Here is a 109,787-nt window from a genome sequence, read left to right on the forward strand (position 1 = left end):
AAAATTGAAGTGCAGGTATAGTATACTACTCTGTTCAATTTCTACTCAATATTCTCTCGTTTTACGCACGTGCTAAATAACAATCATGATGGTTTTAAGTTATCCAGTCTACAACTTGTTATACGTGGAATCAATATTTTGTGTAATCTCTATCTTTCCCTCTATAATAATTAAGGTATTAAGAAAAATAGATATTTTTTCCAACGTACCTCTAACATCACCTTTGACAACCACTAATATTGTCAATAGTCTTGTAGATAAAACCATCAAAAATGTGTGCCGTGATTGATTTGCTTCGTTCTCGCCATATCAAAATTTGTTGTGCTTCTCACATACAATCACTGATGGCCTCCATGATCATATTCTATATTTTTTATAAGGTTTATTTCACATATTTAGCTATAATGTTCGGTTGATTAGGATTATCTATTGATTCTATTTCATCCAGGGGAGGCCTTTATTTTATTTTCCATATTTCATATCTTAGCAGCATCTAAGTTTTATTATTAGATTTTCAATATCACTGGGAAACATTTGCATTGATCTTGTAGTAATATTTATGGCGGGTTTGTTGTTTATGAAGCCTTATTGCTTTCATATTTTGATAGCATGGGCATCATGGGGCACATGTTCTTTATATGCAAATTAAAATTTTCTGGGTCTATGATTAAAAAACAAAAAACTTGTGGGTCTTTACATGATACTCCATAATATTGCATTATTTAGTATTGTGGGTCTCATGGGATCCACCTCATTTTAGTTATATTAAATATTTTAATATTGTTTTATATTTGCACTATCAAAATTAAATTAATAATTAACTAATTTAACTTTTTGAAGGCTGCAAATGAAGATGAAAACTACAACCCGATTTTTAAATATGGTGTAGATAATTCTTGGAACATAATAACATTTGATGAAATTTAAAGTGCATTTTACAGGAGCACGAGGTCTGAAAATTATTAGCCGTTCGCGACTTTTTCCCACGATCAAATTAAAAAAAAAGGTGTGAAAATTAGTAATTTTATAAAATTAAATGTGTCTTATATATAATAACCCGTTCAATAAAATTCACAACAAATTAATTAGAGTTTAAACAACACCCTCACTACACCTAAGTACAACTACACAACTCTTGGCCCAATTATTGCGCCAATTCAACATCAAATGATTCAAAACAAGATAAATTAATTAATAACAAAAGAGGGCGTGAAAATTAGTAATTTTATAAAATTAAATGTGTCTTATATATAATAACCCGTTCAATAAAATTCACAACAAATTACAGTTTAAACAACACCCTCACTACACCTAAGTGTAACTACACAACTCTTGGCCTAATTACTGCCCCAATTCAACATCAAATGATTCAAAACAAGATAAATTAATTAATAACAAAAAGAGGCTTAAGTACGCGGATCAAAAAAAAAAAAAAAGAGGCTTAAGTACTGCTCCATACAATACACATCAATCATAATGTCTCACTACTTAAAGTTATTCAAGAGTCAATTTCAAATTGAATAATAGCTCAGTAGTCTAGAATGGCTTAAAATAATTGGTACCAAGTTACTATCAAAAGTCGTTAGAGTTATTATTATTAGAAGACACAGGTGGAAAGAGTTGGGGGCCATACCATATGTCAAGGTTGTTGATCGCATGGCATTCAGTTTGTATATATGCGTAAATTAATATTTTACTATTTATCTTTAACGATTTTTCAAGGGATTTCGGGAACATTAACCCTAAAATACACTGAATTTTGCAAACTATTAGGCCCTTATTTATCCTTATACAAAAATTACAATTTCAAAATAATCCAAAAATCTATGTACATTTGTTTAATAAAAGTAACTTCAGAGCGACTCTAGTTTTGACACGAATTCCAAGCAACGTTGGCCCAGACTCCGTTCCAGGGGTCCCACCTGTATCAACTGCTTCACTGTGGAATCCTGCACACTCTGGCAAATTGAACGCCGAAGCAAACGATTTGCCAGGATACAAACGTATCCTGAGTGATAATTCACTAAGTAGAAATCCTAAAACCCAATATCACAATATGCAGATCAACAATATAATAATTCATAATACACCGAAGGTACAAAATAATAACACATCGTCTTTTTCTTTACTATCCATCATCTTACATGTAATCTAAGGATTCTCTCCGCGAGATCCTTTCCTCCCACATCCACTAACTACAATCGTCTCATGGGTCCACCCTTCCTCTTGCTTGTCCTGCACCAGGGTTCTAGGTGAGCGCATCTAAGTTATGTACCGAGTATGTTATCACTTAAGACCATAACAGGAGGATCGAGTCATCCCATGACGCATCGTACATTAGGGTCGGACATCCACTACCCTACGCTAACTATAACCGTCTCATGGGACCCATTCTCTTTCTCCAAGAGAAACTTCCCATGACGTATCATACATTAACGTCTCACTAACTATAACCGTCTCATGGGACCCATTCTCTTCCATGAAGAGAAACTTCCCATGACGTATCATACGTTAGCGTCACAACACCGGGCCCCTCAGGTAACCCATTTCAACACAGGGCCCCATAGGTTACCCTTGCCATCACTATGGCTCAATTCACAATCCACACAATACTCACACTTTCAACACTTTACCATTTTCCATTTACTTATCATCGTCTACATGATTCACTACTCGTAACCACCCCGGGAACCTATTTGTCCAATCTACAGCTACAACAAAATATCACACGGTTCAACATTTCAACTAAAAGTACTAACAACACATAACCATGCGATAAAATTAGAGTAACACTGCAGGTACAGAAATTTTGGGACCGAATCCGGACCGACGGCCGCCGGCGAGCCATCTCCGGCCACCGGACGGCCGATCCGAGCCGTCCAAAAATACATATACACATACGAAAAGGGGTGCTCCGATCAAGCACCCTACACACCTCGGATGACGTTGATTCCCGCGTGGGGCCCCTCGGTTTTTTTTTTTAGAATTTTTGGACGGCTCGGATCGGCCGTCCGGTGGCCGGAGATGGCTCGCCGGCGGCCGTCGGTCCGGATTCGGTCCCAAAATTTCTGTACCTCTATCATTTTTGATAAAATTAATCTTGTCATAGAATTAATCATACGAGTAATAAAATAATATTTAGTCAAACAATTAATTACTGCACTTAAAATTAAGTCTATTTCTCTCATTAAGAAATTTTATAAAACATTTCTACTATTTAAACATTTTCTTTAACTCTCATATTATTTATAGATTTTACAAACTAATTTTTTTTATTGAAAAATGCTTATTGCTAAATTTAGTATTTACTAACTATATTAAATATTAATATGAGATTTTTATAACAACAAAATTATGAAAGACTATTCTAGTCAATATTTATTAGAGTTAAAGATTAACTAATATATAATCTAAAATATTTCTTGTTTACAATCTAAATAAATTTTTACTAATAAAATATTCTTGTTAATATTTCATAAATATTTATCTACTACAATAATTTATTAACCACGTAAACGTCCACTCAAATACAAATTAACAATGCAACATCAATAATAATTTAACAAAAAAACATTTGTTAAACGATCATAAATTTTCACATGGTATAACACTAATCATTCCAGCACAACCGGACTGAATTTTAATATAAATAGGACTAAAAATAAATTAACAATTTAACAGCAGATCATCATCTTAAATAAATTTTAAATCTAAGTAATTCAATTAAAATGCAGATAAAGTTTTGGGTTTCCGAAAAACTACCTCAAACGCGATTCTAAGTCCGAATAAGTGTTGTACAGAGTCCGTAGATCGCCATGGTGATTTTGAAATCTCGGGGTAGCGTCCGACGGCACTCTGATAGGGCCCGCAGCAGCGGTGTGCCCACGAAACTCACGGTGTGCACACACTTATGGCCACAACTCTCTCTCTCTCTCTCTCTCTCTCTCTCTCTCTCTCTCTCTCTCTCTCTCTCCTAGACTCAACAATATAAAATTGGGAGTGAAATAATATACTGGTGTTCAATTTTCGAATTTATGTGGGTATGTATAATGAGAGAGAATAAGGCAGTGAGAAGGTGAGATGATAAGTGTAGAAGTGGTAGAATGAGGAATGAGAGTGATACTGATAATGATAAAAAGATGGGGGACAAGTGTCACATTTGGGGGGTTTTCAATTCACATGTATGTGGACGCATGTATGTACATGGTGAGAATGTATCTGGACGCTTTTATGTATAGGATGAGAGATAGAGAAGTGGAGAGTTAGTTTGAATAGAGTTCTACTTAGGGTTTAGATATGAAAGATAAGAGATGAATATGAATCACTGATTTCTTGTATATCTAAAGTTTAAATACATATCTTATACAATAATGCAAATAATATCAATTGTACACATAATAATATATTTTAATTATTCAATCTAATTAATTATTGAATTAGAAATTTAACAATATAAGTTTGTATAAAAAAAATTGGGTCAAAAATCCGGGTCGTTACATTATCTCTATGCATACATGTAATAAACTAATCACGTGTAGTCTACGTAATATTTATTTTAAAGAATTGAAGAAAAAAAATCACCCTCTATGCTATTGTCTACCTATTCACTTAATTGTTAGTATTTAAACTCCAGACAAAAAAAAAAAAGCAGCAACAACTCTTATTTTCCTTTTTTTTAAATTTTATTTTGAGCATTAATAAATTATTAGAATTAGGTAAAGGGAAAAGTAAGGCTTGGGAACACGTCACATATAACATTGGAATTTCATAAGAGCATTCGGCGCCAAGTCCTTAATTAGGAAAAAAAATTACAAATACCTTTTTTCAACAAAAATAATGACCCATGTGATCATCAAATTCCGAATATCCCATGAATGCCCTTATTACCAAATTAAAAATCATGTCATTGTTTTCAAAATTAAACAATAAATACACAATTAAAAGCGTTTAACTTACCCATTAACTTTTTCAAACTCAACTCAACCATCCACCCATGGGCTGTCAACATGGTAAGAGCGAACATGCGCTTGCAACATAGCAGTGTTCGATTCCCCTTGGAGACAAACCATGATTTAAGTAGGGGGCCATGGCAGTGGGTTGGCTTGGCTGTAGCCTGTAGGGTTATTCCTTGGTTAAAAAAAAAAACCTCAACTCAACCAACAAAATATATATATATATGTATATATATATATATATATGTATGTATTAAATTTACTCACAATTTTTATAGAATTTTTTTATATTATATTTGCCTATATCTCGTGTTCGACATAAGATGACTGAAATCAACTCTTCACTTGGAAATTAACAACTGGTAAATTTATCAGTGACATAAAATTATTAACCATTTGATGAATATATCAGAGCAATATTAAACGGGAACGATAACTCGTTCACTTGAAAATATTTATCAACTGAAAAATCACCAAAATGGATGCTATATGTTCAAATTCGGTAGATTTATCACCTAGAATATATCTGAATAATGATAACTTTTGCAAATTCAAATGACAAATTTATCAATTCAAACAATGATGGTAAATTGATAAATGAGAGAGAGAGAGAGAGAGAGAGAGAGAGAGAGAGAGAGAGAGAGAGAGAGAGAGAGAGAGATATGATAAATTAATTCGTATAATTACTTTCGTTTAATGTATATGGGCGCGTTAAAATATGATCTAATTATAACATTATCTTGTTGATGGGATTTACCATAAGTCCATCCTCAAATTCATGACCCAAGTGTAAATATTCCATTTTATAAAGGTGCTATTGGTACTACGCTTTGCTTATCGCAAGGGATAGATGGCTGGATGAAGGAGAATAGATAGCTTTAAACACAAATGTGTAGGCATGGATTTAGATACAAGTGGAAATTTAGAAGCATGGTTTGGCACTCACATGTACTGACAACCTCATTGGATTGTGTGATTTTTGCTCATTTGATGAGAAAAAGATGGGTGGTTTGGATTTGGCTTTTTTTTTTTTTTTTTGTTCTTATTCAATTTTTTTTTTTTGCATTTTATTAGTTTTTTATTAATTTTTTTTTTTGTAGATTATTGCTTCAATCATACGAGAGGAATTTAAAAAGTAAAAAATTACTATCGAAATTCAATTTTTTTGAATAAAGATAAAAAAAATTGGCTTATTGACTTATTTTCGTCTTTATTCAAAAAATACATTTCGATTGTAATCTTTTACTTTTTAGATTTTTCTCCCAATGATGAAGAAATAATCCTCAAAAAAATTGACGACAAATTAACAAGTGCGATTTTTTTTTTAAATAAGAATAAAAAAGTAAACAATTTTTAACTAAATCAACAGTGAAAAAGAGAAACCAAACTTCTCAAATTGGTTATCTCATTTCTACCCCAGTAATGAACCCACTCATGTATACCTCATCAAATCTCTCAATTTAAAGAGGCCGCACATTATTCGATGAGTGTTGGATTCCTGGCATATTTTGTGAATTTTTACTCTACCTTCACGGAACGATTCTTCTACAATAAGAGAATAAATTTTACACGGACCCTCCGTGTATACGGGAGGGTCCGCCGAACCAATTACATGAAGACAGCTCAGCTTTTGCAGCTGAGTAAAAAAGACAAACGGCAAAAAAAAAAATTCATTTAGGATCCTATAGAACAGAAACTTGATTATAAGAGTCATAAAGACAAAATTTAATTATGACACTTTAGAATAATATGATCAGAATAACAAGATCTTTGCACCGGTTCAAACGGATTGAAAATTAGAACACTTAACTTTTTAACCATATTTTTAAATAAATAAATAATCTAAAAAATTATGCATTCTAATTTTTAATCCGTTTGAATAGGTGAGAAAATTTGATCATATTATTCTAAAGAAACATAATTAATTTTATCTTTATGGCTCTCATAATAAGATCTTTGAACAAATTCAAACGGAATAAAAATTAGAGTGCATAATTTTTTAGATTATTTATTTATTTAAAAATATGGTTAAAAAGTTAAGTGTTTCAATTTTCAATCCGTTTGAACCGGTGCAAAGATCTTGTTAGTCTGATCATATTATTCTAAAGTGTCATAATTAAATTTTGTCATTATGACTCTTATAATCAAGTTTCTGTTTTATAGGATCCTAAATGAAATTTTGTTTTGCCGTTTGTCTTTTTTACTCAGCTGCAAAAGCTGAGCTGTCTTCGTGTAATTAGTTCGGCGGACCCTCCGTGTACACGGAGGGTCCGTGTAAAATTTATTCTGCTATAATAAACATCTGCGCGTCAATCCGCGGCAGAAAAACAAAAGGGCCCAATCAGAAGGACAACAGAAAGAGGAAAAGAGGCAAGTGGAGAATCAAATAGAGAAGGATAGGTGAAAAACACGAAAAGCGAAGAGGACAATGCCAGGGCGCTCCTAAAAATACACCTTCCACGTTCCTCCACCGTTTATCCCGAGAGACCACATTTCACCCTTCTCGAGAGCCCGAATAAATCGCGATGAGTTCAGCCGGGGATCTCTCGGAGAACGTGAAGAACTCGAGGCTGATCGCGACATGGCTGATCGGAGGCGTGGTCGTGGGGGTCTCGGCCCTGGGCATCTACTACTCGTTCCCTTTGGGGAGCTGGAAGAAATTGCTGAAGCTGAAGAAGAACAACAAGCCGATCCGCGTTTACATGGACGGTTGCTTCGACATGATGCACTACGGCCACTGCAACGCCCTGCGCCAGGCCCGTGCCCTCGGGGATCAGCTCGTCGTCGGCGTCGTCAGCGACGCCGAAATTACCCTCAACAAAGGCCCGCCCGTCACTCCCCTCCACGAGAGGTACTCTCTCTCTCTCTCTCTCTCCGTCCCGATTTGTTCGACTTTTTTGGCAACCGTGCGACGAAAAGTAATGTATTAGCACGACTTTTTTACACCAATTTAAAGATCTCGTCGAGAAGAATATAGTGTTGTAAAAAAATTTCCAAGAAAAATCTCGTAAATACGTTAATACGTCTTCGAGCAAGGAATAAAATGAGCCATCTTTGAAAAGCAGTCCACAACCATGAATATAGAATCATGTCCTCAAATTGTTTTTGGCAATCAAGGATGAAATCCATGCTTAAATCCTGACACGGCTCATGGCAGCGCGCTTTAAATTGCGCACCTCGTGCACCAATGCACTGTATATTTGATCTTTGATGCATAAAAGGTGGGCTAAATGCACTGGATAATTTCCTTCAATGTAGAAAGGAACTAAACCTTAGCCTAGAAATTGATCGGCTCTCATTGATAGACACAGTAAATGATGATGTGGAAGAAATGATGATGAAGGAGATGAAGATGGAGTTGAAGTTATTGGTGTTGAGGATGATTAATGGGCATGCATGACTTGATATTTGATTGCCGTTATTCATTTTGTAGTCTCTAAAGCTAAACGTTGATATGTTAGCTTTGTATGGATGATATGTTTTGCTTAGTATTTGGTGGTTTAACCATTGAAATGGTTATATTTTATGACATTTGAAAGTTTTAAAAGTATTTGCTTGTGTTGAAAGTTTTGCCTTCATTAGAGTTCTATTTGTTATAATGAATTTCGCTTTGCTTTGATATGGGAGTGCTCGTGCCCAGGCTCCATGGGACCATTGTGCCTTGGTGCGCTGTGAGCCATTTAAAACACTGGCTCATGGGGCACGAGCAGTGGTGTGTATAAGCCTGTATTCTTCCTTCTTCCTTTCGAAAGTTGGCGAATCCAACATTGTGAAATAACCTTGGCTACATCTCGCTTCAGCTTTGACCAATAAAAGTGATCTTCTGCGATTGCAATTGTCTTATGTTTTCCAATATGACTTGCTGCCCCTCCAGAAGGAAATCCCCAAATCACTTGTTCACGGAGAGATGTATCGGGTAAACAAAGTTGGGTTCTTGTGAAGAGGGTCATGTAAGGAAATACTGTTGTACCCTTAATGTTGTCCAGCCAATAATTGAGCATATATAATGCTGAAATTCTTGCAAGAAGGATAGTCTCTTTTGAGCAAATCAAAAGATTTGAAACCCACCACTTGAATAGCCATAGAAGAAAGAAGTACACCACTCGGCTAAGTGCATCTGCAACCTTATTCTCAGAACCAACCGTATGTTTGATAACAAAAAGAATATTCCTGCAGAAATGAAACCCACTAGCCATTTCGATGATTCAGCTTGTTTTGGGAGTGGATGTATTTGAGTGCTTCATGATCGAAAAATGATACAAACTCCTTAAAAAGAAGATAGTGACGCCAATAGCAAAGTGCTACTGCATAAAGTTCTTTGTCATAGGTGGAATTCTTTTGCTTGGCTTCATTGAGCTTCTTATTGAAATAAGCAATCGGGTGCCCTTCTTGACTAAGCATACGCCCAATCCCAACATGTGATGCATCATACGCCACTTCAAACATTTTTGAGAAGTCATAAAGGCTTAGAACAGGAGTTTCAGTCATCATTCTCTTTATGTCTTTGGAAGCCTTTGTTGCTACCTTGGTCCAAGCGAACTGTCCCCCCTTCATATAGTTCATGATAGTCGCCATTATCGTACTGATATATACAATAAATTGACGATGAAAAGTTGCCAACCCGTGAAAACTTCGTACTTCATGCCAAGGAGCTGGGAATTGGCCACTCTAGAATAGCTTTCACTTTACTTGGGTTGACCTCCACTCCTTTAGAAGAAACAACGAAGCCCAAAACACTTCTTTAAGTTTATGTCGAGCTTCTCTTGGCAGAGAGTCCTCAAAACTTGTTGAAGATGAAAGATATGTTCTTCCGTGGTCTTGCTATATATTAGAATATCATCAAAATAAACAAACAGGAATTGACCAATGAAAGGCTGTAATACTTGCATCATAAAGCAACCAGTAACCTTCTATAAAATAGCTGACAGGCTGTGATGGTTGCATACTTGCATATATTGAATGTGTGGTAAAATCTCCCTAAATGAAAAATCACAAGGATAATGAAAAGTCTCAAGCTGTAAATGTTCCAGGCAATGTCAGTTAATATCCCAAGTAGTCCCTCTATCACCCGGGATATGCCAAATTAAGCCTTAGGGCTTAGAACCATCCAAACCATGCCTTTATAGACGTTTACTGGTTGCTGCCATTTTCCATCAGAATTGTTTTAATTCTTTCTGAACCGTGCATTTTTTTGCGCCTTGTTTGGTAAAACGGTGTTTTTCATGGACCCTTACCTTAGGAAATAAAGTTTGGCACGAAGGATATGTACAATGTTAATTATACAACAATGAAGGTTCTGCCAAATTTTTTTTTTTTTGTGCCGTAGGGGTGCTATTTAGGACAGACATTTGGCAAAGCAAACTTCATCATAACTGCACTGGCTGTCTAAGACTTTTCCAGGAACCGAATATTATTTTGTCCGGTAAGTTAAGCAATGGGTTGAAAAAGAAGTATATCTGTTGGAACAGGTCTGGGAGTATCAAGATATTTGGACTGCCTCTCCTTCAGTGTATATCTTCACTCTCCACTTCACCTTCTTCATCGTATAGGGCTGGTGTGTGTCATCATCAATTTATTCACCCTTGTCTTTATTAACAAAGGCCACACATGCTCTATTTGTCATTTGTAGCTGTCGTTGAGGCGATGCCCAACTTGCTCAGATTTGAAACAAGTAATAAGGTTGTTGGATGGAGTAGATTGATTACTAGTAAAATCTCTTGGGGCTCAATTTCCAAACATTTATATTTGCACTTCTAGGATTTGAATTAGTAGCTCCACCGTGTGATGATTTACCTTTCCAGCAGGGATAGAGGCTCCAAACTTCTTGTCATCACTATGAGTGAGTTTATCCCCTGTTTTCAAGGCTAGTTGGTAAGTGTCATTGGCTTTCCATATGCAATGGATTTCAACCTCATCACAACATGGAATTTGCAACCATCAACATACGTTGCAAGAGTTGTTGTTCACTTTCTTGAATAAGTGTCATTAGCTTGTAAACTGTTGTGTGTCCTCCCTCACATTCTTGGAATCTCAGTGGAAGTTGTTGAATTGACAAACACTAGTTTTCACTTGAATAAGTGTCATTAGCTTGTAAACTGTTGTGTGTCCTCCCTCACATTCTTGGAATCTCGGTGGAAGTTGTTGAATTGACAAACACTAGTTTTCAGCAAAACCAAATCGAAGGATTTCTCCTTGTGCTAGACTTCTTTTTTTTGCAAGAAGAAAGGCCTTTCTTGGCAAAGACTCAACTATTCTCTTGAACTTCCATGCCGAAACAAACTAATAAAGGGCTTGTGTCCATTTCTACTCATGATTCTTTGGTGGCTCCTCGTAGTCAAAGGGTTTCTTCATAGCACTAAGCCATTCAAGAAACTCATCAGGTTGATGAACTATGGGACTTGGGCGAATGCCTATGTGTGTGGTTGGACTCTAAGTAGAATTTTTCTGGCCAAACTTCCTCACGTAAGTTTATTGGGTTCTCATAAAAGTTAGAAAACTCATCACTTGAATAACCACGGTTTGAGCCACCATGCTCGTTACAAGTTTCTTGGCATTCAAGTAGCATGGTAAGTTTTCTCTTTTTGTTTTTGAAGCATTATAAGTTCATTATCTGTTTCATCTATCAAAAATGCAATTATACGGTTATCATGCCTTCCTGCACCTCTTCCGGCCACCACAGAAAGGAAGAAGAGCACTTCTCAACTTTTGGGACCTTAGCACTTGGTGAGCTAGCTAGGCTAGAAGTATCATGTTGGGGAAGATATTTCGTGATCCCGCGACATTGCCCCAAAATCCCTCAAGAACCAACCATTTATTTATGTGGGTCTTGCAACACACATGTAGGCCTTTGACGCAGCTAGATAATGGTCACTCTTAGGTATCTCATGGTTGTGAAGTTTTATTTATCTTTATACGTTTATACCTGTGTTCTGTGAACAAAGTTTGACTTCTCTTTACTTATAGTTTGTCTAAAATCACTCTGCATTTTTTCCTTTCATGCTAATTAACCTAAAATCTTTAGATTATAAATCATCTCTGAATGTTTATATCCTATTAAGTTAACGTTGTTGTCAGCAAATAGTATGGACCACAGGATATTCTTTTTCAATCAACCCATATATGATGGTTTACCTTTAAATGTTCTTAGGTGGAGAAACTTTTTATTTTTATTTTTAGATTTTGTCAGCGTGAATGCCTCTAATGGACTTATGAGATGTTGCAGAGTAGATTTCCCTCCTCTTCTTTTGCTTCTTCTATTTTTTTGGTTCCTTTTTGGTAAGTGGCTGGTTCATGTTGGACACTTGATTTAGAATTTTATTCATGACAGTGAGGAATTAATGTTGAAATTGAACCTCATTGTAAGCCAATGGTCTTTTGGAATGCTCTGGTTTTTCCCCATTTTGTTCCCTTACCTCTCTTCAGTCGTGTCTCTGTACATGTCCTTCTGCTTCCCTCTCTCTCCATTCTCTCTAGGAGCCTTATGTAAAGTTGAGTGGGAAATTGACTAGAGCTACCATATTTTCTTGATGTATGTAATCTATGGTTACTTGTACTACATTTGATTCTGGTAGGATGAAGAACGTGTCAAGATTTGGAGCATTATTTGTGGCTGCTGCATGAAGAACATGCCCTGATTTGTACTATGACGTTTTATTCGAACAACACATATGTGTTCTTAATGTATGCATCTCTTTGAATGCCTATGCTTGTGTATGCGATGGAAAATACTATAGTTCTATTAAATCTTGATCTTTTCCTGTAATGTTGTTTGTTTTTACTATGTCTAGTTGAGAAAGTATACTTTAGTCTGCTAATATTGGAGACAGCTTTTGTTTCTTTCCAAGTACCTCAGATTTTTTTAAAAACATAATGGGCCTCCTGTTGTAGGATGATTATGGTCAGGGCTCTGAAGTGGGTGGACGAGGTGATTCCTGATGCACCTTATGCTATAACTGAAGAATTCATGAAGAAGCTCTTTGATGAGTACAACATAGATTATATAATTCACGGGGACGACCCATGTCTTCTGCCTGATGGCACTGATGCTTATGCCCTTGCGAAGAAGGCTGGCCGATATAAGCAGATCAAGCGCACCGAAGGTGTTTCAAGCACTGACATCGTTGGTAAATAATTTCATGCCTGCTACTATTGCTGTCTGCTTTGTAGTGATCAGTCCGCGTGTTTCTTTCTTTTTTGCATTTTTCATTTTCTTCCCGTGTGCGTGTGATGCCACCCCCCCGGGCCTCACATTCCCGTTTTTCTGAGATACAGTTATTAGCAGCTGTTATTGCAAACTGAGAAGCTTATTTGCATTTTCGTCATCTTGTGGACGTGTTTGGTGATGTTGCTAACAGGTCGTATGCTTCTCTGTGTGAGGGAGAGGCCCTCTAGTGAAAGCCAGAATCATTCATCGCTGCAAAGACAATTCAGCCATGGCCACAGCCAAAAATCTGAAGATGGTGGGTCTGGGAGTGGAACACGTATTTCTCATTTTCTACCTACATCTCGCAGAATTGTGCAATTCTCCAATGGGAAGGTACCTATCAGCTACACATTCCTTACATTGTTTAGGCCCACTGTCTCAACTATCAAAGTTCCTTTCTCTCCCAAATTTTGTGTCCGCACTTCGCGGTTTTTAGTTCTTCAGTTTGTGAATTTGGAGTTCCCCTCGTTTCCTTTTTGGTTGACTTTCTTTCTTTTTCCTAGGATGCCTTTTTCTTATTTCTATTCTCGTTGTTCTTTTTGTTTTCCTGATGAGGTGGGGTGGGTGGGGTTTTTCGAAAGCCTTTTAAATTAGCCGCTACAGTGACTATATTTTTCCAAATTTCATGGTGTCATGGTGACCAAACGGCATAGAAAAGGGGGTAAGGACTTTCCATGGTTTAATTGCAATCAACTGTGCTACCAGTTATCCAACAAAAGTACTAGTTGGCATCATTGGATTCTAGGGATTCCTAATCTGCTGCATTGTATGTATCATAGGAAGCAATAAATACCCTGAAACCTCAGCTCCTAGAGAGGTCTTGCTGGAGGAAGAGTTTTAGTTCACCTGTCCCGCTTAAGCCTTTTCATTGAGTCTACTATGTTGCCAACGGAATCCTTACATAGAACTGATTATTGAAGTACTTGCACGTCTTTGTCCGGTTATGGAGGAGAGTCAGGCCACACATGAAGGGGTGTGCAGAGGATATAAAGATTCAAGTTACGGCTCCCTCTAATGGCTTAACGTATTTGATAATACTGGGAAAAAATTTAACCCTAATGTTTATTGTTATTATGTTTCACAAAAGGTTTGGATATATTCCTATGGACTCTTTATCTTTGCAGAAAAAGAAGGCTCTCCTGTTGTACTTCTAAATTGGCTTACGTGCACCTTTAACTTATAGGTTACCTTATTGTATTTTGTTTGCCGTCTCTTACTGGTTTAATTCTTTCATGTCCTGTTTCAAATTTCCTTCTTATCATGGTAAATCTTATCTTAAATTACTTTTTGTGCTTTGGATGTAGGGACCTGGACCGGCTGCTCGTATAGTTTATATAGACGGGGCATTTGATCTTTTTCATGCTGGCCATGTGGAGGTAGGTGGTATTAATGTTCACTTCTCGGATGAATGGCTGATCATGAAATTTTTGGTGTACAGATATGTTAAACAGTCCTTTTTGTGCAATAATCTGTAATATGTTAAGTAAATGGTTGTAGTATTAAGAGGCTACTGGCTTGTACTCATCAAACCTCGATTCTCAGCTGTCTTTTTGAACTAGATGCATTTTTTTCTCTCCCTCCTACATGAGTTTTGTGTGTGTTTTTTTTTTGTTATGTCTGTAAGTCCAAAGTCCTAGGTGGCTATGTTACATGCATTTGAGAGCAGGTGGGCAGTGCAGGTGTATATCTAGGGTCGAACATATCAAACTCCAAATTTTTAGATATTCGGACTTGGCAAAAATGGATCCCAGAACTATGGGTACGAGGTTACCTCTTCTGACTAAACAAAACTACGCAAGTGAGGTAGAATTTAGTGATGATGTCCCATCCCGTAGTACACATGCAGTGACATTACAATATTCTTGACATATTGATATCCAAACTATGGAGTATCATGTTTTGGTTCTCATCCTGAAATAAAAGCAACGGTTAGAAGGGCTTATTTTTTCAGATGATAAATGGACTTTACTGATAATACTATAGGTGCCCCAAGCAAAATAAAGGAAAATTTTCAAGTATGTGTTTTGAAACTAAAAGGACCAGATCCACATTCCGTATCTGTATCGGTAGGCGTACCTGAGTCTGTGGACGCAGGTACTTCGAAAAAAACTGTCACATGATATAATTCCAAGAGTCAATTTTCTTGCTAATTTTGGTCATCTGCAACATTAAATATTCTCTTGTCATGCTAATGCTTTGTTATTTTCTACAGATATTGAGGCTTGCTCGGGGGCTTGGAGATTTTCTACTTGTTGGGATTCATACTGACCAAACTGTCAGGTAAGAAATCCACCTGTGTGTGTGTGTGTGTGTGATCCATCTTTATACGAATATTTTGGAATTGCAATGACCACCATGCTAAGTGGCTGATGTCAGGGATCATGAATTTTACTTTCTACCGTCTACTCATATGATTTTCAATACATGGGGCTAAGATTCCCTTGAATGGCTTTTTATTTGCAGAGATTGTGTGTGGAGAATTCTGCTGAGAATGTTTAGACTTTTTGAATTGCAGTTTGCTCCATTTATTTATCTTTAAGATTCAACACAAACTAATGCCGAAAAAAAGGAGAGCTCTTGCCAGGAGTAGCATTTTTGTTTCCAAACTGTTCAAAATTGCAATTCTATGTTCTTGTTTTATGAGAACCTTAACAGAATAAGAGTGCCCTTTTGGGTTTTTCTTTGTGTTTTTTTTTCCCCCATGGCAAAGTACATATCCCCACACTTAGCTGGCGTAGTCTGTGTTTGGTTTCCTGATTTATAGAGGGAATGGAAAGGGATATGAAACTGCAGTAAAATAAGCAGGAAACATGTTGAGGAAATTGATGTTCTGAAGAGCCTCATTCCCTGTACAACTGTGAGGAAAAAAGACAGAAAACAGGAGGAAAAAGTTATTGTTTGGTTGATCAAGCTCTTGACAATTCTGTTTTGAGATATTTGCACCATATATTTCCACAGATGAAAATATAACTATGAGTATTATTTATACGATTGCATTCCATGTGTCACATGCATTCATGGACTGGAGGGTCGGAGAATCCTTTACAGTATGTTAAAAGACAGTAAATTTTTTGGTTGCTCAGATGAGATGGCGTGCAGATAATAGTTCTTTTTATTTTAATAATCTATTCTAGCAATATAAATGAGAAATAAGAGTGCATATGACTTTCTATTTTGTGATAGTTTGGATTACCGAATAGGTGGTATAAATCTTTTTTAATTCCTTACTCTATGAGAAAGATTGAGTGGAACTATCCAAAGTCATTCGTGATTGTAGATTTCAATGAATGTTCCTACACTTGAATTTAATGCAGAACAAGCAAGGAGAAGAAGAGAGCGAAACACACAGGACAAAGCCCGACAAAGCCCTAATTCTTAAAAAACTCAACTTTTACCAAACCTTGGTGACTTCATTAGATGGAAAGCTGAATAAAATTTCATGTGCGTATCCAGTGTGACTGTTTGTGTGTTTGGTTGTTGGATGCATCAAATCCTCCAGACCACTCTTGTTTCAAGGTTTTCTTTGTCTATTTTCTGGGTAGAGTGATGCTTATGTACCATGGCATTTCCATTGGGGTGCTTCGACCAATTCCTACCTAACCGTGTGACTCTATTGCTTATGGAACATGTCCCTCCAGTTCTCTTCATCAACCATTTGGACACATTTCATTGCCATGACCTACCTGTGTGTTGTGTGAAACGGACATTAAATCTTGTTTGGTATCCACTTTCAAACATAACTTTGCGGAGAACTTTCTGGAAATTATTTCTCAGGAAACGCTTTGTTGCATATTGCATTCAGTTGGTGTTCCCTCCGTAAAAGGTTTGTTTTTGGTTAGTTCTCGTGAAAACATGTTTTGAGAACTGTTCACACCACAAATTGTATGCGCCTTTCGGAATCTGGAAATAGAAAGCTGAAAAGAAAAAGTGATACCAAACAAGCCTAGTTCATGTGGAGTATTCTCTGTCCTACCTAATCCCTGGTCTTAGTGATTTACTGGAGGCACAGGCTTTTTTAGACTTTGAAATAGGAAAATTAGAGATTTCTCTGTTGTGTAAGTGTGCTCTTTTTTATGGACATATGGAGGTTTCAATAGCAGAACATCCTTGTGTAGGCTGCGGGTGCCTATGTGGAGGTTGCCCTGCACAGAATATTGCCTTGTTTGGCATTTTGTAGGATGAAAGACCAGGATGGTGTCTATATACATAAATTTCCTTCGGAGTTTTCCCTTTTCGACAGTACTTCTCTTTGTAAATTTGGACAAGTCTAGCTCTTTTTATGTTGTCCTTATGCGTTGGAATTGTTTTTCTATCGTCCTTGACTCTCTCTCTCCATATACACATGTGCTTTGCAGGTGCCTGATCCCCGTTCCTATATATTATTAGAAAGTTTTCTTCTGGATGCAAATATTGTATGTACAATTGTTAGAAAAACTTACTACTACTTTTTTTGGTTAATATTGTTAATTTCTTCAATGAGCATTGGTAGCCTTCATTCATTTTGTTGTACTTTGTTTTCTCATAAGCTAACGTGACAAATATTTTAGGTGCTTCAATTTCTTTATTACTAACGCGGGCCGCTTCTTACTTTTACATAAATATAAGAGTAGTTTATATGCACATGCTTTGACTTTTACATGGAAACTTTTCGGTTTATAATTGAACAATTTATGTTACATGCCAACAACAGTACCAGTTCAATGCAATTCCACGTGATTATGGCATATTACTATTTTTTTTAATCTCCACTGTCAGTCGTTACTATCGTTTGTCTTCATCCTCAATCGATAATTGCATTGTCACCTCCCATTAAATGTGTTTGTAAAAATTAACATGTACCCTCTTATTTTTTCAGAGATACACACTGATGCCACATATTGTTGTGGTCGTTGATATCCATCCCCTTTGATTGATTCCATTATCACCGCCATGATTTTACCGTTCCTTCTGTCATAATTTGAGTCTTTTATTTCGGAGTTTACTCTATAGTGTTGTCTATTGTTATTGTTCGCCTTCATCTCCGCTCAAGAATTTCATTGCCACAATTATGGTTTGGGAAAATGTTAAAACTCATATAGTGTGGCCATTGCCTATTCCGTGTCAATTTTTGATTATAATTGTTGTCAATGAGAGATGTAAAAGAATGCATACTTCCATTTGTCTCGGAAAACATCCAGACACATATAGGATTTAGTTGGTAATAAGAATGTTATTCCCACGTCGATTCCTCAGCAGGTTGAACTTGGATTCATTCTCAATGGAGATGCTGTTGTTGCAGGAAATAAGAGTATATATGGAAGGACCTAAGAATGTTATGTGGGTGCTGAGTCGGTTAGTGTACTGTCGGCAATCTAAGGTGGTTGGGCAGTCTAAGAATGTTATATGGAGTAGAAATTGTCTTCATCAGAATGGAGAAGGTGTTGGCCCACCTGCCGCCAAGTAAAATTAGTGTTTTTTTCCTCATCTTTTCTAAATGGCATTCAACTTTATTCTGCATTTCATTTGGGCGTTTAGATAAAACTGAATTTAAGTCAGATTCCAAATCCGCAAATGACAAAGGAAAATCACCTCGTCGCTTTTATTATAGGTATGGATACATGTGTATAATTACATGTATGTGTGTATGTATCTTTATCTACATCAATATACATCATTGCAGGTACCAAGCAGTACTTATAGATGATTGTTTGAATTTAACTATCTTGGTCTTTATTTGTGTTAGTTGTGCTTTGGAGTGACTGATGGATTCTGCAATTTTGTCACATTGACTCTTACTATGTCCATTGTACATGGGTACTGTTAACCTGTTAGGTCTATCTCCAGTCATCCCCTACCCATACCCCCATCAATTGGAGACCTTAGAATTTAGTAGCAGGATCCTTCTAAAATGGGCACCCTGCCAAGACAGGAGCTCCAATCGGCTCCCAAGATGGGAGCTTGACGGGAGCTCGCTACCAACTAAGATGAGAGCTTATTGGGTGGTTACTATTCTCTTACTTTTAAGGGAGTTATGCCATTGTGGAAATAAAAATATGAAAATCATATCACTCAAGAAGTTTTGCCAATTGAAAATATCTAACTTCCTATAAGTACCCTTTAAGATCGTGAATTTTTTTCCATAAGTAATCACTTTTCCTTCAATGGTTAAGTATTTAAAGATACTCTATATACATACTTATATGTAATCTATATATGCTCCTTAGGCACCCCAACCTTAGGAGCTTCTAGGTGCCTCCGCTCCCCCGCCCCCGCTACCGCCCCCGCTTCGTGCTACTAAGCGGCTTGGATCCTAATTTGGCCCCTTTATTTTTCGTGTTATGGTCGTGTCATTTTGCATTCGTGTTCAGTTTGTGCAGTGTTAAGGTGGCATGGGAAAATCTTTTTCCATGATAAAAACATATCAAATACATGAAAACATTAGTTTTTCTTCCCTTTTAGAAGTTCAATTTTGTCAAACTAATTCCATTTCCAATTCCAATCCTAATTTTATTTTCAAAATTCTAAATACCAAACCCTAGCTACTTTGTAAGTTCTTGTCCATTTCATAAGTTGACTCCAATATAAAGCAAATTAAAGAATATAGTCACACCAAATTGTGTTTTACATTAATCGAAAATTGAATTAATAGTTGTAGTTAAGCGAATACGGTCACAGATCATTTCAAGCTCGTAAATAATTTGTTTTTGCCAATCATAAAAAAAAATTTGTAGTCAAGTGTATTAAAGATTTAGACATGCCTATTTTGGAATTCAAGGATTTGATCCAAAATATTAGTTTGATATTTGTGTTGTCAGGCCGTATGACATAGGAGTTCATTTTAATAGTTCATCTTTGGCCGCTATCTTCATGTCGAATTGGATTAATTTTAATGGGTTGGGTCAAAAAATCTCAACCCTCGTTTCATCGATTATTAATCTCTTCATTTTCAATTTAAATGTCAATCGACACCAATAAGTTTAAATATTGAACCACTAACGCATAACTAGATGATGAATAGTGGGGATTGCATGTCTGCGAAATCAGCACCACCTTAGGCATTGCTATTGTTATTGTTATTGTATACTCTTATTATGTCCAGTGTACCATATGGTGTGTTCTTTATAAGAAATTAGCAGTTTAGCACTCTATTGTTTCCAGTTGGGAAGTTCATATATTTCCTGAGGGTTACTTTGTGATCCTTAGTTAAGGTGTTACACTTAAGATTTTCTGTTGCATGGATTTGTTTGCTTGGAAGCTTTGATTGTCGGATCATTCAACACGGTTGTTTGAACTTTTTCATGTAAGACAAGCTTATCAGCTTTGTTTGTTTTCTGATGGATCCTGCAGTGCTAAAAGAGGGGTGCACCGCCCAATTATGAATCTTCACGAAAGGAGCTTGAGTGTTTTGGCTTGTCGATATGTAGATGAGGTCATAATTGGTGCTCCATTGGAAGTATCAAGAGACATGGTTAGTTTGAATTTGAACAGTACTGTGTGAACAATATGCAAACTTTGCTATTGTCTACTTAATTGTTTTCATCCTAAACTGTATATTTTTTATCTCAATATTTCTATTGTTTGAAGAATAAAAAACCATGAAAGTTGGGAAAGATGACAGAGATTTAGGACTTTGGAGAAAGAAATAGTTTGTTAGTTTAGATGGTATGTTAAGGATGCTAACTGTTGACAAACGTAGTAATCATTAATTGACTACCATAGAGGTTAAGTGGCAGGTAAATGTTTCATGGAGAGGCTGAATTCATTGATAATCCTATGGGTTAGTGCATGCTGTTACACAATCTTGGGTAGAACTCAATCCCAAAGTTAGCTGTTGCGGTGAGGCCCTCACGCTTATATAGTACACCATACTTTCGTCCCCAGACAGATGGCACGTTACCTCACACCCTCCGTCACGTGCAACATGCTCACTTGGCAGCACGTCCTGCGTGCTGGCCAGAGCCAAGCATCCTATCCATCCCCATGTTACACGATTTTTGGTAGAGTCCAACCTTTAAAGCAGCTATGTGAACGTGTCCTTGTGCTTGTGTACTACACACTTCTTCTGTACCCAGGTGGTACAGTATTTGTTTAACACATGTAACAAAAGTCATTTTCAGAAGGGTGCATGATCAGTGGGTTCCATTTACAAGTGCTACATGCTATCCAAGTGATGTGATTTACGTATTACTATGAGTGTTATTTCCCAGTTCAAAGACCATAATGAGAAGTATAAGACTTACAAATGCTTGAATGGTGAACAAAAGAGTATATTAGAACAGGTTTGTCACAGAGTACAGACAATCAAATTTGAGGGAGAGCAGTAATAGCTAAAAAAAAATTGTGATGAAGTTTTGGCTCTAGGTTGGATGGTTAGGAAAGGCAATAATGGATTGTAGTCCTACCTTCATTGAACTTTGAGAAGGTAGACATATTTCGAACTTCATGTATCTTGGCATCTTGCTTTTGAGTTTAAACTTTCATGCAGCATTCCCATATTGTTTTCACAGGACACGTGTTTGTATTATGTGTATCTAAGAACTCCATTGTAGATCATGCTTTTCAAGAACTCCATCGTTCCTGATTGGTTTATTTTGGCTCATACTGTGATCGGTGATCTAAACACAAGAATATTGTAAGCAATAACCAAAGACAGGCTCCAAAAAAACCTTAATGAAGAGAAGAAGAGAGCTATATTACCACCACTACAGTGTTCCTTTTGATATTGGTTTTTAGTGAAGCAAAAATTGCTGCTGCCATGAATAGCGCTATTGGATCTCTAGATAACATTTTTAAATGCTCTGCACAACTCTTATATGACATTGTTGTCTTCTCCGGTCAACTGAACATACATTGATGTGTCAGTCCTGTAATGCAGCTTAAAACACAGCTTTATATTTTTCATTGAGTAGCCAATTTTTTGTAGTTGATCCCAATCTTCATAACTTCATGTCTTTTGTGACATTGGAAATACTTGTTACTGCAGATAACAACATTTGATATTTCGTTAGTTGTTCATGGAACAGTGGCAGAAGATAGTGATTTTCAGAAGGTATGTGGGAATGGTTACAAGTTATGTTACCGTACATAGTAGACCAATTGCTGAGGCCATGATTTTTAGCTCATAACTTCTTGTTTTCTTGCCAGGAAAAGGGCAACCCGTATGAAGTCCCAATTAGTATGGGCATATTCGAAGTGTTGGAAAGCCCTTTGGATATCACAACTAGCACTATAATAAGGAGAATCGTATCAAATCACGAGGCATATCAGGTTTGCCTTGCTATCTATTCTCAGTTTTCTTCTGTTGTAATGAAAGTAAAGGTTCTCATGAAATCTGGAATCCTACAAGAGTTTTATAAGATGTTCCACACAGTCCATGTCATAATGTTCATAAACTGCCTGCACATTGTTTACTGGTTAAACCAGAATGTGTAATAACCATAGATCAGTAGTAGATGCCGCGTGTTCTTTCTGTGACCTTGGCATATATCTGGATAGTGTCTAAATAAGCTGGTTTTTTCTTTAATATCCAGAAACGGAATGAGAAGAAGGCAGAAAGTGAGAGAAGGTATTACGAGCAGAAGACTCATGTCTCTGGGGATTGATTAATTTGAGAAGATTTGGTATATGTGCTTGGACAGTCTGATTGTCCATTTCACTAATTTTACTTAGACTAGAGGATCTGTTATAGTTGTATTGTCTATGATTAATTGCTCGAAATCCAGTTTTGAATGTAATGTCTAGCTGTGGATCACACCTCACGGATGGGAGTACCTCAAAATACTAGGCCGATAAGGAAATCATACTTATGAAGGCGGGATCTTTTATTATCTCTATTATAAAACAGAAGGGTGTGGAGACAAGTTGTTGAAACGGCTTAGATTCATTTGATCCAAAGGCTGTAGTGCATCCTTCCACTTCCTGGTTAAGTGCCCAGGGTTTTCACCTAAATCACACAACTGCCATCCCCTTCCAACCGGGATGCGTAGTGCCGTAGACACGGGCTAGCACTAGTCGGATAATATGATAAGACGGCCTTTTTTATGTAAGCCTTCTTGGCTCTTTGAGAGAGAACGCGTCTTTTTTGTTCTGCATGCATTAGGATGTACGGAAGTTTGCTTCTTTACATGTTACTGTTACATAAAAAATACTAGAACAAGAAATTTCTTTCTCGTAATGTTGGTTTCTTCTCTATGTTTATGCTTGCGGGAGTACATCAAAAACATGTTTTCGGTTACTCTTACCATCTCGTTTCCATTAACAAAGAAATTTCAGCATTTTACTATCTCGTTTTCACTAACAAAAAAGTTGTCAATAGATTTTTTTTTGGTAAATTCTAATGCCACGAGCCTTTACACTAATGCCACGAGCATTTATTGCTCTGGTATGTAAAATGACTCTCTTATCCCCTTGTGGTCAAAGCTGTCAATCCATAACATTAGTTACCCAAACTACCCTTCCTTGAAGGAACAACCCTAATTGAATTACCCTTGGGTTTTTGATTTCTCGTGCTTTCCGACTAACTATTTTGTTTTGATAGTAGAATCCCTATTTTGTTTGACTGTGAGCAAAGTCAATTTTTTTAATTGAAAAAACTAAAACAAAAATTGTGCTTTTCTCCATAGCACACTAAAAATTTGAGTATTTTTTCTTTCTCAAAATCATTCTCACTGGTGAGTTGGTAACCCTAACTTTAATCTATCCATTTTTCCAGCTTTCATTTTTTTTTATTTTTTATGTTTCTAATAAACAAACACATGGTTCTCCATTTTAATTTTACTTCTTCTAAAAAAAAGATACTTTAAAAAAAATACTAAGCTGTAAAAAAAAAAAAAAAAAAAAAACCTTCTCTCTTCATGTGGTTACCCAACAATAAAACCAAAAAAATTGCTCTCCAGTGCTAGTAGAAACATCATTCAAGAAATCACCATTCAAGCAAATTCCTTAATAATTGTCAATGTATAATAAAGGTATAAAAAGTAAGGCCACTTCCTCACAGGAAAATGCCCTGTTTCTTCCACTTTCATCTGAATCCAGAATGAATCTAAAGAAGCATTGTAAAGTCCAAACTGGTACTTTATAGCCAAAATTGAAATCTGTCATGTCACGTGGAGAGAAAATTGAAAACCATATTTCAAACAAAATGTGGTACATCCTTCACTTAAGCAACAGTATGTTGGCCAGAATTGAATGGGAAAGACACTTTTTATCTCCTGCGGCTGCAAAAGAAATGGTAAAAGTTGTGGCTCTAATTAGTTGAGATTATCTGTAAGACTTACCAATAATTCGTCCACTATGAAATAATAGAAAAAGAACTATCTTACCTCAAGTGGTCAATCCAACAAAAACCAGTCGAGTGAAGTAGGAATTGGGCTTGTGTCGAGCACATTCATGGTACTTTCATCATCGTCCAGATTAGCTGCATGAGTTGGATTCGATATATTCGCCTTCCATTTGCCTTTACATGTTCGACTATTATGACCAACATCTTTGCAAATGCTACACTTTCGTGTTGCATCCACAATCTCAAATTTTGATGCATTCCGCCTCGTAGAACTAGATTCCTTAACTTTCTTTGACCCCGATGGACGTCCTTTATGTGGTAGAATATTTGGCTCAATAACCAACGGTAGTGATGGACTTACAAGTTGGGAAATTCTCTCTTGAGCACGTTCTCTTTGGCTTGTAGGCCACTCTTGGTATTTATTTTCTAACTCATGAACTAACTTTTTGAATTCTTGCCCATTCGACCTAGTTTCTCCCCCAAGAAAAAGCAATCTTGTATCAATTCTCCATTGCGAGTGTATTGCATCAAGCGGTAACACCTTACCTTTCCAATCAATCATCTTATGTGCACAAGGAAGACCCATACTTGCCATGAAGTGTCCCGTACATGTTGATTTCATTGTACCATGCTTCAACATCTCATATTGATCGACTAGTTTCCGCAAAGCAAATGATGACACTTTGGTGATCAACTCCTTAAAGAAGTAATTATTGCAGTTGTGAGGTATTCGGATCCTCTCACTTGAGAGTTGAGTCGTTATCTCTTTAAATTCATTTTCAATTGCGAGGCATATCTTGTTCTTCACTTGATAGAGATCACCTGTTGAAACTTGTAAATATTTCTTCAATTTCCCATGTGCACCTTCTGCCCTCGAAGAAACATGATTTCCAAAATGAGCACAATTTTCAGTCCATGCATGCACAAATCGCTCTTTGAATGGAAGCCATGTCTTTCGAATATAACAGAGCACTTTTTCCTTATCCTTGTACAGTAGCTCAACTAATTTCCAAGCTTCATTGAATGCCTCCTCATCTTGAGAATTTATCACTTCATTCCAAGTAGACAAAAATGTGGTCCAATCATCTTGAGTGTCAAAGTAAGACTTGCAATTTGCTAAAATATTTTTCTCAATATGCCACACACACAAAAGATTTGCAGTTGAAGGGAAAACAACTTTTATGGCATTCATCAAGGCCAATTCTCTATTTGATACAATAATAGAGGGATGGCAAGTGGGACCCAAGATCTTTCTAAAATTGTGCAAAGCCCAAATATAATCTCCTTCTCCCTCTTTCTCCAAAAAGGCAAAACAAGAGTAAAATGAACTGTTAAAACTTGAAACTCCAATTATGTCAAGTAGTGGCATCTTGTACTAATTTGTCTTATAGGTGCAATCCATCACGAAGACATTTGTGTAGCTTTTGGTTAATATGCTTGAAGAAGGGTGTGCAAAAAATAGATGTGTCAAATGGCCATTTTGATCATATGCAACATCGAAAGTAAAATCACCTTGACAAAGCTCTTCAAACAATGCTTGGATCATAGTTCGTCCTACCAAGTTGTCCTTTTGAATTTCCCCCTTCGTATTATAAATTGTTTTTGACACCGCTTGAAGCTTTGGATTGGATTGTCTAAGTGAAGAAAGAATTTGGCATGGTGGTATTCCCGATCTAGTCATTTCTTCAGTGCTCGTGATCTCTTTCTTTGACAAACGACGACAAGAGGGATGTCCGGACATGTCACTTGAGGGTTCATGATTATGTGAGCTATTTTTGACTTCATTAATCACCCACAAGCCATCATCTTGTCTCTTACAACAGAATTGAAAAGGACAATTTATGAGACGAGTTGCCGTTTTCCTTTGCCGTTTCTCTAAGGGAACATGCCACTTATTTCGGTAACAGCCACCCCGATCACAACCGATGGTAAGATATCTATCTTGTCTAGAGTTTTTGATAGATATTGCATATCCTTGCATTGAGAAAAACTCTCGAAGAGTATCGAGAAGTTCTTCCCGAGATTCGAATTTCCAACCAAATTGCTGAAGCATATCCTTCTGTTTGTTTTCTTGATTTTGCATGTCAATTTCGTGTTCATCAATCTGATCACTGGAACTTCCATGGCTGCATTCAATTGGTTGTTCAATATCCATGCTTCAGTCACCAAATCTACATCATGAAAAAAATTGAGCAAAGATTGTGGCATTAAAAATTCATCAGAAAGCAGTAACAGAAGGGGAAAAAAAGGGATAACCCTAAGCATAGCCTCAATAAAAATTAGTCCCTAAACATTCAAGGTTTTTTTATAAAAAAGAAAGAACATTAATTTTTGTTTATTACCGCATACAAAGTACACTAATGAAACACTAAACATATGCTCAACAATAGTAGTTTTTATTTTTATTTTTATAACTTAGTTGTCCGAGACAGTTTTCACACATCACAACTAATCTTTGGAGACCAATATCACCGCCATTTGCGGGGGTCCCAATTAAAGGTAAAGTAAAACTCTATATGGACTGACCCCAGAATTTAATTGCATCTAATAGGCTTCGAACCAAAGATCTTAGAAGAGAATAAACCTCTTAAGTCTCAAGTCTTGATCACAAGACCAATCCGTTGAGATTGGCTCGATCTCAACAATAGTAGTTCGTGAATAACGTAACAAAACTGTAAACATTTACTTTAGAAAAGCAATCCCTATGTATACAAGTACACAATGAATAAACAATACTAACCTTGAATGTATATACTCCAATGAATTTGGTGATCAAGTACAAATGGGAAGCGGATAAAAAAGAAGAAGAAGTACAAATAGGAAGAGACAAAACCTAAAGGAAAAAAGGAGATACAGGTTGCAGTTGAAAAGCACAGGAAATCAGAAGCCGAAAAAGGGTAATCGAAGGGTTGTTCGTTTACAGAAGGATAGTTTGGGTAAAAAAATTTATGGGCCTACAGCTTTTGACCACAACAGGACAAAAGAGTCATTTTAGCTACCAGAACAATTAATGCTCGTGGCATTTGGAAAAATGCTCGTGGCATTAGAGGCAGCCTTTTTTTTTTTGCTTTAGTAATTCTATTCACAAACCCATAAACAACTTATTCAATACCGGAAACAACTTGGGCATTTCTCAACAATTTATTCACGGCTGGAAACACCTAAAAACTTTTCGACCACAAATAAAATTCTACAAATTCTTCACTATCGGAAACGCTCCCTTAATTGGACTCTCAATCTTTTCTTACCAAGCTTGTGGTGCATACTTAAGCTAGTAAAGAGCTTTTTTCAACATTTAAACAAAATTTGAAATTTTGGATGATTGGTATCCAGAAGGTTGGTTCACATAAATTTCCTAATCAATTTCTCTGTAAAAAAAATGTATTATTAACATCAAGTTGCCAATTTCTTTAGATGCTGAGACTCACCCACTAAAGTATTTTTTCCCCTTGTTGGAGAACTAAAATAATTTATCTTGTACTCCATTATCAAGAAATTAAACTATTCCCTATTGATGCATTTGGTCTTGAGTTTTTTTTTCTTTTCTTTCTCTTTCAATCTATTTTCTTTTTAGAAGAAAATAAACTAATGTTAGTGATAAAGAAATAAAGAAGAAAACAAAATGTCAGTTTATTGAATGTCATCCAATACAAGGATTAGTACTAAGGCCCAGTTCTTACTAGATTTTTTGTTTGGTATTAATTTTGTTTTTTAATTTTTATTAGGTTCACATTAAACTTTTTATAATTGGTCATTTGTCTCAAGGAGGGGAGTTTAAAATTTTAAAAATATATGACCTAAAGAAAAAAGGTTTCACTAAAGACAAAAAAAATACCAATACAAATCTCTTTTTTAGTGTCATTCGATATGATTTTTTTTCCACTCCGGTGTATGTTTTTATTATGTTATGATTCCTCTCGTTAAGAAGAATGATTGATTTAAAAAATTACGATAATAAATTAAAGAGAGAATTTTGCATAAATCCATTATAGCAGTTTCCAAACCCATCTAGTCCACTTCTAAGTTTCATAATCCACTAAGTCTACTAATAATTTTAATGACAAAAATACTCCACCTAAGAAATAAGGGCCTTGTTTGGCTAACACGAAAATGTATTTTTTCCATTTTTTTCTCAATCACGCCACATATAACGTTATATGTGTAACAAAAAATGTATTTTTTGATTTTTCTAGATTTTTTTATTGAACCTGCTATACTTAACATTTAATGTTATATATGTGACAAATTTCTCTTTTTGTTTTTCCTATTTTTCTTGTATTGATTTTTTAACGTTATATTAGTGACAAAAATTTCCTAACACACAACATTATATGTGTGGCAAAAATTTTCTAACATGCAACATTTCTTTTTGGTTTTTCTTGTTTTTAGTCTTTAACGTTATATGCTGGTCCACACAAAATATATAATATTATATGTGAGTTTTTGAATATCTAAATATCCCCAAAAAAAATAGAACATATAATATTATATTTGAGTTTCTGCAACTCTGAATCTCACAAAAAAAATAGAATAGAACATGTAACATAATATGTGAGCTTCTGTAGTTCTAAATCTCAAAAAAAACAGAATATATAACATTATGTCTGAGCTTCTGTAGCTCTAAGTCTCACAAAACATAACATAAAATTATATGTCCTCAAAACATCATCTTTCCAACAATATTATATATGTCAAAAAATAACATTATATGTTCACATATCATGTCACTATTATTCTTGTTTTCAGTCGCGCCTTGAATCCCAAGTTGAATGTTGATGAGGCTACAGGGGGTCGAGCTTCATTTTTTCATCGTTTCTTCATCAAAACCTTCATCGGATCCTTCAAAATTTTGATTTTCTGCCTCCGAATAGCATTCTCATAACCTCTATATCTACATATACACATATTCAAAACAACATAAATAACATTAATATATCTTAAAAATGAGATAAAAGCACATATCACACATGACAAAAAGTTCACATATAACGTTATATACTCCGCTGTATTAAATTGGTCCGCGCAGCAGCCTATTTGACTTGCTTCTAATAATTTATGAATATATCCATATGTGCTTTTGAGAGGCTGCTGCGAGAACCTATTCAATAAAAGAACATAAAATGTTATTAGTTCCACTTTTTTTTTTTTAGTTTTACAGGACAAAATCTCATATACAACGTTATATGTTCTCTATGCAAATTGAAATTTTATTTTGTCAATACAAGCTTATATATATATATATATATATATATATATATATATATATATATATATATATATATATAACGTTATCAAGTGCAAATTGTGTCACATATAACATATATGTCTCAGTAGAGAAGATTATCTATAACCAAACCACATCACTTACCGAGCTTCAAATCACATATTTTCACGTATAAGTCGGAGAGGCCGCTACGTGAATCAATTCAATAAGTGATCGACAACGGAGCATATACTGTTATATATGACAAAAGCTTATATATAACGTTACACGGTACAAAATGTCATATATAACGTTATATGTTCTCTTTATTAAATAACATAGAATATTTCTAATCTAGAATGTTATATATAACAATATAACGTTATATATTATTATATCTCTCTCTAACTGATAATGTTTTAAAAAAATGACATTAAATAACAACAAAAATATATATTTTTTGTGACACGAAAAACACACATATAACCTTATATATTTTTTCAAAAAACACAACTTGTTCCAACTTTATATGTCTAGCCCTAAAAAAATACACATATAACCCTATATATTTATTCAAAAAACTCTAAATATATCAGAAGCAAGTTGGAGAGGCCGCTGCATGAACCAAATCAAGAAGTGATTGATGAAAAACACAAATATAACCTTATATATTTATTCAAAAAACTTCAGATCTCTAACCCTAGGAAAAACACATATATAACCTTATGTATTTATTCGAAAACTTCCAAATCTGATGATACCGAACACGGGACAAACAAAAGACCGGATCAACCTTCTTATAATATTATATTTTTTATTTTTACTACTCCAAATTTCTCTCCAGTAAAATAAATAAAAGACTGGATCAACCTTCTTAATATGATAGACAAACAAACTTTAAAGCACGTTTATGAAAAAACAGAATAACGTTATATAATTGATTGAAACTACAAATTTCACACACATAACAAGTCAAAAATCCAAATTCGTTCAAGATTAGTATAAGAAATAGACTATAACCTTAAATATCAAAGAGATCAAGATACACAACAACAAGTACTACTATGAGGAACAGGTATTATATGTATAAGATGAGATTACCGATTCCGAGGTCTAGGTGAATGGCTCTTCTCCATGACTTTGCGTATGTTCTCCCTTCGCTGCGTGGTGAAACGATTCAAGGTGATTTACGGGCCGGTCCATCTCTGGCCATGGCGGTGGTGTCCATCGAGGGCCATGTAGACGGTGTCCATCAAGGGCGGGGGCGGCGACAACAACCGCCTGATGGTAAGCATCACCGATATGGGCAGCGCGGGCCCGATCCAGTTTGTGGTGAGTGAGGGAGAGCTCGTCGGCGTGGAGAATTTGGAGGTATCACAATGTATCATAAATAAGATGAGAAAATTCAGCCCCTCCACTCCCTCTGTTGTGTCGTTCTACAACAGGAAAATGGGACCAGGAAGACAACCCACCACTGGACTACTGATCCCCCAGCTTTGGTATCGTAGGAACATGAGCAACGAGGCCACAATACACCATTAGTCGAACCAAACTTCCAACTTCATTATCTATCCTCCGAATCAATCTCCGACTGCCTTCTTAATCGACCGGGACGGTTCACCAGGGCACCGTTCAGTTGCCAGGAATGTTGTACAAGAAAGTTATTCTCAGGAAAAGTCAAGTAAAGTGAAGTAAAGGAAAAAGAAATCTATTTTCCTGTGAGTGTTCATTTGATAAATTTTTTTTGCAGGAAAACTAAAGTTTAGTGGTTCATTTGTCGGAAAAAGACACTTATGAGAAACTTCTTTATTTTCCATGGCTAAAAGTAACTTTGAGAACTAACACATACCGGAAAATGTATTTTATCTAATGCAAAGCCTTAACATGAAGCTTAAAAAATAAGTAGATGATAACTAAATAAACAAATGTTAAATAACTATGCTTGATTAGTTGCCGATACAATAACTCATTGATAAACTGATGATTAGTAAGTACAAAACAAAACTGAAGACTAATGACAAGATAAATAAATACTTCCAAAAAAAAAATCAATTAGGAGTACTAATTTTTTCTACAACAATTATCTTAGAAAGTATCACAGTAGTCGAAATTGTTATTGCTCACGTAAATTTCAAAGTGCCTTTCTAAGAACTTAATTCGTATTTTTTTTAGTATTGGCGTCATTCGTTTTTTTTTCTTGCCTTCCAATTATTTTGGCCCCACAATGCAGAAAACTTTCCCGTAAAATCCTATGCTTTTGGCCGGATCACTTTTGCAAGAAAGTAAATCTTGCAGGAAAACTTAAGAACATTTTTCCCACTACTTTCCTGGCAACTAAACACTACAAAAGTTATGAGGAAGTTGATTTTCCCATCATTTCCTACACTTTCCTGACAACTGAACGGAGCCCAGGGGAGGGGAGGAGAGAGAAAGGGGGAGAAGGGAGGCTCAGATCTGTTTTGTGATTTAGGGTTTCTCTCTCTATATGTTATATAGGAGGGTTTTTTGGTCTTGAAAAATATCTCTTTTTAAGTAAATTGGAGTTATTAGGTTAAATAACTATATTAGTGGACTAGAGGGGTTATGAAATTTAGAAAGTGGACTTAGTGGGTTACAAACATGCTACAGTGGACTTCTCACCAATTTTTTATAAATTATATACAGAATTATTAAAAATGAAGGAAAACCCAAAAAAAATACTAAAGCAAAAGATTAAGAAGAAATCCTTTTTTTTAGTGGTTTTATACTCCGTAGCAATGAGCTTTGAACTTGAATTATGCGATCCAGTTGTGTAGAACTGTAGATACTCCATATCTGAGCCCATTCAAATGGATAAACGGCTCTTAAATATTAGCCGTTGGATCAATGGAGGGTCAACTGGTCAAGGAGCTTAGACTTTAATTAGGCGCGGGATGAATGTTGCGTGTCATCGAAGCATAGGGTTTCGGCTCTTCTTTCTCCCTCTGTTGTTTTTTCGAAAGCAGAGGGAGCGGTCGGCTCTCTCTCTCTCTCTCTGTGTTTTGATCGCCCTCTCTCTCTCTCTCTCTCTCTCTCTCTCTATCTATCTATCTCATTGTTAACAGAGGATGGGTAGTATTCAGTTCAAATTCGGGAAAGATTTCTGCGGAATCGAGAGGTTTGGTGGAGTTTTTCAATGAATCGAACTTTGGGGGCGAATTAGGGTTTTTTGTGTATCGGTTCAGTATGAAATTAGGGTTTTGATGGTTGGTTTCCGTCGGCCGATTAGATGACTTATAAGTTGGAGGACGAAATTCGGGATGCCGAACGTTTAGCGGCGCAAGAAGGCGGCGGTGAAGGGTATTGAGTGAAGATTACTCAGAAGAAGAGGAATAAGAATGATGGGTATTACAACGTACCCGTAAGGAGTTTCGATCAGACACACGGCGGCGTAGGCAACTGCAGCCTCGTGTAGGTTCTTGTCACGACCCAGTGTCGAATTTCCCCGGCGAAGAAAGCCCCGGAAAGTCCTGTTGACAAACCCATCTCTCTCTCTCTCTCTCTTACTGTTTACAGAGGATAGGTAGTTTTCGTTTCAAATTAGGGAAAGTTTTCTGCGGAATCGAGAGGTTTGGTGGAGTCTTTGTTTGAATTGAAATTTGGGGGTGAAATTAGGGTTTTATGCATTTCGGTTTGGTCTAAGAAATTAGGGTATTGATGGTTGGTTTCCGTCGCTGATTAGATTATACTCAGAGGACGAAATTCGGAATGCCGAACGTTTGCGGCACAAGGCGGCGGGGAAGGGTATTAGCTTCGATCAGATACACGACGGTGTAGGCAACTGCGGCCTCGACGGAGTGTCGTATTTCGACGTTGAAGAAAGCCCAGGAAAGTCCTGTTGACAAACCCATCTCTCTCTCTCTCTCTCTCTCTCTCTCTCTCTCTCTATATATATATATATATATATATATATATATATATGTTGGTTGAGTTAGTGGATTTGATTTCGAGGACTTTTTATATTTGATTTATGCATTATTTTTAATGTGTAGTGTTCTCTTTACAATTTTCAATGCAAGATTACTCTGTGTGTGTGTGTAAGTTTTCCTTCTGACCTCAATATTTTTTGGGCCTGTAGGTGGAGGTCATTGCTTTATCTAGCTACGAAGAGAAGGAAGAGCAGTTTCCATTATTATAACTTATGATTTTCACTTATCCAGCAGCACTATTGAGCATGTTTCTCTAAGTTGTTGATAAATCATCGCTAGATTTGCACTCGATGCATATATTCTTCAATCAATGCCCCCATCTTGTTCAGCTCTGTGGTGTGAAAACCTCTAGATTTCAGCATATTTTGATACCTTGTGCGCAGTCTCGGTCTCTCACATTATTTATGTAAATTTAAGTCCTAAAATTCCTTTGGATTCCCAAACAAATTTAACATAGGTAGAAGGAGAAAGGCCAAACCTGCAATTTAGCATCTATTAGTTATGCCAGTTGAAATTTTAGAGGGTAAATTTGTGAATTTTTAAACTGAGGAAATCTATGTCCAGTAGAAGTTAAATCCAACCTATGCTTACAGATCTGGATATCCAATTATGTAGTGGAGGGTGTCTGTTTGTAGTACTGTGGTTGTTACTTCTGATTTTATGGGGGATTCACAGGCTTGTAGCCTTTTGTGTCCTCTTATACAGGTTGCTCATCTGAGGCAGCGTTTTTTCCATTCTATTGCTCCAGGAGGGCTTGCTGGGGATAGAAGAGGTGTTGTCCTTAGCTCAGGGTTTTCTTTAAGTGGTCAGCAGTTATGGAAAGTTATAAAAGAAAATAGGGACCTAGACCTTTCTGCTCACAAGGTTACACATTAATCTTGCAGTTCAATTGATAGATAGCATTGGTTTGCACAACAGAGTCCTTACTATTGTCTTGTATTATTAATTTCTCACTTTTGGATAGTTAGGTCATGGTTGCCACTGTCCGGTGTGAAGAGATTGCCAGTGATAAGCTAAGACGCTTGAGCTCTGATGAGGTATTTGTGCATCTATCTGCTGTTTGGGTTGCTTTCTGTAATAAATGAGAATTCATTCATTATGCATTTCTTATTTATTTGTTCCAAAGAGCGTTGGTTGGCATTGGAGGATGCCGTTCAATCTGGTCCAGTACCTGGTTTTGGGAATAAGCTTCGTTCAATCTTAGATACCTATCTTTTTGAGTAAGTTTGAAGTCGCAAATGACTAACTCTGAACTAAGTGAGCTTGAGTTTTAAAGGCCAATGGAGTGTAACTGAAGCTTATATCCAGCAAGTCTTGTCCATAATGACATGCTGTTTTTGTTTATCTGAGCCATAAAAACATACTTGATCTTTCAAAGGTAAGCGAAATAAGTAACAGCAGCACACTAGCTTATAGGAAACATGGAAAAAATTGTAACAATGACTTCTCTTATTTCTTCACCCTTCCATCAAAGCCATAATGTTCTTCATTTACTCTCTTTTTTCTTATTTTGTAGATATGATATGGAGGCTTTCTGCTTTGATGAACTTGTGAGAAAGGCAAAGAGACAACAGTTAGAGTCAAAAGCATTGCAGGTAGAAACATATTTTTGTTCATTGATGAGCTAGAATCACATTTTGTCATTTACATGCCTTCATGATGGCTGTTATTCGGGGAAATACATGTGAAACATATATTTTCGTGTTTATGCCCTCTTGTTGCAAGGATTGTATTAGAATACAAATTGTGGAAGATGCTGATAAGCTTGTCTCATGCTTAGTAAATAAGGTTACACTGTTCCAAGATGTTGATAAGCTTGTCTCATGCTTAGACCTCTGCTGGTTCATATTTTGGATTGCCAAAAATCTCTTTAACTTCAAAAAGATATGTGGCAGCTAGCCGAGATATTTGACTCAAGTCTCACAAGAGCCTCTTCAAGGTATTGTGAACATGTTCTCAATGTAGTACTGCAGGTAATTTATCGTCAACGTCTCCCTATTCTACTTGATGTTGATCGTCATTTGATTGCAAAATGCAGTAACAAAAAAAGAAGTTTTTGCATTGAGATTCTCATGTAACTTACCCAAAAAAATAAATGAAAGTTGTCTCATAAGGGAAAAATACCCATGTATATGGTTCAAATGAGAAAACTAAATTGTTCTTTACACAATGCACCGTTAATGGCGTATTATGGGTTGGGGGGGTGGGGGGCGGGGTGGGGGTTGGACTTGGGAAGACTTGGATTGCTAATTTCTTTATCGTGGTTTAGCATTACCCTTATGGTGCAGAGTAGTTGTTATGAGTATTTGTTGAGAACTGAGGGTGAACTCTTTGGCAATTTGTGGTATGGTCAGTTCTGCAAGCACTTTTGCTTCATCAGAATGTGACAATTTCCGAGGTGAGGAGTGACGATATTGCTAGCATTGTAATAAAATTTGCTACATTGCTTCTTTTTGGTTATAGGTTCTACTCCATTCAAAGTGGGCTGCCATTATTTTTACTGTCAGTTTATAGTCATCCAAGAACTGTTATGCACAAGTAAAACGGTGCCAAGGTGAATCACTATTTAGCCCTTTTTCAGTATTTAAAAATGACTCCTAGATTGGCACTTACTTTAAATGGTTCTTCTTCTTCAATTGTATTTAAGGAAGTGTAAATAGAACAAAATCCAATGAGACTAAGTATTGAATTTGCTTTTTTATCCCACGCTTTGTATATTTTTCTTCAACCAATTTTCTTTCTACACTCAGGTTAGTTCCTAGATCGCCAACAGGCCCAACACAGTACGTGTCTGCGCGACATGTTCATATACTTCAGTACTTGACAACTTTCATAGTCTCAAGCAGTCGTACTGTACATACTTAGTAGTGGACCAATCACATTGGACTAACAAGTCAGCTTAATTAAATTTTCGGATTGTGTGTGAGATAAATAAAAGCCACAAAAGATTATCATTTATCACACCACTTGTCTAGGAGTCTTTTCAAAAGGTAATCCACTTAAAAGGCATTTAACTTGAACAAGAAGGGTGTCCTCCATAGCAGTGCCTGATTAACCACGGTATCATGTTACCGTTTTCTTGAACTAATTGAGCACTGCAAGGGGAAGAATGCTAAGCATATTGTGGTGAAATAGGCTTTACCATGTATAGCACTTTTTGCATGAAAGAAATAGCAGATTTTCCAGCTGCAGAGCCTAGATACTGAGGGGGCTCTAGCAAGGATTGATAGAAATTGAAGGGACATATTAGCTTGTACATATGCCCTGTTATCAGAGGAAATTAGGAAAATATAAGCATCGGAGACACTTGGGATTGCACACAAGATTCATTTGTAGTAGTTAAAATTGTTGGTGGTTTAGAGATTTGGTCTGCCTTGTTTGGTGTTTTGCTGTTTCTCTTTAGTAGGCTTAGTTTTGTTTGGAGCTTGCTCCCATGTTGTATCGTTTAGGCCTCAAGTATATAGCCCTGGCCTTTTTTCTTGGTATTTTTTCTCAATAGGATTAAACACATTGAACAAAAAAAAAAAAAATTTGACATTTCTACACTTGATTCTTTGGTGGCTCCTCGTAGTCAAAGGGTTTCCTCATAGCACTAAGCCATTCAAGAAGCTTGTCTAGTTGATGAACTATGGGACTCGGGCAAATCGCTATGCGTGTGGTTGGAATCTAAGTAGAATTTTGCTGGCCAAACTTCCTCACGTAAGTCAAATGGGTTCTCATAAAACTCATCACTTGAAAACCCATGGTTTGAGCCACCGTGCTCGTTATAAGTTTCTTGGCATTCAAGTAGCATGGTAAGTTTCTCTATTTGTTTTTGAGGCATTATAAGTTCATTATCTGTTTTATCTCTCAGAAATGCAATTATATGGTTATCATGCCTTCCTGCACCTCTTCCGGCCACCACAGAAAGGAAGAAGAGCACTTCATAACTCTTGGTAGCTTAGCACTTGGTGAGGTAGCTAGGCTAGAAGTATCATGTTGGGGAAGATATTTCGTGATCCCGCGACATTGCCCCAAAATCCCTCAAGAACCACCCATTTATTTAAGTGGGTCTTGCAGCACACGTGGAGGCCTTTGGTGCAGCTAGTCACTTCCACACTGTGTATAGGAGGACCGACCTACCAGACTTGAGGTGGCTGAGAACTGTATGTCAAAGGACCAATATCCTATATTCACGCTAGACTTTTGTTGCATTAATCTGTTCATTGACCCTTAGTAAATATTTGTGGCTTTCTTCCTCCAAATCTATTCTTGTTTATTAAAAATTGCCCCACATTGTAGATAATGGTCACTCTTAGGTATCTCATGGTTGTGAAGTTTTATTTATCTTTATACCTGTGTTCTGTGAACATAGTTTGACTTCTCTTTACTTATAGTTTGTCTAAAATCACTCATTATTTTTTTCTTTCATGCTAATTAACCTAAAATCTTTAGATTATAAATCATCTCTGAATGTTTATATCCTATTGTTTTATAAACTAAGTTAACGTTGTTGTCAGCAAATAGTATGGACCACATGATATTCTTTTTCAATCAACCCATATATGATGGTTTTCCTTTAAATGTTCTTGGGTGGAGAAACTTTTTATTTTTATTTTTAGATTTTGTCAGCGTGAATGCCTCTAATGGACTTATGAGATGTTGCAGAGTAGATTTCCCTCTTCTTCTTTTGCTTCTTCTATTTTTTTGGTTCCTTTTTGGTAAGTGGCTGGTTCATGTTGGACACTAGATTTAGAATTTTACAGTGAGGAATTAATGTTGAAACTGAACCTCATCGTAAGCCAATGGTCTTTTGGAATGCACTGGTTTTTCCCCATGTTCCCTTACCTCTCTTCAGTCGTATCTCTATACATGTCCTCCCTTTTCCTCTCTCCCCATTCTCTCTAGGAGCCTTATGTAAAGTTGAGTGGAAAATTGACTAGATCTACCATATTTTCTTGATGTATGTAATCTATGGTTACTTGTACTGCATTTGATTTGGGTAGGATGAAGAACGTGTCAAGATTTGGAGCATTATTTGTGGCTGTTGCATGAAGAACACACCCTGATTTGTACTGTGACCTTTTATTCAAACAACACATGTATTCTTGATGTTTGCATCTCTTTGTTTTCCTATGCTTGTGTATGCGATGGAAAATACTATAGGTCTATGAAATCTTGATCTTTTCCTGTAATGTTGTTTGTCTTTATTATGTCTAGTTGAGGAAGTATGCTTTAGTATGCTAATATTGGAGACAGCTTTTGTTTCTTTCCAAGTACCTCAGATTTTTTAAAAACATAATGGGCCTCCTGTTGTAGGATGATTATGATCAGTGCTCTGAAGTGGGTGGATGAGGTGATTCCTGATGCACCCTATGCTATAACTGAAGAATTCATGAAGAAGCTATTTGATGAGTACAACATAGATTATATAATTCACGGGGACGACCCATGTCTTCTGCCTGATGGCACTGATGCTTATGCCCTTGCTAAGAAGGCTTGCCGATATAAGCAGATCAAGTGCATCGATGGTGTTTCAAGCACTGACATCGTTGGTAAATAATTTCACGCCTGCTACTATTGCTGTCTACTTTGTAGTGATTAGTCCACGTGTTTCTTCCTTTTTTGCATTTTTCATTTTCTTCTGCGCTCGTGTGACGCCACCCCCAGCCTCACATTCCCATTCTTCTGAGATACAGTTATTAGCAGCTGTTATAGCAAACTGAGAAGATCATTTGCATTTTCGTCATTTGGTGGACGTAAGTTGTTTGGTGATGTTGCTAACAGGTTGTATGCTTCTCTGTGTGAGGGAGAGGCCCTCTAGTGAAAGCCAGAATCATTCATTGCTGCAAAGACAATTCAGTCATGGTCACAGCCAAAAATCTGAAGATGGTGGGTCTGGGATTGGAACATGTATTTCTCATTTTCTACCTACATCTCGCAGAATTGTGCAATTCTCCAATGGGACGGTACCTATCAGCTACACATTCCATGCATTGTTTAGGCACACTGTCTCATCTATCAAAGTTCCTTTCTCTCCCAAATTTTGTGTCCGCACTTTGCGGTTTTTAGTTCTTCAGTTTGTGAATTTAGAGTTCACCTCTTTTCCTTTTTGGTTGACTTTCTTTCTTTTTCCTTGGAAGCCTTTTCTTATTTCTATCTCGTTGTTCTTTTTGTTTTCCTGATTAGGTGGGGTGGGTAGGGTTTTTCGAGAGCCTTTTAAATTAGGCACTAGAGTGACTATATTTTTCCAAATTTCATGGTGACCAAACGGCATAGAAGAGGGGGTAAGGACTTTCCATTGTTTAATTGCAATCAACTGTGCTACCAGTTATCCAACAAAAGTACTAGTTGGCATCATTGGATTCTAGGGATTCCTAATCTGCTGCATTGTATGTATCGTAGGAAGCAATAGACACCCTGAAACCTCAGCTCCTAGAGAGGTCTTACTGGAGGAAGAGTTTCAGTTCACCTGTCCCGCTTAAGCCTTTTCATTGAGTGGATTATGTTGCCAAAGGAATCCTTACATAGAACTGATTATTGAAGTACTTGCACGTCTTTGTCTGGTTATGGAGGAGAGTCAGGCCACACATGAAGGGGTGTGCAGAGAATATAAAGATTCAAGTTACTGCTCCCTCTAATGGCTTAACCTATTCGATAATACTGGGAAAAAACTTAGGTTACCTTATTGTATTTTGTTCTCTTTCTCCTTCTCTTATTGCTTTAATTCTTTCATGTCCTGTTTCAAATTTCCTTCTTATCATGAGAAATCTTATCTTATATTACTTTTTGTGGTTTGGATATAGGGGCCTGGATCGGCTGCTCGTATAGTTTATATAGACGGGGCGTTTGATCTTTTTCATGCTGGCCACGTGGAGGCAGGTGGTATTCATGTTTGCTGTATATACTCGGATGAATGGCTGATCATGAAATTTTTGGTGTACAGATATGTTAAACAGTCCTTTTGTGCGTGTAATCTGTAATATGTTAAGTGAATGGTTGTAGTATTAAGAGGCTACTGACTGCAGAACTCCAATCAGATTGTGGTACTCACCAAACCTCGATTCTCAGCTATCTTTTTGAACTAGATGCATTCTTTTCTCTCCCTCCTACATGGGTTTTTTGTGTGTGTTTTTTTTTTGTTATGTCTGTAAGTTCAAAGTCCTAGTTGGCTATGTTACATGCATTTGAGAGCAGGTGAGCACTGCAGGTGTATATCTAGGGTTGAACATATCAAACTCCAAATTTTTAGATATTCGGACTTGGCAAAAATGGATCCCAGAACTATGGGTATGAGGTAGAATTTAGTGATGATGTCCCATCCCGTAGTACACATGCAGTGACATTACAATATTCTTGGAATATTGATATCCAAACTATGGAGTATCATGTTTTGGTTCGCATCCTGAAATAAAAGCAATGGTTAGAAGGGCTTATTTTTTCGGATGATAGATGGGCTTTACTAAAATACTATAGGTGCCCCAATCAAAATAATGGAAAAGTTTCAAGTATGTGTTTCGAAACTAAAAGGACCAGATGCACATTCTGTATCCGTACCGGTAGGCGTACCTGAGTCTGTGGACGCATGTACTTTGAAAAAACTGTCATATGATATAATTCCAAGAGTCAATTTTCTTGCTAATTTTGGTCATCTGCAACGTTAAATATTCTCTTATGTCATGCTATTGCTTTGTTATTTTCTACAGATATTGAGGCTTGCTCGGGGGCTTGGAGATTTTCTACTTGTTGGGATTCATTGACCAAACTGTCAGGTAAAAAATCCACCTGTGTGTGTGTGTGTTCCATCTTTATATGAATATTTTGGAATCGCAATGACCACCGTGCTAAGTGGCTAATGTCAGGGATCATGAATTTTACTTTCTACCGTCCACTCATATGATTTTCAACACATGGGGCTAAGTTTCGCTCGAATGGTTTTTTATTTGCAGAGATTGTGTGTGGAGAATTTTGCTGAGAATATGTAGACTTTTGAATTGCAGTGTGCTCCATTTATTTATCTTCACAATTCGACACAATCTAATGCAGAAAAAAAGAGAGAGCTCTTGCCTCAGTTACCTGGACTATCATTTTTGTTTCCAAACTGTTCAAAATTGCAATTCTATTTTCTTGTTTTATGAGAACCTTAAGAGAATAATAGTGCCCTTTTGGGTTTTTGTCTTTGTGTTTTTTTTTTCCTGTGGGTTTGGGGTTGGGAATGAGGAATTGTTGGTATTTTAGAATATAGCAGTGTATGTTATCAGCTCCAGCAACGTCAAAACATGTATGTATGTCACTCCTCTCTCACTCTCTATTGCTGCCATTTCGCTAACTGTAATTTATTACTCTTCATACACAGGCATTTTTGCTCTCTGAAGAATTGATTGCTGAAAATGGTGAAGTTTAAGCGCAGTTTCCCTTTCTCCTGTATTTATATTTTTGTATAGGTACATACAGTCGGTGTGTGGATATGATGGTGGTTTCTTTTGGTTGTAGGAAAGAAGTGGGTGATCGGAAAGATTCTGGAAAGTTTGTTGTTAATGTTGACATCATCGAGTATGCTCTGATCTCCAATTTGTGTTCCAAGTTTCCAACTATTAAAATTCTGGTATGTTGGAATTTCAATTTCCTTTCAATTGTATGATGCTTAATTTACTTGCCGTGATTCAAGACCGCCAAAGGTAAATTTTTTAGTTATTTTGCCATGATTTTGTCTGAATAAGTTGTGATTGGGGTGGCTTTGGTGTGTGGCCTTTGTGGATTGGTGGTTTTTGTTGTAGTCATTTGTTTTCATAGTTTGGTTTTAGGGTCTAGTGGTCTTTGTCTTTTGGACGGCACTTATATTGCTAGGTTGGGTTCTCTATTGTTCTGTTGGGTTTACGGGTTATTTCATAATACAAAAGCAAAAGGGAAAAAGAGAGAGAAGAGTGTGATTGTGTTTTGTGAGTTTTCTTTGTGCTCAACATTTATGCTTTTCTTGTTGAATTTGTGATTGTGCACAGTTTCTTGAATGAGTGCAGCTATGTAACTTTTGCTTCTTTATATTATATTTTTTGTGCTGTCTTTTGATTCTCTGGATCACAAGGTTCTCTAATAGCCTAGATTGTCAGATCTTTTGACATTAATTTTTATCATGTCCATTGTCCGAGTACTAACCAAAAATGGGTCATCATATGTGTGTGATTATTTCCTTGGTCTTAGCTTCAAATTCTTCATTCCGTACATTTTTTTCCCTGCTAAGTTTTTGGGATCAATTTGATTTGAAATAGCATGTCTTGATAATTTCCTTTCCACTGGTTGACTTTGTAAGTCATTCACCAAGTTTTAAAGTAAGGAAAAAGGAATAGGATGATGGGGAGTGTCATCTTCTCTCCCTCTGCTCTTGAAAGGTGATAATAAGTTAATAACTGTATTATTTTCCACTGAGAAATTTTTTGCTTTTGCCAAACTCTGGAGCGTTCGAGTGCATTTGGCTTAGTAATATGTTGTAATGGACATTTGATTTGTTGGATTAACTTTAAATAAGTTTTTGGAGTTCTAAATTTCTTGAAGTCCTAAGTGGAGGAACCTTATGTCGAAGAAATAATTTGGTACATGGTATGAAGTATAAACGTCAGTTTGAAGGTAGAGCTGACTACATGGATTGAAATCTATTTGTACTGCAATGAAACTTCGGCTGACGTCTAATGGGGAACCAATTAAGAATATGACGACATTGCATTTGCAAAGAGAGTAGTTGTTGGTAGAGTTTTCTTTAAAAGATTTGATGTCATCCATATGTGCCATTTTTTGGTTTGCTTCTATATGAGACTTCCAACTATAGAACCGGTGGGGTAATTTTGCAATTTTCTCTCCCATGTTTCCTCTCCTTCGATAGAGCTAACCGCGTTCCTCTTCTCTTCTATTGCATTTGCAGGTTTGAAAGCAATGTGTCACATCAATTGATAGGATTGGCAGCATGGTATGATTTCAATAATTTATGTTATCTTGCTACATTATAAACTTTGTTTTTTTTTGTTTTTGTTCAAATTGTGAAACAAGATAAAGACTTTTGTTCTTTAAATCTTTCCTGATTTTTTGATTCGCTGACTAATGTTACAGTTAAAAAGAATGGGTGGTGCATGGCATGCCAATTTTCCAATTTCGAACACATTTGCCCCTCAATTGTTGGGGCTCTCTTCTCAACTGGCTGTCCTTAATTGTCATTTTGCTTCTTCTGCTGGGTTCTCATCTCAACCGTACATGGGTTCTCATCTCAGCCGTATATTTTCCTCTTGGTTCTCGACTTCTTGTATAGCCACATACTAGGCGTTGGAGAAAGCGATATGCCTCTCTCTGAAGATACGATAGTCAATCAATCTCAACTAATCAATCTAATCAATATCAACTCTCTAGAAGAGTCGAATAGTTAAAGCCCCTTTCGATAGGTATTTATATATACACATCTGTATGCATATATGTATGAGTTTATTTGAGGAGAGAGAAAGAGAGAGAACGGGGTTTGGATCATTTCGAACCCTTTTTGCTTGGCTTTCGATTTCTTGTTCATGACATTTCTCTCTCTCCGTCGTTAGAAACAGCAAGCGGGACCATGAACCCATTAACAACTGTTGTGCAAAGAAACTTTGATGATTGATTTTGCAGGGTTAAAATCAGGTTCTGAGGACTGACCCGTTTATTGGCTGGTGGGGCAACTCTTTGCAGCCATGACCGAGTCAAGGTCCTTGGCTTGATTCAAGTAGATTTCAGACTCACCCCTATATTTCATACACCCACATGCACATATGAATCCGCCAATCTGTTAGCTTATGGATGTGTTATTTATTTATTATTTTTTTGGAGTTTCAACGAAGCCCTATACACATTGATACTCTTATATTTTTGGGCTGTTTTTTCTATTGTGGTTTTGTTTGAATTCTTTTTGGGCTCTGATTTTCTATCTATTGGGATCTATTCCTCTGTCTTATATTGGGTTTTTTGGCCTGTTTAGTACTTTTTTTTTGATTGACGGCCTGTGATATTGTTGCGGTGACAACTACATGATTCCTGATTATTTTCTGGTTTCTTTGTTTTTGTGGGGCTGTTTTGTTGTGTTTGGTAGGTGGAGCTCTAGCAATAGGTAAGGCGTTTTTAATGATCTGAGGGAAGGGAGTTCTTCTTTGTAATCATCACTCTCCCTGTGGTTGTGCTGTAACTCAACAGGAATTTGAGTTTGTTTGGATCTTGGATCAGTTAGTGATCCTCAAATTTCATTTTATAGCTGCAGATTTGAATTCTTCACATTTGAGTGAGATAGATATGCTTGCAATCAGATTCATTTCACTTGCATTCTGGTTTCCATTGCATTGCTTAAAGTGATCCCACTCTACCATAATGGCAAGCATAAAAATTTATTTCTTAAAGTATTCACCGACTTTGATGGTTAAGCTTGTGTTGGAATTTAGCATTTAAGTTAACCTTCAATTTGATAACAGCCCTACCTGAAACTCCTAGTGTTGATTCCGATTCTCTGGACAAATTTTCCCCCCAGTTTGGGTCCTTGGGAAGATGACTTCAGATATCAAAATAATTTATGAGGTTTTTCTATTATCTTGAATGGTTTTATTCACCTTTGATCTTGTGAAACTGTCCTCACTTGACTCTTTCGTTCTAACTTCTACCATTGGGCTTTAACTCAGCATTATGATGCTGATATGATAGAATGTCATTCCTTTGATCAATAATTGGAGTACTATAGAGACGTGCTCATAGGAAATTGTTAAGGTGATAAAGTTATTTCCACCAATCTAGGTCTACGGTCTTTTAATTCTCATATGCACACTTGTTGGAAGCTGAATGAGTTTAAGTTGAAAGCAATGTATTTGGCTTCACTTTTCTGTTATGTTGTGCTTCTTTCATTTGAATATCTTTGATGTAGGTATGGCTCAGTAAAAATATTTTTGAAGTACAATATTTTTTCCCCTACGATCTGTATGTGCATGTAAATTCCTGATGTATTTATGCATGTGTCAGGTACTCTACTGCATTTTTTTTTATAGGCCTCTACTGCAATTGATATGATTGATTTGGCTTGGGCCTTGGGATTGCTTGAGGACCCATGTAGATATGAGCCTCAATCTTTCTATCATGCACTCACATGCACCGTTGCACGTATGAATCCCTTTAGGGCCTGTTCGGTTTGGTATTTGGATTTTGGATTTGTAGGTAATGAGTGTAGAGAGAAATAGAGTAATGATTGGAGAGAGATAGAAAAATGAGAGTAATGATTGAAGAGAAATATGATAATGATTAGAATCCAAAATCCAAAACCCTTAATCGAACAAGGTCTTAGCCTTTTATTTACAGATGTTCTGCTGCTTTTTTTTAATTATTATTATTGTTTTTAATGAACATGTATATACATTTGGTGATACTCCTTTTTAGTGGTTGTTCGTTGATTTTTCTTTTTTTGGTTGGCTCTGATTTTCTATTGGGTTATATTGCTTTGATTTTGGCATGATTCTTTGTGAAGCTTACATATAAGATGGATTTCAGAGGTGTCCACTGGGTCACAAGGGTGGTCATAGGTAGGGCATTTGGTAACACATCAAAGATTGCTCAAAGAAAATCAGTGCTCTAAGACTCATGCTTTTAAAACTTGAGTCTTAATATTAGAACCATCACCTTTGATAGTGCTTATTCTTTTTCTTTTGTAGAGTCCTTTCTTCTTCTTTTTTCCAATTTCTTGGTTTCTAGCTCAATCTTTATTGCTTTGGGGATTCAAATTGAAAAAAAATATGACTTGTCCCATGAAATTCAGCTCTGGGATATGTAGTTTTGAGGTAGGAAAAAGGGTATTTGTCCTTGGTCATGTATTCTTTTGTAGGCTTTTCTTGGACAAGCAGCTCCCAGCACAACAGTTTTTGTGCCACAACACCTAACATCTGGCCAAGGGTGCGAGCCTGACGTGGACAAGCCACAGATCCTCACGGTCACGGCATAGTCGAAAGGGTGAGTTGAGTTGAGTTTTATAAGAAAATTCTCACAAAGAAATTTAATTTATGATTTGTATTGGTGTATTCTTGTTGAATGATGAATGTGATGGTGGGCTATTTGACTGAAATTTGGCCTCACTTGGTTTTTTCTTTGCATTTTGCTGTTTCTGAAGGTAAACCTCACTGCTTCTCTTTTACAGTTGCGTAGAGAAAGAAAACATAAAGGATGAGGGCTTTGCAAGAAGTTATTCCGAGTTGCAACAAGGTCTGCGTCTCTCTAATTGCAAAACGTGTACTCTTGTCTTTCGAATTTTGTTTCTCCTTCTGTTTTATTCAAATCATTAGAACCTGCATTTAAACTATGCCTTCATTTATCCATGAAAGTGTTCATCTTTTCTTCAACCTCACAAAAGATTCTGGCTTGAATTGGCATGCACGTGTTTCAAATCTTTGACTATTCTGGATGTGGATTTTGATTCTTTGGCCCAAGTGGTGATTGTTTATGTTGGAAAATAGTGGACATACTTTCCTTTTTTCTAACTTTTTATTAGTGCATCTTTTGAGTAACTTGTTTTACTTTTTCCCATAATGTCATGTCAAGTATAGTATTAGGAACTGAAAGCCTTGTGTTTAGAGTGCCAGTTTGCGGATATTGCAGCTATTAAAGCTTGGGATTGTAATTTGTGACATTGTTCTCGCATGATTGTGGTTGTGCTAAAATTTATTCCATGCTCTTGGGGGAGGTTGAGCATGAACATGGGCCACACATTTAGGTGGGTTTTACACACTTGGTAGTGGACCTCATACATTTGTGTGATACAAGTTTGTGCTCAACCATGTTTCATTGGCATTGAATAATTTCTCTTTTTCTTGTCTGTGTTTTTGGAAGAAAATGATTTTCATACTCTCTTTTTTTTAATGAGGGCAGCCCTTTTTTATCTTTTAGTGAGGGTTTTATGTGTATTTTTCATTAAAAGACAATAGAAGGAGTGGACTTATCAAAAAAAGGAATGCGAAAATCATTACTCTTTTGGAATTGTAATTTTATGGTATATCCTTTTTGTTTTGAGAAATTGTATAAATAGATAATCCACTTAACTACTTTTTGTATGGCATTTCAGTGTAATTTTTGGAAGTCTATTGTAAATGAACTATATAATATCAATAGATGTCTTCTTAAATCCTTTTTGTATGTTGCAGGTAATTGACCCCGCTGGCACTAAATCCTGGGTCCGTCCCGGCTTGGTTGAAACTAGATCACAAAAGGCTAATTCATTAGGGTAATATTTTCTATAGTAGAACAAGAAAATTGAGCGAGTGATAGCATAAAAGAATTCAAAAGAATACCACGCTAGTGTAAGATAATCCAACGCAGGAGGTATTCGCTTGTTTTTCGAGATTTATCTTCGATTATTCCTCTTTCCATAACTAAGGCATAAGTACTCTTGAATATGCTGGCACATTGTCTTTTAAAAGGTTAAACTTTTTCCCGGTTTGCGAATTCGATTTGTGAAGGGAAAGAAAAATGGAAGCAATATCGTAAGATTTGCATTTGAGTAAAATTTGACGTTCCATATATTTTCCCTCAGGCAAGAGTTCAAATTGGACCAGATCTTTTTTTCCATGTTCAACCAATTTTCGACTGTATTGTGAAATTTTCTTCTCATTTGGAGTACTAGAATAAAACTTTTTGGAATATTCTATTACAATTTTTTCCATGGGCGAAGTTTAGATATTGAATTGGAGGAAAAGAAAGAAGAATGTGAATACATTTGTAAAAAAAGTTGAAGTTGATAAAGCATAAGTCCACTTCAGTTTTCTTTTGTCTTCAAAAGTCGAGCTAAAATTAAAACAAGACCAAATATTTCATGTTAGTCCATGTTGATTATTTTTGTTTTTTGTCCTTTTGTAGATAAGAGGGTACATATGTAATTGGTTCCAGCAGCATTTCTCCAACCAAATGGCTCTTCACAATTATGACTTCTCTTACGAGAGCGACTTCGCGACAGCAATAGCTGCTGCTGCATTTGCAATCCATTCAGTTGAAGAGGCCAACTCAAAATGACAAGAGAAGTGGAAATCTATGAGCAGGGTGAAGATCAGGAAAGATGACCTATTTAGGCCGCCCGAAGTTAGACACTCTCCCGGCAAGAAAGCAAAAGGTGCTGGTAAAATTGACCTTGTTTGCATAAATATATGTACATATAGCCCCGTTATGGATGTATGGTGTTACAAGGCTCCTTTAAGCAGGGAAATGGCAGAAAAAAAAAACAAAGGGGAAAAATATCTTTTCAATTAAACTATTTTATAGAAATACGAGAGTTCTTACTTTCGAGTCTTTGCTAAGTTGAGCCTTTGATGTGGAGGCTTCTAATGCCCAAAATGGTTGGCCAGCCTTGGCTTAGCAAAGTGGGCCATAACCCGACTCTTTGGAGTAGGCTAGATTGATACTGGGTGCTTGGCGGGAAAAAAGAGAGTAAAAAAATACAAGAATTGATGTCAGAATTTTCCATTCATAAGGTGTCATTATGAGTCTCATCCATGAAGAAATAGGAATTCCTTCCCATTCTCAACTTTCAATTTCTTGCAAAAACAAAAGAAAATTGGGAGAAAAAGTACAATTTATATTTCAATTCATCAATTTTACCCGCAATCTAGACAATGAACATAATTACCTTGGATCGACTATTGAAACTTTTCAAAACCATTTCATGATCAATATGATGTTTGTGAGCATTTTTGAGGATTCAATGAGAAAGAGGATGGAGTAGGATAGGAGAGGAAGCCATGCATCATTTGCAAGGCGCAAATGCGCAATGGTGGAGACGAAAGCCGAAGGGGTAATTCAACAAAAAGAAGAAGCCTAGAAGCCAAGGCAAATGCATGGGAGAAATCAGCCATGGCTAACCTTGTAAAATGGTACAAATTCATTGATATTGGGAATCTAAATTCTTTTCAGAATCCAGCCTACAAGCAGCTCAATATTCCAGTTATACTTGGACTGAACTTTAGTGAACTTCAATCTAGAATCTGAACAAGGAGAGGCCTCAATGTGGGATGGGAGTTTGAGGCGGACATACTCACAGCATTCACTATTCAGTGAAGATCTTCAACTATGCATGAAGGCTGTTTGGCAAGTTCATGTGTTTAGCCAATGTGATGCTCTCAGGTATGCATTATCATTATGTATCATGTAGGCTCAATAAATTTAAACATATTTATGTATCTCTGTATTATATGTTGACGATATGACGTGTTGGGCCACAGAGTTTGGCATCAATTGGTGAGATATCTTCTAATATTCCCCTGAGATATACACGTATGTGAAATTGGTTTCTTCCATCATTGAAAGAAACAGAAATCACAGAGGAAAATGGTTGCTGAATCTTTTCACTGTTAGGTCAGTGATGTCATCTATAAATGACGCTTGGGTAAGCAAAGTCCTTTGGCATAAAGGTTTGAAAAGAGGCTCTTTTGTTTATTTGCTGCATAGATGTGGACATATGAAGTGCAATTCTGTTTTCTTTTCTTAATGGGATATATTCTTTTGCCTGATTCATTGAAGGACGTTTTGAATGGAGTGACGTATGTGGTATAAATTTCCTTAATCAATATTTTCTGTAACCTCCAAAATAGAGTTCGCTGCAATAGATATTTAGGAGAGTGGATAATGATTCCGATATTCTTTGCTTGTTCATAATTGAACTTCTGATGAGTAAATTGTTTCCAGCAAATACCATGGCATAGAATGATCTTTTCTTTCTTCTTGCTCTTAACGGCTGGCATCAATGGAGTGATCAACATGTTATTTTAACTTGCATAACTTATTTATTTAATGGGGTAGATGCTCTCTCTCTCATTATTAAATCTCTTAAGACTACTGAGAGGGGAATTTATTTCTCCTAATTTTGTTTTTATAGCTACTATTTGTTGAGTATTCTTTTCAGATAGAATTAGAATAGGAAATCCATTCTTGTATGCCGTTTTCATTATTTACGGGTATTTTCTAATTGCACAAGTTAGTGTCCCTTTCTGCTGTGCAAGTAACAAACCAAAGAAGAAAAACTATTTGTGTAAGCGGAGATATTACGTGTGCAAAAGTAAATGCAAGCCACAAGCCTTTAGTAACTTAAATGTTTCCGCTTGCATAGTGTTTTATTTGTATATTGTACTTATTTTAACTAGGACCAAAAAATGTGCCATTAGATATGCAATTTTATTTGGTTGTGTTGCAATTGGGGGCTTTGGTGCAATGCAAGGATAATGGTGGACGAGTTATAGTTTTTTTAAACTAGAAGTAAACATACAAAAGGCTTGGATTTCATAATAATTATACAGTTGACATAATGCTAATCTGTATCAATACAAAAGACTTGGTTATTCTGTTCTCCTTCTAAGTTTGATCTACGTTTTTTTCTGCCCCTTCCATTCATGTTTGAGGCATCAAATGAGTAGCTGTAGTACCATGTTTGTGGCAATGTTGTGTGTGTTTAGCTTTTTGGTAGGTGTCTGCCTTATTGTTCGACCATTTGTGGTTTTTTTTAATTTTTTTTTATGGTATTTTGGTTTACATCGGCTGTAACGTGTGAGTCTGCCTTCAGGCATGTCGTGGATTGAAAATCACTCCAAAAATAAACATTCTGAATTTAGATGTTTGTTGTTTGTCATGTCATCGATCCATAATCATGGGTGTTAGTGAATTACCTATTGCGAAAAATCTAGCGTCTGGCAAAGTCAAACACATGCATACTTTTTAGCTTTTACCTGGTAGATCCATTTCTGGCAAACATTAATTAATATGGCAAAGAAAGCCACATGTGGTTGGTCAATTATTTTAAGGCTTACCTGAAGTTCTGGTCAATAGCGTCGTGGTTTAAGAGAGTTTTTCGTGGTATTATATAAAGCCTATTAATTAAACAGGATTGTAATGATTTTGTAGTATGTATTTTGCAAACTTAAGCTCATCTGGTTTGTGGTTCATGAATTATGCAGGATGCTTTGAGAACTTTCTTGTTGCAGAAGCTTGATAACCTGGCAAAAGATGATAAATGCCAAATTACTATGATTTCCACTTGGGCAACCGAATTAAATCTTGACAAGGTTCTGCTTCTGTATTTCTTTTAACTCGTGGATGGGAAAACTAGGGTTTTGACCTTCTTGTTTGGTTTAAATTTAGATGTCTTACACTGCATGTTTGACATGATTTGCTTGTGCCACCTCTTGCACTTTGTCCACTTGTTACTCTGAGAGATGAGTCACTTCAAACCCCGTTCTCCTTTAATTTTTCTTTGCAAATCATTTAGCATTTTGATGGTACCGTCTGGCAGCTAGCTTGTTTTGCATTTCCTTTTTCTATATATTGACCAACTATCAAATACTAGTTAAGTACTTGGCCATGCAATATTGAACGGAAAGTGTGAAGAGAACTTCACACCAGTTTGGTTTGGAGTGGGTTATATGACTTATGTTTACATGTTGGACCTCTCTAGTTAGCAACTTTAGCTTTTGGGGACACATTTTCTTCATGGTATTAGGAAAAAGGTTGATAGAAAACAAAGGAGTCTTCATGGGACTAACCTGTAAAAAGAGCCAGAACTTGGGGTGGTGGATTGGATGTTAGAACATCCCGCATCAATTGAGATTGGGTATGAGACTTGACATTGTTTCTGACTTTGTCCTTTCTTCAGTTGACGTACTAACCATTGACCTGTGGGCTGAGAATTGTAACCTCTTGGTTGGCTTTGTGATGCTACTTTCTAACAGTTATCTAGTGTTTTGAGGAAAAAAAAATGTTTTTTACGCCAGTGCCTTTAATTTGATGTACCTACTCACTTCAATCATCGCGCCCCCCCCCCCCCCCCCCCTTTTTGTCTTGGACCCGCCACCTAGTAGATATTGTTGGATTAACATGTAGCTGTATGGCACACCAGGGACACCTTTTGTAGATTTTGCATCATTTAATGATGACAGGGATGTAGAACTTTGTTCTACAGATGTTGCATTTGTAGTGTCTTCTAGGTATGCTTTTGGGGTTTTCCTTCGGACCATCTTTGAAAGACCTAGTTTGGTGGGTGGGTCTGCATTCACTTTTTGTCCACTCGTACTTAAATGATTACAGTTCATGTTTACTTGATTCCTTTTCCTACTACCAATTATTAATGCTACATCTTTGATAGTTTGGTACCTCGTACCCAAAACTTTCACTCAAGCCAAGATTGATTATCTGCGCTTAGATGATCCTTATACTGTATTGCAGCCAATTTGTTTTGCTTCTGTGCAAGCCTTTTGAATTTTACTCCTTGTTTTTCAATAACTAATGTATTGATTACCAAATCCTTTGATATAATGTATGGACACTCTGGCATGAAAAGGTTATACGTTTGACTTGGTGCACCAAGAGAAAGCAAGTGTGATGGTGCTATGGTAGTAACTTTACCTTTTTTGGCTATGTAACAACTAACAAGGAGGTCAACGTGGATTTTGTTGCCAAAGGTTCTTATAGTAATTGTGAACAAAGGCTTATGGAGCATGCGATTCCTACACTCGGTTGATATATCTTGAATTGTTCTACGGGTAGTGGAAAATACTGGGCCTTGTTCATATTGAAGTTTTAACTAGTTACATATGCTTTAACTTCTTCTCATGGGTGTAAACCATGTAAGAGCGGTGGTTGTAATAATTATGTTAATAGTTCTTGGATCTTTTTCGTTATCAAATGGGTTGTCTTGTGTGCGCTAGTTTCACTTCTATTGGAGTGTTTCTAACTTGTGCACTGTATGCTGCATGATAATTGGCCATCTCAAGATAATTTTGGTCTTTGATTTGTAGATCAACCGACCCTCGAATATGACACTGCTTTAGAGAATCGTAGTTCGGAGTACCACTCGTTCATTATGGAGTTCCGTGCTTTCCTCACTGACTGCAAGGACGTGTTGGATGAGGTGACCACAATGAAACTCTTGGAAAGGTAAATTTTATGTTGTAATACTAATCTATTTTGTGCATGTAATGTTCAAGGTTAGAAGATTACCTAATCTACTCCGTCCAGACACCCATTATACCGTCATGCTTTTGTAACACTTAGTGCAAGGTCATTCAATTTTGTCTTCGAACCTATGGATATTGGTATAACCATTTTCTTTATGGTTCTTTTCCTGGTTGAATATTTGGTTTAATTCTATCAGTTTTTTGTTACTATAATATGAAGAAGTGTATCCAGATGGATATGAGTTGTCAGTTCTAGTGAATTTTTTTTAAAATTCGTGGAAGACTCTTGTTACCCCTTGTCAATGTACAGATCCCCCCTTGACGGTAAAATTAAGCACTAAACTTGCATGGTTTGTAGAACATAATCGACCATCACAATTTTTTCCAAATCAGCATAAGGTGTAACTTGCCTTTTTTGAGATTAAGTTATTTTTGTGAGGAACTAAACCCTTTTGCTTCTAAAAATCCCAAAATGCCATTGTCCTCTTCAGCCCCACTCCCCCACATGTAACCCCTCCCTTCCCCACCTCCCTCACTTCCAACCCTATGTTGCTCCTCTCTTCCTGGCCAACCCCACTATATCTAACGCACGGATATATAATTAAGCATTATGTTACACTTCTTGTCTCCACCATCTTAAGCGCTGTTTCTGAGACTTGCTGTATGCCTATATATTATTGCAAATTTTAATTGCACGGCACCAGTGCTTTCTGCTAAATTGGGTGATTATTTCTTGGATATTCTTATGTCGCTGTAATGCCAAATGATTTCATCTTATTTCAGTATAGTTTTTGTCCAAATTATTTGCAGTTATGGACGAGTAGATGAAGCAGCAGTATGAGATCATTATATCCAGGTGCTTTGCTTTTCCACTCAATTTGTATTTTGCCATTCTGAAGCAGTAGTATGAGATTGTGGTTCATCATTATATCCAGGTGCTTTGCTTTTCCACTCTCTTTTTCTTGTGGAGTACTTTGGTTATGTGTTAATAGTTTTTAAGTTTTCTGCGAATTTTGTTGAAGTCTTGGTATTTGTCTGTTTCATTGTAAATAGAATAAACATATTGGAATTCAGTTCAGTTTTATGTGCATTAGTTCCCAGGATCACCATTGGCACATGGGCTGCATTGCAAATCATTGTTTGAGACATTGATAGTTTGTACTGAGGATTAGCTCTTTTATATTCTGTATGCTCCATCACCTAGGGGGTTATCAATATAGCAAGTGTCAACCAGACCGATTGATGAACAAGAAGGAAAATGGAAAGTCGTAGAAAAGCACGGGTGTGTGGCCGACCAGCCAACGATCTAGTAGCCCTACTGGTCAACTTCCTTTCGTATTTATGCCCCTACCTAAAAAAGTGCGATTCCTTATCACTCGCTGGAAAAGGTGAGGTACTCAAAGAGATGGCTTTCCAAGCAAAATGAGTGATGATCCGAGTCGTCGTTCTTTCACATGGCTACTGTGCTATTGTAGCCCCCACTACCTTTGGAGAGAACCCATCATCCATTGATTCACTAGACTTGTATCTATCCTCAGGCACTAAAGCAACTACAGCTATGACAGCTACTACTTCTAGTACTACTCATTTACTGACTGATCTCACTTCAAAAGATTAAGTTGTTGAAACACCTTTTCCAATATTTTTAGGTCCTTCTGATTCTTGATTTGCATTTGTCTATTCCTGTCACATCTGTAGTTTTTAAGTTTGCTTTGCTATATTTCTATGCCGCTCATTCTATGACTGGTTTGTTGATATATGTCAAATTTACTCCATAATAATTTCATTGTTGAAAATACATTTTGACTTGTGTCTGATATTTTGGTCAATGAAATACATGGTCTACCTGTTATCTCTGCATCAGTACTTTCTGTTTGTGTTACTACTAGAATTGAGAAACTATATGATCTGTCTTCAGCATCTCAACTGAATGAAACTTTGTCCAACTATTAGTGTACTTATGTGAATGCCGTTTTTCCATTCTAGGTTGGCTTCGTCATGCTCATTTTTATGAGTGAGTTTTATAAAGGTAATTGGAAGGGTCCATAAAGCCAAGAGAGTACTATAAGGCTAATACCGGCACAGAGAACCTTTGTTAATTTAATCTTCTTGCCAAAACAAAAATACTAGAGATTGGATATAATCCAATAGTGTTTCTACAAGTTATGTTTACTAACATCACCAAATTGCCCATATCTTCTCTTATTGATTTGAGCTTAGCTTGTATTACTTGCCCAACAAAAATTGACTTGTGCTTTTTTCGGTACTGAGCTTAGCAAGGAGAAACGAAGAAAGCATTGGAAGTGCTTCAAAAGCCAGATGTGCCCATAGACCATGATACACGAACACTGTTCGTGTATGTGAATTGGGTGCGGGTACATATTTGAGGGTCAGACACCTCAAAGCTGAAAATAGAGGATTCAGGGATATATATCCGAATTTGGGTACGGGTGTGGGGATCCGCTGAATATTTGTATATGCATAGAAATTTTTATATTATTTATAGGAATATATAAATTTATTTTCCAACATATCATTGTTTAATTTAAAATTTTTATACATTCCAGCGCAAATATTAAAAAAGAACTAAATAGGAGTAAAAGGTGAACAAATGTCTTTATGGCCCATTAATAAAGGAAATGTCGGTATGGTCTACTTATTGAGAAATTCCAAGTACATGCCTCATAAATGGTCCAAAAGTGTAATGGCCCAGCTACTAGATGACCCAAACCACATAATCACAGCCCACGTCTAATGTAAAAATATATCCCTAAAATCTATATCTGCTTTCTGCGATTCTGGATCTCAGCAGCGAGCTGCTCTAGTTCTTCGGAGATGACGAAAGGCTTCAGGTCAAGTGTCTCTCTCTCTCTTCTTCTTCTTCTTCTTCTTCTTCTTCTTTGAAGATCTTCGTCTTCCTCCTGTAACTAATGTGTCCGATTTTTTCTTGGAGGATCTGATGCAGATCCCGCACCTGTACCCGTGTCATGTCGCGTCGACACGGGTACTTTGCCCAAAAGGGGGGATCCGTGTGTCACAGCCCATAGATCTTCAGGTAAGGGCTAATTGTCAGGTCTGGAGTCAAGGTTGGACAAATTCCTTTTGGTTCTTATTCCAAGCATAAGCACGACAATTGCCAGAGCCTCGCTACTGTATTGGTAGTTAATGCCTAAGCTGCTATGGCTACTGCTATTCATCTACAATCCGTTGATATTTTTAGCATTGTAAGGTAATAAACTATGATCACCTTGCAGTACAAGTTTGCCCCAGACCTCATCATGCTTGATGCATATGAAACTGTTGAGTCATGGATGACAACGAAAAGCCTGAACCCAAGGAAGTTAATTCCTGCAATGATGCGTTATTCAAGCAAGCCTCATGCGAGGTAAGTGCACTTTACTTTGGTTTTCTTGCTGACAGTATGTTACTCAGATTACTCTTTATCTCTTATACGTAGAAAACTCCTAGGGGTTGGCATAGTAGTAGTCACCTAGCAACTAGGGGTATCAGGAAGTCTTTGGTCTAGGGTACGACTCTCACTCGTGTGCTATCAATTCTTGTAATAAAACAAAAAACTTATACATCAAACTAAAGCTTTGTGTTTTGGCATTACTGTACTGTAGAAATATGAGGAAATTTGTTTAAGGTGGATATGATCCTGATTCCTGAATAATTCCGTACTTGTTTGTTTCATAGTTGAAGTCTACAAGCAGTTGCATGTACTCTGTGTTGTCCGGCTATCACTTGCATTGAAAATCTGAAGCCGTTGGGACTGTTAATCTGTTGTGACGTAGGTTTAACTGTTGGCCATTTGAAAAAAAACAAAATTGTATTGATTTCATTTCCCTACTGTTCAGATCCAGTACGTGATTTTATTTGTCTAGGGCTGATAAATGAGCTGAACAATTGGTTGTTCAAGCTTGGTTTGCTTAGCTTGTTTATGAGAGGAGCCAATCTCAATTGAGTTTTAATGGAACTGAATACAAGCCGATTTTGAATAGCTTGAATTTTTTGTGCATCATTACCCGAACGAGCCGAGTAGTAGCTTGTTCGAGCTTGGTTGGAAAGCTTAGCAAGCTTCAAAAAGTTTTCAAGCTTGGTTTGTGTATCTGACTATGTCTTGAACAAGCTTTTAACAAACAAACTCAAATTCAATCTTGAGTAGTGTAGTTTATATATATTAGCCCTACGTTTGTCCCCCCAACATGAAGAGAACCTAAACTAGTATCGGCAATTTATTATCCAATGGAGTAAAGACAATTTGGTGATTGAGAGATAAAAAATTGGTAGTTTGTGGTCTGATACAAAAATATGTAGGTACCGCCTACTCCAGTAATTTACCATTTTTTTTTTTTGCTCGGCCAGTAATTTACCATTTTCCCTGTCCCTTTTATTCTTTATATATGCGTATGACTGTTGAATGGTCAGAAGAGAGTGAAGTGGTGATATAAGTGATAATAAGTCCCCACTATGAATGTTCATGGAAAGCTACATCTCTACATTATCGGGCAGGACTTATGATTGCCAGAGACCTACTGCTAACGAGTAGTAGGATCTTTATATCTTTGAGTTTCCTTTCTTTTGACTGGATTATATTTGTTTAGAGTCATGTTGATCTGGTGTCTTGTTGTGATTTTCCATAATGCAGGAATGAAACCCGTGAAGTAATAAAATATCTAGAGTTTTGCATTCATTGTTTGCAAAATTTGGATCCTGGAGTTCACAACTTGTTGCTCTCTCTCTATGCGAAGCAGGTTGAGTTTCTTCCTAAAAATTCTTCACAATGTTTCTGCAACTTGTCATATTTGCCTACTAGTATCATATACCGGATTTTAAAACTGCTTTTTAAGATTATTACTTCCATGGAGATGTGATTGCTTGGTTGAATAACTATATCTACCTGAACTCATTAGAAAACACTTTACTTTGTGATGCCCGATGTTAGCATACTTTTGTGTTCCTAATATTCATGGAATCCGATTCAGGAAAGCAGCAGGCTTTTAAACCTATTTGAATCAACTAAAGATTGTGTATGAAGACCTAATAGCTCAATCAAGAACACATGGATGAGTGATCATTACAGCCCAAGTGAGCACAACTTGCAGACAAAATCCCGTACTTCAACAATCATAAATAGGACTCTAGTCTACCAATTTCCTACCATGAATAATCATGGCATTGCATGGTTTTAATGCTAATTTTAAAAGTGTTACTTTGACATCATTGCTTCTTGAGCTCAAATGGACTGCATCAATAGATGCTTGATAAGTAACATAATCTGGACACTGCTTGCATCTGTTGTATATGCAGATTTGTAGTTTCAATATAGCATACTTCTAATTTTGAGGGAATGGGGTGTGATCCTGCTATTTCACCTGTTCTAGCCACTTCGTGTTGTCAAAATTAGAGGTGGCAATCCCAATTTATATTTTTTAATCTGCCCACTTATAACCTGACCCAACCTGCCCAAATTATATAATGGGTTGATATGGGTTCAATATCAACCCATATTTATATGGGTTTAGGTGGGTTAAAAATGGGTTCAATATGGGCTGGACTTAAAAAACTCGTTTGTTAGTTCCACGACATTTCACCACTGTATTACATTTATACCCCTTCTCTCTCATCCGATTGACTTTTCTACTGCACAGCTGTACTTCTTTCTCTCACCTTACTGACTTCTCTTGAGAACCCACTTCCCTATCTCATGTCCCCTGCGCCCGTCTCTCTTGTTTGCTCCTTTTTCTACCCTTTACTTTCTATCCGATTCTTAAATTTCCTAGATTGATTGCCAAGGAATGATGCAACGCCGCCATCCTTTTCACCTAATTCTTTCTTGATCTAATTTATCTAGATGACTAAATCATGTTGGAGGGTTGAGCAAGTCAATCCTTAATTAGCTTACTGAAAACGCATTTGATGAAATGTGCTTATTTAGAAAGTGCAGAGGATTACTTCCATGATTTCTTTGTTAAATTAGACTTTTATTTGCAAGAACTCTCTCTTTCTCTTGGTAGCATAAGAAATAAAAAGGTCCTTTAAATATGTCATATATTGCTTAATTTCGTGAGAATTCTTGTCTAAGCTTGAATTTTATTTAAAATAAGCCTGAGATGAGCATGCGACTTCGTGCGATGAACAAGGACTAATTTATAAGAGCGACTTCTTTGACGGTTATGTGTTGGTGAAACTGCCTAATTTTTATGGTTAGGTACAATTCTTTAACCATGTTACTTTATGAACTTTGTTTTGTTCTTTCTTTGTTTTGATTGCAATCTTACCATTCATCAATCAGAAATTTCATTCAATAACATAAATAGTTATCAATAACAATGAGCAAACAGTTTCATTGCTATTGTACATATTTACACAAGCCTGTTATAACATATTGAACTTTGACCTATTTGTCTCAGAATCAGCCGACAATGTGACTCGGAAACACTTCACCACCACTGTCTACCCATTTTTCAACCCCTCCTCGACCGGACATTACATTGTCTGCCTGTTTTGCTTAAAATGTTGTTGTGTATGTGTTTATGGATTTCAAATGTATAAGAATGGCGTCACTTAGCACATGGGTATTACTCGAATAATTCAACTGAACAAGCCTTGATCCTATACCACTCTTTTCGACATATCCAAAAGGACCAAAACTCTGTATAGGGCAATCATGCTGGGAATACAATTGGTTGAGTCAATGGTCCCCTCTTCATTATATAGGCATGTCATAGATGTTTGAATCAGTCATAGTGCGTTAGAATATACACGATACAGATAGTCCTCATTATGCTGTATGGAATGCATGCAGTATATACTGATCAATTGTGTCCATGAAATGCGGGAAAAGGTCTACTTTTCATGGATTGTTTCAGTTCATTCTATACTCAGTGAATTTTTCTCTCTGCTTCTAATGTTCTCCTCTTGTTGATATCATAATTTTCCTTTTGGAAGCTAGATACAGTGTCAAGTGGTATGTTTTTTAATTTTTATGTTCACGTCGATTGAGATCCTAAAATCACCTTATAAGATGGCATAATTACCAATAAAGTAATATAGATGAAGTGGATCAGTATCAGTGTCATAAGTTTTGGTAACGTGAGATACAGGTCAAGTGTAATTTTACTAAAGTGCTATGTAATGTAAATCTGATGAGTTTTTAACTTTTGTAGTTTTCGCTAAAAACTTACTATTCTTCCAGAACTAACGGAATCTTTCTTGCTGACTCCAGCGCAATTATCAGTTCTTCTACATTTTCATATTGACAACGACCGTCTTATGCATGTACGCCTTTGTGTTTTCTTGGATCAACATTATTTAACATCACAACAGTGTTTGGAAGGCTATGCGACAAGATATGTTGTCAGATTTTCTCATGCTATACTACTTCGCTACTGTTTGGTTTGTGGTGCGATAAGATATCTTGTCAGATTTTCTCATGCTATACTGCTTCGCTACTGTTTGGTTTGTGGGTGGTCTTATAGTTTTTCATATTTATCTAACTTGCACAAATCAGATGGCCTTTTACATCAAAATGTATTGAAGAAAGTGATTTAGGTGTAGTATTTGATGTATTAAAGGATAATTCTTGCTTTATTAAGGGTCGGTTTGCTCTCTGATTGGAGGTTTTTCAAGATTTGAATAAACAAAAAAGGAAAAATTGAATTCTCACAGTTGTTATTAGAAAATTCAATGCGAACAAAAAAAGAAAAAGTAATGTGCTCTATCTCATGGTTACTTTAAATTAACATCCTTGTATATAATATTTCTTGGGAATCTTATTGACGGAATATGAGTTTTCAAAGAATTATTTAGTACGAAACTCCAGTTTCTGTAATGTACTTATGATGTAGAACAAGTGGATGAAGCATTCATGAAGCAATTCGAGAGTCACAAGTCAAAAAGGAAGTCAAAGAATTAGTGATAAGTTCCAAGGTGTCTTTTAAAGTTTCAAGGCTGGTATTAAATAAGTTTGTTGAAGGGTCATTTAGTTAAGTTATTTGTATTGAGTCTTAGGAGTCTAAAGGTCTTTGTTGGAAGTCTAAGAGTCATGTGTTGGAAAGGTCAAAGGTTGGGTCTATCTCTATCCTTTAGCTAGTATAAATAAGATTGTAAGCCCAAGGGCAAATAAACTTTCCAATCAATATTAATTCAAGAGTTTCTATCTATTTTCCTTGTCGATTTCAAGGGCTACTCGTGGATTCGAGTAATTATCTCGTCTGCTAGAATGATATCTAGCTTTTGTGTACTTTCCGCCCGTCAACTTATTTCTAAATCTAATCAGTGTGTGTGTGTGTGTGTGTGGGGGGGGGGGGGGGGGGGGGGGGGGGATTGGGTGTGTGTGTTAAATGTGGAGGTCTTGGAAACTAACATGGGTGTAGGTTACGGCCCTTTTGTTGGACATTTATGGGGCTTCCGTTTGGATATTCTGTTAAATACAAGGCAGTTTGGTATGTGGTGGTAATGGGAGAGTAAGTTTCCTTTTTTGAAATGAAATTGGAGAGTAAGTCTACTACTTGGAAAATGCATTAATTGTACAAGTTGGTAGAGTTATTCATATTTAGAGCATTCTACCTAGTTCCCTATAGTTACATTATTTTCTTTTCCATCTGTGGTGAAAGAGATGATTCAAGAATGGTTTTGGGCTACAGTGGGCAGACTAAGATGCTAGAGCTAGATTTGGTCCCTCCTTGCTTGATGTAGCTAATTCGAAGAGAGTGGAATAGTAGATATTTAGATGGGGTGGAGAGGATTATGTTTAGTCTTTAAGAGTCTTTTTCTTAGTTTGCATAGTTGGGAGTTAAGGGTGTGTAATCCGATCCTTGATCTATTCCTTGGTATGATTTGGGTGGGGAGGGGGGGGATGTGTGTGTGTGTGTGTGTTAAATGTGGAGGTCTTGGAACCTAACATGGGTGTAGGTTGGGTCCCTTTTGTTGGACATTTATCGGGCTTTCGTTTGGATATTCTGTTAAATACAAGGCAGTTTGGTATGTGGTGGTAATGGGAGAGTAAGTTTCCTTTTTTGAAATGAAATTGGAGAGTAAGTTTACTACTTGGAAAATGCATTAATTGTACAAGTTGGTAGAGTTATTCATATTTAGAGCATTCTATCTAGTTCCGTATAGTTACATTATTTTCTTCTCCATCTGTGGTGAGAGAGATGATTCAAGAATGATTTTGGGCTACAGTGGGCAGACTAAGACGGTAGCGCTAGATTTGGTCCATCTTTGCTTGATGTGGCTAATTCGAAAAGAGTGAAATAGTAGATATTTAGATGGGGTGGAGAGGATTATGTTTAGTCTTTAAGAGTCTTTTTCTTAGTTTGCATAGTTGGGAGTTAAGGGTGTGTAATCCGATCCTTGACCTATTCCTCGGTATGATCAGATATATATATATTTTTTGCATTCAGAGTGGAGTATAAAGTACATGGGCTTTTTCCTTTGATTGGTTTTTAGACTATTGATGTGGTGGGCCTTTTTATCCATAGCCTTCTTTTGTGAATAGCATCACCTTGATGCCTTTTCTATAAATTTGTTGGTTATCATAAAAGCAAAAAGTCTTTGTTGTTAAAAGCTTGAAAAATCTACAGTGTTTTTCTTCAAGGGGCATGGGAGAGGTGTTAGCCACCCCAATTTGATTGGAACTTAAGGCTCAGTTTAGTTTGGTTAGGAATAGGAGGGGGGGTCAGTGAATTGTCATCATGTGCGAACTGCTGCACTTAGTAAGTTCTAATGTAAGCTTCTTATTGTGGCAGGTATATTCAAATTTATCATCAAGCATGTGATGTCTACAGTCATCTCTATTTGTTTCTCTGTGTGGTTAATCACGACAGCTAATATGGGTGTAGGTCAGGGCCCTTTTGTTGGACATTTATGGGGCTTCCGTTTGGATTTTCTGTTAAATACAAGGCAGTTTGGTATGTGGTGGTAATGGGAGAGTAAGTTTCTTTTTTAAAATGAAATTGGAGAGTAAGTTTACTACTTGGAAAATGCATTAATTGTAAAAGTTGGTAGAGTTATTCATATTTAGAGCATTCTGTCTAGTTCCCTATAGTTACATTATTTTCTTCTCCATCTGTGGTGAAAGAGATGATTCAAGAATGGTTTTGGGCTACAATGGGCAGACTAAGACGGTAGCGCTAGATTTGGTCCCTCTTTGCTTGATGTAGCTAATTCGAATAGAGTGGAATAGTAGATATTTAGATGGGGTGGAGAGGATTATGTTTAGTCTTTAAGAGTCTTTTACTTAGTTTGCATAGTTGGGAGTTAAGGGTGTGTAATCCGATCATTGACCTATTCCTTGGTATGATCAGATATATATATATATATATATATATATATATATATATATATATATATATATTTTTTTTTTTTTTTTTTGTGCATTCGGAGTGGAGTATAGAGTACATTGGCTTTTTCCTTTGATTGGTTTTTAGACTATTGATGTGGTGGGCCTTTTTATCCACAGCCTTATTTTGTGAATAGCATCACCTTGATGCCTTTTCTATAAATTTGTTAGTTATCATAAAAGCAAAAAGCCTCTGTTGTTAGAGGCTGGAAAAATTTACTGTGTTTTTCTTCAAGAGGCATGGGAGAGGTGTTAGCCGACCCCAATTTGATTGGAACTTAAGGCTCAGTTTAGTTTGGTTAGGCATAGGAGAGGGGTCGGTAAATTGTCATCATGTTCGAACTGCTGCACTTAGTCAGTTCTAATGTAAGCTTCTTATTGTGGCAGGAATATTCTAATTTATCATCAAGGATGTGATGTCTACAGTCATCTCTATTTGTTTCTCTGTGTGGTTAATCACGACAGCTAACATGGGTGTAGGTTATGGCCCTTTTGTTGGACATTTATGGGTATTCCGTTTGGATTTTCTAATAAATACAAGGCAGTTTGGTATGTGGTGGTAATGTGAGAGTAAGTTTCCTATTTTGAAATGAAATTGTAGAGTAAGTTTACTACTTGGAAAATGCATTAAGTGTACAAGTTGGTAAGGTTATTCATAATTAGAGCGTTCTATCTAGTTCCCTATAGTTACATTATTTTCTTCTCCATTTGTGGTGAAAGAGATGATTCAAGAATGGTTTTTGGCTACAGTGGGCAGACTAAGACGTTAGCACTAGATTTGGTCCCTCTTTGCTTGATGTAGCTAATTCGAAGAGAGTGTAATAGTAGATATTTAGATGAGGTGGAGAGGACTATGTTTAGTCTTTAAGAGTTTTTTTCTTAGTTTGCATAGTTGGGAGTTAAGGGTGTGTAATCCGATCCTTGACCTATTCCTTGGTATGATCAGCTATATATATATATATATATATTTTTTTTTTTGCATTCAGAGTGGAGTATAAAGTACATGGGCTTTTTCCTTTGATTGGTTTTTAAACTATTGATGTGGTGGGCCTTTTTATCCGCTGCCTTATGTTGTGAATAGCATCACCTTGATGCCTTTTCTATAAATTTGTTAGTTATCATAAAAGCAAAAAGCCTATGTTGTTAGAGGCTGGAAAAATTTGCTGTGTTTTTCTTCAAGAGGCATGGGAGAGGTGTTAGCCGACCCCAATTTGATTGGAACTGGCAGGTATATTCTAATTTATCATCAAGGATGTTATGTCTACAGTCATCTCTATTTGTTTCTCTGTGTGGTTAATCACGACAGCTAACATGGGTGTAGGTTATGGCCCTTTTGTTGGACATTTATGGGGATTCCGTTTGGATTTTCTGTTAAATACAAGGCAGTTTGATATGTGGTGGTAATGTGAGAGTAAGTTTCTTATTTTGAAATGAAATTGGAGAGTAAGTTTACTACTTGGAAAATGCATTAATTGTAACAGTTAGTAGAGTTATTCATATTTAGAGCGTTCTATCTAGTTCCCTATAGTTACATTATTTTCTTCTCCATCTGTGGTGAAAGAGATGATTCAAGAATGGTTTTGGGCTACAGTGGGCAGACTAAGACGTTAGCCCTAGATTTGGTCCCTCTTTGCTTGATGTAGCTAATTGGAAGAGAGTGGAATAGTAGATATTTAGATGAGGTGGAGAGGACTATGTTTAGTCTTTAAGAGTCTTTTACTTAGTTTGCATAGTTGGGAGTTAAGGGTGTGTAATCCGATCGTTGACCTATTCCTTGGTATGATCAGCTATATATATATTTTTTTTTGCATTCGGAGTGGAGTATAGAGTACATGGGCTTTTTCCTTTGATTTGTTTTTAGACTATTGATGTGGTGGGCCTTTTTATCCACAGCCTTATTTTGTGAATAGCATCACCTTGATGCCTTTTCTATAAATTTGTTAGTTATCATAAAAGCAAAAAGCCTATGTTGTTAGAGGCTGGAAAAATTTGCTGTGTTGTTTTTCAAGAGGCATGGGAGAGGTGTTAGCCGACCCCAATTTGATTGGAACTTAAGGCTCAGCTTAGTTTGGTTAGGCATAGGAGAGGGGTCAGTAAATTGTCATCATGTTCGAACTGCTGCAGTTAGTCAATTCTAATGTAAGCTTCTTATTGTGCCAGGTATATTCAAATTTATCATCAAGGATGTCATGTCTACAGTCATCTCTATTTGTTTCTCTGTGTGGTTAATCACAACAGCTAACATGGGTGTAGGTTATGGCCCTTTTGTTTGACATTTATGGGGATTCCGTTTGGATTTTCTGTTAAATACAAGGCAGTTTGGTATGTGGTGGTAATGTGAGAGTAAGTTTCCTATTTTGAAATGAAATTGGAGAGTAAGTTTACTACTTGGAAAATGCATTAATTGTACAAGTTGGTAGAGTTATTCATATTTAGAGCATTCTATCTAGTTCCCTATAGTTACATTATTTTCTTCTCCATCTGTGGTGAAAGAGATGATTCAAGAATGGTTTTGGGATACAGTGGGCAGACTAAGACGTTAGCACTAGATTTGGTACCTTTTTGCTTGATGTAGCTAATTGGAAGAGAGTGGAATAGTAGTTATTTAGATGAGGTGGAGAGGACTATGTTTAGTCCTTAAGAGTCTTTTTCTTAGTTTGCATAGTTGGGAGTTAAGGGTGTGTAATCCGATCCTTGACCTATTCCTTGGTATGATCATATATATATATATATATATACACAGAGTCAATCAGGTAAGGGCGCCCTTACCTATTTAAGGTAAGGACCTCCCATTTTCCGATCGAATTTCGATGATCCGAGCCGCTCAATGTATTTAGAACGTGATTTTAAGGGTACTCGCAAGAAATCGGCAAAAAAAATGAACGGGAAGGGTTTTGTCCGAGCAGTTTTTGTTTGTTTTTTATCGAACGGTTCAAATAAAAACTGTTCGAATGAAGCCTTTCCTAAAATTTTTTTTTGCTGATTTCTCGCGGGTACTCTTAAAATCACGTTCTGAACACATTGAGCGGCTCGGATCAATGAAATTCGATCGGGAAAAGGGAGAAAAAGGGAAGCGCTTACCTTAACAAGGTAAGGGCGCCCTTACCTGAAGGAGATTGTATGTATATATATATATATATATATATATATATATATATATATATATATAGTTTTTGCATTCGGAGTGGAGTATAGAGTACATGGTCTTTTTCCTTTGATTGGTTTTTAGACTATTGATGTGGTGGGCCTTTTTATCCGTAGCCTTCTTTTGTGAATAGCATCACCTTGATGCCTTTTCTATATGTTTGTTAGTTATCATAAACGCAAAAAGCCTCTGTTGTTAGAGGCTGAAAAAATCTACAGTGTTTTTCTTCAAGAGGCATGGGAGAGGTGTTAGCCGACCCCAATTTGATTGGAACTTAAGGCTCAGTTTAGTTTGGTTAGGCATAGCAGAGGGGTCGGTGAATTGTCATCATGTTCGAGCAGCTGCACTTAGTCAGTTCTAATCTAAGCTTCTTATTGTGGTAGGTATATTCTAATTTATCATCAAGGATGTGATGTCTGCAGTCATCTCTATTTGTTTCTCTGTTTGGTTAATCACGACAGCTAACATGGGTGAAGGTTATGGACTTTTTGTTGGACATTTATGGGGCTTCCGTTTGGATTTTCTGTTAAATACAAGGCAGTTTGGTATGTGGTGGTAATTGGAGAGTAAGTTTCCTTTTCGAAATGAAATTGGATAGTAAAATTACTACTTGGAAAATGCATTAATTGTGCAAGTTGGTAGAGTTTTTCATAGTTAGAGCATTCTATCTAGTTCCCTATAGTAACAGTATTTTTCTTCTCCTTCTGTGGTGAATGAGACGATTCAAGAATGGTTTTGGGCTACAGTGGGCAGACTAAGACTGTAGCGCTAGATTTGGCCCCTCTTTGCTTGATGTAGCTAATTCGAAGAGAGTGTAATAGTAGATATTTAGATGGGGTGGAGAGGACTATGTTTAATCTTTAAGAGTCTTTTTCTTAGTTTGCATAGTTCGGAGTTAAGGGTGTGTAATGCGATCCTTGACCTATTCCTTGGTATGATCAGATAATTTTTTTTTTGTTTTTGCATTTGGAGTGGAGTACAGAGTTCATGGGCTTTTTCTTTTGATTGGTTTTTAGACTATTGATGTGGTGGGCCTTTTTATCCATAGCCTTCTTTTGTGAATAGCATCGCGTTGATGCCTTTTCGATAAATTTGTTAGTTATCATAAAAGCAAAAAGCCTCTGTTGTTAGTGGCTGGAAAAATTTGCTGTGTTTTTCTTCAAGAGGCATGGGAGCGGTGTTAGCCGACCCTAATTTGATTGGAACTTAAGCCTCAGTTTAGTTTGGTTAGGCATCGGAGAGGGGTCGGTGAATTGAGATCATGTTCGAACTGCTGCACTTAGTCCGTTCTAATGTAAGCTTCTTATTGTGGCAGGTATATTCTAATTTATCATCAAGGATGTGATGTCTACAGTCATCTCTATTTGTTTCTCTGTGTGGTTAATCACGACAGCTAACATGGGTGTAGGTTATGGCCCTTTTGTTGGACATTTAGGTGTCTTCTGTTTAGATTTTCTGTTAAATACAAGGCAGTTTGTTATGTGTTGGTAATGGGAGAGTAAGTTTCCTTTTCGAAATGAAATTGTAGAGTAAGTTTACTACTTGGAAAATGCATTAATTGTACAAGTTGGTAGAGTTATTAATATTTAGAGCATTCTATCTAGTTCCCTATAGTTACACTATTTTCTTCTCCATTTGTGGTGAAAGAGATGATTCAAGAATGGTTTTGGGCTACAGTGGGCAGACTAAGAGGGTAGCGCTAGATTTGGTCCCTCTTTGCTTGATGTAACTAATTCGAAGAGAGTAGAATAGTAGATATTTAGATAGGGTGGAGAGGACTATGTTTAATCTTTAAGAGTCTTTTTCTTAGTTTGCATAGTTCGGAGTTAAGGGTGTGTAATCCGATCCTTGACCTATTCCTTGGTATGATCAGATATATATATATATATTTTTTTGCATTCAGAGTGGAGTACAGAGTTCATGGGCTTTTTCCTTTGATTGGTTTTTAGACTATTGATGTGGTGGGCCTTTTTATCGTTAGCCTTATTTTTTGAATAGCATCACCTTGATGCCTTTTCTATAAATTTGATAGTTATCATAAAAGCAAAAAGACTCTGTTCTTATAGGCTGGAAAAATTTGCTGTGTTTTTCTTCAAGAGGCATGGGAGAGGTTTTAGCCGACCCCAATTTGATTGGAACTTAAGGCTTAGTTTAGTTTAGTTAGGCATAGGAGAGGGGTCGGTGAATTGTCATCATGTTCGAACTGCTGCACTTAGTCAGTTCTAATGTAAGCTTCTTATTGTGGCAGGTATATTCTAATTTATCATCAAGGATGTGATGTCTGCAGTCTTCTCCATTTGTTTCACTGTGTGGTTAATGACGACAGCTAACATGGGTGTAGGTTATGGCCCTTTTGTTGGACATTTAAGGGGGCTTCCGTTTGAATTTTCTGTTTAATACAAGGCAGTTTGGTATGTGGTGGTAATGGGAGAGTAGGTTTCCTTTTTGAAATTAAATTGGAGAGTAAAATTACTACTTGGAAAACGCATTAATTGTACAAGTTGGTAGAGTTATTAATATTTTGAGCATTCTATCTAGTTCCCTATAGTTACATTATTTTCTTCTCCATCTATGGTGAAAGTGATGGTGAAAGTGATGATTCAAGAATGGTTTTGGGCTACAGTGGGCAGACTAAGACTGTAGCGCTAGATTTGGTCCCTCTTTGCTTGATGTAGATAATTCGAAGAGAGTGAAATAGTAGATATTTAGATAGGGTGGAGAGGACTATGTTTAGTCTTTAAGAGTCTTTTTCTTAGATTGCATAGTAGGGAGTTTAGGGTGTGTAATCCGATCCTTGACCTATTCCTTGGTATGATCAGATATTTATATTTTTTTTTGCATTCTGAGTGGAGTATAGAGTACATGGGCTTTTTCCTTTGATTGGTTTTTAGACTATTGATGTGGTGGGGCTTTTTATCCATAGTCTTCTTTTGTGAATAGCATCACCTTGATGCCTTTTCTATAAGTTTCTTAGTTATCATAAAAGCAAAAAGCCTCTATTGTTAGAGGCTGAAAAAATTTACTGTGTTTTTCCTCAAGAGGCATGTGAGAGGTGTTAACCGACCCCAATTTGATTGGAACTTAAGGCTCAGCTTAGTTTGGTTAGGCATAGGAGAGGGGTCGGTGAATTATGATCATGTTCGAACTGCTGCACTTAGTCAGTTCTAAAGTAAGCTTCTTATTGTGGCAGTTATATTCTATTTTATCATCAAGGATGTGATGTCTACAGTCATCTCTATTTTTATCTCTGTGTGGTTAATCACGACAGCTAACATGGGTGAAGGTTATGGACTTTTTGTTGGACATTTATGTGGATTTCCTTTGGATTTTCTGTTAAATACAAGGCAGTTTGGTATGTGGTGGTAATGGGAGAGTAAGTTCCCTTTTTTGTAATGAAATTGGAGAGTCAGTTTACTCCTTGGAAAATGCATTAATTGTACAAGTTGGTAGAGTTATTCATATTTAGAGCATTCTATCTAGTTCCCTATAGTTACATTATTTTCTTCTCCATCTGTGGTGAAAGAGATGATTCTAGAATGGTTTTGGGCTACAGTGGGCAGACTAAGACGGTAGCGCTAAGTCCCTCTTTGCTTGATGTAGCTAATTCGAAGAGAGTGGAATAGTAGATATTTAGATGGGGTGGAGTGGACTATGTTTAGTCTTTAAGAGTCTTTTTCTTAGTTTGCATAGTTGGGAGTTAAGGGTGTGTAATCCGATCCTTGACCTATTCCTTGGTATGATCAGATATATATATATATTTTTTTTGCATTCGGAGTGGTGTACAGAGTACATGGGCTTTTTCCTTTGATTGGTTTTTAGACTATTGATGTGGTGGGCCTTTTTATCGTTAGCCTTCTTTTGTGACTAGCATCACCTTGATGCCTTTTCTATAAATTTGTTAGTTATCATAAAAGCAAAAAGCCTAGAAAAATTTGCTGTGTTTTTCTTCAAGAGGCATGGGAGAGGTGTTAGCCGACCCCAATTTGATTGGAACTTAAGGCTCAGTTTAGTTTAGTTAGGCATAGGAGAGGGGTCAGTGAATTGTCATCATGTTCGAACTGCTGCACTGAGTCAGTTCTAATGTAAGCTTCTTATTGTGGCAGGTATATTCTAATTTCTCATCAAGGATGTGATGCCTACAGTCATCTCTATTTGTTTCTCTGTGTGGTTAATCACGACAGCTAACATGGGTGTAGGTTATGGCCCTTTTGTTGGACATTTAGGGGGCTTCCATTTGGATTTTCTGTTAAATACAAGGCAGTTTGGTATGTGGTGGTAATGGGAGAGTAAGTTTCCTTTTTGAAATTAAATTGGAGAGTAAAATTATTACTTGGAAAATGCATTAATTGTACAAGTTGGTAGAGTTATTAATATTTAGAGCATTCTATCTAGTTCCCTATAGTTACATTAGTTTCTTCTCCATCTGTGGTGAAAGTGATGATTCAAGAATGGTTTTGGGCTACAGTGGGCAGACTAAGACGGTAGCGCTAGATTTGGTCCCTCTTTGCTTGATGTAGATAATTCGAAAAGAGTGAAATAGTAGATATTTAGATAGGGTGGAGAGGATTATGTTTAGTCTTTAAGAGTCTTTTTCTTTGTTTGCATAGTTGGGAGTTAAGGGTGTGTAATTCGATCCTTGACCTATTCCTTGGTATGATCAGATATTTATATATTTTTTTGCATTCGGAGTGGAGTATAGAGTACATTGGCTTTTTCCTTAGATTGGTTTTTAGACTATTGATGTGGTGGGCCTTTTTATCCATAGTCTTCTTTTGTGAATAGCATCACCTTGATGCCTTTTCTATAAGTTTCTTAGTTATCATAAAAGCAAAAAGCCTCTGTTGTTAGAGGTTGGAAAAATTTACTGTGTTTTTCTTCAAGAGGCATGGGAGAGGTGTTAGCCGACCCCAATTTGATTGGAACTTAAGGCTCAGCTTAGTTTGGTTAGGCATAGGAGAGGGGTCGGTGAATTATGATCAGGTTCGAACTGCTGCACTTAGTCAGTTCTAATGTAAGCTTCTTATTGTGGCAGGTATATTCTAATTTATCATCAAGGATGTGATGTCTACAGTCATCTCTATTTGTATCTCTGTGTGGTTAATTACGACAACTAACATGGGTGTAGATTGTGGCCCTTTTGTTGGACATTTATATGGATTTCGTTTGGATTTTCTGTTAAATACAAGGCAGTTTGGTATGTGGTGGTAATGGGAGAGTAAGTTTCCCTTTTGGAAATGAAATTGGAGAGTCAGTTTACTCATTGGAAAATGCATTAATTGTACAAGTTGGTAGAGTTATTCATATTTAGAGCATTCTATCTAGTTCCCTATAATTACATTATTTTCTTCTCCATCTGTGGTGAAAGAGATGATTCAAGAATGGTTTTGGGCTACAGTGGGCAGACTAAGATGGTAGCGCTAGATTTGGTCCGTTTTTGCCTGATGTAGCTAATTCGAAGAGAGTGGAATAGTAGATATGTAGATGGGGTGGAGTGGACTATGTTTAGTCTTTAAGAGTCTTTTGCATAGTTGGGAGTTAAGGTTGTGTAATCCGATCATTGACCTATACCTTGGTATGATCATATATATATATATATATATATATATATATATATATATACAGAGTTAGTCTCAAATGAGGGAGTCCTTATTTTAGTTAAAATGCGGACCTCCTCATTTCTCCCATTTTCTTATCGAATTTCGATGATCCGAGCCGCTCAATGTGTTCAGAATGTGATTTTAAAGGTACCCGCAGGAAATCGACAAAAAAAATGACCGTGAAGGGCTTCATCCGAGCAGTTTTTGTTTGAACCGTTTGATAAAAAACAAACAAAAACTGCTCGGATGAAGCCCTTCCCGGTTATTTTTTTTGCTGATTTCTCGCAGCTACCCTTAAAATCACGTTTTGAACACATTGAGCGGCTCGGATCATCGAAATTCAATCGGGAAAGGGAGGTCCGCATTTTATTAAAATGAGGTGGTCCTTACGGGAGACTGACTATATATATATATATATATATATATATATATATATATATATATATATATATATATATATATTGCATTCGGAGTGGAGTATAGAGTACATGGGCTTTTTCGTTTGATTGGTTTTTAGACTATTGATGTGGTGGGCCTTTTTATCCATAGCCTTCTTTTGTGAATAGAATCACCTTGATGCCTTTTCTATAAATTTGTTGGTTATCATAAAAGCAAAAAGCCTCTGTTGTTAGAGGATGGAAAAAGTTATTGTGTTTTTCTTCAAGAGGCATGGGAGAGGTGTTAGCCGACCCCAATTTGATTGGAACTTAAGGCTCAGTTTAGTTTGGTTAGGCATAGGAGAGGGGTCGGTGAATTGTGATCATGTTCGAACTGCTGCACTTAGTCAGTTCTAATGTAAACTTCTTATTGTGGCAGGTATATTCTAATTTATCATCAAGGATGCGATGTCTACAGTCATCTCTATTTGTTTCTCTGTGTGGTTAATCATGACAGCTAACACGGGTGTAGGTTATGGCCCTTTTGTTGGACATTTATGGGGATTCTGTTTGGATTTTCTGTTAAATACAAGACAGTTTGGCATGTGGTGGTAATGGGAGAGTAAGTTTCCTTTTATGAAATGAAATTGGAGAGTAAGTTTACTACTTGGAAAATGCATTAATTGTACAAGTTGGTAGAGTTATTCATATTTAGAGCATTCTATCTAGTTCCCTATAGTTACATTATTTTCTTCTCCATCTGTGGTGAAAGAGATGATTCAAGAATGGTTTTGGGCTACAGTGGGCAGACTAAGACGGTAGCGCTAGATTTGGTCTCTCTTTGCTTGATGTAGCTAATTCGAAGAGAGTGGAATAGTTGATATTTAGATGGGGTGGAGAGGCCTATGTTTAGTCTTTAAGAGTCTTTTTCTTTGTTTGCATAGTTAGGAGTTAAAGGTGTGTAATCTGATCCTTGTCCTATTCCTTGGTATGATATATATATATATATATATATATATATATATATATATATATTTTGCATTCGGAGTGGAGTATAGAGTACATGGGCTTTTTCCTTTGATTGGTTTTTAGACTATTGATGTGGTGGGCCTTTTTATCCATAGCCTTCTTTTGTGAATAGCATCACCTTGATGCCTTTTCTATATGTTTGTTAGTTATCATAAAAGCAAAAAGCCTCTGTTGTTAGAGGTTGGAAAAATTTACTGTGTTTTTCTTCAAGAGGCATGGGAGAGGTGTTAGCTGACCCCAATTTGATTGGAACTTAAGGCTCAGTTTAGTTTGGTTAGGCATAGGAGAGGGGTCGGTGAATTGTGATCATGTGCGAACTGCTACACTTAGTCAGTTCTAATGTAAGCTTCTTATTGTGGTAGGTATAATCTAATTTATTAGCAAGGATATGATGTCTACAGTCATCTCTATTTGTTTCTCTGTGTGGTTAATAATGACAAACTACTTCCAGGTGTGCTTGTAAGTTTTTTTTTTTTGGATGAGCACAATTTTATTGAAAAAGCCCAAACGCATACAAAACTAAAAGGGGCATACCCCAGTATAACTATCTATTCACAAACTACTTCTGCCAAAAACCTCGCACCACTCAACACCATATACAAAACAGCACACATTTACAAAGAAAAAATTCCGTTGGGCAAGCTCCATAAAGTCCCTATGGACTTATTCAGCATTGATGCCTTCACTTTACTTCTAGAGCTCAGAAAATCTCCAACAGCATTCACAAGCTTAAGAGAGACTTGATCAACTAAAAAGGTTTTACCTTGAAACACTCTGCGATTTCTTTCCATCCAGATAACATAGACAGCAGCATCAAGAACACATCTTTTGACCAGATTAGAGAATCCTTTGCCTTTCACATTCACGATAAACCAATTCACCACATCAAGCCATCTGCTAGGGATACCAGAATTGGGGATTCTTCTCCAAGCACCAAACCAAATGGAAGATGAGAAGGGACATAGGAAGAAAAGATGGTGGTGGGAGGACTAGCTTGCCACTATTGCACAACACACAACTATCCTGTATCCTCATTTCCCAGCTGACCAATCTATCTCTTGTGCTCAATTTATGTTGCACAGCTAACCATAGCATAAAGGACCACCTGGGAGCAATGTTATTAGACCAAACCACTGTTGCCCATTTTAGAATAGGAAGCCTACTTCTAACTACTCCCCAAGCTGAATTGAGAGAGAATTTGCCACTAGGATGAGGCAGCCAAATCACAGAGTCATCACATGTACAGTCAGGTCTAAAGTCAGGGGGGGTAAGATTCATAGTTGTCTGAGTTACCCTATTTCTGATTCTGGGCCATCTTGAGTTACCTTGGCAAATGATGGAAGATACTTTAGCTTGTAGAGACCTTCCCAGATTGAAAAATACATCATTCCCAAATCTATTATAGAGGGGCCCCAAGGGGTGCCAGTATTTATGCCAAAGGAAGTCCCCTGCCCATTACCAATTCTATATTGAATCAAGGGCTGCCCCAACTCTCTAATGCTGAAGCTGAATAGCTTTCTAACAGTCCATGATGCATCATTCGGGGTGTCCATGGACCACAAACTTCGACGTTTTATGATGTAAGTTGTAGTATCTCGAGAAACCTAAAAATTTCTAGCCTATTTTTTTTTCCTCCGATTAGTTTTGCTTTATCCTTTGGTTTCAGCTATGATCTGGCTCATAACATTTTCGGTCAATATATTTTTACTTCCAATTTTCTAAAATAACATATTACTTGTGGCGGCTGCACCTTTTGTGCTTTTTGGCCGAGGATTGACCAAAATTCTAGGCCGTATGTCCAGAGAGAAAACAAATTCAATTTTGAGAGTTGTTGTATAACATTTCTTAATCGAAAATGAAGTCATGTCTACCTTGTTGATGGTTTCCTAGTACAGTGGACTGAAAGCCATTGTAGGCCAGACCAAGAGCAAGAATGGCAGGGGAAAATCGAAGGATGCTGAAGATTCTCTAGTTCCAATTGTTCGTATAGAGGAGGATATGTTTATTTTGGTGGATGATGTATTACTACTAGTTGAGAGAGCCACCTTGGAACCCTTGCCTCCAAAGGATGGTAAGGGTCCTCAGAATGGAATGAAGGTGAGCTTTGTGAACATATTGTTAAAAATTTATTGAATGCTGCAAATTTTTTCTGAATTTTTTTGCTATGTTACAGTATTCTATGCTTCTATAATCTATTGAATGCTAATGATGGTGTCTGAGACTTTGTTCCACCTATAATCTCTTGGTACATGTAGTCCTCCTTTCCTACATATACCATGTAATTACTAGGGCTACCTAAAGGTAGCAACCTCTAGAGAGACATAAAGTAAATTCATCAGTGGTCCACCTTTGAGATTCGGACCATAGACCTCTCTAAGAGATGTTCCACGTCCTTGTCACTTGAGCTAGCCCCAAATGGTTATGAATCTTGATGTAAGCTAGTAAGAGTTTCTGCTTTTTATGGTATCATCAAACAATGGAATGGTAAAAAGTATAATCACATGATGTTAGCTTGAGTCCTATCTTTTGGTACTTCCAAAGGGTTATATTCAGAATTCGAGTCCTCAATTTTTTCCCTGCACCAAAACCTATATGAATTGAAATAAGTCTGGTTTCGTATCAAGATTAAACTTCTAAAGCGGGATAAATTTTCACTCTCACCAGTTCTGAAAATTGCAATTGCGGCCTCACTCTCACTAGTTCTGAAATTTGGAACTGCGGCCTTGTGGATTCTTGTAGTTAGTGTTTATCATCTCAAATCTGGTTTTTGTTTATATTGTTTTTCTACTTATCCTATTTTTTGAACTATGTGTTTGTTAATATGGATACATTATTTTTTGAATGGTTTGAGAAACTTATGTTGCAATGACGATAAAAAAACCCCTGTCCTTTGCCTCCAACGTGGAGGAGATGACTTTGGAGGCACAACTAAAATCTATGATGTCATATGCCACCACTAAATTGATTGTAGGGCCAAAGTTTAATTAGGTGATCCTAACGATGTGCTTCTAAATCTTATGAATCTATGATTATGATCATGATATTTATTCCGGTTAGAAAAGCTCAACCCATAACGTCTCCTTAAAACCCAGGTATTAAGGAGAGAGAAGCTAGGGCCTTATAACCAGCATAGATGGGGCTTTTCCAGGCGATATGGGACACAATCCAACACACCCTTTGGCCCACAAAGCATGGCAACCAGACAACGGTTCACCAACGAAAGGCCCAACCAAAGCTCTGATACCATGTTAGAAAAGCTCAACCCATAAAGTCTCCTTAAAACCCAGGTATTAAGGAGACAGAAGTTAGGGCCTTATAACCAGCATAGAGGGGGCTTGTCCAGACGATGTGGAACACAATTCAACAATTCCAAATTCATTTCTAAATTCTTGAACAACATTTCATTCTTTAAGTACTAAAGATAGGCATCTTATCAATAATCTTACTGTTCATCCTCAAGTTTTGTCTTTCTGTGCAAAATAAATACACCTTAAATCTATTGTGGGTTTGCTTATTAATGATCCATACTATTTATCTGTTTGGATGGCAATACACAAGCAACAATGCACATGTTTGGGCGCTGCCAATTATGAGTGAGTATGCTTCATCGATTAACCTCTTTTTTTCTAACAATGTTGCTTCGGCTAATCCTGTTTTAACCATCTATGGTTCATTTGTTTGAATGTTCTTTGTTGTTAAATGGCTTTTGGGCGTGCCTTATAGCTAGGTCTTTTTCATTCTAAGTTATTACCTCCTCTCTAGTCTCAACTCTCTCTCACGCTCTCAATAGGCCCATCTCTTTCTACCCTTTCCACAGCTAACCAACATTCTCTCCCTCTCTCTCGAATTTCATTGCTACTAGTATTTTCATCAAACCCATGGTTCTACTGACACCTATCCAAACCATCTTCATCGACATAAAATATTACAGAACATGGGTTCAATCAAGTTTGTCTTTAGTATGACGTATAAGGATTTCGTTGCTTATTGTATTTGTTGTAGTTGCTTTACGATCTTGATAACCATGGCCATGGTTGGAAGGTTAACTAAATAAGAAAATACGGGATTGCGCAAGTGCATTTTTATACTGTGCTGATATTGTAAATGTGCATTGATTCTGGATTTTGCATTTTGCGTTGGAAATGTGCAAATTAAAATCGGCTAGACTTAAAAAGGTTAAAGCAATATAGATATCATTAGTCTCTTCTTTTCTTCGTATTACCCTATGTTTTGTTCTTCTTGAGTTCAATTATTTGTGGATTGTTTGTGTTTCTATTTTTCTTAATCAACCGCCACAGCCATTTGTAATCAACTGCTAAAAAAAGGTGTTGGTGAGCTACTCAAATTTTGCGATAAAGTTCAACCATTTGGAATGTTCTACAAATCTCTAGTTGTTACTTGTGTGGAAGAGGGGCACTTAGCTTCTAGGGCCGATTAGTCGGCGCTTGGAGATTAGTGGATTTTTCTATTTTCTGTTATGTGTCATTTATATATTTTGTTAGCAAAATTAGGGCTTTGACATGTGTTATGTGTATATATTTTGTTTGAAGAACACATAATACTGTTACACAATGTACCCTAGATACTTTTAGAAAATTGCCGCCTACGCGATTAATTGGTGATGCGGACTAATGTAAGAATACCTAATTATCTCCTAGACCTTAAAATCTTGGCATTGGGTGGGAAAGTTTTTGGCTTCAAAAAACTTGGAATTGTGTGAGATTTGGTGTGTTTTTCATGGATTGTGGTCTTTTAATGTTTGTTTTGGATGGATATGTAGTATTTGATTGTTGCGCTGCTCCTCCGATTCCTCCCTAGTCCCCACAGCTTCCTCCTCTCCCTGAAAATTCCACCGTCGTACGTTATAAACTCCCTCCGTCCCATTTTTGATAGCCTCATGCGAAAAAGTGCAATTTTTGGATTAAAAATAAAGTATTTCTGTTCATAACTAATTGAGATCTTTAATTTGGTGCAAAGAGACTCAAAAAATAATGTACGCAAAGTAGTTTATTATTTTATCAGAAAATTTCACGTCTTTTCGTAGAGAGCTTTCATTTTTGGACTGAGGTAGTATGTGGATATATATGTATATTGTATATGTATCAATGCACTTGTAATAAAAGAACCTAGCATGGTAAGCCAAGGCATAGTGTGAAATTACATTATTGTCCTCCGAACTTTTCGTTTTCGTTTTGCCCTTGCAAGTGTTGGTGTTTGGGTAGCTTTGGTATTTGACGTTACACCTGCAAACGCTCGAGAGCGATAGAAGCGAGAGAGACGATGATCCGTCCTCCGGCTTTCACTCTCTAAATTTGTACTCCGTTTCTTGATTTCACTGAATTTTTGTGCTTATTGAGCAAACTGATCTGTACTTCTCAACATCACGCCATTGTTGTTACTGCTGCTGCCGTCTTTGAAGGAGACTTCAGCCCTGTTTTCGGTTGCTTTGTCGACAAAGCTTTACAGATCAATTATTCTTCAAGGCTGTGCGAACTGGGGTGAGATTATTTCTAGGGTTTCAATCATCAGTATGAGGTGTGTTTCTTGTTCTCTATTTCTTCCAATAGCTGATTGATTAACCTTTGTTCCCTACTGAATGCCCGATCTTCAATTTTTTCTGCTCCCTTGATCGGTAATCGGAGAAGAATCAAAACTATTTTCGGGCTTATTGCACCTATTGAAGCAAAGAGTCATTTTTAGGGAGTCCAAATACAAAGGTACGGTTTCAATCTTCCTTCGTTAGCTCGAGATAATTAGTTTAGGGTTTACAAGATTATGCATTTAAACAATTTGTATTTACATAGTACTTTAATCGAGGTATTAGCTTTCATTCGGATAACATATCGAGCCATTTGGGTACTTTAATCGAGGTATCAGCTTTCATTCGGATAACATATGGAGCCTTTTGGGTTGATTTAGTCGGATAACAAGCTCGATGGAATTTTAGCAAAAAGAAAGAGGACAATTCGACACTACATCATATCTTTACATTCCTAACAAAGGAACTTCTCGCAACCGTTATCACACAACTACCAAATCCGGAAACCAAAATCTTGCAAATACCTATTCTTCAATGATCTGACCAAGGTTTTCAAATCGGGATACGTATCGTGTATCGGTTTTATGATTTTTCGTATCGTATCGGGATACGTATCGAGTATCGTAAGATACGGTAACAAAAGTTAATTTACACTAATTAATTATAAATACATTGCAATAAACTACAAATTGATAGGACATATGAAAAAGAAAAGCATTTAGGATGCAAAATAACACATCTTAGGCCATCTAAAGTGTTCCAAAAGAGTAAGGTGTACCAAAAGATCAAGTATTAGAGACTGACATCCTCTATCCACCTTAATTGCATGATTCATAACCATTTACTACTAATGTGCTAACTTAAAAGCTCAAAAGTCAAAAGTAACAAGTAAACCAAAAAAGAGATTTGAAAACAAAAAAAAAAAAGGGTCGGTGGTGGACTGGTAGGTGAACATGAATAATGGAGTCAAAGAGGACCAGTGGGCATGTACAAACTGTGCTCCTTTCATAAAGGCTCTGGACTCAGTGGGCTTTTACTATATATATATATATATATATATATATAAAGGGTCGGTGCTGTCTGCTGCTACTGTGTATATAATATATATATATATATATATATATATATATATATATATATATATATATATATATATATGTTACACACATACTACTTGCATAAAGCAACAAAAACAGAGCAGTAGAACCGACTTTACCCAAAAACAAAAAAAAACAGAGCACTCACCCTCTCCAAGTCTCAAAGAAAAGGGCAAAGCATTCAGAGATCGAATGAAAGGAGCACAGTTTCAGAGATCAGATGAAAACCATACCTCTCAGTCAACGAAAAGGGCAAAGCTTTCAGAGATCGGAGAGGGATCGGAGAGTAGCAGTCGAAGAGAGGAATCCTTTCACCGTCGATTACGTCAGAGATCGGAGAGTAGCAGTCGGAGAGTGGAGTCGACTAGGGCTTAGGAGTCGTCCATGATGTATCTCAGTGGGTAAAAGAGTAAAGGTATGGCCCGTATGAGATCAAATTGAATCGGGGGTTTAAAAAGGTAAGTTTTTACAGTGTTATGAAATCGTACGATACCACCTCGTATCCCGATACGTATCGACTCGTACGATACTCCAAGCTTAGCGTACGATTTCTGTTCAAATACGGTACGACGGTCGATACGTATATATTTGTATACGATACGATACGTATCGTACGATACGTATCGCGTAGCGTACGATTTTGACAACACTGGATCTGACTTCTCTGTTGCTGATTTTGGATTTCTTAAAAGTATGCATTCTACATGTTCGACAAAATGAGAAAGACATACACACGCATGGATAGCCCATTTTACCAAATGGTTTTGTGCAATCTATAGAGCCTTAAATGCCATATTACAGAATGTATTTGCGAAATACTAATTGCTTTTATTTTCATACTGTTATAATGCCTGCCCTTGGTTTTGTCCCTTTCTCTCTCTTTTTTACGTTCATTTGAGTACATTATAAACAAGACATACATTGGTTTCAGGTCACTGAAGCCCATATTGAAGAGTTTGAAGCAAATTATATTGAAGAGTTTGAAGCAAATTATAGAGGATTTGATTCGGAGAAGAATGATTTGATTGAGTTGTATAATAAGTACAAGGGTCACATGAAAGGAGACATTGTATATGAGTACTGTACTTCATAGCTATAGCTTTGTCATTTTGCTTTATATAGTTCTTTTCCTCCACAGGTGCCGAGCCAGAATTTTCGATAAGTGGGGTCGAAAATTTGAACTATGTATGATTCACTTTTTCTAGTTGCTATTTGAAAGGAACAATCAAATTAACAAGTTAATCAAAAAGTGAATATATATTAATAACAAGAACAATGAAATGCTATTCACGTTGGGGATTTTTGCGGGTGGAAATTCTATTTTGACTCCTCTTTTTTCCTAAGTACAAAATCCTTATATATGGGTTGGGGCAAAAATGAATTTTAAAAGGGGGGTCAAATGAGTAAAAATTGAATGAAACTTGTACCAATCTCTAAAAAAATTTGGGAGGCAGCGGGGTCAGCTGCCCCCCTTGACTCTTAATCCCTCCGCCCCTGTCCACAGGCTCTTCTGTTCAATGCTTTGCTCAGATCCCAAGTTGGACTCGCATCGATTCAAGAATATTCTTGACAAGGCAATAACTTCAGGTAAGGGTTTGTATTTACCTTTACTCATATGAGGTTTGGTTATGAATTGGGGAAATTTATGAACCTGAGGGCTGAGATTATTATTTTGGAGACCATTCACCTTGTTAGCTGAAAAAAGGAAAAGGTAAAATGTCCAAATACCAAATAGTAAAGGAATAACTCTGAGTCTTGCAGCTTAAGCACGTCCAGTGAGTTGGCCCTTGGTTGTTCTACAACGGTGTTTGGTACCGTCTTTTTGTGTTTTTACTGTCTTCACTTTCATGAAACGTGAATAAACATGTTTGACGAACTGTTTTTGAAACTTCTTTAAAAAAGTCCCCTTCTTAGGATCACCGAAAAGATGTTCGCAATTTTTTGAAAATTGTTTTGCAAAAAGGAAAGAAATCATGTGGATTCTAGAACATTGCACGTTTTCGACCTTTTCATTATTTTTGTTTCTGAAGACATGGAAAAGAAGATTTTTCCTCCATGCTGGTGACATACTGACATCTAAAAGTTTTGATAGTCTTAATGCAGTTTTCTTTGTGTTCAATGTTTTTCATGACAATCTCTCTCTCTCTCTCTCTCTCGTGTAGGAGATCTGCAGTCAACCAAAGCATATCATACGCCCACACTAATACTTCTTTTTTGTTTTGTTTGTGTTTTTTTTTTTTTGGGTCATACGCCCACACTATTACTTCTTTTTTGTTTTGTTTGTGTTTTTTTTTTTTTTGGGTGTTCTTTTCCATTGTTTGCGGGTTTAAGAATTCTTTCTAGTCCTACTTGTGTGGTGCTTTTAATTTGACATTTTCCTCTTCTCAATTGATTGTCAATTTGGCTTTATGTTTCATTATTCTAGATGGTAGCATGGTCTTGTTGTTGGATGTGGAAAAAGAAATCTTTTGCTTTCATGTGAAATGAAATCAATAATATTGAAGTATCTAGATTCATGTACAAGTTGTAGGGTGAAAAGTTAGCATCATATTTTTCTCCCTATGTAGTGTGTTCTGTTTTGTGCTCTTTACTATCATACTGCTCTAAATTGATACTCTACATCCATGGTAAAACAAAAGGGTTTCAGTTGTGCTTCAAAGCATGACAACCTATAGCTTGCTTATTTTACATTTTACGTGTTCATCACTGTAAGGAAATGAAGCAACGGCTGCCAATGTAATCGAAGCAAAACCCTATAACACAACAAAGCAAAAAAAGGGGCCCAAATTTAATTGGCCCAATCACAAAGTCTATTACAACCTATAGTACAATTAACTCTCCAAAATTTTCATTGACAACCTCTACATAAGAAACTTTAACTTCAAATACAAATTCATATAAATTATAGCATATATAGGAACTCTCACTGACCATTGTGATTTCATATTATGGATAGTCCATTTTTATATGAAAGGACCTCAAAAGAAGACATCATGATTATACTGTATGAAACTTGTGATTAATTTTTGCTCGTCTAGAAGTACCCTTGTAGGAACACAGTTTGGGATCCTAAGATAGAAGACATGCACACCCAACTTCGTTTTGGGCATTTTGAATTTTGAAAGTTGGGTCTCTTTGTAGCAACAAGTTTCTTACTTTCATGGCTTGGTTTGTTTGCTACCATGTTTTCTCATGAAGATTGAGTGGAAGGAAACAACAAAGTGCATAACTCCCTGTGAAAATAGCTCAAGCTAATGAAGGTAATCCATGTAGTATGGTTTACGTTGTGCGTGTTTATTTCTTTGACCAATTATGGAAATTCCATTATTCTAACAGGTACCCAAGCTTGCAATGTGGCTCTCGGTAGATTTTTCTGCTTTGGCAGTAAAATGGACCAGGACAAGTAAAACTTTTTTCATTTTATTTATTTCTGGAATGATATCATCGCAAGAGGGGTCTACATAGATCAGCTCTCATTGTTTACCTTGCTTTATTTCTTGCACTGAGATCACTGATTGTGCTCGGAAGAGAAACAGAAAAGTGCAACCAGAGAAGATGGCTAAAGTTAGTTTTATTTCATGCGCACAGTTAGAGGCAAAGGAATATGTAATGTCATTGAATTGAGTGCAAAGTTGAATAAATCAAACTGGCAAAACATGAGTGCTTCAGCTTCTTCAAAAGCTTGATAACTCCTTTTGAGAAATTAAGCATAGTTTCAGTGTTTGATAGTTTCCACCTTCCAAATGCAACTGCATACTGTCATAGGAATAATGGGTTTACTCCATTTTTGTACCTTTATTTTCTCACGAGTTTTACATTTGGATAGATAGGTTTGTATTCATTTTAGACTTTTTTAAGGTTTTATTTGGGTCTTCAATTTATCAAACGAAATAGTATTCTGCTAATTAGTCGTACTATGGAGTATGGATTGTTATTCTTTTTAACTCTATCAGGCATTTTTTTGGCCGGCAAGACTTGCTCATCTATATAGACTATATTCTTGTGATTCATGTACTGTGAAGATCATATTCTCAAATTTAATTTCTCATGAGTTTATATAGCAAAAGGAAATGAAGTAATATCTATGAGACATTAGTAAGCTCTCTTGCTTATGTATATTTTATAAGTTAATATGTATTTAGAGACAGCTACAAATCACAGAGCCTGCTCTTCTATTTTGGAATGTCACATGGAAAAACACATCTCATTCCCATTTGGTTACTTGTATTTTTGCCAACTCCAAGCAGTTTGCCAACTCCAAGCAGTTCAAAAATGTCTGCTAAGAGGCTAATGATTTTTGGTTATGCTGCACAGATAAGATCTATCATGTCAGATTTTCAATGTCAGCTCATCATTGGTGGGCTTTGAGGGTATAATGTTAGCTTTATTCCTCTTCAAGAGGCCAAACAGTTAGTTAATGACACTACTGTCATTTTTGTTCTCTGTTTCTTTTCTCTTCAACTCATAAATCTTTGACGGCTACGAGATGCTGCTGGCTAAGTAATGCATAGCTTAGCTTCCAATGGTATAGATTTAGAGGGTGTTTCCACTAACAAAAAAAGAAAAAAAGAAAAACGAAGGCTTATCAAAAGTGTGATGGCAAACTGTAGTCGAAATTGCAACCAGACAGGACCTTGATACAACTGTAAACTAGAAAAGTTAGGGCGGATTTGTTTATCCCAAGAACTTGACTCTTTACTGTATTAAATTGCTGCACTGAGTCAACTTCCAGGGAGAGTAATGGTACGTGAACATCTTACCTATTTAGAGACACAATAACAGGGCTCACGCATGTTATGGAATGGAGTTGGGGTTCCTTCGATGCCCGGTCACAACAAGCTGCTGCGAGGCCCATTTCAGGTCCATCTGGGGCCTACAAGTTCTATCCGAACTGCTCATTTTTTCAAACCGTTGAGTTGGTGTTACTTGTCAAAATTTGTATTGATTGGGTAATGAAAGTCGCATGGAATGATCACTGCCTTTGCATCTATACAAAGGGTAGAAATTTTCAACTTTTTTGCTAATCAAATAGGGTGGAGGAGGGGGCAACTAGGCATGACAATATGGGCATGACATAGGGACTCAAAACCCGCAATGGATTTCTAAAGAGACCAAAGAGTCACAACAACTACTACCACCTTACCCACTGAGGGAGATTAGAGGCAGGGTGAAGGGGCATCGTAAACACAGCGCGGAACTACTCCAGGGCGCCCAAACCTTGGGGAGTGACCCACTGACCACCAAGCTAACAAATGCCAAGAGGATATTTCAGTTGATTCAACTCAACCGCCACCATCACCATGAACAAAACTATTTTATGAACCCAACATAAAGCATGAATTGAATTATTTAGACACGAGGGGTGAGACAGGGATCTGAATTTCTTGTAAAGAGAAAAGAACAGATGGAATATGCAGATTGTCCCCAAAAGTAACTTCAAATTAAAAGATGAATCTGGATCTACCGAATGTTTTCACATGTAGCTAGGTATTTGATTTAAAACACAAAATTGGAGCAAAAGGCTTAGGAGAGATCCGATCCAGGACAATTACAAAGGCCATAATGAGGTCAGGGTCGAATCCCGGTTGAACCACAAGACAAAACACATCGTCGTTCAACAACATTGTTGTGTTGTTCACCCTCTTCCTAGTTATTTTGGCCACCAACGTGCCACTGCCGCTTGTGATCTTGCAATTTCTCCGGCTAAATGATCCCTCTACCTTGAAATCTGGTGTTGGGTATTTATACTTGTTGGCTCCTCCTCCTGATGACGATCCCATGAAAACTTCTGCTTCATATTCCCTTCGGTTGCTATGGATCATCGATCGGGACCTTCTCATTGTGAACTCTCTGAACTTTGGGCTTTTTCTGTATCCTTGATCTCCTCTATACGCATTCCACTGATATTGCATACTCAACATCTGCAAGTTCATAGTTAAGGATACTGTTAGATGTTACTAAGATGGAACGTATGGTTATCTATACAAATCTGGTACGTGCATTATACTAATAATGCGGTCGAGGGGTCGATTACAATGCAGGTTGGGGCGACGCATCATCTTGCGTGTATTATAGGGGATCTCAACGTACACTATCTATGGGTATTATGCAACAAAGGACGATATTTCATAACTGCAGCCGTACCTAATGCCGTACTAGAATCTCTTAGTAACCTCCTCAAGGAATTACTTTAGTGCCTCTAAATAGTCTTAATATTTTAAAATTGTAATAAATTTCTAGATCTGCCACTGCCACTGCATGAGGTTTACGTGCATACCTGAGGTTTCAATGTAAGCAATGGCTTCCCATGTCCATCCATAAGCACAACCCCTCCTCCACCACCCCGACATTCCTTCCTTGTGTAGTTGTCTACCCGGAAAGCCAACCGCCCGGAGCTGTCGATAACCGTGAATCCATCAGTCCCTTGGAAAGTCATGCTCGACCTCTTCCACACGGTCAGCAGCACAGACGGACTACTACTACCACTACTACTAGTACTACTATTTAGTACCACATTCTCAAATCCTTTAGAAAAGCCTACGCACCGATTCTGATGATCACTGTCCGGATGAATCCTATACATGGTTCGAAGTTTGAAGCTAAGGAATCAGTAAGATGATGGCATTTGTGGCCTTATATTTATATATGGTCCGAATTCAATCTGTTTTACCAGCAGAATGAAGGCTTACGTGGAAAGAGAGAGATACCTTTGTTATTGTTTTTTTTTTCTTCTTCTTTTTTTTTTTTTTAAAATCGGCCGGCAAAAGAAGGGGTAGACCCTTGTTAAGGTGAAGGTGTTTTGTTGTGTTAGTTATTAGTGGAAGACAAGTTCACTTGTTTTCTCGAATAGGACCCCAGTTGCCCTGTCAGCCTTATATCATTGACCTTTACATCTGTCCAAGGGTTAGTTTGGTTGGTTGGTGAACGAGTTTGCTCCCTACACATGTGATCATGAGTTTGGCCCCAAGGGTTAGTTTTGTTATTTCTTGTGAATTCCTAATCTCGGCGTAGATGACCTTTGATTGGACCATAGAGGAGAGTAGTTGAGGTGCGCATAAGCTTGCCCGAACACTCTTAAGCGTCAAAAAAAAAAAATTAGACAATTTAAAATCACCACTTGATCGCTTCACAATTATATAGATCCTTTTTTGAAATGTAAAAAAAGAAATGAAACTGCAGGTATGATATCCTGTTACCTAATGATGTTAATGATCGGGCTAGCTCTCCAGCGGCCCCAAAATTTAGAATGTTTGACTTTCGTAAAATTCAAACATGCGATCTCACAAAGAACACCCAAGCAGTACTAAATGCTTTTTCTTATTTTCGACACACATTGATATATATGAAGGCGAGACTTACATACACACACACACACACACACACACACACACACACATATATATATATATATATATATATATATATATATACATACAGTCAGTCTCAAATGAGGGAGTCCTTATGTTAGTTAAAATGCGGATCTGCTCATTTCTCCCATTTTCCGATCGAATTTTGATGATCCGAGCCGCTCAATGTGTTCAGAACGTGATTTTAAGGGAACTCGCCTGAAATCGGCAAAAAAAATGATCAGGAAGGGCTTCATCCGAGTAGTTTTTGTTTGAACCGTTCGATAAAAAACAAACAAAAACTGCTCGGATGAAGCCCTTCCCGATCATTTTTTTTGCTGATTTCTCGCGGGTACCCTTAAAATCACGTTCTGAACACATTGAGCGGCTCGGATCATCGAAATTCAATCGGGAAAGGGAGGTCCGCATTTTATTAAAATGAGGTGGTTCTTACGGGAGACGGACTGTATATATATTGTGTGTATGCATGTGGCGTATGAATAATAACATGCAGTTCTAAGTACTTTTTCCCCTTGCACTATGAAAAAGTAGTCTAGTAAGATCCAATTAATTGAGAGACAGACCTAGCAGGATTCCAAGGCACGCGATCGAGCATGAGATCAGACTTGGAATTTAGTCGAAACCAAAGAATGTTTTCATGTTTTATTCTTCTGACCTGATATATATACCAAATTCATTCATCACTATTTATTTCGTATGAAAATCAGTAGCAATACACACCCCTTAAAATTAAAGATATACTATATGCACCTATTTTATAGTTTATTCATAACATTTTAGTGTGTTTCGTAACTTTTGTTCAAGAAGTCATAACCTTTCAGCAGTACGATTCGTAACATTTTCATTATGATTCATAACATTTTGGTGTATCTCGTAACCTTTATACGATTCGTAACTTTTTAGCAATACGATTCGTTATATTTTCTCTATAATTCATAACATTTTGGGGAGTGCATATGATACACACCCAAATAAGAGGTGTGTATTGTAGTCTTTCCCTCGCTTTGTTTGTTAGATGTTGATATCGCATTGTGTCAACATTCTCTAAACCCTAGTAAAGTAATGCTACAAACACACATATTCAAAATGATGTAGATGTGTTTGGAGACATTTGATGCACATCGGCCCGGCACAGTGGCCGCACGATATATGCGGAATCCACACGCATCAACCGATCGTGAACACTTTTGTGTTAAGGATCTGTATTCATACATACGTGTCTCAAACATTTCGGTTCCTATTTGGCACCTTTTTTTATTATCTTAATTTGGCCCCTTTATTTTGGTCGTGTCGTTTTGCATTTGCGTTCGGTTTGTGCAGTGTTAGGGTGGCAGGACAAAATCTTTTCCCATGATAAAAACACATCAAATACGTGAAAACGTTAGTTTTTCTTCCCCTTTAGAAGTTCAATTTTGTCAAACTAATTCCAATTCCAATCCTAATTTAATTTCCAAAATTTTAAATACCAAATCCTAGCTACCTACTTCGCAAGTTCTTGTCCAGTTAATTAATAAGTTGACCCCAATATCAAGCAAATAAGAAAATAGTCACACCAAATTCTTATTTACATTAATCTTTACTCAACTAAAAGGGTCACATATCATTTGAAGCTCATAAATAAAATTAAGAGTTGTAGTTAAGTGAATTGGGTCACAAATCACTTCAAGCTCGTAAATAATTTTTTGGGTCGATCATAATTTTTTTCTTTTTCTTTTTCTTTTTTTGTAGTCAAGCGTATTAAATGACGTAGACATGCCTATTTCGGAATTCAAGAATTTGATCCCAAATGGTAGTTTGATATTCGTGTTGTTAGGCCGTACTACTACATAGAAGTTCATTTTGGAAAAATAGTTCATCTTCGGCCGCCGCTATCTTCATGTCGAATTGGTAGTTTGATATTCATGGTGTTAGGCTGTCTACTACCACATAGAAGTTCATCTTGGAAAAATAGTTAATCTCTGGCCCCCCGCTATCTTCATGTCGAATTGGATTCATTTTAATGTGTTGCCGTGTTGGGTCGAAAAATCTCACCCCTAGTTTCATCGACTATTAATCCGTTCATTTTCAATATAAATGTCAACCGACAGCAATAAGATTAAATATATCAAAAAATTAAGAACCTCGATCGGATTAGTTAGTCATGGCCACAGTTTCGAGTCACTAAACCACTAGCGCATAACTAGATGATCATGAATCGGAACAGTGGGGTGGGGTGGGGATCGCATGTCCACAAATCAGCACCACTTTGGGCGTCATTGGCCCATTTTGATAATCCGGATAACATGTCCAAATAATAAACATATCCCGTGAATTGTGAAAGTGAAACACACGTCCCCATGAAATCATTTCTTTTAACTTCCAAAAAATTGGTATAAAGCAAAACAATAATGCTACGCGACCGTTTTGCTTGAGACACCAATCAAATGAGTAAGAGCTTCCAAAATCTCACAAAGACCAAACATAAAAAATTTGGGGGTCACAAGTCAGGGATTAGTCGAAGTGCGCACAAGTCAAAGGCGGCTCCAAAATTTTCGTTTAGTAGTGACAAAAACATAAAGAAATTTAATAGTATTCAAAGCTCTATATAATATGAACACATTTATTTTTTGAAAATTTATTGGGCCGAGGTTATATTATCTACTTACTTACAAATCTAAGCAAATTTCTCTTATGAGTAAATTAGTGCAATCAATCTTAAGAGAAAATTGAAAAACGCAATTTTAAGGGGTGCACTTAAACCCTCTCAAACCAAAGGGCACCTGGCATAAGTTGATCCGTACTTCCTGCTAAGAAAAGGGATTAGGTCCTTTGTAGGGTTTATAAACCATGTTCAATTATCTTAAGCCTTTTTTTATTCTTTTTATTTTTTTTTACCTTTTTTTATTGGTACTAAAGTTCTTGCCAATTGAATGAGTATATTGTGAAGATGTGTGGTGGTGTCAACAATGAAGTGATAAAACCAATTAACTTGTGGGGATCCGGATCCAAATGAGGTGGCACTTCCACATGAAAAGCCTAGCACGATTCTTATAGGAAAATTCTCACAAAGGATCCGGATCCAACTTGTGGGCTTTGGTATAATCGGATTGGATAATTAGCATTTAAATGTCAACATCCATTTTCAGTTTAGTTTAGTTCTGGTTCATCCTCCACCTTTCTTATCACTTCCCCTTATAATTATGTCAAAATATAAAGGCGAATAGGATTAGCTGGGATAAGTTATCCCGTCCAACGAGTGCGTTTTTGTCTTTGGGTAAAAAACTCTTGTTGGAAATTTATTATTTTAATATTAAATTTCTGTACATTTTTTGGTGCTAGACTTTACAAGTCACGTGCATATCTGTGTGAGTAGCTCTTATCTTAGCGGTTATTTGGATATCTGGGCAAATCTAGAAGAATCAAGGAGAATCTCTAATAAATCTAGAAAGAATGGGGGGCATATCTTTCATATCTATCCATATCTAGCAAATCTATCCATATCTAAGTAGATTTAGTCATTAATGGAAAATATATATTTTGGATTCATATCTATCCTATGAGATTTAGTCATTAATGAAAAGATATAGTTTGGATTCTTTCTTGCCTATATAAGGCTTGCTTGGGTGGCTTTGTATTCAAGAAGCAATCCCAACCATAGAGCCATAAGCCAACTTCTCCTAAGCACTTAGTATTTTCCTCCTGCTTGGTCCATCTTTATTCTCTAAAAAATAGCCTTTCTTGGACAAAGCGTAAGGGTGTTCTTTTATGGAGTTTTGGATTCTCCTACTTGTGCAGAGTAGATCCGAACCATACAATTTATATCCTGGAGGGGACAAGTCAAAGATTTTCTACTGCACTGGTTTGTTACCGTAGAGGGCTTGAATCTCCTTAAAGAAAGCAAGATTTCCGCGACTCAGCCTGTTACTTTGTCCATTATAATATTTATTTTTGGTGTAAACTTTTGTAATATCTCCAACAATTTTAAGGAGATTCAAAAATGGACCAACTAGCTGAGAAACCCAATAAAAATATCGGAGATCTCAACAAGCCCTTCAAGTTCAGGGGAGCTCACTTCAAGCGATGGAAAGGCAAGGTGATCTGCTATCTCAATCTCCTCAAGGTGGCCTACATCCTACCTGAGAAGGATCCCAACAAAATCTCCACCGATGGGATGACCGATGACAAAAAATATGCTCATCTTGAACAAGTTGAGCAGTATAATGCAGATGAGTATAATTGTCAGTATTATCTTCTACATTGCCTTGCAGATCAATTTTATGATTATTATGATACTACTTACTCCACTGCAAAGAAAATTTGGAAAGCCTTGCAAAGCAAATATGATACTGAGAACCAAGTGCAAAGAAATATGCAGCTAGCCGTTTTTTCCGCTATCAAATGATAGATCGTAAATCTGTTGTGGAGCAAGTGCAAGATTTCCAAATGATTGGGGCGGAGGTACGGTCTGAAGGCATCAAAATTGGGGACAATCTTGTCATGGCAGGCATTATTGACAAATTACCACTTTGTGGAGGGAGTTCCAGAAATCAATGCGCCACAAGCAAAAGGAGATGTCCCTGGAGGCTTTGATTACCTGCATCCGAGTGGAGGAGGAGGCTAGAGGCCAAGATGCACTTATGACTCACAAGGGTAACGGACATTCCACCACTAAGGTAAATTTAGTTTTCGCAAAAAATTACTTACCCAGAGGTCAGTTTCCAAAGAATGCTTATTTAAAGCCAAATAAGAAAATTTTAAAAAATAAGGGTAAATCTCACAGTGAAATGCAAATGAGAAAAAATAATTGGAACCAAGGACCCCCTTCATAAGCACATCAAACTGGAGGGTGCTTTGTTTGTGGCAAGAGTGGGCATATTGCTCGATTTTGCAAGTTTCGAAAAATGCAGAATGCTCCACAGGCTAATGTTGCCGAGGAGCCTTTTGTGGCTATGATTACAGACATATATATGGTTCAATGTGTGGAAGGGTGGTGGGCAGACTCTGGTGCCAACAGGCATGTCTGCTATGATAAAAATTGGTTCAAAACTTATACTCTCTTTGCAGAAGAAAAAATTGTGATGCCTGGTGATTCTAGTACTACCAAGGTGCTTAGGAGTGGTGAGGTTGATTTGAAGTTTACCTCTGGAAGTGTGCTGACTTTGAAAGATGTGCTTTACACACCGTCCATGAGGAAGAATTTGATGTCCAGTTATCTACTCAACAAATCTGACTTTAAGCAGACTATGAAATCTGATCAGTTTGTAATTACTAAAAAAGGAGTGTTTGTGGGTAAGGGATATGCATGTGATGGAATGTTCAAACTAAATGTTGAGAATAATAAACCAGCTACTGTTTCTGTTTACATGTTGCCTTCCTTAAATTTTTGACATGCTAGACTATGTCATGTAAACAGTAAATATGTAGGAATCATGAATAGCTTAGGAGATTAATTCCCAGACTGAAAAAAGATTTTGACAAATGTGAAACATGCAGTAAAGCAAAAATCACAAGGAGGCCTCATAAAAGTGTTCAAAGAAATACCGAATTGTTAGAACTAATCCATACGGATTTATGTGAGTTTGAAGGAATTTTAACTTGTGGAGGAAATAGATATTTTATCACTTTTATTGATGACTATTCAAAATATACTTATGTATATTGTGTGAAACATAAAAGTGATGCATTTGACAAATTTAAAGAATTCCTCCAAGAAATTGAAAATCAATACGGTAGAAAAATTAAAAGAATTAGAAGTGATAGAGGTCGTGAGTATGAATCCTTTGGATTTAACTCTTTTGCTCAGTCTTTGGGAATTATCCATGAAATTACTCCACAGTATTTGCCTGAGCCAAATGTGAAAGAAAAAATAGAACATTAATTGACTTGATCAATGCCATGCTTATTGAAGCAGGCGCTCCCTCAAATCTCTGGGGAAAAACAGTTTTAACGGCTTATCATGTGATAAATAGAGTGCCACACAAAAAGACTAAAATTACGCCTTTTGAGTTGTGGAAAGGTCATAAGCCAAATTTGGGATATTTGAGAGTTTGGGGTTGTTTGGCCTTTGTAAGGCTTTCAGATCCTAAAAGACCCAAACTGGGTGTTAGAGTTACCACTTGTGCTTTTCTTGGATATGCAAAAAATAGTACAGCCTATAAATTTTTTGATATGGAAAATAAAATTATCTTTGAATCAGGTGATGCAATTTTTCACGAAGAAAAACCCTTTCAAACTTAAAAATGGCGGGGGTCAAGAATCTAGAGAATTGGTTTTACCTGAGCCTAGTTCTTCAACTCCTAATTTACAAAATCAAGAGAATCTTGAATTTGAACCTAGAAGGAGTAAAAGAGCTAGAGTTGAAAAAGATTTTGGCCTTGACTATCTTGCTTTTAATGTGGAGGATACTCCACTCAATTTACAATAGGTTTTGACATCACCTGATGCTGTTTTTTGGAAAGAGCCTGTTAATGATGAGATGGAATCACTAATGTCCAATAAAACTTGAAAATTAGTCGATTTACCGCCGGGTTGTAAAACTGTTGGGTGTAAATGGGTCTTACGTAAAAAGCTTAAACCGAATGGTTCTATTGATAAATATAAAGCAAGACTTGCTGCAAAAGGTTTCAGCAACAAGCTGATCTTGATTTTTTTGATACATTTTCTCTGGTTACTAGAGTAGCATCCATTAGACTGTTAATTGCAGTTGATGCAATTCATGATTTAAAAAATTTCATCAAATGGATGTAAAAATAGCTTTTTTAAATGGGAACCTAGATGAGGAAATTTACATGGATCAACCCGGGGGCTTTGTGGAGCCCGGCCAAGAAAGCAAAGTGTGTAAGTTGACTAAATCCCTATATGGCTTAAAGCAGGCGCCTAAACAGTGGCATGAGAAAATTGATTCCTACATGATTGAAAATGGTTATAAGATAAATGAGTGTGATAAGTGCATCTATTATAAATCTTGTAAAAATTCACATGTTATTGTTAGTCTATATGTGGATGATTTACTGATTTTTTGCTCTAATATGCATATTATTAATGAAACTAAAAATATGCTTAGTAGGCATTTTGATATGAAAGATCTTGGTGAGGCTAACGTAATTTTGGGGATGAAAATTACAAATACATGTGATGGTATGTTTCTCAACCAGTCGCATTATATTGAGAAAATTTTAAAAAAAGTACCATTTTGATAACTGCAAGCATGTTCTTACTCCTTTTGATCCTCATGTGCATTTATTTCCGGTTAAAAATGACATGGATATTGTTGATCAAAAAAGATATGCTAGCATAATAGAGAGTTTACGTTATGCTACTAACTATACTAGACCTAACATTACTTATGCAGTAGGAGTACTGAGCAGGTCTACTAGCAAGCCGAGTAGAGAACACTGGCTAGCCATTGATCGAATAATGAGATATTTATTTGGTACCAAAAATTATGGCTTGTTTTACAACAAGTATCCTGCAGTACTTGAAGCTTATAGTGATGCTGATTGGAATACTTTGTCAGGTGATTCACTCTCTACCACAGGATATACTTTTAATTTGGGTGGCAGTGCTATATTTTTAATTAGCAATCTATTATTGCTAATTCTACTATGGAGGGTGAGGTAATAGCATTAGCATCAAAGAGTGAGGAGGCTAATTGGTTGAGAGATTTATTAAATGAAATCCCGTTTTGGGAAAAACCAATTCCTCTTGTGTTAATCATTGTGACAGCACCGCTGCGATTAGTAGAGTACAAAACTGTTATTACAAGGGTAAATCCAGACCTATCAGAAGAAAACACAGTACTGTGAGATCTTATTTGAATAATGGCATCATAAATGTGACCTATGTGAGATCATGTGATAATCTTGCAGATCCATTAACCAAGGCCTTGGCAAGAGAAAGAGTCTGGAATACATCGAGGGGGATAGAGCTAAAGCCATTAAATTCATGAGCCACGTATGAGGATACCCAACCCAGGGACCAGAGATCCTATAACTGGGTTCAATGGGAAGAATGAATCATATGGTGGTCGTTCAAAAATGCACTGAAATTTTTTATTAAGTCCATCCCTATGGTGTGAGTGCATTTATCCTGTAATGTTGTGGAGGTTGAGTTTTTTTTTAAGAAACTCTTAATGAAATTCTGTAGCTCTTATGAGTGGGGTGTTAGAATTACAGGAGCACCCTTGACAGATTTCACCTATGTGACCATGGAGGTGGGGCCGCTTCCTATAAAAATTAGGCTTTGTTCTCAAAGACGCTCATGAAAACTGAGATTAGCATAAGGTCATAATGTGCTGGCTATTAAAGCTCATGTCAATACCTAGACTATTATGTGTGGGCAGTATTTTTTATTTTTCCTAAGCAGTCATAGTTCAAGTCGGAGACCACTATTAACTCTAGAGTAGAGATTACTATTTTAACTAAGTGAAGGTTCAATGCAGATCACACCTTCATGATGCATAATATCCCTCTTTGCCTAGAAGTCTCATTTAATATTAAAATAGGTGGGGGAATGTTGAAAATTTATTATTTTAATATTAAATTTATGTACATTTTTTGGTGCTAGACTTTACAAGTCACGTGTATATTTGTGTGAGTGGCTCTTATCTTAAAGGTTATTTGGATATCTAGGCAAACCTAGAAGAATCAAGGAGAATCTCTAATAAAATGTAGAAAGAATCGGGAGCATATCTTTCATAGCTATCCATATCTAGCAAATCTAGAGCATATGTCACACCTTCGATTTTCAACAAACTAGTAAAGGATTTCCATAAACAAAACCTCACCATAATCCATACAACATCCCAAAATAATGCAATATTTCCATTTCTGTAATTTCATTTCAATATCCAAAGTTCCCAAATGATTACATCAACGGCCCAATGGCCCAAATTTACATAAGTACAGAGTATTCGAAAGAGAGTTAAGAGTTTACAATATTTCAAGTCAAAAGGTTTACAAATAGAGTTTACAAATACATCTTCCAAAAGAGATTTACAAAGATGGATAAGTAACTTCCAATTGTTAGCTTTTAAAATGTGTCCACATCCAAGCATTCATACATGCTGGCTACTGCCCTGAGTTAGTACTTGAAAATGATGAAGGGTTTGAGCTACACTAGCCCAGCAGAAAATTCTACACTAACATTATATGCAAAAGAAATGCAAGGATGACATCAGGATAAGTACAAAAACAAGGACTATATGGTAATCAACACTCTTGACTCTATAACCTCAAGCAACAACTTAATGATCCCCGTTTAACTCACACTAGAACCATTTCCATCTTTCAAGTGTCCAATACCATCTCATCGTATGTGTCTTGAGCCGAAGCTCTTGTCGGGCCAGTTAAGGGATCCCTATACCCCCTGCCAGGCACCATACCCATCGGTAAGTCCTGAATGTAACCAGTATGAGCATTTGCTCCTGTCGGGCCAATTAAGGGATCCCGATACCCCATGCCAGGCACCCACCCATCGATGGGCCCCGAATGTTCTCGTTGTATTCGAAAGTGTTCAAGCGTTTCATACTCTCACAGTGTGTCGTTCCAATCCAATCTTAGTTCATATGATATTCGACGTCAAATTTCACTGAACAAGGACAAAAGATACAAAAATAATCCATGAACTCGACGAATACGATTAATCATGTTTCGGAGTGATTTGGAAGTGCTTAGAACAAGTTAGGAATGATCAGGGGTCAAAACGATGAAATTTGGAACAAAGGAGCAAAAACTGTCCATAAGCTCTTTTTTGCCGTATCGATACAACAATCAAACCAGAAATTTTGAAACTTCTGTTTTCTTATGGTATCGATACGGCAAAAAGCCCGTATCGATACGGTGACGTTTCGAGCAGATTTTTTGCAGATTTTCGAGGATTCGACCATGACAACAACAACAACAACAACAACAACAACAGACATGATTTCAAGGTTAGAAAACACATCTTTTACATATATTGAGTGGTAGAATCTCTACCTCGAAGTTGAAGCACGGAACCCAAGAAATTACGAGCCATAGCTTTCCGAAAACCTTGATCCGATCGGAATACGACTTCCCCGAGCTCAAACCAGTGAGATACGGATCACAATACGCGTAGGGATGAAAGATTGAAGTGGGTTTTGAGTGGGTTGAGTGAAATTTGGAGAGAGAGGGAGAGAGACGAGAGAGAGACGTGAGGGGAGGAGAGGAGGAAAATGATCCCATACTCTCTCACCCTCCTATACATACCCATATATCTATAAATTACACATTGCACCCTTCCACATTCAATTCCATCACTTGGCCCCAAATCACATAAACACCATTATCTCATATTTCTTTATCATTAATCATGCATTATAAAATATTAACGTTGACAAAATAAATACGGGTCTCTACAGCATATCTATCCATATCTAGCAAATCTATACATAACCAAGTAGATTTAGTCATTAATGGAAAATATATAGTTTGGATTCATATCTATCCTATGAGATTTAGTCATTAATGAAAAGATATAGTTTGGATTCTTTCTTGCCTATGTAAGGCTTGCTTGGGTGGCTTTGTATTCAAGAAGCAATCCCAGCCATAGAGCCATAAGCCAACTTCTTCTAAACACTTAGTATTTTCCTCCAGCTTTGTCCATCTTTATTCTCTAAAAAATAGCCTGTAAATTTAATATGAGCATGAGAGTCTTGGACAAAGTGTAAGGGTGTTCTTTTGTGGAGCTTTGGGTTCTCTTACTTGTGCAGAGTAGGTCCGAACCATACGATAAGTTATCGGGCTATTTATATCCTGGAGGGGAGAAGTCAGAGATTTTCTACTGCACCGGTTTATTACCGTAGAGGGCTTGAATCTCCTTAAAGAAAGCGAGATTTTCGCGACTCAGCCTGTTAATTTGTCCATTGTAATATTTATTTTTGGTGTAAACTTTTGTAATATCTCCAACTCCTTTTCTAAGCCAATAAAAGAGAAGTAAGGTATAGCAAAAAATTTAACATATAGTGAGTGCAAAGAACTCTAACGGTCCAATTCGTCTTAAGACTCAAGAAACAAAAGAAAAGAAAACAACAAAAAAGTAAACAGAAGCCTTAAAAAAACAGCAACAATAGTGAAAACCAACGATCGAGTGACTGAGTTTTGTATAGATAGATTTGCATCAAGCTGAAATACCGGTGACTTGTCGTCGCCATCCGTGCCGCCGCCGTCACTACGCCACTGTCAAGAACTCGACCACCACCGCCTTCTACAGAAACTGTTGGATAGGCCAGAACCCAAAATCCACCACAGAATATTTAATGAGTGCTACAAGTTTAACAATTTGTGCAATTGCAGCCAAGTTCATGCAATACCTAACGGTGATACGTACTATATGAGCTTTCTTGAAGACATCCAACCTAAAACTGATCGAATGGGTGGAGTAATTAACAAAACTAGGTGACTCAAATGACGATGCGAGACATGTTAACAAGAATAAGATTGAGCCACTTTGGATTAGTTATCCTAACTCTTGTACTATAAAACTCACGTTTTTTTTTTTGGCATATAGTATGAGATTATTAATCCAATCAATCCTCCTCATCCCCTTAAGAGTATGATAGACATTTATCGATAGAGTGACAAAAAAAATTATTAAAAAATAAAAATATCCAATCAATCTTCTAAACTGCGGATCAAACATGGCCTAAACAGAAAAAGAAACGAGAACAAAAACTACGTCATTCTTTCAATATAAGAGATCAAAAGATAGGAATGCGTCCTGCGTATAATGGTTGATGAGTTGAGTTTTGTTCACCCTCCACTTAAGAGGGTGAACATTACCCTCCTCCCTATTGGTTGAAATTGTGTGGATCCCACTATAAAGTGATGTTATACTTACCAAAAAATGTATTGTAAGCATAACATCACATTGTGGTGAGATTCACACCATTTCAACCAATATAAAAGATGGTAACGTTCACCCTCTTCTAAGAAGGGTGAACAAAATTGCACTCGTATAAGTGCACATGGGGTTGATAAACGGAGTTCCATTGTCACCTAGCAACCTAACACAAACAAATTAAGGGTAATAAGGAGGAGGAAAAAAAGAGAGGAGAGATTTTATAAATAAAATGGAGAAATTTGAACTTCACTATTAATTAGGACCCGAGCTGTAGCTCAAGTTACAGCTCAAGCGATCGTGAGCGGGTATTGAGTGCCTGTGCTTGAGGTCTTAGGTTTAAATCGACAATAGCCTGTCGTTTATACTAACACTATTAACATACTGAATATAATCTTATCGTCCGGAAAGAAAAAAAAAATTGCGCTAGGAGGAGATCGGAAGTATTCGTTTTAATTTCACTATAGTATGTACGTACAAGTATTGATTGGAACTCAATGCTCAGTTAGATTTGATATGGTTTGGTTTGGTTTGATATGGTATAGTATGTACAAGTACTTCCAAAAGCGAAGACATGAATGATGACACGCGTGTTACGAAAGCACCGGCAATGTACATATTCCATCTCCGTGATTTCATGTGTCTATCCACTACCTTTTTTCTCTTCTGTATTTTTCTTTTTTTAAAATTTCAAGGTTGGGGAAGGTGGGGTTTCAACTTTCAAGTTCAAACTGATAGCCATGTTGCATACCTGAAAATAATGATGCTAGTAGCTGACACGGGCGCAGCCAAGAATTTTGGTTAATGGGATCAATAATATCCACTAATTGTTACTTATGTCCCTTTAGTCATTGGCTTATATGTATGCTTAATCTATGAAATGGGCTTGATGATGGTTTTACCGGCACTTTGTTATGACTAATACCACAGGGACGAGGTAGGGTCGTGACAAAGTTTGTCCCAAAGACTTAGTGTATTATATTTGTCAAACAATGCATAACCTCATTCGTAGCGCTATCAACTCTCGAAAAGAATGTGAGAGAGGACATGGCATTTCAACTGATTTCTTCGTTCCTTGCTTGATCTCTCCTCTGAATATTGTTCTTTCCGGTAATTGCTCTTGATTTTTCCTCCTTTGCTTTTGATCATTGTGATTTCTGAATTCTATGGCGGGTACGGGCTCAATTGGGTGTAACTCTACGTGTGTTGGTGATGTTAAGATTGATCTAATTCCTGCTTCTAATCTGCAATCTGCTGAGCTTGGTCTGAATTTACTAAATTCCCCTGGTGGTTTGATGGATAATGTTGGGGTTTCTTCAAGGAACTATTCTAGGGTTGTCAATCCAAGTGTTTCCCCGCTTCCAAACCCTATCCTTAATGGCAATCGACTTGATTTTTTTGGAGCAGATTACTGTCCCTGTTATTGACTCTTTGAGCCCTTGTGCTTCAATCCCCCCCCCCCCACCGTGAGCCAGGTTGGGGTGGTGTATTGTGGAGAAAATCACCCTAAAACTGGTACCTCATGGAGTTCTGTGGTGGCTAATACTGTGTCTGATGGTGGTGTTGGTTCCAAATCTGTTCCTAGTCCTAATAGGATGAAACCTGAATATATTCTTCCCTCAATTGTTAATGATAGAATTGTGGTATCCCCCTCTGTGGAAGTTGAGGAATTAGGGCATCCTAAGTGGCAAAGATGTATTGTGGACCACTTTTTGGATAAGAAGTTGGCCTTTACTACAGTTCAACATATAGCCATGAAGATTTGGGCTAAGTTTGGTATTCGGGAGGTACTTTCAAATGATAAGGGCTTCTTCTTCTTCATGTTTGAGGGGGAGAGTTCAGACAATTACTGGAATCAGGGCCATGGCATTTTTGGGGTAAACTTTTTATCCTTAAGCTTTGTCACCCCCATCTTAAACTAGAGAAGGAACAACTTTCGCAAATACCTCTTTGGGTTCATTTCTTTAACGTACCTTTGGAAATGTGGACTGGGCCTGGTCTTAGCCATATTGCTAGTTCTGTTGGACGTCCTTTGTATGCTGATCATTTGACTAAGTCTAGTCGAAGGCTGAGTTTTGCTAAGATCTGCGTGGAAGTTGATTGCTCATCTCCTCTCCCAGATTCTTTTGATCTAAAGTATGCTAATGGAGATGTGGAGGTGATTCGCATTCAATACCCTTGGAAACCTCAGGTGTGTTCTTTATGTCAGGTATTTGGACATGGGGATGCTCACTGTCCTTTGAAAGTTAAGGAGATGGCAAAGGAAACTAAAAAGGCTACTAGTACTAATGGTAAGAATGGCGTGGTGGATGCCAATACATGGCAAGCGGTTCGTTCCTTGCAACAAGATATTGTACCTGGTGTGGAACTTCGGTCTCCTGTTTCTCTTCAGGCAGCCATTGCCTCTACTAGTGTTACTGGTGCCGTTAAGTCTGCCTCTATTTCTACTAGGTTTGCAAGTGGTATAGTTGTTCCAATCTCTCCAACTAAGAATGCTCGTGTGTTGGTTAGTGTTGAGATTGGCAAACAAACTATTTTTATGTCCTCAGGGGATAATGTAATCTTTGTGCCTAGCAAATTTGCTGTTTTGGATGCCATTGGGCTCAATATGGATGTTGGTTCAGTTCCTGAGGCTACTGCTCTACCTGTTGCAACTGGTGATGGATTACCGGATGAGGTAACTGTTGAGTGTGGTATGTTGGATATGGATTTCACTGTTGTCCTTCAATCTCCGTCCACTCCCTTTCCAGTTCCTGATGGAAAAAAGGGGGGTGGCAAGGGAGGTGGTAATGTTCCTGCCAAAGGTGGTGGTGGGAAAGGGGGAAGGAAGAACAAACGTTAAAATTCAGGATAGCTAGTTGGAATATAAGGGGTATTAACAACCCCTTAAAACAAAAAGAGGTTAGATCCCTTATTAATTCACAGCGTTTGAGTCTCTGTGGTGTTTTGGAAGCTAAGGCAAGGAAGGATAATCTTCCTACCATTTGCAACAGAAGTTTTCCTTTCTCTTGGTGTTTTTTGGATAACTCTAGTAATTAAGAGGTTGCTCGGATTATTCTTGGTTGGGACCCTAGTCATTTGCATGTCTCTTTGATTTTTAGTTCTACTCAATTGATCTGTGTACAAGTTACTTGTCTATGTACTCAGCAGATGTTTTATGCTTCAGTTGTTTATGGAGCTAATTCTGTAGCTGATAGGAGAATTCTATGGTCTACCATGAGATCTCTGTATTCTGCTATTGGTGATTCCCCTTGGATCCAGATGGGAAACTTTAATGTTGCTCTTAGAAGCTCTGAAAGAGTAGGGGGGTTTGATAGTGCTGCTGCTTCTGAATTTTGTCAATGCCTTTTTGATACAAATATGGAGGAGTTGGTTACTAAGGGATGCTGGTTCACATGGTCTAATTAGAGAGGTGGTGGTGGTGCTAATATGAGTAGAATAGATAGGGTGGTGGTCAATGGTTGTTGGCTGGATTTGTTCCCTGAATCAGAGGCAATAGCTCATGTTCCAGGTATTTCTGATCACTGCTCCTTCTTGGTTACTATTTTTGAGAAAGCACGATGTAGAAAGCCTTTTAGATTTTACAATTTCTGGATGAAGAATCATCAATTTAAGGCCTTGGTTATAAACTCTTGGGTCCAACCTCAGTCTGGGTCTGCAATGCTTAGTTTCTCTCTTAAACTCAAAAGATTGAAGCCTGTTTTAAGGAATCTGAATTCCCAATGTTTCTCGAATATTTCTGGAAGAGTTATAGAGGCTCGAGCCAATATGGAATTACTTCAAGCTTAGTGTTTACTAAATCTAGGGGATGATAGCATTAGGGATTTGGAAAAAGATGTTGTCAGAACATACATGGAATTAAGTGCTGCAGAGGAATCTTTTAAAAAGCAAAAGTCGAGGGTGAATTGGTTGGTGCTTGGTGATAATAATACAAAGTTCTTCCATCATAAAGTTAGTTCTCATAGAGTAAGGAATCTTAGCTTGATTATTGCTGATGGAATTTGGTTGGATAAACCTGCGGACGTTCAACACGAGGTTATCCAATACTTTAAAGGTCTTCTGGGTACATAATTCATGCAACGACAGGATGCTAGAGCTTCTTTACAGCAGATTATTAGAAGGAAAGTTCCTACCCATATGAAAGAGGACCAAGTGAAGCCAATTCTGATTGATGAGGTTCGGGCTACCCTAAATTCTATTAAAGGGGATAAGGCTCCAGGACCGGATGGGTTTTGTTCAAGTTTTTTCCAGCAGAACTGGGATATAGTAGGGCAGGATTTGGTTGCAGCTGTGATGCTCTTCTTTGAGAAAGAGTATATTCTACGGGAGTGGAACTCTACAGCCTTGACCTTGGTGCCTAAGATTCCAAACCCTTCTATGGCAAAAGATTACAAACCTATTGCTTGTTGCAATGTGGTGTACAAAGTCATAACTAAGATCATTGCTAACCGGATGCAGCAGACTTTACCCTTGGTCATTAGTCAAACCCAATTTGCTTTCATTAAAGGCAGGAGTATTGTAGATAATGTTCTTCTTATGCATGAATTGATAAGAAATTATCACAGAGATGCAGGGCCCCCTAGATGTGCCATAAAGATAGATATCATGAAACCTTTTGATTCTGTAGATTGGGATTTTTTGTTAGACACCATGGTCGCTATGGGTTTTCCGCATATTTTTGTTGGTTGGATTAGGGCTTGTGTTACTACTCCCATGTTTTCTATAATGATGAATGGTGGGCTGGTGGGGTACTTTCCAGGAGCTAGAGGCCTAAGGCAGGGGCATCCCATCTCCCCCTACCTTTTCTTAATTGTCTTGGAAGCTTTTTCCTCTCTGCTGCAGTTTAACATTGAGACTGGTAATTTTAGATTTCATCCGAGATGCCAAGAGTTAGGGATCTCTCATGCCATGTTTGCAGATGATCTAATTGTTTTTGTGGTGCTCATGAAGAATCTCTGAGAATCATTATGAATACCCTCAAAGAGTTTCATAGCTATTCTGGTTTACAGCCCAATATGATGAAGAGTGCTTGTTACTTTTCTGGTGTACCTACTGCTCTTAAGCTGTCTCTTATCGATCTAATGGGTATTTCGGAGGGTCATCTCCCTGTGAAGTAGTTAGGGGTGCCTTTAATCAGCTCAAGGCTTACCTCTACTAATTGTATTGTCATTAAAGAAAGAATTTTGGCTCGGATTCAAAGTTGGTCTCAGAAATTTTTATCCTATGGAGGAAGGGCCCAATTGATCTAGTCTGTGCTTTGTAGTATTCATACCTATTGGAGCTCTATCTTTATATTGCCTCAAAAAGTTATTACAGAGATTGAGGGAGTGCTGGGGGCTTTCTTATGGTCTGGTCTTGACATGAAGCATACGGGTGCTAAAGTCAGTTGGATGCATCTGTGTGTTCCAAAGAATGAAGGTGGGCTGGGGTTTATGTCCCTTAAAGAATGGAATCAGGCTTCCAATATTAGGCACCTTTGGGCTTTGAGTTTTAAAGCTGCTTCGCTATGGGTAAAGTGGGTGCATATGTACATTCTGAAAGGGCATAGTCTCTGGGAAATTCCTATACCAAATGATGCATCATGGGTAATAAGGAAGCTTCTTAAATTAAGGGATATTTGCCAAGGTTGGATCAGGTATTGCATTGGGGATGGAGAAGACACATTTCTATGGACTGATAATTGGCACCCCCTTGGTGCTTTGTACAAGCAGTTTGGGGATTCCATTGTTATAAATAGGGGCAGGGCTTTGAGGGCTAAAGTCCTCCATTATTGTTCAGGAAAATTGGCGGTGGCCAAGACAGAGGAGTCGAGTTATGATGGAGGTTATGTGTCACACTCCTGCAAATTTTCTTCCTCATCCATTGACTAAGGATAGAGTAGTATGGACTCTTTCTCCAGATGGCTGTTACTCTGTCAAGACAGCATAGGAGGCTTGCAGACATAGGTGTTCTTTTAAACACTAGTATTTATTAGTATGGTTTAGCCAGAATGTGCCTCGATTGAGCTTTATTCTTTGGCTTGCAATTTTGGAGCGTCTTTCCACCAAGGATAGAATAGCTAAATGGGGGATATCCATTAATCCAGTATGTGTGTTGTGTACAGCTTGTGAAGAGTCTCATGCCCATTTGTTTTTTTGAATGCCAATTTTCTACAATGATCTGGAGCCATGTTTTGCGTAAAAATAATATTTCCAGAGGGCCTCTTTCTTTGCATCAGGAGCTTATTTGGGCTAGCGCTCAAAGGAAAGGTAAAAGTTTTTGTAGTACTGTATACAAGTTATCTTTGGCAGCTACTTCTTATTTCCTGTGGGGGGAGCGTAAAATGCGGATATTTCAGAACAAGAGCAGGGATGTAGATGACCTAGCTGCAGCGATTCTTGATGCGATTAGAGCAAAGCTTTGTTCTTTCAATTCTGTAAAGTTTTCTTGCCTTAATAGGCAAATTTGTGATGATTGGTTACTTAGCTCTAGAGTTTTTAGGATAAATAATGGCTGACTTGTATAGTCTTGTTGCTCATTGTAATGTTGTTTAGGGGGATGCCCCATTGTTTTTGTAGTTGCCGTATTTTTTGGTGAAATGAAATTACTTACCAAAAAAAAAAAAACTCTCGAAAAGAAGAGAACGCTTGGAACTTCCGTACATTTGAAGCAAATTTGGACAATTTAGAGATTTTTTATTGGGTCAAAATAGCAAAATTTAGTTACGAACTATCAAATGTTCCAGTGAAAAATCAAAGTGAGTGGGGTCACTTGACTACAATTGTATCCCCACAGTAGTTGTTGATTTGGAAAATATTCTTACAAAATCAACTCGTTTACCAGTGATCAAAAATAATAATTTTCATATTGACTTTTACTTTCTGTCGCGCTAGAGTCCGAAAACTTTGTTCGAATGAAAATTAGAACAAAACGAAGCATAAATTAATTAATGTTCTAACAATTTAAAATAGCATCAAAAGAGCAATTAATGTATTTGACATTTAAAATGCAGTTGTTCTCTTGACTCGATCTCTCTCTCCTTTTAGCTTTTCAAGAAATTTAAAAAGCCAAGCTCTTATAATAAAATATATAAATATACGTATCTACATATGCGTGGACTAAATTAAAATATGAGGCTTGGGCCGCCACAGGTGGAAATGTGACACTAGTGTTGATTTGAAAAATATTTTCAAAAACTAACTCAGTGAGTTGGTGACCAAAAATAAAAATTTTCAATGACTTTCACTTTCCGCGGTTGCTAGAATCCGAAAACTACGTTCCTATTTTCATCGGAACAAATGGAGCGACAAATTATACGTAAAAAGTTGCCGAACATAAGCTAAGCCACATTGTCCTCCCTCCCCCTCATATATATAACTGAAGGCTGAAGCAAACAAATTAGTGTAAAGTTGGGTGCTTGATCAAAGTAGGGGAAGTGGAAGGATAATAGTATTACTTTAAGACCAATCAGTGTGAAGTTGGGTTGCTGATCCACATTTAACTCAGACTAAAGGGTTGAAAGATGAGTTTCATGTTCCATAGTATTTGGTTTAGTGCACTAAAAGTTTTCTTGACCTAAAACGTTGCTCTCAATCCTGCGCCCAGGTGAAAATGACAAGATAGTGTGTTTTTGAAGAAGATGAACAAGAAGAAGAAATAAGATTTCTTTTTTTAACATTTTATCCTCATCCCACTTTCGAGTTCATGATGGGATTGTGGATCATGCATGCTTTATTTATCTTTCTCCAAACGATGAAATGGATGATGAATAGTTATTTTTACGTTTTTACTGATTTCATTTCTATTTTTGGGGATGAATCAGGGAAGGTTGTGGGGCTATGTTTAGAAGTGTCAATTGGTTCAGGTAGAAGTGTGTAATTATCTCTATTTTTTGTGGTATGAAGAAGAAGGCCAGGGAAGGTTGTGCATATGTTTACCGATTGATGTAAAGTGAGCCAAGCAGCATAGGCACGGGCACCAGAATAGACATGGCGTGGCATAGAGGTGACGTGTTCATGGGCTAGACTATGTTTGGAGTATTCTAAATGGCACCATGAATGATCATATGGAACCGTCCATCTAGATAGGCACGACTTATACCTGTTAATGAATTGACAATATTCTTGTCTTGCCAGCCACGGTAAGCCGATGCCGTTGGATTTGGCATCCCTGTAGGGGGATGAAAACAATCGATGCCTTCTGATCAACTGGATTGCAACGGCTTTCTCGTGCCTCTTCACCGGAACCCTAATTCGTCGTCGGAACCCTAATCTGCAAAATAGACAGGAGGTGAGCGCACCTCTGCCTCTCGTGGCAAAGGCCCTCCGATGCCTTTGTTAGTATCACGTACTAGCAATCAAACCCTAATTATCAGTAGGAAAGCAAGAATGCAAAGTATTGCGTACCTTTTACCTCTTGGTTTACCTCTTATTTATAGATTTGCGTATGCTTGCTGGCCAAGCATATGTGTTGCCCTAGGATTCCTAACTCGTATAGGAATCCCAGGATATCAAGGATTCTCGTTTCCTTTATCAGTTCATTACCTTAATCCTTGTAGGACTCTTTTCCATAACAAGCCGAACATCCCATACTCGTTGGGTATCTTTATCAGATCCTATATTCTCGGGACCTTATTCCTTAACGGAATACTATTGTTTATGGACTCTTCCAGAATGTTCCTTATGCTCTAATACTTGACTGAAGTTCTTTCTTTTGTTCGGCCATCTCGTCGCCGAACAGACGGCTTGGACCATTGACTTCTCATGTCACTGGTCCATCTTGCCGAACATTTGTTTAGCATGATGACTGTCCTCCCTATATTCAAACTATGGTCCCACATACCATTTGCATTGCTTTTTAACCCGTGATCCCTCGTATCACGTGCTTGGTTCTTTGCTTCATCTGTTCGGCTGTTTATAACCGAACAGTCTGTTTTGGACCATCTACTTCACATGTAACTTGGCCCTTAGTTTGCCGAACAAACAGCATGGATCAATGACTTCTCATATCATTGGTCCATATTGCTGTTCACTATATTGCCCGGCGGTAAGTCCTGTCATACTTACTACATGCTCTCGATTATCATGTGCTCGGCAACTAAATGTATGTGTTCGGGAATACCTCCCTACAATTGCTCCCCAGCTTCATCTATTTATCATTGTTCGGGAGCAATATATGATGCTTAGAAACATAATTTTATTAAGACCAGACTCTTTTGATCCCGTGCAGTCATATTTTCAATATTTCATTGATGCCTTTTGGCACCTCTGTCATTATACCATTTCGGGGTGAATGACTCCACGTGGCACGTTTCGTATGCCTAGCATTAATTTCGAACTGACGTTCTATGTAACGGCGTTAGAACGGTTTCTGCTTTCCGTTACTTTAACCTGCAACGGCGTGAGAGGAGACGTTTCGTCTTCGTCTCTTACCCTTAAACCCCTGAAAGGGCTCTTTTTGGTTTTTTACCCAAAACTCAAACTCACTCCTTCTCTCTCTAGAAACCAGGCGAAAACATCCCGCTATCCGCCATCGCTGCCATCTGCAAATCCGATTACTTTCCAGGAAATCGTCACAACATCTTTGTAAGATCCTCGTTCTTACTCCATTTCTTCTGTTTAGGTTTCTATCTGAGATCTCCATTCTCAGTTTCGTGGGTCGTTTTCTAGGGTTTCAGTCGCCCCCATTTCCATCTTTAAGTTTTGCTTCGAATATATCCATGGCAGATGACAACGAAAACCCTCCTAGACCCAGTAAGTTTAGGAGACTCTGCGAAACCCCAACTGCCATGACGGTATTTAGGTCTGAGTACAGCATTCCTGATAATGTTGGGCTCGAACTCGCCCCCTTAGGAGCAGATAGGGACGGTGGCTCTTGGGATAGAATGTGTATCCCAATTGTGGCTATTGTCGAAAGTGGAGTCCGATTTCCTCTTCACCCATTACTCCGCCAGATCCTAAACTGGTATCGTCT

At 37.1% G+C, this 109,787-nt stretch overlaps 5 protein-coding genes across 6 annotated transcripts; 4 read left to right on the forward strand and 1 right to left on the reverse strand.

Moving 5' to 3' along the window:
* The first annotated feature begins 7,294 nt into the window (after positions 1 to 7,294).
* LOC131324475 (ethanolamine-phosphate cytidylyltransferase) lies at positions 7,295 to 23,004 on the forward strand. The gene is made up of 9 exons (XM_058356449.1): positions 7,295 to 7,803; positions 12,840 to 13,075; positions 13,307 to 13,488; positions 14,460 to 14,531; positions 15,368 to 15,435; positions 20,482 to 20,602; positions 22,118 to 22,183; positions 22,279 to 22,401; positions 22,665 to 23,004. Exons 1-9 carry the CDS (start codon positions 7,478 to 7,480, stop codon positions 22,734 to 22,736), a joined length of 1,266 nt encoding a protein of 421 aa, XP_058212432.1. The 5' UTR covers positions 7,295 to 7,477; the 3' UTR covers positions 22,737 to 23,004.
* Positions 23,005 to 33,944: 10,940 nt separating this feature from the next.
* LOC131324476 (protein ROOT HAIR DEFECTIVE 3 homolog 2-like) lies at positions 33,945 to 39,468 on the forward strand. 2 transcript variants are annotated; one of them, XM_058356450.1, is made up of 8 exons: positions 33,945 to 34,429; positions 34,534 to 34,602; positions 34,694 to 34,785; positions 35,082 to 35,160; positions 35,291 to 35,353; positions 35,461 to 35,538; positions 38,864 to 39,099; positions 39,254 to 39,468. In XM_058356450.1, exons 1-7 carry the CDS (start codon positions 34,226 to 34,228, stop codon positions 38,897 to 38,899), a joined length of 621 nt encoding a protein of 206 aa, XP_058212433.1. In that variant the 5' UTR covers positions 33,945 to 34,225; the 3' UTR covers positions 38,900 to 39,099; positions 39,254 to 39,468. The 2 variants fall into 2 exon arrangements, with proteins under 2 accessions (XP_058212433.1, XP_058212435.1); XM_058356452.1 differs by lacking the exon at positions 35,291 to 35,353.
* A 4,182-nt stretch (positions 39,469 to 43,650) lies between these two features.
* LOC131324478 (vacuolar sorting protein 18-like) lies at positions 43,651 to 84,536 on the forward strand. Its single transcript, XM_058356453.1, has 14 exons — positions 43,651 to 46,531; positions 46,716 to 46,780; positions 48,428 to 49,684; positions 51,508 to 51,615; positions 53,344 to 53,482; positions 54,313 to 54,336; positions 54,406 to 54,437; positions 56,456 to 56,557; positions 56,757 to 56,887; positions 58,151 to 58,256; positions 81,587 to 81,672; positions 82,136 to 82,218; positions 83,830 to 83,891; positions 83,968 to 84,536. The coding sequence occupies exons 6-13, from the start codon at positions 54,327 to 54,329 to the stop codon at positions 83,832 to 83,834; spliced, it is 555 nt and encodes a 184-aa protein (XP_058212436.1). The 5' UTR covers positions 43,651 to 46,531; positions 46,716 to 46,780; positions 48,428 to 49,684; positions 51,508 to 51,615; positions 53,344 to 53,482; positions 54,313 to 54,326; the 3' UTR covers positions 83,835 to 83,891; positions 83,968 to 84,536.
* A 1,458-nt stretch (positions 84,537 to 85,994) lies between these two features.
* LOC131322627 (protein LURP-one-related 5-like) lies at positions 85,995 to 87,532 on the reverse strand. Its single transcript, XM_058354022.1, has 2 exons — positions 86,909 to 87,532; positions 85,995 to 86,552 (listed from the first exon to the last, which is right to left on the reverse strand). Exons 1-2 carry the CDS (start codon positions 87,212 to 87,214, stop codon positions 86,115 to 86,117), a joined length of 744 nt encoding a protein of 247 aa, XP_058210005.1. The 5' UTR covers positions 87,215 to 87,532; the 3' UTR covers positions 85,995 to 86,114.
* A 15,733-nt stretch (positions 87,533 to 103,265) lies between these two features.
* LOC131323761 (uncharacterized) lies at positions 103,266 to 107,990 on the forward strand. The gene is made up of 8 exons (XM_058355606.1): positions 103,266 to 103,560; positions 103,642 to 103,871; positions 103,923 to 104,694; positions 104,787 to 104,921; positions 105,144 to 105,659; positions 106,127 to 106,292; positions 107,638 to 107,679; positions 107,951 to 107,990. Exons 1-8 carry the CDS (start codon positions 103,266 to 103,268, stop codon positions 107,988 to 107,990), a joined length of 2,196 nt encoding a protein of 731 aa, XP_058211589.1.
* The last annotated feature ends 1,797 nt before the right edge of the window (positions 107,991 to 109,787 follow it).

Source organism: Rhododendron vialii, chromosome 4a (assembly GCF_030253575.1).
Source record: "Rhododendron vialii isolate Sample 1 chromosome 4a, ASM3025357v1".
Classification (NCBI taxonomy): Eukaryota; Viridiplantae; Streptophyta; class Magnoliopsida; order Ericales; family Ericaceae; genus Rhododendron; species Rhododendron vialii.

Excerpts from the sequence above, each read along its gene's own strand:
- LOC131324476 (XM_058356450.1), top strand. The coding sequence starts at position 34,226 with ATGGGGGATTCACAGGCTTGTAGCCTTTTGTGTCCTCTTATACAGGTT. Across the intron at positions 34,786-35,081 it reads TTAGATACCTATCTTTTTGA|ATATGATATGGAGGCTTTCT; the intron begins GTAAGTTTGAAG and ends CTTATTTTGTAG. Across the intron at positions 35,161-35,290 it reads TAGAGTCAAAAGCATTGCAG|GATTGTATTAGAATACAAAT; the intron begins GTAGAAACATAT and ends TCTTGTTGCAAG.
- LOC131324475 (XM_058356449.1), top strand. The coding sequence starts at position 7,478 with ATGAGTTCAGCCGGGGATCTCTCGGAGAACGTGAAGAACTCGAGGCTG. Across the intron at positions 7,804-12,839 it reads GTCACTCCCCTCCACGAGAG|GATGATTATGGTCAGGGCTC; the intron begins GTACTCTCTCTC and ends CTCCTGTTGTAG. Across the intron at positions 14,532-15,367 it reads TTCATGCTGGCCATGTGGAG|ATATTGAGGCTTGCTCGGGG; the intron begins GTAGGTGGTATT and ends TATTTTCTACAG.
- LOC131322627 (XM_058354022.1), bottom strand. The coding sequence starts at position 87,214 with ATGTATAGGATTCATCCGGACAGTGATCATCAGAATCGGTGCGTAGGC. Across the intron at positions 86,553-86,908 it reads TGCTTACATTGAAACCTCAG|ATGTTGAGTATGCAATATCA; the intron begins GTATGCACGTAA and ends ATGAACTTGCAG.
- LOC131323761 (XM_058355606.1), top strand. The coding sequence starts at position 103,266 with ATGAGTAGAATAGATAGGGTGGTGGTCAATGGTTGTTGGCTGGATTTG. Across the intron at positions 103,561-103,641 it reads AAGGAATCTGAATTCCCAAT|GGGATGATAGCATTAGGGAT; the intron begins GTTTCTCGAATA and ends TACTAAATCTAG. Across the intron at positions 107,680-107,950 it reads AGAAGTGTCAATTGGTTCAG|CCACGGTAAGCCGATGCCGT; the intron begins GTAGAAGTGTGT and ends TTGTCTTGCCAG.
- LOC131324478 (XM_058356453.1), top strand. Across the intron at positions 56,558-56,756 it reads CACAGCCCATAGATCTTCAG|TACAAGTTTGCCCCAGACCT; the intron begins GTAAGGGCTAAT and ends ATCACCTTGCAG. Across the intron at positions 56,888-58,150 it reads TCAAGCAAGCCTCATGCGAG|GAATGAAACCCGTGAAGTAA; the intron begins GTAAGTGCACTT and ends TCCATAATGCAG.